This window comes from Rhamphochromis sp. 'chilingali' (genome assembly GCF_963969265.1).
Source record: "Rhamphochromis sp. 'chilingali' genome assembly, chromosome: 16".
Classification (NCBI taxonomy): domain Eukaryota; kingdom Metazoa; phylum Chordata; class Actinopteri; order Cichliformes; family Cichlidae; genus Rhamphochromis; species Rhamphochromis sp. 'chilingali'.
In genome coordinates, this window is record NC_137943.1 from 7,262,547 (window position 1) to 7,398,323 (window position 135,777).

Here is a 135,777-nt window from a genome sequence, read left to right on the forward strand (position 1 = left end):
ATTGGTTAAAGTACCTAAAGACTTACTGTGACGCTTTGCTTTAATGTATTTATGCATGTATAAACATGAATACTTAAATCATTTTTATCGGTAGTGTGTCCAAAAAACGAGGAAGTCCTAATATTTTGACCACACATTTTTTTGTATGTTTGTCGCTCTGCATTAAGTCAGCATGCGGATTATTTGTTTAAAGAATTTACAAGAAAGGTGCCTAAGACAGCTCAGACTGTGTTGAAGAATTAAGGTGGTTATCATACATAAGATCCTTTCTTTTTAATACTGTCTATTTATCTAAATTTGCTTATCCAAATCAGAGTCTCCAGAGGTCCACTGGAGAGGTTGGTGAATCGTGGGAATTATTACAGCACCCTGCTACCAGAAAGGAGTACTCATCTCAAGTGCATCATCTTCTGGAAAAATCTGGCTATTGCTAACAATGCACTAAACAAGCTAAAGCAGTACCTGGAAATCAAACTTCGAAGGGGGATGAAACTAACCGAAAAGGCTGTTAAACCACTTATTGGCTTGACTGAATGTATTGGGTAAGGAGATGGAGCTAAGGCATATGCTAGTGGAGTTTAGTGTAAGGCTGAAGAAACATCACACAATAACAAAAAAATTCTGCTGCCACACTAGGTTGAGATATGAGAAATGGGCTATAAAACATCCCTCTGTCTTAGGATGTAAACATAAGAGGAATTTATGACATAGAGGCTAATTTGCACAAATAAGAATTAGAAATGGCACAATACCACTTTTTTTTTATGTCCGACACTGATACCGATATCATGAAATTGGATATCTGCCAATACCAATATGAATCCGATATAGTCTATTTTATAATCAATAAAAATGTTTTTTTTTTTTTTTTTTTAATATCTCGCTGCATTTTGTTTACTCAAGCTTAAAGAGACAAAACACAAGTGTAATAGCATGTATGCAAAAATACACTGCACCCAAAATATTTTGCAGCAATACTGATCTTTTTATTTAAACCTTTAGGAGAACTTTAAATCTTAGTATTTAAAAAGTAATTTAAAATGCAATTTTATACTGATTTCGAAAACTCTTTGGTTCTGAAAAAAGAAGTGCAATATCAGCACAAAATGTTTATATTCAACAAGTTCAAAAAAACAAGTTGTAGACTGGACCCTTTTATACTTAAAGCTTAACATAAATAGACATCCAGAGTGGAAAGCAGTGCAAATAAATGAGAAAACAGCTTCATGACACTCATCTTTTATCAAGATGGATGTCAGTGTAAGCTGTTTCTATCACATTTAACCTGAGACTGAATTTTGTGTAATTTCTATACAAAACTTAACACAAGTATGAAAAAAAAGTGTTTTTCATAGGTTTTTTTTTCCTGAACCACAAAACTGTTTAGCCTGCAGCACATTTTTTTTCAAAGTATAACTTGAGTCTATCCATTGTATGGTCAGACTTAGCAACAACAACGCACAGACCTCCGAGCTCCATATATCGGTTGTTAAGATTAATATCAGAATGCTTTAAAAACATTCAGAGATGAACTTAAACACTTGCTTTACTTCTCTGGGATAGCTTGCATGGAGATGTAACGCTGGTTTGGCAGCACGTAGCGAGGCTCCAGGTGCTTTCAGTGTGAAAGCAATATCCCCAATATCCGATCCAGTAATTTAGGTCAGGATCGGACAGATACTCTATATCAGATTGGTCCATCCCTAATAAGAATTCAGGTGAATCTCCAAACTTTGCCATGCCCATAAGTGAGACCAAAGTTTGAGCTACACTAAGGTTAGAAGCTACTTTACCGTTGCTTTGGTAGTGACCAAAATAGTGACTTTGCAATGTACCCCATACAGAAACAGTGTGAGAAGCTCAGACACCCAGAAGGAGCTCAAAGTAGCTGTGGGCATCCATTGCAGATCCCAGATAAAAGACTTCTATCATTGTTTTTTGGGGGCATGTCAAACTCGATAGAGATTGACTGGTAAACTCACAGAACACCCACAGAAAGTGCTGAAAATAATCATCGTGAGAGGGATGGGTGGGTAACCTTCGGTCTGCTGTTACCATGATCCAACATTGTATAAGTGGAAGAAAGTTAATGAACTGATGAATGAATTTAATTATAAACAGAATCCCATAACCTACAGCAAAAAAAAGGACCATTTACTTAATGATACACTTCCTGCGAGGGTGCTCTTATAACTGTATAAATCTAATAAAGAAAGATATGCTCAAAAGGAGCAATGTATGGTGTTGCAAGTCCTCATGTTTTGAAATAAACGATCATGTATTTAAAGTCAGTCTCACTAATTATAGGTTCGTTTTTCAAACATGAGTCAACAATATTATGTATTGAGCCACTCTGTAACACAACTCCTTGCTAGTTCACTTTAGTGGAATATTTGCATTCTGTGTGAGTGTTGTCAAGGAGGTTAAACTATGTATACATCTCTGGCTTTGTTTATCTAACCCAAGGGATTCTGGGCCTTGTCAACTGTCACTAGGTCAGAAGTCACTACCCATCTACAAATGCTAGGCAGGAAATGGTTGATAATGGTAATGAATTCAAATTTTTGACTACTTAATCTTATGTCACCTTTAGTTACACTTTGCCTGAAATTATTGAAGCAGTGAAAAAGTTGTAAGTCACTTATTTTTGTATTTTCTGAAAACATCCTTTTTGACAGGGTTTCCTTTCAGACATGCCATTCCTTAAACACTTAGATGCTATCTTTTGGGGTCAAAGGTCATGAGAAGACTCATCCTTCTGCACCATTCAGTCGAAATAACTTTCAGTTTTAACTAGTTGAAAAACAGCTTAGTTTTACTTACTTTTCAAAGTGACTCACAAAAAAAAATGTCTAAATCTATTTTGTGCATTCTATTTGTCAGCTGAAAAAACTGCACTGTAGAAATCAATGAATATTTAGTGGCTGTACTGAGGTCGTAAAACCGCACTAGGCAGTATGTTTACAGTGGCAAATTCACAAAATCACATAACTAGATAATTGATAAATAAAATCAACATTAAATTAACCCATTAGTGCAGTTCATGAAATATCCAGATAAATATTGTCACTCATCGACACTTTCTAAACGCTTCATACATACATATACATACATACATACATACATACATACATACACACACACACACACACACACACACACACACACACACACATATATATATATATATATATATATATATATACAGCGGGGAAAATAAGTATTTGACACATCAGCATTTTTATCAGTAAGGGGATTTCCAAGTGGACCATTGACACAACATTTCCACCAGATGTTGCCATCAAGCCAAATATTGACGTCATACAAACAAATCAGAACATATAAGTATACAAGTTAAACCACAATAAATAAAGTGAAATGACACAGGGAATAAGTATTGAATACATGGAGATAACAAGGGGCAAAATGACATAGAAAGCCAGGAGATCACCTGAAATCTGTCAGTATTGATAGAGAAATCCTGTCCCCTATCAGTACTAATTGATATCAGCTGCTTTAGTCCTAATTGATGGCCGATAAAGGCTCCTCATTACCCAGAAGGCACACAGGAAAGACTTCATGATGGGTAAAAGCAAAGAACTCTCTCAAGATCTTCGTAATCTTATCGTTGAAAAGCATTTTGATGGGAATGGTTATAGGTGCATTTCCAGAATGCTGAATGTTCCTGTGAGCACTGTGGGGGCCATTATCCGGAAATGGAAAGTGCATCAGTTCACCATAAACCTGCCACGATCAGGTGCTCCACGCAAGATCCCTGTCCGAGGAGTCCAAAGAATAATCAGGAGGGTTCTCCAAGAGCCAAGAACCACTCGGACAGAACTTCAGGAAGACCTTGCATCAGCAGGTACTGTTGTTTCAAAGAAAACTATAAGCAATGCACTGAACCGCCATGGCATCCATGCACGCTCACCACGCAAGACTCCATTGCTGAACAAAAAGCATGTCAAGGCTCGGTTAAAATTTGCGCAACAGCATTTGGAGAAGCCTGTGGATTATTGGACGACTATAGTATGGTCAGATGAAAGCAAAATTGAACTTTTTGGCAGTCATTCTACACACCATGTTTGGAGAAGAAATGGCACTGCTCACCACCCCAAGAACACCATACCAACAGTCAAGTTTGGGGGTGGAAGCATCATGGTTTGGGGCTGCTTTTCAGCAAGGGGTACTGGCAGACTTCATATTATTGAAGGCAGGATGAATGGAGAGATGTACCGGGACATTCTGGATAAAAATCTGCTGCCATCTACCAGGAAGCTAAAAATGAAAAGAGGGTGGACATTTCAGCAAGACAATGATCCCAAACACAAGGCCAAGGAAACAATGAAGTGGTTTCAAAGAAAGAAAATCAAGTTGCTTGAATGGCCCAGTCAATCACCTGACCTAAATCCCATAGAAAATCTATGGAGAGAACTGAAGATTAAAGTTCATAAAAGAGGCCCAAGGAACCTTCAAGATTTAAAGACCGTTTGTGTGGAAGAATGGGCCAGAATCACTCCTGAGCAATGCAGACGACTGGTCTATCCATACAAGAGGCGTCTAGAAGCTGTAATCACCAACAAAGGCTTTTCTACAAAGTATTGAATAAAGTGTGTTCAATACTTATTCCCTGTGTCATTTCACTTTATTTATTATGGTTTAACTTGTATACTTATATGTTCTGATTTGATTGTATGACTTCAATATTTGGCTTGATGGCAACATCTGGTGGAAATGTTGTGTCAATGGTCCACTTGGAAATCCCCTTACTGATAAAAATGCTGATGTGTCAAATACTTATTTTCCCCGCTGTATATATATATATAAAATGGCACTCTGCACGATTCCAGTTTATTTTTTAAAAGTAACAGACAATAGAAATGCTTTAAATGTCCTGACATAACTTTTTTCCCATTCTTAACATATGTAACCGGTTTTATTTTAAGCTATGTAACAACCATTTCTACGGAAGGCGTGTTTCTTTACAGCAAAAAAAATAACTTCAAAAGCACATTAGACCAAAGAAATTTGAGGAACTGTGATAGACAAGAAATGGAACAGAAAAGTTTCCTCTTGTAACATCTTGTAGAGTTTTAAGTAAGTTCCTGTTGCAGAATTATAGCCTCTTATTGTAAAGTATGCTGCCCCTAAAAAAAGAAGCACAAAGCAAGAAGTCTCTCTTTCCTCCTCTTTCGGTTTGAGTGATTTCACACGTGTTTGCATCGACAGGTTACTAGATTTATTTCTAAGAACCTTTTTAGTCGATAGACAAAACATATTTTCTAATGCATGTTTAAAGTACGTCTTGAGTAATGAGTCCAAAATTGTTTGTACTTAAATACAAAGTGTCCAGTACTATTCAAATGGGCTTTAGAGATTGGTGATATTAAGTGAGTGACAAAAATTGTGCTATCCTTGTCCACATTACATACAGATCTACATAGTATAGATTTAAAAATATTTACATCTCTAGGCTAAAGACATGAAGGCTAATTGAATTCAGGAGTTAGCAAGCCTCAAGTCTAATTCACACATCACACCTGCTGATTGAACCATATCTTCCAAAAATCTATTTTACAAGGCTCATGATCATAGAGCTGAAAAGTCTCAAAGATAGAAATGCATAGAATATGTAATATAGACTCAAAACACACAACTGAATGTTTAGCAGAACAGGCCACCAGAGCAGAGCAGACCAAATCTGCAAATGTATCAGATCACAATTTACAAATGGAGAAAATCAATAACTTCATGTACAGTAATGTGCAAAAGTCTTGCACTCACTGCCATTTAAAAAAATATTTTGCAAGGACAATGGGAAATAAGTACAGCAATTTTTCAAAACTTCTTACAAGATACATGGAAATACAGTGTATACGGTAGAAACTGTTTGTATAATTCTAGCACGGCTGAAAGACTAGATTTTGTATGACCACCTTTATTCTTTAACAAAGCCTGAAGTCTCTTTGGCTGGTTTTCTTATAATTTCTTTAAGTGGTCTTCAGGAATAGTTTTTCAGGCTCTTGTGAATAATTCAGTGTTAGGTGGCTTCCTCTGAAACGGGTTAGGCACAAAGCAGTCAGCATTGAAAGAAAAATTATTGAAACCTTCGAAAACCTGAAGAACTACTGCTCAAAAGTACTTGGAAAAAAATGCATAATAAAATGTTTCCTTGGACGCAAATTATAAAGAAATGAGGGGTCGTCCAGTACTTTACTTTTTCTTGATATTGCAAGACTGAAAAGAATATTTTTTGTAATATTATCAGTACATTGTTGATATGCAATAGATGTTCATATATTTATATATTCTTATGGGTATATATGTGTATTGTTTATTTCCATAGGTTTAAGGTTTATGTCCATAGTGCTCATTCAGCAATTTGATTTTCTGGAAGAAATATAAAGATAAATGAAATTGTCAACTTCAAACTTATCTTTAACTTTACCCAAGAGCCAGCTGAGGTAACTGAGTTGCTTAGAGGTTGTCAAAGCCCACAGAGATTATTCCACAATCCTATTTTGTTATACATTAAAAGAAAAACTTCCGAATCCCCATAATTGCCATATTATTAATTTCTAGATTATATAGTGTTGAAAGAAAGAAAAATGTAAGCATCTATTTGTGGATCCATTTGCTTTCATACCTTTATTGGCATTATAGATAGACATTATTATACGGCGTTCAACATGAACACCTTCACCAAAATGTTGTTTACCACCCCGACTGTAGGAAAACCCTCACCTCCCTCCTCTCACTCCAGCCTCTGACCAGCACCATGCCGGCGTGCCTGCTTTCTCCTCGGCGTTAAACCTAACGAGCCTCCAATCTGATCTCTCCAGAAGCAAGGTAGAAGGTAAAGCCCATATCTGCATGCCATTCAAAAAAACCCTCCGGAGTATTATCATTCATTCTTCAGCTGCGTCTTATCATCCGCCACACACCCATCATGTTTTCTGTGGACGCCCAGAAGCTTCATTCTATCAGCAGTGGCTTACTGCACTACACAGCCTATAGGCTACCGCACCTGTCTGGGGCATCGCATGGACTCATTACCTCTGCCTTTATTGGGCTCAATTCGCTTCTTCATCAGAGCACACTAACCCATACCGGACATACAAAATGTCAGAAAACACGCACATGCGGTGAGTCACAATCACACTGATCTGCGAGAGGAACCGCTGCAGTGTAACAAAAGAGAAAGCGTTCAGCACACCGCTGAACACGTGTAGCTTCACTAATTATGCATTATGTAGAGGGGGAGGGAGTGACAGGCACCTACATCGTGTCACAGCAGTTTAAATGCTCCCGTAGTAATCTACAATGTTTCCATGGCACCCAAGTTTGGCTTCTAGTCACCATATAAGGGTTTGTATTCATATATAGAAAAGGCACGTGCTGTTCGGGATCGATACTTAAATGCGTAATTGGTGAGTGTCTGAAGGTGGCCATGCACTACAGTGAGCAGATACAGGGTAGCACCGCCAAACTGACGCAGTAACCCGCATCAATAAGAGCCTCTGACAGGTCTGTTCAGTCAGTGTGCCCCACATGGTCGCCGATTTTGGAGTAAAGCGAAAGAAAGAAAAAAAGGAGGAGCTGCTGTTGGCCAGGCGGTGACAGACGCCGGGGGGTGGACGACAAAACCAAGGTGATGCAACTTCCAATAAGCCAAAACTGGCGGAAAAACTTGTACACAGTGCAGAGTGCGACCAGGTGGCAGGATCACCTCTACACGGCCAGATCTCCTAACGACCGGCAAAAGAAAAAGTAGGTTGTGTTTCAGTTTTTCACCTCAGTGGTCTTTTAACGCGGAGTCATTAAGGAGCAACTTTGTCTTTTACCTCGTTGCGCGTCGAGCGGCTGATGTTAAAGGGAGACAAAGCGTACAGCCGGCGGTCTCGGTTTGAAGTAAGGGTGATGATTGCTCTGGTAACTAAATGATGTTGAGGAGCTGTTATTTTAACGGCAGCAGGGAACACGTGGCACTGCTTGTAAACCCTCCTTGTTACTACTTGAAGGGGGAAAGGGAGCATTTTGGGGGGGATGCTTGGAGATGATGTGGTGGTGGTGGTGGTGTTTGGGGGCGGGATAAAGAAACTGAAGGGGGAGGAGGGGGGGGATTTCCGCGGTAGAATGTTCTTACGTCCTCTCCCCTTTCTTCCTGTCAGATACTTTGTCTCAAGGGTGAAAGGCTTGTATCACTAACAGAGACACTGTTGAATGAAATCAAACAAGCCCACGTTTGAACTACAGAAACTTAGTTGTAGCGATCTAACATGCTAGATAGGTTTAAAGTTGGCCTCAATCAGCAATTGTCCAACTTGATCAAACACATTTTTTTTTGTTCTCATGCAATGACATTGCGGTGACATGGTTGTGGCCTTTGTCAAAGTGGGTGGGAATCAAGTGCAGCGGTCAGACTCTTTTCTTGGCACCGTCTTGATCATTCCTGACAGCTCTGTTGCTGCTATTCTTCCTTTCTTACTTTGATGCTGTCTACCATTACATATCTGAAAATTGCTTGTGCTCATAGTGAACTTCTTTGAAAACTTCACTTTTAGTTACATGATTTGTTATGTACCTTAAAGTGAATAACAAATTATGTACCTAAGGTAAGATGCCAATGTTACATTTATTTAATTCAAGTAATGGTTATTGAACTTCTAGTGTTATTACTGATGATAAATGCTGTAATGGCCTGAAAATCACAAAATTATGCATTTCTTGTAATATTACAGCAAGCCAGGTTGTTGTTGTTGTTGTTGTTATTATTATTATTATTATTATTATTATTATTATTAGTGGTAGCAGTAGTAGTATTTACAGAGAATTTCTATACAGAAAATTAAAAGTATCAAATCCCTGATGATGTTAATTGAGACAACTTTCAGTTTTACATAAACAAAGATAAACATCAAATAAAGAGTTGCTGTTTCATTGATGATAAAATGAATCATTGTGTCATCAATGGTGATTCTCTAGTTTTTCAATGCAGTCTAAGCTTCCCACTGATCAGTAAAGAATTAATGTGTTCTGTATGCTTCAAGTGCATCGTCACAACTTATTCAAATTGTTTGTTGGGCTGAATGATAAATGTGTAGTATGTCAACAGAGACTGTGCATGCATTAACAACAGTCCAGCCCACTATAAAAAGACATGCCACCCTTTTCCATTGAATCTTTACTCCCACAAAAGAGTACTTTTCTTTAACATTTTCTATTTGTTTTCCCGAGGCACTGCTCTCTAGGCCACATGGGTTCCTTTACCGTGATCACAAGTCCAGCCCTCCTTTGAGTGTTTTAAAAGCTAGTGAAAAGTAAATTACCAATAAGAGTGTTATTTCAACAATATAATGTGGTAATTTAATGCTAGAAAATGAAAATTAAGCTTTTCCAACTTTGTTATGTCTCCAACACATCCTCATAGCTAAATAACAATGTTTATAGGTAGTGACTACTGAACTGTCAAATCTAACCATTTACATGAAAAACATCAGTGAGTTGCTCTTGCTCACATGGTTTCATAATGCACTTCCTGACACACAGTCTCATTCTGTTAAAGAGTTCAGGTTTTCTACAAAACATGTGTGCATCTGAACAATCCAGGTTATACAAAGTGGAGAAGGGGTCTAGACAGGGCTGACAAACCTGTTTTGATAGCTTAATTAAGGACATTTAAACTTTAAAATGAATAGCTTTGTGTACTTAAGCTATTATTCAGTGGCTTACCTGCAAGTTTCTTGTTGAACATTGAAGGGGAAGTGGTAGTGTAGGAGGAAGCTCTAACATTTGCCAAGTGGTAAACCAGCTACCAATAGTTAACACGAGCCTTCATTTTTCCTACTTTATTAAATAGTTCATAAAGTTATAAGTGATAAAATTTGTTCCCCATCACCGGTTCTGTAAAGTTAAACCCTACCTGTAAGTTGTCACATTGGTTCCTTATGTTTTCATATATGAAAAGGAAATCCTACCCGTCTGGAATTGGAATGCCAACATCCAAAGAACAGTTTCAAAGTTAAATGCATTAGGCCTTGGTTGCTGGGGGCTTTCCATGAGTGTTTTTTTTTCTTCACTCGCCTCTTACCACTCTCCATGTGTTTATACACCACTCGGCATTTAATCATTAGTTATTATGAATTTCTCTTCCACAGTATGTGTTTTCTTCTGTCTCCTGCCCCTCATCCCCAGCTGGTCATGGCAGAGGGCTGCCTCTCCCTGAGCCTGGTTCTGCCAGATGTTTCTTCCTGTTGAAAGGGAGTTTTTCCTTCCTGCTGTCACCAATTGCTTGCTCATAGTGGGTCGTCTGATTGTTTAGGTTTTCTCTACTTGAGACAACAGTTGTTGTGATTTGGCACAATATGAATGAAATAGACAACATGAATTAAAGAAACTGTCAGCTGGATGTGGAAGTAGTTAAGTCTTAACACGTATGCCATAAAAAAGGTTATGATAATATGTCAATGCTCTGTTTTAAAAACATGTTGTTGCTCACTTAATCTTTAACTAAATGGTAACTCTGGGGTTAAAAGTGTTGCAGAAGAACTGCATTGTAGTAGGTTATAAAAACTGAGCAGGGCTGGCTCCAAAAACTGGTTAGTTGCCGTGGTGATGTTGGTGCCTTTTTGGATGTTATCTGACAAACTGTGTGACAGCTTGAGAAGTCTGTGGTCCATTCATCTATGTTCACTCAATCATCATCCATGTTTCACCTTGTTACTTAATCATCAAGTTATAGAAAAACTGTATCCTTTGGCACTGATTATCAGTCCAGATGTCAGTCATGTGTCACAGAAGGGTTTCATGTGCTTTAAGGTATCTTGCAACACATTTGTCTATAGCTTTGAATACCTGTAACTGTGGAATTTTCCCATGGCTTGCATCAGACAGTTTTCACAGAATGCTCTCAGATATTTCAGTGTTATTTTTGTGAAGCGTTGGGTCGGACATGTCCAGATGTCTGGAATGCCCAGACAACTAGAGCAGAAGATGAGCTTTACGCACTGAAAGACATCAAGACAAAAACAAAAGAAAACTGAGCAAAGGTATGCAGAGAAGTAGCAACACAACATCAGCGGGTTAGCTGTGGTGTCACAGATCTCTGTAATTAATAGCTGTAATTGCAGCTGCTTTGAAGTAGGATCAAAATGAGTAATTGATGGTACCGTTAAGTAATGCATAAAAGCTTTCTGTTAAACTCCGCCCTAAAGTGGAGGAGATGACACTGGACTGGTTTAAAAGGGTGGATGGATTCTAGCCACAATATATGTTACCACCACTAGGGGGCACCGAAGTTCCTCTTTACTCTTGCTTTGTGGTATTTGTCCTCAAAGATCATGTCATGAAAAACATCAGGTGTTTTTTGTACAGAGCCCAAGTGGATCTGGTGCAAAAATAATCTGCAAGGAAATCAAAGGCAGCTCAAAGTGGGGGGGAAATTACTAATTATGGCGACCCTGCTTATGTCCTGCATTTTTTGCTGGACTGACATATTTTCACAAAATCCACAGCAAAAACCTGCATATTTTATTCAACTCCCAAAAGAATTTGACTTACTTTTCATTTTAAAGAAAAAATTCTTTCTGAAATGACAGAAACTGTAAATTTACACTGTTTTGGATTTTTTTTCCACTCTTCTTTGCAGAATTTGTCCATGTTCGACAGGTTTTGAGCACAACTGGCTTGTTTATGCCAAAAAATCTCAATTGAACTTGTGTCCAGATTATAACTGGGCCTGTTATGCCTTGGTTCACTGACATCTGACCTAAACTCTGTTAAGCTCGGTGATATCTGAGTCACGATGGCTTTAGTTTTTTTATCTCTTACTCATGAGCAGAGGGAGGCACAACTAGCATGAGGGATCTTAGTCTGTGGACCCCTGCCCTGGCTGGAATTTAAACGCTGACTTATTGTTCCAAAAAGAGTAATGCCACTACGCTATTCAGCTACTATTGGAAGTCCAAGGTGGTCACAATGGTAATAGGAGTGTTCGGAGCTGTAACCTCTAAAGCTTCATTCGAGACACAACATCAAAGGTCTCTGTGCTAAGAAGAACTCAGATACACAGAACCCCCAAACTCTTACTCAAAAATGCTGATGTAACAATACAAATTTTTGCAGCTGATAAGACATCAAATCAAGCAATAAAGTTTCATCAAAGGATATACAGGGTGGGCCATTTATATGGATACACCGTAATAAAATGGGAATGGTTGGTGATATTAAAGCCCTGTTTGTGGCACATTGGTATATGTGAGGGGGCAAACTCCTCAAGATGGGTGGTGACCATGGTGGCATTTTAGAAGTCAGCCATCTTGGATACAACTTTTGTTTTTTCAATAGGAAGAGGGCCATGTGACACATCAAACTTATTGGTAATGTCACAAGAAAAACAATGGTGTGCTTGGTTTCAACGTAACTTTATTCTTTCATGAGTTATTTACAAGTTTCTGACCACTTATAAAATGTGTTCATTGTGCTGCCCATTGTGTTGGATTGTCAATGCAACCCTCTTCTCCCACTCTTCACACACTGATAGCAACACCGCAGGAGAAATGCCAGCACAGGCATCCAGTATCCGTAGTGTCAGGTGCTGCACATCTCGTATCTTCACACCATAGACAATTGCCTTCAGATGAACCCAAAGATAAAAGTCTAAGGGGGTCAGATCGGGAGACCTTGGGGGCCATTCAACTGGCCCACGACGACCAATCCACTTTCCAAGAAACTGTTAATCTAGGAATGCTCGTACCTGGCACCCATAATGTGGTGGTGCACCATCTTGCTGGAAAAACTCAGGGAACATGCCAGCTTCAGTGCATAAAGAGGGAAACACATCATCATGTAGCAATTTCAAATATCCAGTGGCCTTGAGGTTTCCATTGATGAAGAATGGACCCACTATCGTTGTACCCCATATACCACACCAAACCATCACTTTTGTTGTTCCAACAGTCTTGGAGGGATCCACCCAATGTGGGTTAGTGTCAGACCAATAGCGGTGGTTTTGTTTGTTAACTTCACCATTCACATAAAAGTTTGCCTCATCACTGAACAAAATCTTCTGCGTGAACTGAGGGTCCTGTTCCAATTTTTGTTTTGCCCATTCTGCAAATTCTGTGCGCCGATCTGGGTCATCCTCGTTGAGATGCTACAGTAGCTGGAGTTTGTAAGGGTGCCATTTGTGAGTAGCTAATATCCGCCGAAGGGATGTTCGACTAATGCCACTCTCCAGTGACATGCAGCGAGTGCGTTGCTGTGGGCTCTTGCTGAATGAAGCTAGGACAGCCACTGATGTTTCTTCATTAGTGACAGTTTTCTTGCGTCCACATTTTGGCAAATCCAACACTGAACCAGTTTCACGAAACTTAGCAAGCAGTTTGCTAACTGTAGCATGGGAGATGGGTGGTCTCGTAGGATGTCTTCCATTGAAATCTGCTGCAATGACCCGGTTACTGCGTTCACCAGATATCAACACAATTTCGATCCGCTCCTCACGTGTTAACCTGTTCAACATGTCGATGGCTGTGAACAAAGAGAAACTTGTAAATAACTCATGAAAGAATAAAGTTACGTTGAAACCAAGCACACCATTGTTTTTCTTGTGACATTACCAATAAGTTTGATGTGTCACATGGCCCTCTTCCTATTGACAAAACAAAAGTTGTATCCAAGATGGCCGACTTCTAAATGGCCACCATGGTCACCACCCATCTTGAGGAGTTTGCCCCCTCACATATACTAATGTGCCACAAACAGGGCTTTAATATCACCAACCATTCCCATGTTATTACAGTGTATCCATATAAATGGCCAACCCTGTATATTTCATCCACTCATGAGGGATCAACAAAGACTTACTGTTTTTGCACTAATGTTTGAGGGGTTTTCCAGGAATGGTGATGCTATTTTCAGAGAACTTGATGGTCAGTAGGTAGGGCTTTACGATTATGACCAAAATGATTATTTTTGATCAATATAGAGATCATGATTATTTTACAGTTTTGTTTTTTTTATTACACTTTCATGTAAGGATAACACTGCTTTCACACTCATGTTGCGCAACATTCCTAATAATGTAAAACCTTTTCGCCTAAAAAATAAAAATAAAAAAAAATAAAAAACCCTTCTTATTCATCTAAATTCAGTGCAGCTTGTAGAAGAAATATAACAAATAGAAAGATGTTTCAAGGCTTATCACAAATTAATTCAACAGGGCTTTCACCTTTATACTGTGCTGTGTTCCTGTTCATTAATGCATGTTTGCAAGTGAGTTGTTTATTCACCTGGCCTCAGTGCATCTCCTACAATCAAAATGTAAAATATTTACCTTCATTCATTCAGGAGTCAGACTAAAGCACTTTTTGAAGCACTTTTTACGCTGGGAAGTAGTAGAGACTGAGTTTATTTATTATCATAAACTGCTTGAGATGTACAATCACAAGGAGTCCCAACATATAGTTACTGTATGACAAAACACAGTTGACAGAGTAAGTAAGGATGGCTACAGTTGCTACAAATATCTCTACACCAATAAACACACAGATGACGCAAGAAGAGATACAAACTGAAAATTCAGAAAATGACAACTCAGAGGCAGGAGTTCAAGTTGTATCAGCAGTATAATGCAGTTGTTTCCGTCCTTGACGCAGTTTCCATTTCAGCATTGCGTTCTTATCTTTTAGTATGATGCCAGGTCTCTCTTGGAAATGACATTTTTAATCTCAGTGAGATTTTTTTTTTTTTTTTTTACCTGGATAAATAAAGGACTAATAAAAAAATAGTATAGTAAAAGTAACAGCCATTCCTCCAATCCTTAAACGCTGTGGCCGCTCCACCATTTTCCACCTCCCAGCACACACAGCATTCCATAGAGGTCTGGGAACTGAGGACACCGCTTGCTGGAGCTTTGGGAGGGGAATGTTTTCCTATTCTTGTCTGATAAAAGATCCTAGGTGCTCAATGGTTCTTTGTCTTTGTTATAATTATTGTTTCATGATAATCCAAATATTTTTAGCTGTGAAAGGCCTAGACTTCTGGCAGGCCAGTTCAGCACCCAGACTCTCCGACTCTGAAGCCATGCTGTTTTAATGGGTGCTGTATGGGGTTTAGCATTGTTTTGCTGAAGTATCCAAAGCCTTCGCTTAAAAAAAAAAAAAAAAGTAATTTGGATGAGAACGTGTTGCTCTAACACCTGCATATAACTTTCAGAATTAATTGTCAGTGGCTATCCACCAGATGTGTAGGCTGCCTATTCTACAGACTCTAATGCAGCGGTCTTAACCTTTGTTGCCCCGTGGACCGGTTTATGTCCGACAACATTGTCATGGACTGGCCTTTAAGGTGTCACGGATAAATACAACAAAATAAAACCAGTACCGGTACCAAGAAAAAGAAGATTAACAATAAAAACGATTTTAAAAAAAATAACAATAAAAAACCTGAAAACCATAAATTTCACACCCACCTCAACTCTCGCGGCCCGGTAAAATTCGACCAGTCCGTGGCCCGGGGATTGGGGACCGCTGCTCTAATGTACGTCCATACCATTAGAGATTCAGGCTATTAAACTGAATACTGATAACAAGACAGATTGTCCCCGTCGTCCAGAGGATGTGGCCTCTGTTTCAAATAGAGATGGCACGATACCACTTTTTTATGTCCGATACGATACCGATATCATAAATTTGGATATCTGCCGATACCGATATGAATCCGATATAGTGTTTTTTAATCAACAAAACTGTTTTTTAAATATCTTGCTGCATTTTGTATAAGTTCATACTCAAGTTTAAAACAACAACTACACTAAAGCTATTCTGTTATACCTGTATGCAAAAAAAAAAAATAATTTCATAGTTCAGCAATACTGATCAATCTAATAAACTTAAACCTACACCATCCTCCCTATTCTGGTATTTTAAAGAGTACTTAGCATAAATATTAAGCAACCTAACTAATAGGGTTCCAACTCCCAGCAACAACAAAAATAAATAAATAAAAAATAGGGAACCACCCCTCACGCTCCACCTCATGATGCTTAATCGACGTAATCAACCTTAATTTGATGCAGTGTGAAAAAAATGCACAGAAATCAATTATTTTTCAAGAAATATTAAATAGATTCAACATCTTTCTTCAACAAAATTGCAGACTGCACAGATGGTACCTTCCCAAAGGAAAAAGTACTATAGCTTACTAGGATATATATATATATATATATATATATATATATATATATATATATATATATATATATATATATATATATATATATATATAAAAGACTTAATAGTTACTATATACAGTAATTGACTTCTATTCATTTTACATCAAATTAAAACTTTGGGTGTCAGATAATTATTTATTAAAAGCTAGACATTTTAAATGAGAATAAGAAAGAAAAGTATGTCTTTGTGCCCCCTTTTCCCTGTTAATGCCCTATCAGCCCCCCTGGCTAAACTTTGCTAGATCCGCCCCTGCACAGTTACCAGCCGTCAGCTACGTAGAAAAGATCCTCGAGTAGAAAGTAATATTAAATAAATTCTAACAACAGCTGATCAAGCTTAAACGTGCTGCTGTTGTTCAGCCGCTGGTTTCCTCTTTCTGGTGCAAAATAGGCCAAAAGCAAACTAGAGACACGGACTCGCGACAGAAAAGCCGATCAGCTGATCGTTAAGCAGTTTCATGATTGAAGTAGCAGCAGGAGAGGCAGTCGTTTGTTAAGCTTAACGCAGGAATGCTTTACAAACATTCAGAGATGGACTTACACACTTGCTTTACTTCTCTCGGGATAACTTTGTCGGAGATGAAATGCCGGGTTGCTAGCGAAGCTCCAAATGCTATCCAGACCACCGACAGGTCCCGCATGCCACAGCCGCTCTATCACGTGATGCATACTGCTCCAACGTGCTAACGTTCTGAGGTGAGTTACGGCGTATTGCAAGTTTTGTGAGGTGCTTTCGTGATATTTAATGGATCGGATTACATTTTTTAGTTTTCTCCGATATCCGATCCAGTAATTTAGGTCAGTATCGGACCGATACCGATACGTAATATCGGATCGGTCCATCTCTAGTTTCAAATTTTAATTCATCTGACCACAGAACCGTTTTCCGGTTTTTCTTCAGTCCATTTTAGATGACCTTTGACCCAGCGAAGATAGCAGTGTCTCAGGATCATGTTCACATATGGCTTCTTCTTTGCATGTTAGAGCTTTAACCTGTGTTTGTGGGTGGCACTGTGAACTATGTTCACAAACAATGAAGCGAAAGTGTTCCTGAGCCCATGCAGTGATTTCAGTCATCATGTTTGTTTGTTTGTTTATTAAATGCAGTGCCACCTGAGGGTGCAGAGATCATGAACATTCAATACTGATTTTTGGCATTACCTCTTGCACACCAAGATTTCTCCAGATTACCCAAATCCTTTGATGCAGACATGTATGCTAATGATGAGATATTTTAAAGTCCTCACAATCAAGGGAATTAGAGAAAGGGGCATAAAATTTATACTTTACTGTACTGGAATAAGTGTACCTTAAAGACACTTAATAGATCACAGTAATTAGAGTGATATTTAATTACCCACTGATACAACCTTTCTCATATGACATGAGATCATGTGAGCATTTTCTTTTGTGGCATATGTCTGTAAAGCGATGTGTATTTGTGGTCCTTTAAATCGTTATTATCTCTGGGCCAAAGTCTCCATTCCATTAAGATAAGAGAGGTCAGGCCCTCTTCAGGTATGTATATGCCTGTGTGTGTTTTTATTGTACCAGCTGCTTCTCACTGATTGTTGTCAGAAAAGGTTTTCTCTGCTATCTGCATTTCTATATTTAGCACTAATTTTACCTGTTGTCTTGGCAGGAGATTTGCTCCTATTGATGATATGTTTCTGTGTTTTTGCAGCAGTCTCCTTCCACTCAAACTAGTGTGCAACAGCAGACGATATAATTTAAATGCCACAATACAGAAATAATAAATCACGTTGTGTGCTTCACAAATCCCATATCTTCTCATTCCCAATGCCATTGCCTTATTGTGAGAATCCCTATTTTTTTTTTTTCTGCAGTCCACAAGTAATGCATAGTTTGCTGGCTCGATTTACTGGATGCTGAACAAAGGCCCAAGCATAGTTACCGCTGTTTTGAGTACCCTCACAATGTCTTAGTTGTGAGGAACAGACTGCCTGCTATGACAAAACGGAGCTTGTGGAGCTCCAATCATTCTGCTGCATATTGACTTTATTGAAAGTAAACACGGCCGATTTGCAAAAATATGATGCATTCTAAACAATAATAATGGGTGCTGTTTTGTCTTAAATCCACTGCGTTGTACGTCGTGTCTCACAGTGCTACAGTGTAGATGTGTACAAATCAAGTACAGGTTGTGTGACTGTTTCACGCAGGAGGCTGGTGGTGCATCTGTCTGGTAAATAAAGGAAAGTAATTCATGAGCTCTTCTTGCGTGGATCCACCTTAGCTCTTTTATTTGCTGAAGCGATGGCTCAGCAAAAATGTAATTACAACAAACTATCTGTCATTTGTGAACCTCGTTCCTTCCAATTCTTTGACTCAGCAGGCCGTTTTATCCCCAGATCAATGGGGCCCCAACAAAAAAAGAAAACTGCCTATGCATAGTGTTTAATGTGTAACTATCCAGGGCCATCATGGCTTTTTCCCCCCACCTTGATAAACAGCATAATTCTAATGCAGCATTTAGGATAAGTGGATTATCTTTGAAATATATTAACTACATTTTCTTTTGCTTTGTGAGTTTGATGGAATTAACTTGAAAGCAAAGAGCAAACCCTGAGCCTTGACTTTTGAACCCTCTTTATTATTACTCACTTGTTATTTTGCCATGACCTCTGTCATAAGTCGTCTGTCACTTTTATGAACTTATTTAAATTTAAAGATATGGAAAGTCAAGAGGTCATAAATCAAGGCAAGGAGAGGCCCAGAGTGTCGGGTTTTGTTTGAGAAGGATTTTGTCCCAACCCAACGCTTTAAGGCAAACTATATATTGCACAGTTTCAGGCAGCCTCCTACTCTTTTACATTTGGGGATTCACAATGAAATCCAGATTCTTTTTCTTATATTGTTAATCATGTTAGCTATCTTAGTTTCATGTATTAGCATGCATTTGTTTTCAACATAAAAGTAGTGCATGTACTTGGGCACAAGTGTGAAAATCTTTGATTTTTCTCTAATCTTTGCAAAAAAAGAAACGTTGGACTTCATCCTCTGACAGCAAAAATGCTGAGGTATTTTATTCTGGACTGGAGAGACGGGCTGACACTGCTACTCACCAGGGTCTTGTAGTTGCCGTCGCTGAAAAGTGTCCATCCTCAGCTTCTACCTCTATTAACTACTTATTAATTTACTCATGTTTTCATTGATTAAAGACTCTACTCACGCAATAATATGAACACAAAAAAACTCTATTAGAACTGTAAAGTAGCCTTGTAAAAAATCGAATAAGACTTTTAATTTTGTAAGTACTCGCTCAGGAGTTTGACCCAAATGCAGAGCTGAGCAGGAGGATGCTTCTGAGGGTCTGTTTGGGGCCCAGCGTTGAAGACCAAGCAGTTCAGGAGGCTGGCCCGCAGGTGGGCAGCGGCATCAGAGGGACCTCTCCAGAGGTGGCCAGAAGTGGTGACTGAGGTGTTCTGGGGGCTATATCGCCACTTCTGGCCAGGTGGCCAGTGATGGAGACGAAGACCCTCTAGAGGCTGGCATTTACGAATGAGGGTGACCCCCTCATGGCAGGATACTAACAACAGAGGCAGGGACCATCTGAAGTCCAGTAGTGGTCAAAGAGACCTTCTGGAGGCCAAACAGATGATCAGCAGATGACTCTCAACAAAGGAGACTGTCAGGTGGATGAGCTGGAAGCCGCTCACAAAAGAGTCATCCTGGCTCAATCTTAGTCTGTTCAGACTCGGGGTCAAACAACACAATTCCCTTGGGCTCAGATTCTGGAAGCTGGGGCTGCACAGTGCACACAGTCTCCTCTGGCTGGGATTGTGCAGGGCACACAGTCTGCACTGGCTCGGGATCTGGCAGCTCCTGCTCAGGCTTCGGATACACTAGAGGCTCGGGACAAATGAAAGTCACCAGCTGAGGCACAGTCTCGGAGGCATCCTGCACAGACTCTGGATTATCCACATAATCTGGAGTAGCACAAACTACCCAGTTAGTCTGGATCTGAACATCTTGTTTCTTTTGGGCGGTGAATGCAGAAAACCATTATCCATGGAGCCTGGCTACCTAACAGAAGAACTCCTCTAATGTAAACAGGTTGTGTCTGCTGGGGCTGTGCCTGGTCAGACCATACTGTCACTGTCTGTAGGTCCTGAAGACTATGTGAAGTTGAGGACCCAAAATGCAGGCTGGTTTCTACAAAAGGGAAACAGTTTATTTGATAGAGGCCAAAATGCAAAATATAAAATGATTTTAAGAAATTAAGTATAAACAAAACTATAACTTGGAACAAAGCTCAATTGCAAAAATAGGAAAACCTGAGAATGTAAACCTTGAGAAATCAACCAGGAACCATGTATTGGAAACCGACAAACAAACTAAGAGCTGTTGATCTGTATGGCCATGCATACAGATCAGTTTGAATGGTACTGAAACAGCTTTTACAGATAATTCTGTGCCAGAAATGATCTCTTTTTATGTTTTATAAAGTTGACCCCTTTTTATTCTGCAGGCTTTTGATTCTTTTGCTCTTTATAGTAACTTCCTATGCATTTCTTCATACAACATCTCAGTACTGTAGACTCGGATTGTGATATGTCGAACTCTTAGAGAGTGTTCTTTATTTGGACTTGATGTTGTGATGCATCCTGCAAACAACTCCTGACCTGTTTAATTTATGAAGAAATAACTAAACAATAGCACTCACCTGCTCACGAAATGGCTTTTCAGTCAACTTTCCAATTACTTTTGGAGTGCTGTAATTCCTAAACCCTCCCTCTAATTTGGTCGTGAATAACCTCAAATTAAAAATGTCAGTGTGCACAATAAGCTCATATTCATCATTATAACTGATTTTTTTTTTTTTTTTTTTTTAATATTCCTTAGATGTCCAAGTAATTTTACATACAAGGGTGGAAGAAATGAGAGGTAACCAGAGGCTGAGGAGCTCATTCTTACCGGGTTTATCATTAATGCTGTGTAAGCAGTCGGCTCTGAAAATACTTTGCATCATCCTTGGCCTTTTGTGGTGTAGTCGGGGCACGTATTAGTGTTCAGTCTGCAGCCTGTCTTTTTACTAAGGGAAATGTTTAAATTCTCTAAAGAGCCAACGTCGTCCAAACCAAAAACGTTTTGTTTTTTTATCTTCAAGATTCACCTCCTGAGCCCCTCTTGCCAAGCTCATTGGTTATGGATATTTCTGCTTTTTTTCCCCTCACAAGCAACTTAGTGGTGAATGGGGCAGGAAATAACATAATTCTCATTCTCAGTTAATCCATTAATCCGCTCCTCTGTGGAAAGTAATATAAAGTTCAAAACCAGAAAACACTTCATGTAAAAAAATAAATAAATAAATAAAAAAAAAAGTTCTCACATTTACAATAATCAGACGGTTTTTGGCATTTATTTTTTTTTATTGATAAGATTACTTCATGTTAGGGACAAGGCGGTACTGTGGGACATTATGCAGTCTGTGCTTGGAAGCTACTTACCTCACAAGGGCCAACAGACACGTCAGGTTTCAGAGTAAGTTGGACGTAACCTCTTGCTGACACGCCTCCCCGGATTGCCCAATAGGCTTGGCTCAACTCTTACCTTATGTACATACATTACCCAGCCAGTGAGAAGGAGCCAGAGCACGGTGATTTGATCAAAGACTTCAGCCTTTGTGTCAGTGAGTTTCTCACGGCCGAGCTGCTAGCCCTTTTCCTCACGTACAAGGTTGTGTTTTGGTTGTGTGGTTTTTCTCTATTCAGACATCATATTGTGGATGGTAAGGATCCGTTTTTAACCTCGTTTTGTTTCTTCCCATCTTTTTATCAGTGAGCATCATGATGCGTATGATGGTTGACCCCAGGGGGAGGCATTTTTTTCCAGTCCCTGTAGGCTCCCGTGTATGTGACATGTGTACATGTGTGGGGGATTTTTTTTTTTTTTTTTTTTTTTAATGCCTGTAACAGTAAAGAGTGGCTATATTTGGCCACCTTTTCTCTCCTTTTTTCACGAGCGCTTTTAGTATACTGAAGTTTTTTTTTATTCCCTGAGCCAAATAAAGGGAGACATACTTCAGATTTGAGGGATGTCTAGTTTATATCTGTTTGTGTTTTGGACTGTTGGAGAAATATAAGCTGCTGGGAAGACTGGCTTTTTCAGGTTTGGTAGACCAAATCAGTAATTAATTCATGAGCAGAAACAGCTGCAGATGAATCTGTAGCTGTAGTATTTATAGGTGTATATCTATTATAAACTACTGTTGATGTTGTTTGCTCTCAACATGCGTGCAGGGATGCAGTGAAAGGTAAGTGCCCAGATGCACATTTCAGAAACTTTTCAATCCAAAGTATTTTCGGCCACTTTTCTTCCAGATCCAGGCTGAGTGTTCTTTTCCCAGTCTGGCTTCCATACAGCAGTAGTCAGTGGGCAGTCTAAACGTTTCCCTAACAGTTAATCTCTTTACACAAAAGGGCACTTTGTTATGGCAGCTGCTTTGCTAAAAAAAAAAAAAAAAAAAAGCAAATCTGTCACTACATGTTTTCTGAATTGTTTGCCTGCATCCTCACTAACTGACGCTTTACCAGTTACATTCCCACCTTTTCTTTAACTCTCACCATAAACAGTTGATGTGTGGTTTTAAAAATTTTGACCTCAGAGCAGGTCATGTACTAAGACTGACAAACTGTTTTGAACATGGCCAAAGGGGACAAGAAACTAAAAAAAAAGTGTTGCTTTGCCTCCCCCCCTATTCCCCACTTACCCTACCCCTTTCTCCCCCCCAACTCCTGTTCTCCCTCCACCCCTCTCTGCCTGTCACGTGTTCTTTTCACAGCATAGAAAAGTTTCTGGATTAGGGCAGAATTAGCACAAAGCAGCGACGCCACTTCAGCTACACTTGCAAGCAGCACAGAAGAAGGGGGGACAGAGACGGAGAGAGCGACGCGACGGGGGTGAAGACGCTCCAGCGAACCTCGACCACCTCAGAAAACTCCAAACTTTGCTGGGCGAGAGGCAGACGAGTCCATCCCAGACACAGGGAGAGAGAGAGAGAGCGCGAGAGAGAGAGAGAGGCAGGGGATCTTTGCCGACGAGGTCCTGAAGGATGGAAGAGAAGCAGTTTACTGGGATCCTGGTAAGTTTCATTTTTGTTCAGTAAACACGTGTGCGCACACTCGTGTTTTTTTTTAAAAGCAGTAACATGCGGATGCAAACACATCTCAGCTGTAGGCCGCTGGTGGGATGCAGCTGCTGGACCACCAGTTGAGTCACCCTCTGGCTCCCCTTTGGAGGCCAGGTGGTTTGGCTTCATTTCACTAGGGGATCATTCACAGGACTCTAACCTGTTATGTGTTCAAAAGTAGGCTGTTGTGCTCATACTTTCCTACTTTTTCTCCCGTTTTTATGTTGAAATTTGTAACCTGGGATTAGGATTCACAGGTTTTTCGCTGAGTAAAAAAAAAAAAAAACGGCCGCAGTTTCCCCACCAGGGTGATTATCCTGTCGGTGTTTATGTGCAGGAGACGGAGCTGTCACCCCCTGCTGTTCACAATGGCACTGCTTAACTACACATTAGCAACTAAACACGGTCCCAAAAGCCCCCAAAGTTCATTTGCAGGCATAGAAGCTCTCCTCTCAGCACACTCTCACCAGCTATCTGATCTCTGCAAGAGCTGAAAACAGTAAAAGTGGATTCACTTTTTTTTGTTTTGTTTTGTTTTTGGAGAGGAGGTGGCTGCTGATAAAACATGAGGCCAAGAGGTAAATGTGTCAGTGTCAGGCCTACACTGTTGGGGAAGCTTTAAATAGAGGTTTGGCGTCATTGGCAGTCCGGTCACCTCTCCTTCCGTCTCTCTCTCTCTCTCTGGCTTTCTCCCTTTAGTCCGTCTTGAGACGGCGATAACTGAGCTCCAACTCTCATCTGACATTCTTGCCTGTTTGAAGCCTTGCTTTCCTCCCCGCTGACATTTTTTTCTCTCTCTGTCTCTCTCACTGCCGCATCCTTTTAAGATGTATATCCCCGCTAAAATGCAAACACACCGTCTGAAGTTAAGAGGGCGCCGTTATCAGCGTCTCTCCCGCACAAACATTTGAAGGTGCTTGGAGGATGGAGATATAATTTTGTATTTTTTTTGGCTTTCAAAAATTGTTTGTTTGTGTTGGAGAGTTTACAGCTCAGTGACAGATAGCCAGTCAGTTGTTTGATTGCTTTGGCACTGCCGGGTATTTGTGGGGGGGGGGGAAGAAAACCAAAAAGTTCTGTGTGTTTGGCTGTAGCTCAACAGGAGATTTTTAAATGATTGTGTCAAGAGGTAGATGTGAATACTCTTGGCTACATGTGCCTGCATTTAACTGAGATGTAAGTGGCACTCTGTGGCCACTAGGAAGTTACAGACCTCACGCACACAGCAGGCAAGTATAGAGGAAACAACTGAAGTATCAATCAAGTGTTTCTGTAGTTACTCCTCGCAGCCAGCAGCGGTTTGAAGGCTAATAATAATAAAGTAAAGTGAATGGATCAATTCAGGATATTGTACTGTTTCAGTGCAGGCTTTAGCTATTCATCTCACCTGAGAGAAGTTAAAATTCTATCATTTGTAATCTTTAAACTGAATTTTGTCGACCCAAAGCGTTTGAAGCCATTCTGCTGTACTGCTCAGTGAGTGCTTTACTTAAACTGCTTCTTTATGATGATTTAACACATTGAAAAGCGTAATGGAGGCACAGAGCTGCAGGTAGATCGTACGCCACCTGCAGCAGTGATGGCAGACAGCAGCTAACACACACACAGTTTCTCATGGCTGGGATTGTTGTCTTCAGCATTTGTGGACAGTGATGCCAATTGTGTCTTAGAGATGGCAACAACAGATAAGTGTGTGTGTATCTTGCTCTCCCATCGCCAACTGTCACTTGTGTTTTTTCCCTCCCTCCCTCCCTCTCCTTGAGCTCTTTTTTTTCCGTCTCTCCGTGTTAGACCATGTTCTCATCCAGAAGATGATTTTGAATTTATGCAGTTATTTATCATGTGACTCAGTCTATTCATCTTTGCCTCTATTCAGAGGGCGGAAATGGTCTTTCCTCCTTCATCGTTTGATTCCACTCAGCAATACCCGTTTTTGAATTGTCTGGTTAAATTTATTTATGCAGGTCCAGGTGGTTGGTGGATGGACCAGTCACCGTAAATCTCAGGACACACAAGGCGCTCGCTTCCTGCTACTGCTTGGCTCGGCTGGTAGCCTTCTGCCGGGACTCTTTCTGTTTCAAACTTTACTCCCTTGCTCTTTCACAGCGGTCAAAAGGGAGCCCCGTCTCCTCAATCTTCCTGCGTTGTCTTTGACTGCCCTGGAAGTTACCACTTCCACTGAGCGGATGAGCAGATGGTGCCCTGGCACAAGGTTTTGTCGCATGGATAGCTGTCTCTTTGTCTTTACTCCTTAAAGCGTCTGCTGTTAAGATGTATGTATGTGGATGTGAGAGTAGGGAGGGGAAGGAGGAGGAGTTGGACTGAGGTTTTGCTTATATTTTCTGCTGGGCGCTGTATTGATATGTCTGGCCGTGCTGGGCCAGAGCTGGCCCTCCATCACCATCAAGGCCAAAGGAGGAGGAAAAGGTCAGCGAGGACTGGCTCCTGATCAGAGTTTAATGTTGGCAAGCCTTTAAGAGTTTGCTTGTTACTTTTCGTCCATAATTGCTGAGACATTTGGACTTGGGAGGGATTATCAGTGATTCTAAGTTCAGTTTCTCAAATCCTGACATTCTTACATGATAAGAATTTGTGTTTCCCTCAAAACTGAAACTTTCTGGCACTCTATGATAAGATGATGTTAAGTCCTTAATGTCAAATTGTTTGTTGCAGCAGATTCTTGAAGCTACAATGTGCTCTCAATGCAATTGTCAAGAGATTTCTTTTTTTTAAATGCTATTTTTCATCCATGTTTAGTTTAAGTTACGAAGTAACCAAAAACTACAGAACATAAAGGAGTGATTTCCAGGTTACAACAATGCCTCCCACGTTTGTGCATTTAAGGATGCACATGCACAGGTTCAAACAAAGGGTTTTACCTTCTGACAAAACTTAAAAAACAGAAAAATAAGGCAATGAAAAACTGCATGAAATTAGATGCAATGCTACCCCGAATCATACAAGACATATTAGTTACATATACAAAGAAATGTGTTTGAATGCTGCTAATTTGCAACATTTTATAGACTGTAATTCCTATTAGTGTGGGATGTGGACAGTAGCACAGAAGGTCCTTGGAACAAGTTATTTCCTGATCCACTGCATTCTTTACACAGATTTATACTGCCAGTAATGTAAAAAGTTGGCCTATACAGTTATATACGCATACATACATTTGGCATGTACAGTTACTCATTTAATCAGTCATGCAACAAAAGTTATGTCACTTTATTATACAGGAATGTGTTTTTCTCTGTGCCCCCTGAGTGGTGTGTGTGTGTGTGTGTGTGTGTGTGTGTGTGTGTGTGTGTGTGTGTGTGTGTGTGTGTGTGTGTGTGAGAGAGAGTCTGTTTCTCACTATGTTTGTGCGCGCGCCATTTCCCAGGGGTTGTGAGACTAATGTGTGCTATAGGCTGTGAAGTGGAAACTAAATGGAAAGAAATAGTGGGACCCACAGCCATAACCTCCCTGAGGTCAGGATGCACACAAACACACACGCATGCCTCCACGCACACACGAGGCACTGACACAGTTTAGAATACCACATAAACATATTTTAGATATGTGAGCAAGCGCTCAGATATGAAACTCGTTACCACCACCTGGATAAATACAGATGCACACCCACAAACAATCTGGGTATTTGTACATACTGACACACGCAGAACAAAACTCACACATCCAGTCTTTATGGCTCTCCTCTGTGTGTGGAGTAAAGGCCGACCAGGCTGTGACTTTTGGTCTGAAAGTAATAAATGCAAGCCCAGAGGATATATTTGGGAGTTAGCAGGGATGTGCTGAGCCTTTTAAAGAAGTGTTTCTTTTTTTTCCTGGCACATCACTTTGTTAATAGCCCTGCTTCATGTGCCTGAGCCTGTGAATGTTGCTAAATGTTGTTTTTTCTTGTAGTTTCCGCCCCATGGAGCTGCCTTTTGTGAGTACAATGTTGACCATGTGCGCCGCATACTCCTCATACACTTATTACAGGTGAAACAGCCTCTCTCCTTCTTTTTCTCCACTTATGTAAGAAACATATTGAGTTGCCAGTCAGCCGGTTTAGTTAACAGCAGTGCTCAGCAACCATGTTGACTGCCTTTGGGGCGAAGGGCCAACAAACAGATGTGAACTAAGAGAGACTGATCTCTGAAGGCAGGTCGGGGTGGAGGAGAAGTCAGACATAATTTCTGTTTTTGATTTCACTCCACCCTCCAACTGATCGGCTGAATGAGGACTGGGAGGGAAAAAAATAAATACAAGCATCCGCACGGGTCACAGGCGGCGCCCAGATTCAGCTGCTGTGGCGAACATACAATTGAGCAACAAGGGCCGCAAATGCCAAACACGTCCACTGCTGGGCACTCTTGAAAAGGTAACCCACCACCAACCAACCTCCTATGTATGTTCACACACACATAGCAGAGAGGGGGGAAAAGGGGACTCCATTGTGTTTCAGAGCTTTTTAGATTTTGTTTGGAAAAAACCACTCAGGCTGAAAATTTTGTATTCTGATTTTCTTCCTCTCCACTTCTTCCACTTTTTCTTTCTGCTCCTTCAATAGATCCCACTCCCTCCCACTGCACAAAAGGGACGAGCAAGTTAAAAAGCAGGGACTTAACACTTTTTTCCATTTTTATCCTCTGTAGTCAGTGAAATTATGGACAGGTTTGTGACATTGTGTCTGCACAGCAGAGCCCCTAAATTTCCCCCCTTTTTCTTTGAGCGTTATTATCACTTTCTGCAGTTTCCATCAAAACCTTTTTTTCTAAGGCCTTTTCACAACCATATTTAGGTAATTTGTTGCGCTTGAACCCAACCTGACCCCCCAAGGGGGGTCTTTTCTGCATGGCCCTCTAATGCGTGGTTCCACCCCTCTGCACTTTTCTTCATTTCTTTGTTTCCCCCTCTCTTTACCCCTTTTCATGGGATGGAATCTATAGTATCATTGGGTGCATTCCATCACTGCCATCTGTGTTAGCCATGATGTCACCAGTGGGATGGATGGTGGATGGCTGGTTTGTATTGTCAACATATAGAAAGTACCGTATAAAGATTTAAAATATCACATATTTTAACATATCAGAGCAAAGATATAAAATGTCCCTTTTGACCTCTGACCGCTACCTGAAGGTCAACAGAATGATTTGAAGGTCAAAGTGATAATAATGCCATGTAGAGCTTTTTAAAACTATGTTTCTTTCTTCTTTTGTTTCTATTGACAACATATATTGATACAGCGAATGATATATGGGGACGCTAAATATCCCGTCACTTCAGCCCTCTGACCTCTTCAAGGTCAAATAAGGTCAAACCTTCATAAAATGTCTTTTACCTTAAAAACTATGTTTAAAATTCTAATGCCTTTTGTTTGGATTGGCAACATTAACGAAATGATAATGTATAGGAGGTATTCTGAATATCCCGTTATAGTTTGAATCCAAATATCATGTCACATCTGACCCTAAAATCTGTTACATCAATAAAGAAAGTATTGTTAAGAGAAAGAGTCTAGTCAGTCTGATATCCTGTAGTATAATAATAAATAAATAATAAATAAATGCTCAATTTACTCATATGCAGTTATTTACAAATCAATACCTATTATTCATTATCTGTTCATACATAATGTTGTGTAATTATCATCTGTCATGCTGCTGTTATCCGTTTTTTTGTTTGTTTGTTTTTTACTGCACAAAATACAATACTGTTCCCTTAAAAGTAAATGCTGAAGCACTCCGAGAAGATTGCGCTCTCGGAGTGCTTCTTGCTTAGTATCTGTATCAGGTTGTCCTAATGGCTCCCTGAAAAGTCTTAAATGGATACAAAATGCTGCACAGAGAGTACTAATGAGGACTAGAGAGAGGGAGAGAGACAGGTCCTTTTTCTCCCATACTTGCCTCTCTTATTGGCTCCCCGTTAAATCAAGAATTGACTTTAAAATCCTTCTCCTTGCATACAAAGTCCTGAATGAACAGCTCCCAGTTTAGCTTTAGGAGTCAGACACCATCTTTGCCTTAAGATTAGGCTTAATCAGTCCTTTTTGGTAAGGCTTTTTAGTTGAAGCTTGATCACTTGACCCTAAATCATCTCGAAGTTATACTGCAATAGGCTCTGAAGGAACATTCTCTTCTCCTGCACTTCCCTCTCATTCCTCCAAATATGTTCATCTTCCACTACTACATGTTATCAAACAGCAGATGAATCCTGTCTGAACCTGCTTGCTTGTGCTGGAGGTTTCTTCCTGTTAAAAGGGGGTTCTTCGTTCCCGTTGTCGTTAAGCGCTTGCTCATAGGGGACTGTCAAATCAATAGGGTTCTCTCTCTAATATTTTGCAGTATTAAATAGAGCAGTGAAACAGAACAAAAAGCAAATGAACAATACATTACAACAAGGCCAAAGCTTATTTTAAAGCATAATGAATAACAGGAGGGCTATTGTTGTCCCTCAAACCACAGGTGCTCATAGAAGGGTAGTCAAGGTGGCTTTAATCTCTAATGCTCTAATCTTCAAGTCATTTCTGAAAGATTTGTGTTGCTTATAGACTCAGAGTAGAATATGTAGTTGGTGTACAGTGTGCATACGCTTTTGCCATAAAGAAACATGTTTGCCTTTTTTGTTCGAGTGGCTGTCTTCGAAGACGTTTTTTTAGCGAGTGAAGATGTCACGTCTCTTCCTGGCCGTTTGCCGCTCTTCCTCTCTCGCCACATTTTAAGCGCGACAGTGACTTTTGCCACGTGAGGCCAACTTCACTCACATGTTTCGCACTTTCATCCCCAGCAATGGTCCCATATGTTTGTCAAAATGTGTATGTTGTGTGCTTTTTCCGGCCCGATTTGTTCCCGTGCCTTCTCTCCAATGAGCCCCGCGCTCCCCCGGGGTCCGAGCTAAAGCCTCACGCTATTTATACAGACCGAACAGCTGGGGCCCTCCCAGCCAAAGCAGAGAGATGAGGGGTCAGGGGGATGGGTGGAGAATTTATCATGGAAACTTCAGGTTAAACCAACCGTTGGAAATGTCTCTCTGTTCCCTCTTTCTTTTTCTTTTTTTTAACTCTCTCTTCCTTTCCTTCATTTGTGTTTCTCTCCTGGGTTCTCAGGTGCTGGCTAGGCCAGTTTGTGTTCAGGTCAGCTGGACGGCTGGACAAACATCACTCAGTAATACCCTATTCCATTTCCCATCTCCCTTCTATGTTTTCTTTATCTCCCCGCTTGACTTTTGTTTTTTTTCTTTTTCTCCACAGCTGATGTTTTTGCCCCCCCCCCCCCCCAATTAAAGAGCTAGCTGTTTTGGACTGAATAAAAAAAGGTTGATTTTCCCTCCGACTGCGCTTCAACACATTTTGTCTTTTGTGGCGCCAGACAAAGCCAAAGTGCTGTTGCAAAACTGATCTTTTTGTGTTTTCCTCCTTTTATCCCTGCTCTGCGGCTCCTGCAGCGCTTGTCCTATTGTGAACCTCAACCCTGTGAAGTTCTCTCCCCACTGCTCTTCCGTGCACTTATGTCATCCCGTCTTCTCTCACAACCGCTCGGGCCTAAACGCTGTGTCAGATACTTGTCACATGATCCGCTCAGGAGGCAAGAGAAAGTCTGGGCTTATCGATGCTTCAGCTGGAGGTCTCTATCACAGTCAGACGTCCCATCACAGGCGTGCTGAGCTAATGAGAGGTGAAGAGATATTAACCTAATTGCTGTAAGGGACAGATATATAGATTGTGGAGGATGTAATAAGTCTTGACATGATGTTGGCTCCCTGTGAGATTAGCGGTTCAGTGCGAATGCATGTTGATCTGTGAATGCTAAAGGGCAAGGAGACATGCTGTCAGGCAGTGAAAAAGGTATTTATTCAGTTAGCTAAAGCCCAAATTGCCAGAAGCACATAGTTACACTGAGGGTTTTTTTGTTTATTAACCTCCTAAGACCCGAGCTCTTCCACGGCATGCATTTTTAATTTCTCTTTGATATTTGGGCATATTGGGGTCCGGTGAATGTAAAAACAAAGAATTACCAGATTTTTTTTTTTTTTTTTTAACCTTATTTTTGCTTTTTAAGAAAAATAAGAACCACATATGAGGATATTCTTTTAAAATTTTGATAGAACAGTAGCAGTATAATGCCTTCGAAACTGGATATCAGGCCCATGTAGAGCAAAATTGAGTATTTTGGTCTAAATAACCCAAAATGTGATGTCCACATATGTGGACGCCAAGTCCTAGGAGGTTAATGGATATAATGGAAAGATTACCTATATATTAGGATTGCAAACAGGGTACACTGGATGTGGGTTTGCGACCAAAAGTCTCCAGTGTGGTTTTGTTTCCTCGTTCAAGTGGCTTCAAAGGACACAGCGAAGGCTTCGGAAGTGGATCTTTGAGTCAGCACAGAGCCCTTTTTTTTTTTTTTTTTTTTTTTTTTTCTTAAAAATTCACTTGATGGTCTGTGCTGTTTCTTTGTGTAACTTCCTGCTCTTCTCATCTCCTCTGTGCTGCTCGAAGCAGTGCAAGTCAAAAATAGACCTATACTTAGACTACATGGACTGGAGAGATCCTTCCAAAGCGTGCTCTGATCTGTCTGGTAGACTCCCAAGCACTGGCTTTAGTAGGCACAGTAGCTGACCAATACAGTGCAAATAGTGAAGCTACACTTTGTGGCTGCAGATTAAAACTTACTCGAATGCACGTTTTAATATAAAAATGGCACAGTGTCAGGCTGGGCTAGTATGCTCCAGCTGACAGATGATGACTGTTCAAAGTCAAAGTGATGTTTATTGTCATCGCAAGTAGGGCTGCCACAAACGATTATTTTGATAGTCGACTAGTCACCGATTATTTTTGCGATTAGTCGACTAATCAGATCATCATCCATTGGACGCAAAACTACAGCTTATTGCACCAGCAGCATCTGCTCTTATATAACTATCATTAGCTTACAGCTTTAAGTGTTTAAGGTCTGTGCTAACTAAAAATAAAGACAAGATGATAGTTTATTAAATTTTAATGAAATTTGCGGATTGTTTCGGTGAAGTTTAATAAACTCCTTGCTATCTAAAATATAACAGGACACTGGAGTATATTCTGGAGCATCTCACACTTCTGATAATCAGTTGTCTGCTTGACGTTTATTCAGCTGTGTAAAAACTATAACTTTAATCTCAGACAAACTGATTTACTCAGGAACAAATAAAATACTAAAAAAAAAGCCAAACAATAACATTTTAAGTTATCTAAGTGACTCATATATATTTAACCTGAGTAGCGAAAGACGGCGGTGGGTTTGAAAACGATTTGCGGGGAGTCCGGTGTTCTCACGGCGCTAGTGAGCCTAACGAGCTAGTGGGTAACAGATGTCTCCGAAAACGTCGGAGCGCTTTTGAAAATATGTGGTGTCCTGATAAACTGAGCAGATATTTGAGGTTTACACAGCTACATTCTCGCCTGAAAATATGTTAAACGTTTATTTTGTGACCCAGAAAGAATAATAAGAGTAACATTAAAACTAACCAGCTGCCGCCATTGTTGGAAACTGCGCTGGGCCGCGCTATGAATTCTGGGACACAGCTGCTTCTTCTTCTTCTTCGGGGTTTAACGGTAGCTGACATCCTTGTACATGCAATGCTGCCATCTTCTGTTTCAGTCCGTTATTACACTCTTAAATCCTGCTACTTATTCCAGCGTCTTTTGTGATCTTACAAAGCTTCAAACGACGCGTCGACTATTAAATCAGTCGTCGACGATTTTGATAGTCGACGTAATCGTGACTAGTCGACAAATCGTGGCAGCCCTAATCGCAAGTAAGTGCAAGTGGCATTATGCTCTCTATATATTATATATTCATTACAGAGAGGATGGAGGGATGTTGGGATTAACAAACAGGGTCCTGAGTGTACCTACAGTACTGCGCTAGGTATGAGTTCCATGTGCAGATATAAATTACACGAGCTATATAGCTACAATGTCCAATATGGTTAGAATAGTGCTTTATTTATTGAATGTTTGCCTTCATCAGGGTGCACTGTTGTGTGTGTTTGTTCTCAAACTCACTAGTTTAGTATTAAGATTGCACCACTGTATGAGTTCAGCCACTGATCACCAACTGTGTTTGCTTGACCTTGCATTTGGAGTTTGCTCTTTTTCTCTTGTTCTTTTCATCCCTTTTGTTGTGTACCACAGTTTTGGTTGAGTCAACTCAGTTCAAAGTAGATACGTTGCACAAGTTGTGCGTTTGTTTGAGTTGACGATGTAGTTGAACCAGGAAATTTTTAGAAAAAAAACAACTTGATATCAGAAATTGTGGAGATATTTTTAAAATAACAGAAGACATTTCTTGATTGCATTATAAATATAAATATTGTATGCAAGACAGACACTTATCCATCCTGTTAGCACTGGATGGAGGTCAAGGAAAAAGCAGCCGCCTGCATAGATATAGTGACAGTGCCATTACACCTATCGGCATCGCCTTTAGAGGAAACTCGTGTCAACTCACCTGAGTGAAAGAACATTTTGTGTGACTGTGCAGTTTAGTAACTTTTAGCTGAATATGAATTGTGTTGACTGGCCTTTAGGATTACAAAGCTTTTTTTTTTTTCAACCAACAAAAGAAAGGCATGAGTTATCTGTCATGATTATGCAGTGATATTTGAGTTTATTTGTCAGTGCAGATAAGAGGGCTTTCAAAAAGGAGAGACGAGCATGACGGCCGAGATGAAATGGAAAGCAAAATCAAATGGAAAGCGATTATTTCTGTCTTCACACTAGTGTTTTCATGTCCAAGTGGTGCATTTTTCTCACTTTCCTCCATCACGTGCCCTCCACTGTCAAAGCAACTTTCTCCTTTATACTTGGGAGATTATCAGAACTCTGTCATTACAAAAGTCAAAGTTTAACATACACAACATTACCACAGTAACCATAACTGTTAGACTACACTAAATGGTCTTTGTCAAATTTGATCTTCTGAAATAAAAAAAAATAAAAAAGATTTTCCATAAGAAATAATGTTACATAAAAATTAGGTGAACTTTTCAAGCTATGAATTGGTGTTATTGATTAATATTAGGATTAAACATATGGCCAGACTTACTGAACATGTCACAGTCTGGTGAGGGCAGACTGTATGAATTGAAAAAAGGACCCAAAATGCAGACTCCAAGGAACAGGGAACAAAACTTGAATGTTAACAAAAGGTGAGCCGTTTAATATGGCTGGTAGAAAAGGTACAAACAAAGGGCAAGGCAAACTGAAGCAAAATTAACACAAACCTAAACTGGGGAATCTAAACAAACAATAAGAAAAACCTAGACAAGAAACTTGGAAGCATGGCATGGACAACAGACGACCTGACAATCACACACTGAAAACAAAGGACTTAAATACACAGGAGGTGATTAGGGGAAGTGGAGACACATGAGGAAACAGCTGACTAGGATAAACATATTGATGCACAGGCAAGAGTAAAACTAACCGCATGAGCACAGAACACAAGACCCCTTTTCAAAATAAAACGGGAAACATGCAGACTTAGACACGACAACCAGAACTTGACAACGTAAGACACAGACATGAAACGCATGAAGAGCAGGGGAGATTTAACATGGTTGGAAACGGAGGGGGAAATAATAAGAACTAGAAACACTTAGGCATGATAATACAAACTTGATAACATAAGACACGCAGCATGAAACACGAAGGGTGAGGGGAAGCTTAAATACAGGGGAAGAAAACACAAGGAGTCTAATAACCAAATGAACTTAGATAACCTAATGAACAAAATAAACTCAAACTTAAAACGCTGGGTCAAAAGACCCAGGACCATGACAGAACAGGGCAAAATAGCATGTGGGTGCAATCCCCAAATAACGCCCATCAGTGCTTAGAGTTTCACAGCTACAAGAGAAGGAAAGGTTTGACAGGAGCATCAAGCCTGATTGTGATTAAGTGGAACTGCCTATTTGAACATAATCCTGAGTATACAGTGGGGCAAAAAAGTATTTAGTCAGCCACCGATTGTGCAAGTTCCCCCACCTAAAATGATGACAGAGGTCAGTAATTTGCACCAGAGGTACACTTCAACTGTGAGAGACAGAATGTGAAAAAAAAATCCATGAATCCACATGGTAGGATTTGTAAAGAATTTATTCGTAAATCAGGGTGGAAAATAAGTATTTGGTCAATAACAAAAATACAACTCAATACTTTGTAACATAACCTTTGTTGGCAATAACAGAGGTCAAACGTTTACTATAGGTCTTTACCAGGTTTGCACACACAGTAGCTGGTATTTTGGCCCATTCCTCCATGCAGATCTTCTCGAGAGCAGTGATGTTTTGGGGCTGTCGCCGAGCAACACGGACTTTCAACTCCCGCCACAGATTTTCTATGGGGTTGAGGTCTGGAGACTGGCTAGGCCACTCCAGGACTTTCAAATGCTTCTTACGGAGCCACTCCTTTGTTGCCCGGGCGATGTGTTTTGGATCATTGTCATGTTGGAAGACCCAGCCTCGTTTCATCTTCAAAGTTCTCACTGATGGAAGGAGGTTTTGGCTCAAAATCTCACGATACATGGCCCCATTCATTCTGTCCTTAACACGGATCAGTCGTCCTGTCCCCTTGGCAGAAAAACAGCCCCATAGCATGATGTTTCCACCCCCATGCTTCACAGTAGGTATGGTGTTCTTGGGATGCAACTCAGTATTCTTCTTCCTCCAAACACGACGAGTTGAGTTTATACCAAAAAGTTCTACTTTGGTTTCATCTGACCACATGACATTCTCCCAATCCTCTGCTGTATCATCCATGTGCTCTCTGGCAAACTTCAGACGGGCCTGGACATGCACTGGCTTCAGCAGCGGAACACGTCTGGCACTGCCGGATTTGATTCCCTGCCGTTGTAGTGTGTTACTGATGGTGACCTTTGTTACTTTGGTCCCAGCTCTCTGCAGGTCATTCACCAGGTCCCCCCGTGTGGTTCTGGGATCTTTGCTCACCGTTCTCATGATCATTTTGACCCCACGGGATGAGATCTTGCGTGGAGCCCCAGATCGAGGGAGATTATCAGTGGTCTTGTATGTCTTCCATTTTCTGATGATTGCTCCCACAGTTGATTTTTTTCACACCAAGCTGCTTGCCTATTGTAGATTCACTCTTCCCAGTCTGGTGCAGGTCTACAATACTTTTCCTGGTGTCCTTCGAAAGCTCTTTGGTCTTGGCCATGGCAGAGTTTGGAGTCTGACTGTTTGAGGCTGTGGACAGGTGTCTTTTATACAGATGAGTTCAAACAGGTGCCATTCATACAGGTAACGAGTGGGGGACAGAAAAGCTTCTCACAGAAGACGTTACAGGTCTGTGAGAGCCAGAGATTTTCCTTGTTTGAGGTGACCAAATACTTATTTTCCACCCTAATTTACGAATAAATTCTTTACAAATCCTACCATGTGAATTCATGGATTTTTTTTTCACATTCTGTCTCTCACAGTTGAAGTGTACCTCTGGTACAAATTACTGACCTCTGTCATCATTTTAAGTGGGGGAACTTGCACAATCGGTGGCTGACTAAATACTTTTTTGCCCCACTGTAGGGTGTGTAATACCAGAGGCATTGTACTAGCTAAGTAGTTTTTTCCTGATATGTGATTAGTTTAACAAGTGGCCAATGTAAACCAAAGTTCTCCTGCTGTTCCAACTTATAAGCTTTCATCTCCCAACCCGGTTGGATGCTACAGCTGCAGGACATAAAATATCTTCTATTACTAATCTTCTATTAAGTCTAACTGGAAATGGGATCCATTTAATAGCTAACTGATATTTCTTTCAAAACATTAACATATGTCTTGCTATATGGATATTTTGAGCAAACCTTAATAGTGGGAAATAGTATGAGCAAATCGGTGAGCTGGTAGATGAAGGGTAGCAGATTCTGCCAATGGGCAGACCTTAAGATAATAACATTAATACTTTTTACCATATGATTATAACATGTGGACAGATAAAAACAGCTGAATGCTTGAGGGCATGGTCATAAACCCAAATCCATGTGCAACAGTTTGTACATGTACAATACTTTACATCTTCTATAGCATCCTCTTATAGTATATTCTACAGTACTGTCTTATGTCATTGCCAGCTGCCAACTATTAAGAACAATGTGTAAACAACCAATGCTGATAAGTCACACACCACACACGCATGCCATCTCAAGCCCACATTCTTCTTTCTTTTAACCTAAAATGAATCAAATAATGCATTAAATTAATGATTCATTTGTAAAATGTTCCCCCACTTCTCTTTGTGTGGCCCAAAGTCAACCTGCTTTCTTATTAGAGTTGGATGTGCTTAAAATAACACAGCAAGCACATTTTAGTACCTGCTTTACAAAGTCTGCTTAGTAAGCCTCCTAAAGAAACGTAAGACCCAGGGTACATTAATCTTCAAATTACTGCATATTGTTTAATTGAGATTCGGTGTGAAGCCATGTTTGGCCGAGCTGGAGCTTTAAAGTAATTCCTCTATTTCCATTGTTTGCTTTAAACATTTAATGGCAGAGTCCAGGATCAGTGTCTGTGTTAAAGCATTAGACTTACCTATAATAGAAGCTGGCATGTGTTTGGAAGCTAAATAGACAGCCTTGAGGGAAAAAAGGAGATCCATTCTGACCTTATCAGTGTTCTGCTGCCTGCCCTCTTCATTATTTGACTTTCGGCTTTTGGCCGTTGATGTTTCCTTGCTTATATTTGAAAGCTACTAGAATCCATGCCAGTGGTTTCCAGCCAGACTTCTCTTAAGTTTGAATGAATTAATCTACTAGGTCTCAGGCAGGGGAGCTATTTTCATTTAGTTTTTTTGGCAGCTGCTTCCATCTGGAGTTAAAGTATGATGTTTTTGCTTCTTCTCCCTCTGCTGGCATTACAGGGTTTATTCTCTATGATCTGCACTGAGATATCTGTTTGCGCAAAGAAAGATATCCTCTCTTTGGACTTGTTGCAATCGAAGCAAGCAAACAGAGAAATTAAATGTGCAGTTTAACAAGTTGGCATTATTTTCAGATGCAGCATCTGTGCTTCTCCAATTAGAGTTAAATGACCTAACATAATGGGGCAATTAGTTAATGAAACAAGGACCCCCTCCCCTCCACAAACTGCAGCTACAGCCACAACAAACAATTGTTTTGAGATCTGTTTGACCCACCAGATTCATACTGGGTTTTCTTTCACTGATTACCCCGACACTTACTGCCTGCATGATTTATGTGTAGTTAAGTGTCAGTATGCGTGTGGGTGGGTGCACTTGTGAAGCTTTTCATTTTCTTTGACTTAATCTGAGGCCAACAGACTCTCTGGAGGCAAAGCTAGTAAGAAGTGGCTGGATCCCTGTGGAGGAACTAATGATTGGCCGTAGTTTTGGCCTCAAATGCGTGCTTGAATACCCAGTACGCTCATATGCACATGCACACATCCATATTGTTACAATAGGTTGTTATATCCCTTAAATAGCCCCATAAAAGATACTAAGATTCACTCCAGTAATCTCATATTTCACAATTTCAAAAAATTTGCTTTCACAAAAATGGTCTCTGACATACATTGACACAAAGCACTGGCTCAAACACCAAAATACGCAGACACATGCACATGCACACACTGAAACTTTTGCCTTGGAAAAACCAGCCGCCATTGCCTGCTCCACTAGTATTTGCCGTCATAAAAAAACCTCTTTGCATAAAAGCAGTGAGGCATTATCTATGCAAATGTGACTCTTACAACTAGAAGTGCATTCTACATGTTGCACAAAGCCAAACTGATACCACACTGTAGAGCAGTCCCACTGTAGGTGCCTCAGATGCAGAACTGTGATTATATATCAGATTTTTCCCCAGTGGTCGGACCACCCCAGCAGCAAAGGAGTGGGTCGCACTGACAGGCTGTATTGTGCTTTAATTATATGTTTCCCAGCTCGTCTGGATAGCTGCTGCAAAGAAAGCCGGAGCCTTTGTATTCATTAACATGAGAAATAATTGCATTTCGAGAATGTAGAAATTGCACTGAGCAGGCTTCCTGAGCTGGTGCTGTCTTCGCCCTGTGAATAATCACAGATAGTGATGTTATCTAATATGTCTCTTACAACTTTAAGTCTGACCTGTACAAAGACTTAATGCGTTTTATAAATTTCTATCTAGTGTTGGGGTAGCTACTGTGAATCTATGCACACTCATTAGCCATGGAAGTGGTTACAAAAGTAGCAAGTTGCTCTACAAGGTGCTAAAAAGTGCCGTAAATAGCAAACTAGGCGCAACCTCTGGGCTGAAACATGAAAATAACAACCACGGCTAGATGCTAGCAAGCTAGCTAATTTCAAACATTTCAGAGCATTTTAATAGAATTTATGAGAGTGTAGCAAAGATTTATTGTGTAGTAGAATTGATTCAAGAAGTCTGAGTGAAGTCCTAGAATTTTCTTTGCCTTTTACTGTCACATATTACCAGGTATCGGTCTCTGTGCGCTACATCGTTACAATTTACCGATTTAAGTTGCTAAACAAGTATGCTAGCACAAGCTGAGAACATAGCATTCCACCATATTCTCTAAATAAAGTCAGTTATAAAATAACAATGAAAAATGTGAAAACTACAGAGTCAATTTCTACTGCTACTATTGCTAATACTTCCTCTCAGCACACTGAGTAGGGCGGGTTTATGCTAATGACTCTTTTATCGCCTTCGTTCTTTTTATTCCAGGGGAGATTCAAATGCTGTGAACTGATAGATGAATGAACAGCATCCTGTCTGCAGTGCTTGTCATGTGTTAAATATAACTTGAGGGCTTCCACTCAAGTGGTGTTGGTCTACTATTGTCCACGGCTATCAAACACCCATTAGGCTGGGGGCCAGTTGCCTGTCAGCTGTTGACATAACTTCACATTTTGATGTTAAACCACATCCGGAGGTTGAACTGATGCTGAGTGACTTATTTAAAGACACCGTCTTATTCTCCCGCATGAGTGATGTTTTCTTCGACCTCTCAATCACGCCCCCATTTTGGATGCACTTTTATCCCCCCCCATTTCTGCTTCCTCTTTTTGTTGTGGGTAGCCATTAGCCATATGGTGCAACAATGCGCGCATCAAAACAGAGGCTTAGGAGGGAAGCGCTTAAAATTGAAAGGGTGTTACTCTGTGAACATGTTGCGGAAGAAGAGGAGGAGGAGGGCTTTGGCTTGGCCAGCCTCTCGGTGTGACCTGGTGGGTTTGGGGGGGCTGGAGGCTGGGTGGGCATTGGCAGTGTCAGGGTGTAGAGACGGACGAGGATTTGGAAGAGTCAAGTACTGCTGAAAGGGAAGTTGTTGGTGGTCTGCAGAGTTGCAGCAGCTGCCTCTGAAAACAAACGGAAGAAATAAGGGAGACAGAGAGAAAGGGTTGGCAGGGTGGGGGCGGTGGGGGGGTGGGGGTCCGGTGGAAGCCGTGTGGGCTCTTCACTTGTGGGCTCCTCAATTTTTTTTTTTTTTTTTCTTTTTTTTTCCTTTTTTTGTTTCCTGGCTTTAATCTGTTCGGAGAAAGAGAGAGGGAGTGCTTGGCCAAAGCCAATGGGACCTCCACGGGTCCCCCCCCCTTTCCAACTTTACTCCGGCCAGCTAAACTAGAAGTTCGACACCCCCCTGTCCTTTCCACCATCACCACCACCATGGGTCCTCCTCTCTCCCACTTACTTGCTCTGTATTCAGCCTAGGTGCTGGAGTGACAACGAGCCATTCATTGTGGAGGTAGAGGGAAAAGACTGTGGATCTCTCCTGTGCGTGTTTTTTTTTTTTTTTTTTTTTTTCTGGGGAGGTGATGGTGGGAGATGAGGGGGGGGGGGGGGGGCAGTGGATGGCGGAGGAGAAGGTGGGAGGGGGCATATTCCTGAAATGGTGAAGTACGACAGAAAAAGGAGGAGGCGGGGAGTGAGAGAAAGTAAAAGAGTTAGAGGAGAAAGAAAGGGAGGGGTGAATTAAAGTAAGAGCGCAAAACGAGGGAGGAAGGGAGAGCGGGGTGGATGGAGGGGAGGCAGAGCTGGACTCACAGTGGGAAGGTGGGGGGGGAGGGAGAAGGGAGAGAGAGTGGGCTACCATGCCGAATGAGCAAGAGAGGCGGAGAGGAAGCGGAGCTCCATCAGATGAAATGAGGTGAAAGTAATTCAGGCATTAATCAAGCCAGGGCAAAAGGGAGGGTATACTGTGTTTCCCCCCCCCCCCCCCTTTTCGCTGCGGAACTGAAAGCCAAGGTGTGAATGAAGGAGCCCACAGTGGCCAGCAGAGAAGCACCACTGGGTCACAGCATCAAATCATGTCCGAGTCGAACACCATTGCTGCTTCCACTGCGGACCAGGTCAGTTCAAGTTATCGTTGTTTTTTTTCTGGGGTTTTTTTTTTTTTTTAATTTCTTCTTTTTTTTCTTCTGTTTTAAAAATTTTGTAACAGAAGCGGGCACGCGGATGTTTCTTCTCTATCAGGTGCACCTGACGCTTAAGCGGAAGGAGACCGCTAGGAATACAAAAGCTGAATCCCCCCCCCAAAAAAAAGAAATCACAGGTTCAGGTCAGATGTATATTATCTTTAGATCCTAATTCGGAAGTAGTTAGAGGGAGTTTCTAAGAGCAACCGAGTGAGTGTGTGTTTCTTGGACTATCAAAGCAACGATTGTTTTGCCCGGAGCTGCCTGGACAACGGTACAGGGTCCTGAAAGAATTGAATTCATCAAGACGAGCTATTGTCTGCGCCGCCTTATTTTTCGGTGATCATTCAGGGGGTCTGTGACGACTCAATACCCCCCGCACCATGTGAGGAGGGGGACGCAGCTCTTTAAAAACCCGACCACGTGTGGCAGCCCTGAAAAGTTTTATAAGTAATTGCAGTGGGAAGTCCGGGCTAGCGCTGTGAGAGATGGGGTTGGTAAGGAAGTGGGCTGGTCCGCCGTGTGTGTGAAAGAGAGTGACAGAGTGGAAAAGCAGTAGCGTCCAGAAAGGGACGATATTTATACCCCCCAGCCCCCAGCAGCCCCCCTTTCCTCCTTCGAAAGCGCCTTTAATTGCACACTTTGGCACATACATCCTTTGCTCCGCTTCCTTTTATTAACTCTCGGCTGACTTTGAAACACTTTGAAACAATTAAATCCTCGGATCTGCTTAAGATAAGATATACAGTTATTTCTTACAGCAGGTAGAGACAAAAAGACGGGGAAAAAAAAGATGTGTGTGTTTTGTTTTGGTTTTTTTTTTTTTTTTTTTTTTTGTGTGCATGTGTGTGAGCGTTTGACCTTGCTGCTGGCTTGTGTTGTTCGCCAAGTCCTTGTCTCCTGTTTCCGATTGCTGCTGTCAAGGCTGACTCAGCCTGCTGTAGCTGTGCAGGCAAATACACACGCTGAAAAAAACACATACAGACTCACACCTGCGGGCATATGCACACAAATGTTTCAAGTTATATGTGTTCTCATTCAAACAGGTACTTAAATTACTCACGTACACATCCACGAAAAAGGAAAAATCCTGGAGTGTAAGGTTTTGGATCAGAATTCTGAAGAAATCTGGACCGTCACAGTGTGTATGTGTATGCAGGTGGAGGCTACTTGGGTGGATGTGTGTGTTTGCTTGTTCTTACTGTGAACAATTCCCTGAAGTGGCATTCACAACTGACAGCAGTCCACATGCTAATCCGCTGATTCTGGACAGTTTAGGTTTGGTAGCACAAGCGCCACATTTCTCCCAAAGCTTTGACTGACAGGACTTACTGGATCTTTCAGGACTTCCAAAGTAGGGTTGCCTGTGCATATAAATGCAGATTTCACTCCATTGCCCGTCGAAGTTAAATGCTGGCATCATTACCCGTGGAGTGCGAACTGAACTCTTAGAGTTCTAATTTGTGCATGTTTGCAGATCTGCCTGCTCACATTTGAAGAGAATTATAATTATTCATTCAGTTTTGATGGCAGACTCACTGTCATATTTTTTTTTCTTTTTGAATAGAGTTTGCAGATGCTGCTTTTTGTCTGCAATAAAAGCTGAGGAGACGTGGTTTGAGTGTTGACTGAAAAAAAAATGAAACAAAAAAACAACAACCGTGACCTCATAGAAGCCCCCCAAAAATGAATAAAATACAAGTATGGTATCTGTTCATTGGAGCAAATGTGTTTGGGGTTTTTTCATTCTTTTTTTTAATCAGCAATTAACAAGCCTACGAATGAAAAAAACCTGTTTGAATGTGATGTTCAGTATTTTATCTTGTATAAGGTAACGTCTGAAATGGACGATTAAATTTTAAAAGACGAACAAAAGCCTGTTAATGGTAGTTTATTAACAGTGTTCAGGAGATCGTTTTTTTTTTTTTTTTTTGCAAAGGCAGCCTCCACCACCAAAGTTGTGGTGCTTTCTTGAGCTGTCTGCATGTGCAAAACGGCAGCGATAGCTCAGTGCTCACACAATGACCATGTCATTGTGGATATATCCACCAAAATGTTCATTAAAACCCATTCAGAGATGGTGCTACACATGTTACAAGCTATTTCGCACACTGACTTGGTGACCATTCCCTCACCTGAACCCTGTATTTGGGAAGGCAGGTGTTGGAGCGCTAACATTCCCGCATTTCACCATAAATTGTGGGGTATTTGTAGTTCCTGTGAAGATTATGCATGTATGTAACTTTTTAAATCATTATTATAGCCTGAGGCTTATTAAAATATATGCAATATGTACAACCTGAGGTTGTGTTACCAGCTTGTAAATGCTTGTCATGCTATAAGTGTTAATTATATAGTGCTCAAAAAATTGAAGGAAGGTTTGAACCATGAGCAGGTTTTGCTTTCATTTTGGGTGTGATTTTGAATTCGGCCCTCAAAGGGTTGATGATTTGTTTTCAACACTGTCTCCTTTTGTATGTCAGTAAAGATTTTCAATTTGAAATTTTTATTCACGAAGTTCTGATGCGTGATTAAGTCATTTTTTAATTTCTTGAGCTGTGTGTGTGTGTGTGTGTGTGTGTGTGTGTGTGTGTGTGTGTGAGAGAGAGAGAGAGAGTGTAGTTGGCTTTTTAATATAAATTATGTGTCAGTTTTCTACTAGTCATTGCTTTTTTTTCCCCTAGAGGTGAAGGATATAATCAGGAGGTTTGAGGGAAATCTCTGTGCCGGTACTGTCTGAGCTGCTTACTGTGGAAAGATTCAAGTGCTGGCTGAGCTGATAAAGTTCATGAGACAGACAGACAGACAGACAGACACACACACACACACACACACACACACACACACACACACACACACACACACACACACACAGTGTGACACGATCAGAATATGAAACAAATAACATCTGCTAAATTTGGCAAAGGCATCTGTGGATTGTGTTACAGACATATTTACTGAAGTTTGCATGTTAACTAGGTAATCTCAACAGGTACTCGTAGGTAACTATGTAATCCAACCGTCCTCTCACCTCTGTCCAATCTGAGAGGAGAAGAGTAAGTAGTGCATCCCAGAGATTATATTCATCTTTGCTATAGTTTGTTATTCTGACCTGTTGTCAGTCATGTTGAAGGGCAGTGACTCGATGAATGAATCATGTGATGTGACATCCACCCACTCTAACACTAATTATGTGGTAAAGACAGAACAGGGCATTTCTGACACAGGAGAGAAAAGAGTGATGCACCGTGGGCATGACACCAGTGAGATCATACATAACAGTAAATGGTTTAACCAACTGCAATCCCCTACTCAGTGGCCTTTAAAAGCATCGGTATGAGAAGAACTGAGCTGCTCTTACATGTGTACAAACAGTAAAGTGGAACAATAGGCTGGCAAAGTATTTTAGTTAACTTAAAGGTTATAGCTTTTGTTTTAAAAAGGAAAAAAATATAATACTCCTTTTAATTTAAAGTTACATTTTTAAAAAATGGGTTACATGAGCTTTATTTGAATATTTGATTTCAAACCTAACATTCATCCAACGGCACCATTGATTTTATTTGGCTTTCCTTTTTTCTTTTTTTCTTTTTTTTTGTCCAGGTGCCTTTTAGTCAAACTCGTGACTGAAACCAGTGTCGTTGGATTTCCTCACTTCCAGACAGTCTGCATGTAGGAAAAAAAAAAGAGTTCTGTTCTGGCACAGCCCTTGCCATTTTCCTTATCGTTATCACAGTCTTCAAATACTTCTCCATTTTCTAAAATCATCCAATATCCTGTCTCAAAAGTAGCGTGGCTGCCCAGCTTCGATCAAAACTGTGCTCCTTCATTTCCGCTGTCATTACACGGGTCACGTCCTTCCTCATAGACTATTGTCCCAACACGGCAAGTACGATCTACCGCTGAGGTCTTGTGTGATTTCAAGGCACGCTTGACTAATAATTGCAATAATAAGAAGTTCAGATGGATCTGGTAATTGCTAAGTGAGTGCTTGTGATTGGTCTTGACACACATCCTAGTGAAAGAAGAGATGAGATAGATCAGAAACTATTTCCATATCCCGAAAATGGCTCTGAGTGCTCTGTCATAGCTTTGACTTCATATTGTTTTGAGAAAGTGATTCAGCCTGTCGTTACTTTAGCAATCAATTATATATATGCGTGCTAATCAAGTAAATTTCATCTGATAAATTCTGTCAAATTTACCATTTTACATTAGACTTGTATAGCAAAGTTGCATGTAATCACATTACTCAAAGGCAACTTTTTTTTGAGGCTTTTGAGTCTCTTAACTTTTTTTGTTTCAGATTTTCATAACTCAGAGTGCATTTATAGCTTCAACAGCTGACCCAGATTGTTGCTTTGCAGATTTTCACACAGTGCTTTGACAAGAAGCGCTGTTGTGCAGAAAAGTTCTTCCACTGTGGAGGCATTCATCCAGCGCTGCTGCACTCCAACACCGACCTTTTCTGTTTATGTCTGCCTTCACGGGCGTACGTCGACATATTTAGCCTGTCTGCCCTGCAGGCGGTCACGGTTTTAGTGCCAGTTGATGTTCTAAAACAACCCTTTTAGCTTAAACATCACAAACGGATTTTTTTTTTTTTTTTTTTTTTGGCCACAGTATTGGAAAAATAAACATTATCAGGAATTAAGAACCATATTGGAATGGAATCAACTGTGAAACATCTTTGGATGTCACATATAATGTTATGGTTGCTGCTAATACAGTTCAGTACATTACATCTAGCGTAGGAAGCCAGCAGGGGCCCACACATGAACACACACACACACAGAAAGAGAAACTCTGCCCATCTGGGGGCAGGTGTTGCAGTTTATGGAGCGTAAGTGCAAAGTAGCCGTGTTCAATCACCGCACCAAGGCTTAGCGAGTAAGGGAACAGACACATGTGGAAGCGAGAAACGAGAGAGGCTGAAACAAATTTAAAAAAAATGTATGTGTGTGAGTGAGTGTGCGTGTGCCCCTTGTCCATCTCCCTGTGGTGGCTCTAACCTTCGGTCTCATTCTGACTTCACTAAGTTGGGCTTCCGGGCTCACAGCTGCTTTGCAGAAGCACAGCCTCATACTGCATCACACACAGCAAACTGATGATACATGCATGGTTCAACAGAAGAATAGAAGAATTAATGATGGATAGTAAGTGATTGGCTTGCTAAAAGGAGAGCTGTGTAACTGATGGGAGGGATAGAGAACTGTGGGGAATTGTTATTGCTCAGCTGTTTTAACGTGCAAGTCCAGTTTTCATGCTGAGATATATAAATTCACACAATAGATTCATTTTTTGTTTGTTTCTTTGCTTAAAAATGAAATGCTTTTTTTTTTAAATTTGATTTGATTTGATATGATATACCTTTATTAGTCCCACAAGGGGAAATTTTATAAGGCTGCCGACCTATTGCACACAATGGCGGCGCCATCTTACCCTCCGGCCATACATACATTACACAAAACATCACATGGGGAAGACAGGTCCGAGAGGTATAACAATGGAAAATGCACCACATTAATTTACTACAAGTTTGTGCTTTGACTTCAATTTGACTCATGAATGTAAAATTTAGTGTAATAGCTTCTCCTTAGTGTTTAGTGCCACAGAGTTTCAAAGTTTGTATAATGGCAACCTTCGGTCCTCCTTTGCCGCTTCTGCAGAACGTAAAGTTTCTGACTCGTGCTCTTGTTAAGTCGCTTGGATGCCTTCCGGTAGCAAAAAACGAGGCGAAGGAAAAAAGGGGCAAAACATTTATTTTCCATACAAATCGAAAGGTACAAAACAAATGCCTCTGGTGGGAGCTCCGTTTATATTCCCTTTATGTTACAACAACAAATAACATTAAAACGGCGACGGTCAGAAAACTGTTGCTCCACGTCCTGCTTCCTTACCTAACCTTTTACCCCCCCCCCCCCCCCCCCCCCGCATGCGGGCCAAAGCACACCCCCTTTACGACATCTATCAACACTTTACAACAACAACAACTGACTAACAAAGCAGGATTAATTTATGGAGCACAGCCTATTATATTATAACATAAAATGATCAAGATTATAATAGAAACTTAAAGATCATGACAAATACTTAAATATGGCATGATGTAACTGAGCAAAATATTGGCCTGGACTTGGCTCCAACAGTTTGTGACCAGACTTTGGGGGGATCATAACTTTCCTTAGCAGGAAAGCAGTATTTGATATTTGATAGCTAAAGTCAAATCCTTCTTTTTCTTTGGTAATCTTGGGATGGGATGATCCATGCTTTTATCACAGCCATACTGGATTATTGCAGTTCTTTATTCAGTGGAGTGGGTAAAGCACTACTATATCAATTACAGTTAGTCCACAATGTTGCTGCTACTATGGCTCCTGAGTGGTACAAAGAAAAATATGTTCATATTACACCAACTCTGGCATAGTTCCAGTGGATACCTCTGCAGTTAAGGACCCAGTTTTCATATCCTTTAGTTCACTTATAAATGCTAAGAATCTGTCAGAGATGTTACATATTGTTGCACCCTGTTGAATGCTTAGGTCAGCTGGTCAGCAGTTGTTAATAGTTCCAAGCATCAGACTGGCCTCTACTGCCGGTCAGTCCTTTGCAGTCACAGCTCTGTAATTCTTCCCCTCCACATCAGGTTGTCTGATGTTACTTCCAATGTGAACCTAGGTTAACACTCACTGATTACTCACAGCATTTTTTCCATTTCCCATAGGGCTGCCACAGGAAAAGCCTCCATATATTTGATTTAGCACAGATTTTTACACCGGATTCCTTTCCTGACGCCACTAGGGTCATCTGTCTCTGGGGCAACACTAGCTTGTTCGCCCCTGATTCTACAGCTAAATACTTTGTCCCTCCATGCAAACTCCTGTGGTACAAATTATATGGCAATTTTGGAATTTCTTTTGAAAATTTGTTGAAAAAGGGGGAAAATAATATTTCTTTCTTATGTACCTTACTTAATATGCACAAGGCTCAAACATTACAAGATGTATTTGCAATGATTTGTGTGTCATAAAACCCAAAGTTTTGCTCACAGAAGCCAAACCGCTGAAATAAGAAACTCTGGGAAGACTTTTTCTAGAATGTGTTTCACATGCCAGAGATACCTAAAATGACAGGGTTTGGGCTTGAGGCAAAAGGAAAGGTGGAAGCAGGCTTTGACCTAGGGGGCCGGACCATAAGGTAGCTTAAACACAGATCATTTTGTTGTAGTTATTATCTTATTATCTAATTCTATCTCTAAAAGTGGTCAGGTTTTTTTCCCTCCTGCTTTGTGAAAACTTGTCGACGTCATGCCATGTCGTAGACATACTGTCAGTTCAAGTGATCTTTTATTATCATCCTTAAAGTTGTTATAAATAGTATTGATGGATAGATGAAAGGGGCTCAAATGTGAAAATGCACTCTTGACCATTTTTAATAAAGGGTAGGGAGCAAAATGTGTGTATAGGTGGGTCAGTTAGCCCTGCTCAAGTTAGCCCTGATAGAGTTACCATCTTCTTCCAAAAACACCCTATTCAGGAATGTTGGGGTCATGGCAAGGGTGAAAAAGCCTGAAGCTTTTAATGTCACTGGTCAGCACCTTTCAACCTGGGGGTTTTAGCCATTGGGATTGACATAAATCTTTTTTTGTCCTATGGTAGCATTGATATTTATCGTTGGCCTTTGATTTTAGGCCAAAAAAATAGAGACTGAATCTAAAAGATGTTTGTGGGGTTTTTGTACCTTTTGTGTTTGAATTCATTGATTTTGACTAATTATCATTATATTGGTCCACATGGTCACATTTTCAGGAAGCCATAGAAGCCCTTGACCTTGGACTGTACAACACTGTGGTGACCACTGATTTATTCAGGTTCATGCAAGTTTTTAATACAAACTGGAATTAACTGGATCATTGTGGGGAAAATCTGCCTTTTTTGGTTAAAGTCAGTCTCAGGCTAATCAGGTACTACCGTTAATTTTGTCATTCTGGGGAATTAGGATGGAAGCTCCTTTTCATCTCGACTGCTGTGATAATTAGTTAACAGTGACGGATGCTTTTACAGTCTGTCAGGCTGAGAATCAGACTTATGCAGCGCTTTTACTGCTTCACATGCAGCTGATTAACAAATGCTCTCTAAAATACCACACAGGCAACATGGTAGAGTTAGAAGTTTGTATTTATTTAGCATTTGCTGCCAGCATCTCTGTCCAGGACAATCTTTGTTATGTTAAGAAATTGGACGTCCAGTTTAATGTGTCCATATATCAAGTATATTTGCCACATATGTGATGCAACATCCTAGGACTTTTTACAGTTTAGCTTGGTCTTATTTTTTTAATTTTGAAAGGCATTTGTTTTGATGTCTCACTGTGGGATGTGCCTCCCTACGTATTCCTCATAAGCATTTATTTCTTTCCCACAGTCCTGATTGGCTGGTTATTACAACAACTACCGTATGTTGGGCAGAATCACCCATCCTTAAGTTGCACTATTCAATAGCCGTTAGTCAAACGGCTCTATAATTCATTTGAGATAAGATTACAGTTATCTGTAAATTCATCCAGATGCCTCCTTATTTATTAGTCATTTCTAAAGTAATTAAGAATCATAGCCTTTCCACCAAAGTGACCAACAAAAAACACTCCAACATTAGTTACCCTCTTCTGTGTTGCATCAATTTGGGTTGTCCAGACAGTCATTCTTCTTTCTTCAAAATAACTTACAAAACAGCAAGTCGGTGGCTGCAGGAGTTGCAGCGCATATTTAATTCCTATTCAGACCACATGTGCTTCCATTCTCAGCTGGTGCAACTCTTCCCTCCATAGACTAAAACAATAAAACAATATCTTTTGGATAACAGCTGAAGAACAATGTTTCAATTTTCTCTGTAGGTATAATTACGCCCTTACTAAAGTTAAATGTCAGTGTGACAACTTTATATTCCAAATCACACTGTAGTGGTGCCTTTTTCTTTGTTAATGGTTAGGCTGTAATGTTGCTATAGGGATTTTTACAAATGTATCTATCTAAATGCATCTAAATATATAAATTCTCAGTATATTGACATACATTTTTTTGGCAACTTTTTACAAAACTGAGTGAAAAAGTTCATTATTATATCGATAGTAGTAAAAGTATAAAGCATCAGATTAAGCAATGCTTCAGACTACTGAACCCCTACTACCCCCCCCCCCCCCCCCCCCCCCGAATGTTCAGCACAAAGTTACGCCGATGAGGGAACACATAAATGGGGAGGTGGAGGTTATGATATTTCATAACGTCGTACTCATACTTAAAGAGAAGTGAAAAAGAATAATGAAGGACTTGTTACTGTTTTTTTGGGAGGGGGATTTGTCTGGGTATTTGACTCAGAGCTGATCAGGAACAACTAATAAAGGAAGTACATAGACTTAAAGAAAGTCCCAATCAGGAGTAATAATCAGGAGACAATACTGTCAGACCTGCTGAATCAACAAATCACATAAACAGACGAAGTGGAAGTAGTCTAAAGATTCACAAAAGGCAACACATCACGCCAGGATCTAAAGAGACTTGAGAACAAATAAGAAATAAAGTCATCAGCATCTATCAGTCTAGAAAGGGTTAAAAAGCCATTTCTAAACCAAACCATTACCCATAAATGGAGAAAACCTGGAACAGTGGTGAATCTTATGAGTGGCCTACACAATTACTGTGAAAGTGACTCCTGACTCATCCAGGAGGTCATAAAGAACCCAGAACAACATCTAAAGAACTCAAGTTATTGGCAGTGTTTATAATTCAATAATAAGACAGAGATTGGGGGAAAAAATGGCATCAATGGCTGAGATGATTTAAAAAAACAAAAAAACAAAAAACAAAACACGAACCCTAATGCTGACCAAAAAGAACACAAAGGCTCATCTCACGTTTGTCAAACCTGTATTTTATATTTACACAAGTTATATTTGTCTAACATTAAAATTTGTTCAACGATCTGAAACATGCAAGTGTGAGAAAATGTGCAAAAAAAAAAGAAGAAGAAAAGAAATCAGAACTAAATTATGTATTTACTGCAAAAGCCCACATTGTTCAGCAGTGGAAGGTGCATTGCTGTAACCTACATGCTTCACATTTACATTACGTTGCACTGCAACTTGCAGAAAGAAGAGCAAGTTTCAAGCAAAACTCTGAAATGGGCTGAGGAGAAAAGGCTGATGAGGCTTATTCATCAGCTTTGTCATGGATTTGTAGGAAGCAAAAACCAGGGGAGAAAAGAGCTGATGATGGGGCTCGTTGAGGCAGCATGTTCACCGTGTTAGCAAGGAAACACAGGAGGGTTTGGGGCTGATAATGCTTGTTGAGGCTGCATAAGTGTGTGCATGTGTGATTTTGTCCATGCACACTCTTGTTGAAGCAGCACACTTGCTGTGCTGTTCGAGGATTGAGGGCGACTCTATTGAGATAATGCTTGTTAATTCTGCCTCAAGTGAAGAGGGCCAAAGCAATGATGGAAAACAAGAGCAAATAAGAGAGACGGAACAAGATTGGCCCCGGCATTTTGATGAGCGTTTGCTTTTGAAAAGGAGGAAGAAAAGCAGATAAATGTCAGCGATGCATCCATCAGTGATGGCACAAAATGATAAGTCGCCAAAAATCAACTAAATATGTCAGAAATAAATTTTGATTTGCTTAACAGGAAATTCAAGTGGCATAAAATGTTGACTAGGAATAACTGACCCCCTTTTTTCCATTAGCTTTCTACTTTTAAAATCTCTTTGCTTTATTTGAATTTTAGGTTAATCTAGAAGAACAATACATGGATCTTCTATTGTGGCTGTTTAAAAACTGTCTTTAAATGTAGTCTACAGTATATCAAACAGTACAACCCTAAGCAAATGTATGGCAGGTATCACCAATGTCACAAATAACTCTACTTCAGGTGACTCAACAGGGTTACGAAGCCCTAAACCATCATCTGTGAATTTTCAACTGACCAAATGTTGTTTAGTGAACTCTGTAAAGAAATAAGCCCATCATAAACTCTCAAAATCCAAAGGTATTCAAATTTAAATCAAAGAAATATAAGATAAGTGTAGCCATGTGTGAATTTTCACTGTTTGGGAATCATTTCAGCAACGCAAGCCAAAAACAATACTGCCCTGCAGCCCAAGTTGTAGTAAACACTCCGACTTGAACACACTGTTTACTCACACTACTGGCATCACTGGATGCCATGTCTGTGCTCTTGCATAAGGATGTGTGTGTGGGTGCGTGTGGGGGTGTATGGGGGCGAGATGGATGCAGGTGAACAGCTTGCAAGGGCCAACAGTTCCGCAGGCCAGTCTCGCGCATCACTTGACAGCCATGCCCGATGAAGTCCTATGCACAAATGAACTTGTTAAGCAAATGAGTGAACAAGCAAGGGAGGGGTGTGGGTATGGGTGAAGGGTAGCGGCAGGAGTGTGTAGGTGCACATGGCTACAGCAGCCCCTGCTAGACTTGCCTTCCTGTCTGCGCATATCACCCCTCTTTTCCTTTTCCCTTTCTGTCATTCTATCCTCTCAGAGAGCTCTCGCTATGCGACTCTATTTCAGTCTGCCTCTTCCCATCTCTCTCCTTCACTCAGCTCATGTAATACTATTGTTTTATTAGAGAACAGCCTATTTCTGATTTGGATTGGGAGATTATCCTCACAATGTCTTGACAAGGTACTGTCATCCCATATTCACAAATAATGGACCGTAAAACAGACTGTCTCAACAGATCAGGGCTTTGCGTGAGATGGTAATGATCACGCAAAATTTTCATGGTATTTACATGCATCGGCATGTGGCTGAGATACACAAACAGGGCTGAAAATGTGGAGACAGTCGGAGAGTTGGTGTTTATTTCCGTCCTCCTTCCTGAAATAAAACTCTCTGATCACATCACCTGTACTGACTACTGTTTCATTGTCTGTTGCCTTCAACTCTGAAGGTCCTTGGTCTTCTGCTCTTGGTGGTTTTTTCCAAAGCATGCTGTGGTTTACTTTGCAAATAAATTAAGGGTTCACTCCCTGCCTGTGCTTCACTTCACCTGGTCGTAATGCTAAATCTGCAAATGTGTAATATTAATGTGCGGCACATAAATGAAAATATAAAGGTCCACTAGCATTCACTTTTAGAAACTCGTGCAGTCAGTCATAATGACAGTGCACTAACCTTTGTGCTGACCACACCCATCTTCCTTGCCCCTTCTTAGACCCAGCCCCCACCATACTTATAAAGATGTCAACACATCTAGCCCCCCCTCACCTTCCTTGTCCCCCAGGGAAGCCATTTGGGGATTCCAGCATGATAAGTTTAGTTCTATAAGTATCACAGAGGTAGAGAAGTTGGCCATTCACAAGAACGTTGGGAGCGTTTGAGGGGCTCATGCTGCTTTTCCAAGTTCCCCCACCATGAAAACGTATCTCAAGGTAAGGAGGTGAATGACATAGTCCGGATGTTTAAACGTGGAGGTCCTTTTCAGTTTTCAATGAGCTACGCATGTGAGTTGTTTAATACAAGAGTGGCTAATCAATTTGAGCTTTAGGGTAAACAGTTGAAATAATGTAAGGGTAAAATAGGTTCCCAAAAAGATTATTTTTAGTAATATCCAGGTTTTACTTTGATAGACTAAACACTGCTTTTTGTTAGAGTTTGTGCTTTTGAGTACAGATTAGATTAGATTAGATAGAACTTTATTAATCCCTCGGGTGGGTTCCTCTGGGAAATTCGATTTCCAAAAAAGCACAGCACCGACAGAAGTTACAGAGTTACAGAATATTATATATATATATATATATATACACACACACACACACACACACACACACACACACACACACACATATATATATATATATATATATATATATATATATATATATATATATATATATATATATATATATATATATATATATATAAAAAATACAGAGACAATATAAATAAAATATACGAAGGGGATAAATAGGAATAAAAAATACAAGTGAATTGCACATTTCAAGTATTGAGGTCTATTGCACTGTTGACTATTTACAAAAGTATTGCACAAAAGGTATTGCACAGTGAGGTGAAGAGGCACTACAGCTTAGTTGTTCCCCCCTCCTTTGTCCTCCTGTTTCCCCTCCCTCTCCCCTCCAGAGAGGAGTTAAACAGTTTGATGGCGTGTGGGACAAAGGAGTTTTTAAGTCTGTTAGTTCTTGTCTTTGGGAGAAGCAGCCAAGCTTCTCCCAAAGCCACTGAGTACAGATTTGTACTTGCTGGTCTTGTTTTTTTAAACAGCCACATGGTTCTACTTTGTGGTTCTATTCACGCAGTTCACTAGATATCATCTTACCAATCAACTGACCAATCACCAAGTGGCTGACTTGGTTGTTGTTGTTTTAGCAAGCAAACCATTTCACAAACGCCTTCCAGAGTAACCTGAGGATTTACGGTGTCTTTTCTTTGACACACTGAGCAACTGCACACACCGTCTTATACTTTGTAATATGTTTGAAGCAGAATTGATCTCCAAATATCATTACCTCACGTCAGAGAGAAACAGTTTTGGGTTTTTTTGTTTGTTTTTTGGGGGGTGGGGGTGTAAATGACTCGAGAAAGGTAAACTAAAAAAGAGACCTCTCTAAACCGATTCATGTGAGAATGTAAATGTCTGCTGCAGCTAAAAAAGACATTTCTAAAACAGGTCAGTGTCATGTTGGACTGTGTGAGAGTGGAATACTGTGGACAATCTGCCAACCTGATTCTTCAGAAATTGGATATACTGGGTAGAGACAGCAAGTGGAAGATGATGGCACATACTTATGGGCAGCATTACCACATATTTATGGTGTTGTACTTGGTTGTACATATGTCAGAATTGCAAAGAATTACAAAAAAATCCCACAGACATTCTTCCTTTCTCACATTATTTGTTGGAAACTTGGAAACAGTTGTGAAACTGAAAAGAAGCATGCTGATGCTTTAAATTTATCCAGGTATGTTCAGCAGAATTGTCAAGACACTTTCTAATGGGTTTTCAGTGCTGTAGAAATGCCTACCAAATAACACCTCAAATCAATCTATCGCTAACCAGCTTAATCACTGAGATCTCATGTTTAATGCATTTTGGGAAGAGTAACATGCATTTAGAGCTTCCTACTGATCGGCCAAGCACTTGCTTTGTAGATCATGAAAGGAGGTTTCCTTTTTATTTTTCTATATAGCATTTCTGGACAGGCTGTAGTAGGTTAGGCTTTAACTATGCCATTGCTCATACTCTTTGACTAGCTGTTGTGATATTTTGATACACTCCTCTTAATCTATACTGTGCTTAATTTCATTCACTTGTGAACGTGTCACTCCTAAATATGTGCACCTGGAAGCAAAGCTGAATGTTAATACATCAGCACTTTTTAAAAGTGAAATAGAGATGCCTGACCTTATGAAAGACACTCAGCAACGTAACCTGTAGGTGACCCTAGCTTCTGGGCAGCCATCTATCCACCGTTCATCTGACAGTGCTTGGTTTTCTCTCATCCTCCTCTCTCCTTCTCCCAACACCCCATCCATTGGTTTCAATTAATCAGCCATGGAGCGGAATTTATTCAGTCCCTGCCCAGTGGGATTCTTTGGTATGTGGCCCCAATGGTAGCAGGTTGAGAAGCCACGGTCTGCAGTGTCTTTAGGCCTATTACTCTCACCTCACAGCCCACTCATAAAGAGAGCTTTGAGCAGACTGTTTTTGCGGGGGGATCCGGTAGGCTTTTTGTACCATAATAACCAATTGGATTGAGTCACTGCAGACAGACATGTTTACTAAGCTTCTGCATAGGTGGAGTGAGAGAGATTACATGTGCCACAATCAAACAACAGGGCCCTGATTACTGGCTGAAGGACAGTCTGGGAAAATGATAATGTTTCTTCCCTAATCACCTAGAACTGGTGTTGACATTTTATTTCACTAGTAGTATCAGGACTGTATATGTAAAATGGTGAGCAACATGTTGGGTTGCAAAGTGGATTGCAGTGGGGCAGGAACTATATACATACTGAAGTATCTTAAGCAGCATGTTTGTTGTAAGACTAAAATAGGATGCACAGATGGAATCGGCTGAGGCCCCAGGTGGTGTTGGCCAGCATTTACATATAAGCTGTTGATCTGCTGGGATTGAGCATGATCTTCTTGAACTAACATAGGTATGCAAAAAATTTGTACAATTATTTAAATGTAAAAGAAGATTGAATGAAAAGCACAATGAACTGATGGGAAGGAACAGAATATACTGTTAAATCCTTCTTGAAGAGTTATTCTTTTAACATTTAATAGCCTTTGATTTCTCATAGAATTTATATGGTCATGAATATACTGAATACTTTCTCTAGTTTTCCTCTTTGAATGACATTTGACCTTTGCTTTTAATTTCAAGAGACTGAGTGAGTTATTCTGGTGCTAGAGAAGTACCGACATCAAAAAGCCATTCTGGTGCTAGAGGTCCTCTTTAACTGAAAGCTCTACATAGTGCCCAAAATACAAGACTAGTGATTTAGAGATCTGGTGTTACATTTGGAGCTGCTTGTGAGATTGCACACAAAATACACCTGACTACCGATTTGACAAATAGTGTGTGAGACAGTTATGTGGTCTAATTTTCACTTTTATCTCCAGAAACAAGAAAATGTGTTTTCATTGCATTTTGAGGTATAATAAAAGTTTCTCTCCCTGATTGAGTAAAAATCATCGACTAAGCAAACCCTCTTCAGGTAAAGCAAATAGCTAAAGCATTTGTAGATGTTCCAGAAGGATCGTTTCTTCGACCTCTTTTATTTACTCTGTAGACAAACAATATTATCTCTGCCACCCAAAACTGTAATGTACATTTTTATGTAGATTACACTATTTTATATGCCACTGGCTCCTTCCTTGATCAGCACATGTACAGTCTGCTTATGATACAGTTTATTTCAGAAATCTTTTCATCAGACAAAAGCTGTTTTAAACTCTGATGAAACTAAGTGCACGATATTCACCAGGTCACCTGAAAGTATCCAGCCTACAGTCTGTATTCAAACCCTCCACGGTTATAAAATTGAAAATGATTACACTTGATTAAGGCGATTTTGTTTACATGAATGTTCATCCACCTTGAAGCCTCGTTATTCTTTGTATCTGTCTGTTATGATTTATCACAGCCATTCTTTTCTTACTCACCATTTCATCATATAATGATGCAACATGGCTGTACTGCAGACTGGCTGCTTACCTCCTTGATTGAATTTAAACACAGAACTCACAATGACAGGTCAAAGGACACTTTAACATTAGCTGTGCCTCTTATTTACACTAAACCTGCAAAAACTACATACAATTTATGTTTATAATAACAGCTATTTTATTTCTCTTTGCACTGCTGGTCGAATCCAGATTGGTGAGTCAGTGACTGTAACGCTAATGATAAATTTAATCTATACAGTTTTAACTGGATTAGGAGAAAACCTTGACATTTTTTTTTAATCAACCCACATATGCACACTGATTTAGACAGACCTATTCCCAGTCTCCATTTCCTTCATCTGTCACATTTATTTTTCTCCCTTATCCAGTTCCACTTCAAGTTCATAAACCCAAATGAGGTATTAAGAACTAACTGACCCAATTTGAATTAAAATAGTTGAAGTTTCACGAAACAAGGTCTGTTTTAATAATAACACCTGGATATCACAAAGTAGCATCTACGTACATAATACAGCAGCATGAGTGTGCACATGCTAATTATATATTGGATCCTGTGTGGGTTTTCTCTCACATATATGACAGTATGTAATGAAATGGTGACCAAAAATGGTCACAAACAAATAAAGTAAGTAAAATAATCACAGCTACTATCTGGTACGTTTGATTAAGGCAAAGCCCACATGTAAAAAGGCCATCTTTCACTGGCTGCTGTAATAAAGCTCAATCTTTACCACTGCTTCAGATCTGTTTGAGATTTGAACGGACAAAAGCAGTCAGACTGATGTTCTGGCAATTTGTTTCAATGAGTGCTTCATTAAAAAGGCTAATAACGGCACCTAGGATAGGTCTTCATTTGAAATATGCCTTCTAGAGGTGGGAATCACCATATATCCCACGATACGATATTATCACGATACTTAACGCACGATACGATATTATTGCAAAATTTAAAAATATTTTGCGATATTCAGATTCTGTACATAAAGGTAAACTTTATCAATATTCATTTTATCTAATATCAAAGTCTCACACTCAGTCTTTCTCTCATTTCAGTCAGTTTTATTGTTGACAAACTGAACAGTTTGTATTACAGTCTAGTCCAACTTAACTGAATGCAACCATCTGGTACAATTATAGCTATTCTGAACTATGCAATTTATGATAACTATGCAGCCCATTCAGCAACTGAAGAATTTGAAAGTAAATTAAAACAAAATATAATTTTACATTAAATAAAAGTTTTAAACTTAATTAAAATAAAACATGTCTTAAATTAAAAGAAGTAAACTGTCATGTTTATTGCTGCCAAAAAACAAGTTAAACACATTTGGACAGTGAAGGAATGTCAGGATTCTTGCTCACAAAAAGGAGCTGATCAACATGCTCTGAAGTCAGAGTTCCAGTCCACAAAAACTTTTTTTGTAACAAAATATCAATTTCTGCTGTCCCTGTATCGATACATTATTAGCAAACAAAATATCACGATACTACACAGTATCGATTTTTTTCCCCCACCCCTAATGCCTTCATGCGTAACCACAACGAATGTGTGCTTTCTGTAGGGCTCTAACACTGTAACATAAAGTTCCCCTCCCATGTAGTGTTTTCAAGCGCTGGAGGATGATTTGCAGAGCACAACTACAACCACGAATAGTAACATCTGGATTTATAAGAGGAAAACAGAGATTCCGGTCACAACATCTACAATCACACATAAGTAACCCGAGCGTCTAGGAGCGTTTAAAAGACATTTTATGTTACAAATGAATCTCGATTTGTGGCTGTTTTTTATTCAGGTCACACCCAAAACTACAAGTGTTATTAGGCAACAGGACAAACATTGTAAACTCATCCCCACGTGCAAAAAGGCAGATTAATCAGTGCCTGTGTGAAATTAACAGCTGTTGTTACTCACCTACATTACGGCATCTGTAAAGAGCTTTGCATTTACTGTGGAAACCTTTGGTACAGTCGCCCCACAGTGCTGTTACATGTCATACACATATGAATTATTAGCAGGATGATTCCAGTTTATGGCATACAAAAATTATTATCAAATCCTATTTAGTTGAATTGTTTTTCTTACTAAACCACTTCTGTCCTTGAATATACATATCACACAACTGATGGTGTCTCTAAAATGAACATGGATGTAACTATTTGCTTAAAGAAGCCATTTAAACTTTCACTGGATGGAACTTGCAGATGTGCATGGAGAACCAGCTTCCCATGTGAGACCGCTGAACTGTCGGTAAAATGCCATCGCTCTACAGGAGACGTCTCAAAAATACATTTCTTTCAGATAGGAAATGACACGCACAGTAAGCAGTTGCACGATATTAACAAATCACATTCTGTTAGGAGAGATTATCAAGTCTTTGCAGAGCCCAGCACTGTGCTCCCCGTGACTATTGAAGTGTGTGAGAGAGATGGAAGTAGTACAGGGAATTTTCAAAATAAGAGAAGCGCCAGTACACTGTGCTCTAAGAACATAGTGTCCTAACCACATTTGTGGTTGTAGAAGCCAAAGTAAATTTTGTGTGCGTGTGCGCGTGCATGTGCGTTTCCATAAGTTGAAAGGAATTTTGTTGTTCTTGCCACACTCCAGTGGACAGTATCTCTTACAAACATGGCTGCAGCTGTCAGGAGATGTCGGTTTGAAGGTTTGTGCTGCTGTCTGTCAAATTGACCCAGTGTGTGCATTTAAACGCATGTGTGTGTGTGATATTGTGTATAGTCCACAAAGCTGAAGTGCTCTCTGTGGGCTGTGAGAGGAGGGAGGATGAGCAACAGCAACTTCAAGAGGAAACACATGAGGGGAGAGGTGCAGCGGCGGGATAAAACTGAATTACTTTTGCAGCGAGAACACAAACCAATAAGGTCTATTACATTTATTTAATATTTATGACGGGTTTCCAAAACGAGCAGGCGGTGATACTTGACACTGATGTTGAATGTGATACATCCTAACATGCTTTTCATTTATTTACACGTCTATGTTTTTTTTGTTCTGTTTTTTTGATAAAGCATTACCTGCAGCAGACATGTGACATGCTGTGAAAAACATCTTAGTGAGTTTTTGAAGGGCTATACATCCGTCCTACTGGAGAGCAGTTATTCTCTTCACAGAACACCTGCAAGCCTTTAGAGTTACGCATGTTTGTGTAAATCGCACTGATTCCACCTTATGTCACTTTCCATTCTAAGCCTGCACAATGCAGATCAGCAGTTCTCGTTTCATTTACATTTCAGGCACTGAGCTGACAGTCTTTTCAAGTTAAGCTTCTGGGAGAGAAGAGTTAGATGGTCTTATTTTGTCAGCTGCAGTTTGACAAAATGTTGGAGTCCCACTGGTGAGATTACTTTTGCAGAATAGGTAACTAATGGTAATATTGCGAGTATCGATGTATTGTTACTGCTAAGTGCCCATATGCAGCAGGCTCTGAATGTAATTAAACACTGGCTAATCAGAAATGAATCAGACACAAGCTGAATCAATACTGGATTTCAGCTTGTGAAAGCAAAAGTACAAACCTGCCCCAGCTCCATCTATCCTGTTTATTTGGTGCTGGTGCAGAGCATTCAGCTAATCACACTTCCTGTCACCTTGTTTAGTAAACCATTTAGTAAAATGATAGTGATGCAACTTGTGTTGTGCAGCCACAAATGATGTCATTTGATATTTTACTGAATGTGTCTAACAGGTTCAGTGTGTCAATGGTTCAAAGTCATTTTTAAATATATTTTTGTGTTTTAGTTTCTGTTTGGTTGCCATCTTTATTTGGTAGTTTTTATATTTAAGGGTAGATTACTTTTTTTAAAAAATGTAAATAATGTTTTTGTATGTCTATGTTTCATTAAACTATTGCTATAAAACTCCATTAAGATATTTTGAACTCCACGAGTCAGTTTCCTCAATGAGGCTGAATAATAATTTGTTATTCTTGTAGTCTCTGTTTTTTAACAACAAAGGCTGTAAAAATGAAGCTATTATGGAAATGTCTTAGACACCTCTGGTTTAAACATAACATGAGGTTGTACAGAAGTCTATGGGACTCTGCAGTTCCCTCAATAGTTTAATGTCTTAATAAATACAACACAATGCTGATGTTGTAAATTTTGGTTCCACATTAGAGTCAAATAGGAGGATAAATCAGCTATGCTTTTCTTTGTAGCTGACAAGTAACTAGCCTATGAGCGTTCACCGTCCCTTGGTTTCTTAGTCAGATCTACTTCCTGTCTTCTTTGTTTGACATAATGATAGTAATGGGCCTCAGTCACACAGGCTTAAAGCCCAGCTGGTGACCAACTGACCACTAGTTGCAATAGAAAATGTGTATTCCCCAACCAGTTGTGAATGCTTGCTGTTGGTTGCTGTGAAATCGATTGTGAAAGCCATGTTCAGGGAGGCCTACATCAGGTCAGTGAGCGCCTGACAAACAACCAGTCACTAAGAAAAAAGCATATTTCCAGACCGGTTGACAAGTGGTTGCTGGAGATTACTTGAAGTCTCTAGTGTGAAATTAGTTACACAGAAGGTGCTGCACCAAAAACGTCCCTGTGACTGGTTTGACTACAAACTGTGGTTTGTATGGGAAATGATAACTTGTCTGCAGATGCTCGCAAGCTTCCAAGTGAAAATTCAAAATGTACATTGGAAAACAGAAATGGAAATTATATACTTTCAAAGTAAAAGTTGCCAACTATCTTTTCTTTGAAGGCAATTTCTGGTTTGCATCACGCTTTTTGAAGTTTAGCAAGGGCTCGGAGGGTAAATGGCAAATGTTTGCAGACAAGTCGGCGTCTTCAACATACAGCGCGGGCGACGACAGTAATCTGCTTTCAACCAAAGTAAAGTCACAAGGAGGTTTCTGGTACAGCACGCTCTTTGTGACCCTGGTCAGGAAATGCACTCATTATATGAAGCATAATGTGACACGATTTAAGAACTGATTTAAGCTGAACAAAATTTAGTGGTTCTCATTTTAAGTCTTTATGAGCAGTTTGGAGTACCGAAGCAGCAACTGAGATGATACAGTCATGAGTCTCAGTGAAGTCACTGTCACTCGAAAGAGACCCTGGAAAGAGAGAGAATTTTAAAGCGAAACAGAAGGAGAGCCACGGGGAGAGGGCACGCGTGGGTCTTACATAAAGCCCAGATGGTTCTAGGGAAGCGCATGATGGGGACATGGAAGGGTGGAGGGAAATAGAGAGCGGAATCTGTGCATCTGACTGAGTGACCGAAGGCTACAACACCTGGATGGAAAGATACAGATATTGGGGTCAGTCAAGGAAGCAAGGGGGGTCATGAAAAACACAAAGTGTTGCTTTTGCGCAGTGCAAACAGATGTGTGTGTATATAAAGTAGTTAAACCTTTTGTTTTTTACTACAGATGAGCCTAAAGTCAGCTTCAGTAAGCCCAACAATGATCTCCAAACACTATACATTTGCCTTATACGTTTTCTGATAAAGCACTTTTAAAGTGACGTATCTCAGTCTGCTCGTCCACATCTTCAAACAAATGTTATGTTTTCCACATAGTGTTAATCCAACAATTGCTGCTGCTGGGCATCCATTTCTGGACAAATCCAGCAAGCCACAGGACCCAACAAAGCAGATGAAGGAGGCTTTACTGCATCTAAATGAGCAAACGAGTCTGGAAAATGTATGCTATTAAAGCCCAACCTCTAAACATCTACATGTTAAGTGCTCTCAAATGGTTAATTTAGCTTTTGAGAGTTTAAGATGGTGACATCTGACATTTAGTGTTACTTTTGGGAGGGTTTTATATTCAAAATGATAAAGGTACACTATATAAAAGTTCAAGTTGCCCAGTTAAAACTATAAATGCTCCCACAACTTTTATATGAATTGGTGGACTTGGATGGATGGAGACTGCTGCATGAAAAATAGTTTCTCATGATGCAAAAGAAAGATGGTGCCTCATAATTATCCTGCTGTCTGATCGATGAGGACTATTCCCTGTGATTAAATAGTTGCCTGCTTTTTCTTCAGAGTGATTTTAGGTGTGACCTTTAATCTTGTCTTGATGATACTGTTGTGTTACTAAGCAACCAGTCAGGTCTGGTTGCATGTTTCAGATAGCTGCAAATACTCTGAAATTTAATCCCAAGCATGTTGTTTTTATGCGCCCAGTCTCTCCTGTTTACAGCAAGTTAGCCAAGCTAAGCTACTGCTGGCTGTCCGTTTGCATATGGCATACGTTAGAGCAGTATCAGGTTTCTCATCTGACTGTGACCAAATAAGTGTGTTTCCCAGAAAAGGTCTGACCTAATTGGATACCAATTCATTCCAATGTATTTTATTGCTACAAGAATAATCAGGTTTTTCACAGTACATAATGATTTTTGCATTTTAAATGTATGAACTTTGCACTGACACAGTGTCTGTTTTTCAAAAGATTCATGTCCACTGCTTGTTTTCAACTTCAAATTCACTGTGAGAGAGGTGCGTGTGCGCGCACGCGCGTGTGCGTGTGCGTGCGTGCGTGTGCGCGCGCGCGCGTGTGTGTGTGCGTGTGTGTGTGTGCGCGCGTGCGTGCCTGTCTTAAAACATCAGGTTGAACTTTTGAAGAGCTGACACCTAAGATTTAGGGGTCAGTACTATTCCTAGTGTTTTGTCTCTTGCTCATGTTTGTCTGGTCTCGGACACACAGCGTGTGTCAACCTGTGTTCGTGTGCATGTGCCTGTGTGTATCTTCTAAAGGCCCACACCTGGTTTCTAATAGGGAAAGACGTACAAGAGGCACAGCAAGAACACGCAGCTGTCTCGCATGTTTCTTTTCCTTCCAAAGTCAACTCCAGACGGAGATGTCATAATGTGCGACACGCTGCGCTGGCAGGCCCACCGCTGATGGTTTCCACTTGCACGCCGCTGTGGCCGTGGTTTTCACTGCGAACAGCTCCTTGTCCACGACACTTGTGTTTGCTGATCTTCCTGTGTGTCCCACCTGCAGCCTTTAGCCTAGCACGACGAAAGGTCAAGGATGCTAGGGGAAAAAAAAGATCTTTGTTTTGCTCTTCTAACATGCAAGCACAGCTAGACTCAAAGACAAACTACAGGGCTTTGGGGAAAATAGCACAGCTGTTTGTTTGTTTTGTGCGGTTGTTGCTGTTTTGTTTCTGACTTTAAAAAAATTCTATTTGTAATTTTCTGTTTATGAACAAGATGTCTCGCCATATTCTGGAAGCATGAAGTGTGAGGCTCGTGGTTCTTTGTCTGTGCACAGTTTTCTCTCCAGAACATCGTGTCCTGAAATATTTTTGTAATGTTAAAACCAAACATGCAAATCTAAGAAATAAAAATATATATTTTTAAACTTTTATGGCATTGCAGAAGAATTACCAGTTTGCTGCTGCACTGAGGGGGTGTGTTTTTATGACCAGTATTCCTCATTTTCGTCAGATTCAAAGCCAATCGCATTGAAAATACCAGGGTATTCATGCAACGAGTCTCAGAGAGCAGCCTCTGCCGCACATAGATAACACAGGGAGCCCAGATGAATGAATGGTGTCATTCATACAGCAGACTGCAAGAGCTTATAAGACATATATTTATATTGGCCAGAACCAGACTGCTGTATAAAAGCATCTTAAAACAAGGAAAATTCATAAAAAACTGGCAAAGTAAATCCTAATGTAATAGTCCATCCAACCATCTTGCTTTTAACACAAAGGTAAAAAACTTAAATGTATGAAAATGATGCTTTGTCAGGTCAATATCAAAAAGAAAGTTTCCACTTATTTCACATTATGAATCTCATACAAATCTCTCAAAAAATTGTATTCATATATATATACAGTACCAAATCCCTCTACAATAATACAGAGCAAAGATCAGACGACTCACTGTGAGCAAGCCCTTGGCAGCAGCGGGAAGGAAAATCTCCCTTTTAACAGAAGGAAACCTCCAGCAGAACCATACATAAATACAGAAATTTTACCTCTTGAAAACTTAGCAAAATTTTTTAATAGTTTTGTGTTGTTGTACTGACCAAGCCTTTGTCTAACTCAGTGGTTCTTAACCTTGTTGGAGTTACCGAACCTCACCAGTTTCATATGCGTATTCACTGAACCCCTCTTTAGTGAAAAATAAAATAGGATTTTTTTCAAATTCAAGACATAGATATGTTTTTTACTGATGCACAAAATGAGCCATGCATGTCATGGCGGAGGCTCTGCCGAACCCCTGAGACCGACTCACCGAACCCCTAGGGTTCGATCGAACCCAGGTTAAGAACCACTGGTCTAACTGAATTACCAGAATGAAGGCAAATCTATGTAAAACCCCAAGACTTCGTAGATCGTAGCGAGGCAGGTGAAGGAATGCATCTCTGGCAGTGCTCAAATTTCACTAAAATAAAGTACATCCTAAATTAGCAGCATTTATTACACTGAAAGAGCACAAGTACCTTGCTGTGCACCCACAGACAGACACACAGCCAGACACAGCTGAGGTTATAGAGGAGGTCAGGGGAGAACGACCATCTGATGCCAGCAGATGGAGGGATGCAGGGAGGGAGTGGAGGAAGAGGAGAAGCTGCAAATCAGGACGACATGACCGAAAGCTTATCGGCTGTTCTTAAGGCACTGATTTCACTTCTCATCCTGTTTGCACCAGCGCACCCACCTTATGTTTATGTTAAACTTTGCAGTAGACGAGATAGTAGCTTACAGAATATATTCCATGAGCGGGAGTGCAAGCAGTGAATAATTAAACTCATGCACTCCAAGATGATTGCTAACAATCCTTTCAATCCATTTGAATCCGATGGCCAAATAAGTTTTAAAAAAGTAGAAAAAAGAGGCTCTCAGGATTCTTTTCTCTGTCATAGCATCCATTTCCCATTCATGCTTCTAAATGAGATGGGGTTTTTTCCCCTTTTGATTTTTCATTTGCCTGGTGCACTTGCCGGACCTGCTGCAGCAGCACTATCTCAGGAACACACTCGCTTCTGTGTCACCTGAAGTCACCTCTATCTCTCTGTGTGTCTTTGTTGTAGAACGGAGCAGTTCCAGGAGAGCCAGTGAAGAAGGATGAAAACTCCCGGAGAGGGAACTGGGGAAACCAGATTGAGTTTGTCCTCACCAGTGTGGGCTATGCTGTGGGCCTGGGCAATGTCTGGAGGTTTCCATACCTCTGCTACAGAAATGGAGGAGGTAAGCATCACAATGACGACCTGAGCCCATTATCTTTGCATTGACAAACTAAACTACAGTGTACCCATGTTCATAATATGATACAGACACTGATTTTTATGAAACATCAGAAGCCGCATTTATTATAATTGTTCTATTAATGAGGTCCAGATATGTAAACGAGTGGCAATCGTTTACAGGCTGCATTCATTCATTTATTTATTTATTTTTGTACATTTAAATGATGACAAATTACTGCACTGGAATACTAGAATGAAACTGTGAAGCTGAAAAGAAGCTTACTATGTATATATCATATATAATTTAAGAATGAATTCTAACTAAAACAAAAGAAAATAGACTTGTGAACCTTTAGACTTGCTTCCCTCTCATACCTTCCTAGCAGGTGTAATATTTCCATATCAGTTATGTACTATTGTTCTGTTTATCGACTTTTATAAACTTATGATGAGCTGTTAATATCTTTAGAGGGAGTGTATTTCTCCTATATTGGCTCCTCATTGGCTCCCTGTTATTACAGGCTCGAAGTTAAAATCCTCCTCCTCACATACAAGTACTGGAATAATGATATCATATTTAAAGACCTCCATAGTACCATGTTATCCTAACGAAGGAGTTTGCTCTCCGACTGCTGAGTTACTTGTGGTTCAGAGGATATTCAAAAGTAGAATGAGATTTCTTTCTGTTAAAAGGGGGTTCCTGTGCATAATATAGGCATGCAGATGGACACAGTCTATAGGTCGAGAACTGAGAAAGTTCGGGTTTTCTCAGGGTTCTTTTTCTGGTTTTTTTGTTGTATTGAGATTGTACTTTGCCATTATATTCTCTACACTGTATATATGATCAGGTGTGTGTCAACTTAGAAATAATTCAGTCGCTCAGAGGCAATACCACTGTTATTTAATCAGATGATGTTAGACAGTGTTTTATTCTTGGTGGATTCAATAGATATGTTTCCTATCATGGCAACTACTGGGTGTTTTCAAACTTGTATTTTGGGTTGTAACCCTAGTGTAGTAAGATACTAAGAATTTATCAGCTGCTGAAAAATCCTCTGTTTGAAACAAGATGGCTCCTCTCCCTTTAAGACCCCCCCTTCCTTTAACTTCCTAGGACCTGGCGTCCACATACTGTATGTGGACATCACACTTTGGGTTGTCTAGACCAACATACTAAATTTTGCTCTACAAGGGCCTGCTATCCACTTATGAGGCCGTTATACTGCCACTGTCCTATCGAAATTTAAAGCGAATGTCCTTATATGTGGATCTCATTTTTCTCAGAAACAAAAATCAGAAAAATCACGTAATTCTTTTTTTTTTATATTCAACAGGTCCCAATCAGCCCAAATAGCAAACAGAAATTAAAAATACATGCCATGAAAGAGTTCGGGTCTCAGGAGGTTATTTTCTTCTAATTGGTTGCAAAGCCTTCTGTTCTGACTCATGGAAACTACTTTTACATCGTTGTTCGAAGCGTTGTTTAAGTGTTGTTTAAAATGACAATCCAACGCTGTAATCAGATATACAGTTCCAAGAAAAAGTGTTTGAGTTCCAATTTGTTTTGCAAATTAGCCACTCTTACATGTTTCAGATGATCAAACGCTTTTAAATATTAGACAGAGTAAATCCGGGTAAATACAAAATCCTTTTTTGGATTGATGATTTTATTTATTAAGGGGAAAAAAACTTTCCAAACCTGTCTGGTACTGTGTGAAAATGTAATTACCCCCAAACCTAAGAACTAGTGTTTGTGCGTTGGTGATGACTGGGAATGAGTCTTTCACATCGCCATGGAGAAATTTTGTCCCAGGGTTTTTGAGCATGATTGACCTGTTTAAGGTCATGACAAAGCATCTGTATTGGATTTAAGTCCGCACTTTCACTTGGCCACTCCATGTCATTTTGGGTTTTTTAGCCAACTCAAAACCCACTTGTACAAAATAGCTTATCCCACATAACCTTTCCACTCTCCTATTTTATTTGTTTATGTCTTATGCTTTTATGATTCTGTAAACTTCTTGCTTTTATGTTGCTTTTATTCTACTGTGTACAGCGACCTTGAGTGTTTTGAAAGGCGCTTTCAAATAAGATGTATTATTAAATGTATTATTATTCAGAGGTGGTTTGGTTTACTGTCCTGCTGCATAACCCAAGTGTGCAGGAGCTCCAGGGAACAAACTGATGGCCGGATATTCCTCTTCAGGATTTTCAGTAGAGAGCAAAATGCATTGTTCCATCAGTTATGGCAAGTTATCCAAGTCCTGAAGCAGCAAAGTAGCTTCAGACCATCACACTACCACTGAGTGGTACAATAATCAGGTCAGCTCAGACTTTTGAGTAGACTCACTAAACACTCAGTTTCAGTTTTGTGTTTTGTTTTTTCTACTTTTGGCTCAGAGTGATTTCATATAGAGGGGATATAATAATATTGTCTATTATTGTCAGCATACAGCTCTAACTGTAAGCACACAAGGCCCATCCAGCTGCTGTACAAACCTTCTGTTTATGAGGGGCATCCAATCAGAAGACAGTTGGCTTTGACAGAGTTAAAGCAGCTTGTTCCAGACATTGGACGAAATAGGCCCTGCAGTAGATGATTCACATTTAAATCGGGATTCATACTAAGCTACTCTAGCAAAATCCATGAATATAAATATAATAATAATAATAATAATAATAATAATAGATACTTTATTATAATGGGGAAATTACTTGTTTTTCTCTGCATTTGACCCATTCACTCAGTGAAGCAGTGGGCAGCCCACTAAGCAGGCGCCCGGGGAGCAGTGTGTAGGGACGGTACCTTGCTCAGGGGTACCTCAGGGTAGCCGTTAAGTGGATTCGAACCGCCGACCTTCCGATCATGGGGCGACCACTTTACCTACTGAGCTATCCCTGCCCCTAATACAAAGCTGAAAACAAACATGACTGTTGGTATGATGTTCTTTATATGAAATGGTGGGTTAGTTTTCAACTTTTGTCTCGTCAGTCCACAGAATATTTTCTCACAAGTCTTGGGGAACAGTAAAAAAAAAAAAAAAAATTGTTTTGTTTTTTTTAGCTAATCTGTGGGTAGTTTTCTCTTGGGACATCTCCCATGGATGCCATTTTTGCTGAGACTTTTTTATTTTTGAATCATGAACACTGGCCTTACCTGAGGCAAGTGAGGCCTGCAGTTTTATAGATGTTGGTCTGGGTTCTTTTGTGACCTCCTGGAGGAGTCATCTGTGTACTTTCACCGTAATTTTGGTAGGGCTGCCACTACTGGGAAGGTCCACCACAAAGTTTTCTCCATTTGTGGATATTGGCTCTCACTGTGGCTCCCTGAAGTACCACATCTTTAGAAATGTCTTTGTAACCCTTTCCAGACTGAAAGATGTCAATGACTATATTTCTTAGCTTTCGGATGATGTGTTGCTTTTTGATATCTTTTACCTTGCTTCATTTTGTCAGACAGGTTCTGTTTAAGTGATTTTTTTGATTCAGGTCTGGCAGTTATCAGGCTTTGGTTTGGCTCGTGAAATTGAACTTAACTTTCCAAACAAATGTGATTAATCACAGTTAATTCATGATTAACAAGGGGGGGAAGGTAATTACTTTTTCACATAGGGCCAGGTAGTTTGGATAGTTTTTTCCCTCTTAATAAATGAAATCAAAATTTAAAAGCTGCATTTTATTTTATATATCATATATGCACAAAAAAGGAGAAATCTGGAAAGGGGGAAATACTTTTCCACGGCACTGAATACGTGCCAGTAAAAAGGAAAAGAATAATAGGTCTTTAACAGTTAAACTGGGGTTAGAATCTAAAAAAAAAAAAGGGAAATTTAGCAGATATGATTACTTATTTGTGCTAACATTATTAGCAAGATCTTTTATTGTGTGTATTTGTTTGAGATATAAAGTCAGATCATTGTGCAGGCCGGATGTTTCAAACATATTTCATAGACCTATACTCGGTGCAGCTGTCTTTTTTCCACAATAGCTCACACATTACGTGCTCAACATCAATGCAAAACATCTTTTTAGGCATAAAGGTTTGCAGTTATTGTTTGTTGGGCTGTGATTGCTGTCAAAATATGTCTGAGCACATAGAACAGATCCAGGTGCTGCTGCTGTTATGCTGCTTTCATAATAAAGCTACCGTATTCAGTGCGTAAGAACATCGTGACAGCAAAATAAGCTCTTTTGTCAGTATTTTGCTCCCTACTCTGATGCATCCTAAAAGCTGTGGATTAAACATTAAACAGCCTAAATTGTGTTTTAAATACCTTGCATCTTCCTTTGAAAACATGCGCAAGAATTGTACCAACGTGTAGTAAAAAGCAGCAGTGTTGGTCCAGTTCTCCTCACTCAGTGCTTGATTTCCTTGGCATGACCCCAGCTGCAGATAATAAGCCTACAGTGCAAATATTTGGATTTGTGTCATGCATGCAGGAGCCTTGAGTTCCTGCGCAAGGACTTTGTATATGGAGGCCATGCATTAGCTCAACACACAGCTGCAGATACTGCAGCAGTGACCGTTCACTTTATCAGCAGTGAAAAGGTTTGGACAGTATCAGCTGGTTGCACCAACATAGTTCACATGTGGAGTATCTTATGAAAGCATACTAGCACGTGCACACACGCACAGATTGTCCCTCTAGTTGACCGTCTGGTTTTTGGTCCAGTCTGAACCACCAGAGAGTTGCTGCACTGCTGAACAGACATTTAGTGACCTCTCTGCTCACTCTAGGGAGGTTATATAACAGATGAAATTCATTTGCTTTTTAAAAAAATAATAATAATAATTTCAGGTTCAGTTATAAGTCTGTATGGCATGGGTCCAATTCATGTAAGACTTGATTTGGTTAAGTTTTAAATTGCACGTCATTGCTTACACGTAAGTATTTTAAACCGTATAATAGCACAGCCTGTTTTTAATGACAACATATGGTCCATTGTGCCTCTCTGGCTTGTAGCTGGAGAGCCTACCTATGTAGAATACTTATAGACTACGTCTGCCAGCTTATATAATGTGCCTGATTTCTTTTGTCTGCTGGTGTCTGTGGACTTGGCATCTCTGCAGTAATTATGCTCATCTGGCTCCATGGTAGTTATTATCTTTGTCAGGTAACAGAATAGGAGGCAGCTGACTTTTGTTTGCCTCGTAGGTTTGGATATTTTTGTCACGACTAACACAAAAAGTGTTCTCACAACAACACAGTAATTTGTACAGACCATGCATCTAGCTGTTTAAGAGTTTGCTAGCAACAAAACACTGAATAGGGCACCATTTATATCAGAGGGGACGAGTTATGCTTGTCTTCATTTTCTCTGATATATCTTAATAGCTCTAACTGTAAGCACACAAGGCCCATCCAGCTGCTGTAATCAGAAGACAGTTGGCTTTGACAGAGTTAAAACAGCTTGTTCCAGACATTGGACGAAATAAGGCCACCAATGCCCAGCAGTAGATGATTCACATTTAAACTGGGATTCATACTAAGCTACTCTAGCAAAATCCATGAATATAAATATAAAGCTGAAAACAAATATGACATGTCCCTTTAAATCAATGTGTTCGTGTATCCTTCCCAGTCTTTCTGGACCAGAGAAATTGACTTCCTGGTTAATTTTCTCCTCCAGGTGCCTTCATGCTGCCATACTTCATCATGCTTGTGTTCTGTGGCATTCCACTCTTCTTCCTCGAGCTCTCCTTTGGTCAGTTTGCCAGCTTGGGCTGTTTGGGGGTTTGGAAGATCAGCCCCATGTTTAAAGGTAAGTATATGCGTGTGTATGTCTTTGTGTGAATATTGATTTTATTGTTCATATGAAAATTTAATTAGGCAGCAGTAGTTACATCCACTTCACATTTTAGTTTCTAATGTTCTCTACCTGGTTATCTTTTTCTCTCCATCCTGTCCTACCTTAAGGCGTGGGCTACGGCATGATGGTGGTGTCCACCTACATTGGGATATACTACAATGTGGTCATTTGCATTGCCTTCTACTACTTTTTCTTGTCCATGACAAACCTGCTTCCATGGACTTACTGCAACAACCCGTGGAACACGCCAGACTGCAGCGGTGTCGTTAGCAGTTACCAGTTGAACGCTAGCCTGGCAAATGCTACCAGTAGCTTGGTAGCTGGGGTGTCTGAGGTAGTGAACCGGACCAAGAGGACCAGCCCAAGCGAGGAGTACTGGAAGTAAGAACAGGAAGTATATGATGCACTTAGGCTGACACTAAAAATACAGTTAAACCAAAAGTTTTTCTCTGCGAAGTAGTACTATATATAAAATAAATCAGGAATGCTTGCTCATGCAATGATTGAGTTTTGTAATGCACTTTGTTTTGCCGAGTTATACCAGTAACCTCTTAGAACCTGGTTGTGTAGGCCTATCATTCTTAACAGAGGTCGAAATTGACTCAGACCTATCAGATAAGTTTGACTCAAAGAGGCCTCATGTTTGCAGAAAGTATTCAAATATTTGGACTAGATTTGACTGGACTAGCAGAAGTTTCTGTACAGTGTTGGGTCTGCATCATCTCAGCTGACATGCAGGGTGTTTACCATACCCCTGCGCACTCTGTTGTGCAGCACAGTCTGCATAAAGTAGGAGATCTTTAAGCGGATATCCAGGTACATCTACTGTTTAAGTGCAGGCTTTGCTATGTTATGTAAAAGTGAGAGTGGTGTATATGCATCAATTATCAGGGATGTGACAATGCTAGAAATTTGGTGGTTTGCATTGTAGAGTGTGCATAAACCATGAGGTTAGTAGCTGGCTTCTGGAAATTGCATTTTGTCTCAACTTTAGCATTTTGACTCTTACTATGTTAGAGGCCGTACCGTACTATATATAATATATATTATACTGGCAGATGCTGCTTGTGTAAGAACAACTATCAGTCACAGTAGCCATCGGTACCCAAAAAGATGAATTAAAAAAATAAACTCAAACAGCATACATAGAGCTGGGCGATAGAACGATAACGATATGTATCGCGATATAACTTTGACTCGATAGAGAAATTAAGCTATCGCGATAGACCTCGCCGCTCTTGTCCTCAAGAAAAAAGAAAAAAAAAAGGTCAGCCAATCCAAATTAAGTAGCGCAGAGCCGAACCAATCACAGCCGCAGCATCACATCGCGTGACTTGTTACGTACAGCACAAGTGCCAAGCCGCACGTGTGTTTGTTTGGGAAGCAGCCAGCGGGTAATGGAGCCAGCGCGTAATGGAGGAAATGAGTGTGCCGACTAGAAAAATCAACCGAGCGTGACCGAAGAGAAAACAGATGATGGTTCCAATGCCGGAGAGATTGTCGAACGGAAGAGCCATAGAAGTTCCGTAGTGTGAAGGTATTTCGGCTATTTCAAGTCTGACAAAAAACAGAGTAGCGTGCACTGTAAATTGTGCCGAAAGCAAGTCTGGAAATACAATAAACTGGTGCATGCGTCACACTGTGCGCCACGTTATTGTTTCGGTGAAATGAATTTCTACAATACTGTTAATTCTACTCTCTGCAGTGTTTAAATGCTTACATATACACAAAGTTACTGTCCCTCCACACATACGACTCTGTTCTGCTTCTATGCCCCAGCTTTGTTTACTTTTTCCCACCGAGGCTTCTAGACTTCTGATTGGCCAACATTTCGGCACGGTTAGGAATCTAGCGCCACCTGCTGCTTTGGCATGTTCATAGCAGCGTTTTCCTTCATTTCTGCCTTTATGTGTGGACGGGATTCTTTTTTAAAACGAAAACGGAAAATCTCCGTTTTCAAAGATACCCGTGTACGTGTGGACGTAGCCTCAGTCTCTGACTGGAAGCGCTAATAAGTCATTCGGCTTTTGTCAGACTAAAGTAACTGTTAAAACTGTTTGAAAAGCTCAGCTATACAACAAGGAGAGATTGAGAATTTCCTTTTAGTTCTCAGTTTATTTGATATTGACAAAAGTTAGTCAGTTTGGTCTGTTCTTCTGTAAAACAAACTAAGATTTATTTTTAGAATTAATATTTTGTTTCTAAGTGGAATTGACAATTTAGTCTGTTTTGTTTGTTCTATTTTGAAACTTAAACGCTTTAGTGGCTGCCTTTTGTGTAGCTTGCAATATTTGCCTTTATTTATCTGAAAAAGTCTCATGTTCCTTAACTCATTCACTGCCAGCCATTGGCAGTGAATGAGTTAAACCCATTGACTCATTCACTGCAATTGACGGCTATAGACGTCAATGGCAGTGAATGAGTTAAGTACATCTACCCTGTTGAACTTATTATGGGAAATAAGTATTTAAATAAAAACAAGCTGCTGATTATTTCACATTTTACTTGTGAGCAACGGCACATTTAAATCTTACAAATATAGTTATTTGGCTTATATCGTGATAGATATCGTTATCGCCTGAAATGAAAAAAACATATCGTGATATGAAAAAATCTCATATCGCCCAGCTCTAAGCATACAGTTATGATGGGGAAAGGCTGGAAATGTGCTTTTAATCCTATGGTGACTGACTTGACACTCCAGGAACTACAGATTTTGGCACTTCCGCGTTGGCTTCAGTTTTTGCCCTCACAGTTTGTTGCACAGGGAGCAAAAGTGTAAGAGAAATATCACGATTTTAATTACTAAAGTTGAGGTAGACCTGTCCTGCACCTGCCGCTGCCATTCCACATATTGTTATTGTACAGGATCTCTAGTGCTTGCAGAAATCTCCAAAAACATTGGTACTTTCAGTAGCATTTCACTGTCAACTTCTTTAGAATTTTATCATCATTTTTGTGCCAGTGTAGCAGTTCCTGTGGCATTCGCATCACTTAACATCCATAATTAGTAGCATTAATATAGGCCATCAAAGTGGAAGTCAGAGTGTTGTCATTATCTGCTGCCTCTTATTCAAATGTGTTGCAGAAGGAGCAGCCCTGTAACTGCACTCCCTGATGCTTTTCTTGGCATTTTAATGACAGAGGGTACATATGATTATGTAATGTGGGACTGCTCAGCTTGTCGGTACAGACTACCTGTTCATTACTAATTACAATACCACATATAATACCATTTCAGATTGATGGATCTGTTTGATCACAAGATACAAGGTTTTTGTGGCTCTGCTTAAAGTTTTCTATTATCTATGTGCTGAAGACTGTTGATAGAGTGCAAAGCTGGGCTTTTTTTTCCTCTTTCAGAGTTTTCTTCTCTTGCACAACTTTAGTCAGACGTGTAAATGTAAAGTATTTCAAGCACCTGAAACCTTCTCTGTCTGTGTGTCTGTCTATCAGACACTATGTGTTGAACATCTCTGATGATATTGGGAACTTTGGAGAGGTCCGTCTCCCTATCCTGGGATGCCTGGCTGTATCCTGGGCTGTTGTCTTCCTCTGTCTCATCAGGGGCGTTAAATCCTCTGGAAAGGTGAGCCTAGAGCACACACACATGCACACACACACCCTGGCTTGATGGCATTTTAAGGCGCTTGTGTATAGGATGATTTTATCAGCTTGTGTGATCATCTGTGTGTTCAGGTGGTGTACTTCACAGCCACATTCCCTTATGTTGTTCTGACTATCCTCTTCATCCGTGGCATCACCCTGGATGGAGCCATCAACGGCATCAAGTACTACCTGACTCCACAGTGGCAGAAAGTCCTTGATGCAAAGGTATGCACTTCCATTAGCATGTAGATAAATGAGATGTGCTGGATGTAGAAATGTTTCTGAACTGGGTTTTTTTCCCCCATCTTTGTACTGCCTCTGACAGTTTGTGGGTTTGTTTGTGTAGGTGTGGGGAGATGCCGCCTCACAGATCTTCTACTCCTTGGGTTGTGCCTGGGGTGGTCTCATTACCATGGCTTCATATAACAAGTTCCACAACAACTGTTTCAGGTTGGTAAAGATGATGAGTAAACTCATTATAAGCTATGCTTTAAATAAAAAAGAATACACATTCAGGGCCAGGCGATGATGAGTTACTAAGGAAGAAATTCTGAGGAAAAGACTTTGCTTTGTCTAATGGGATTAAAATCCAACTGCCAGCACCTTAAAAGCACACCTATAAAAACATTACCACGATATAGGTTTGGTTTTGTCATTGTGGTGAGTGCTGTGCTGAGTATAACTCGCTCTGGGAAAAAAGCCTGACTTTATTTGAGTTTATGCATCAGATGACCTAATGAGTCAGAGCAAGAGCTAAGGAGCAACTATGAGCAGTGGGGTAAAATAGTCATTCGCAAAAAGAGAAGGTGAGGTAAGTGGGCACAGAGATAAATGCTCTTTTGGACTTGTGTTAGGAGGCTGGTTGCCATGTGCTTGAACACCAGGGGAGCGTGCAAGAAGCCAAAGAGAAGGTGAAGATGGAGGAAAAAGGACAGAGAAGGAGATAAGGAGGGAAAACGATGTCATTTACTCTCCTGAGCTTGTCCACACATGCTGATGGAGTGAGGGTGTCGGTGGAGGGGGCTAAGGAGAGAAGCTAAAGATATAATGTGTTCCTCTGCCAGAAGCTTGAAGTTGTGCTATCAGTGCACACAGCTGCACGGCAACTTAATCAGCTTGTGTTCTGCAGCTCCATCCCTGGTGGAGATGCTTTTTGCACTCCTGTAACACCACCAGTTGGTGCGCATGCAGAAGTGCAGATAGAGTGGGATCGAACAGAATCCGTATGCGTGGGGAAACGGACTGGCATCAAAGTGATCAAAGACATCCTCTGCAGTAACCTTAACAGGAAATGTGAGAAAGGAAAGCAGTGTGGAAACACAGTATTCCCTTGTTTAGATCTGAACACGGTCAAAGTCCGAGTCTGTGTCGGAGGAAGAGAAGATGAAAAGGTGTTTCCCGGGCAACAGTCAGATGTCAAAAAAAGAGCAGAAAACCAGCACTAGTGTATTAGTGTAAACAGAGTAAATGAGCTTAGGAACACTATCGTGACTCATACATCGGGCCTATTAAGACTAATGAAGCCATCTTCTATATTAATTCACGGTTTTATTAAACACTGATATTTCAGCAGACAGATCGAGATCAGCTGATCCCATTTGTTTTTCTTTAACCATTTAAAATGTGTTCGGTATGTATTCATATAATTGGCTTTGTTCTTTGTTCCTTTCAACATACAGAGACAGCATCATCATCAGTATAACCAACTGTGCCACCAGCGTTTATGCTGGCTTTGTCATTTTCTCCATCCTGGGCTTCATGGCCCACCACCTCAACGTCCCCGTGTCAGAGGTGGCTGACCACGGTCCGGGGCTGGCCTTTGTGGCCTACCCAGAAGCCCTCACTCTGCTTCCAATCTCGCCGCTGTGGTCGCTGCTTTTCTTCTTCATGCTCATCCTTCTGGGACTGGGAACTCAGGTGAGAGCAAGAAACTGCAGCGTCACGCACCGCTCAAAGATTTCATTATGAACTGTGTGAAATCATATAATTAACTTCTTAATTAAGCTTAGTAATCAGTATAAGTAATTAATATGCATTGACCTTGTGGATATAATTAATTAAACATTACACTAAATGTGTATGGAGACAGACGTATAGATAGGTGACTGTATATGTGCAGTCATTAGTATAGATTGTTTTTCATGTTTTCAGCTGGAGCGGTCTACCAAATTCCAGTTTACCTTCAAACAACAAAACAACGTGCAAATGCTGTCTTTAGTCCATATTTGTTGCATGCTGAGTGAACCTCCATGCTGATACTCTAAATAGACCAAATAAACTCACTGGAATGAGAACTGACTGGAATTGTTTGCGTGGGGAAATCAGGATTAGATCTGATCTGGATCTGCTGATGTGTAATGCTAAAAAGCTTACAAGTCATTTACAGTCAACAGTTAGTCTGCCTGTGTGCCACGTTTTTCATTGCTGACTCAGGGAGACTATAGGTGCTGTTTGTAGGTATAACTTAGATGCTATCTTTTTGAAGTGATTGTGGCCCCGTAGCTACAAAATTATATTCCTGCTAAAATGAGATGGTGAACATTATGTCCCACTAAATAATAGTGTTTGAATTTAATAGACGTAACCTCTCATAACCCTGATTCCAAGTTTGGACTTGCTAAACTGCTAAATATTTAAAATAAAGGAGTGGCACGCTCTGTGGTCTTCTGCTGCTAACCATTTGCATCTTACTTCATTATATATTTAGGTGAAACTGGGAAATTTGTATCTGGAATGATGTATTTGATGCCAGCAAAACAAAACTATCGAGTGGAAAGAAGCTGAAATGGAGTGTTTCAGAAGTAAAGATGGGCGTTCACCCTCCTTAACATTTCTCAATGTAAAGTTAATCAGTGACCGTGGCATCAGTGCTATTAATGCTAAAGGATATATTCAAGTTTGGAGCAACATATGCTGCTATCCAGGGGACATCTGTGGCAGGGATGGGCTTGTTTATTTCATCAAGATAACATGCACAGCACATATTACAGTGCAGCTCTGAACTGTTAAGCTGCTGAAATCTTATATTAAGCAATACACTCAACAGCCACTTTGTTAGGTGCACCAACTGCTCATTAACGCAATTGTTTAATCAGCTAATCACACGGCAGCATTTAGGCACGAGCACATGGTCGAGACATCTTGCTGACATTCAAACCAAGCATTCGAATAGAAAAGAAAGGCCATTTAAATTACTTTAAATGTGGCATAGCTGTTAGCCAGATAGGCTGGTTTGAGGATTTCAGAAACTGGAGATCTGCTAGGATTTTCCAGCACAAGCATCTCTGCAAAGGATGGTCCATAAAAAAGAAAATATCCAGTAAGCAGCAGCTTTCTGGGCAAAAATCCCTTGTTTGATGTCAGAGGAGATTGGGCAGATTCAAGCTGATGGACAGGCAACAGTAACTAAAATAACTACTCATAACAATCATGGTATGCAGAAGAGCGTCTCTAAATGGCCAACACATTGAAGCAGATGAGCTCCAGCAGATTGGCCAGCACAGAACTGGAAAAATAGTCTGAGTCTCATTCAGTCGGTAGTGTCACAATTTGGTATAAACAAGATGAAGGCACCAGCATCCTGCCAGTGTTTCAGGCTGCTGCTGGTGCAGTAATGGTATGGGGGATATCTTCTACGCACACTGAGCATTGTTTAAATGCAACAGCCTACAGTAGTATCATTGCTAACAATGTCCATCCCTTTATAGCCACAGTGGTCCATCAATGTGGCTATAGTCAACTTACAGTTAGTTTCTTAAACATGAAATTGAGTCCACTTCACCTCCACTGAGTATTTCCTTGTTGAATCTGTGCCATGAAACATTTAGTTGGTTGTGAAGGGAAAAGGGGGTCAAACCTGATACTTACCAGTATCTGCCTAATAATGTGGCCACTGAGTGTAGAACAGGAAAACATTTGGCTGTAGAAATTGCTTGTGTGTACTTGACTTTTTCAGAATCAGGGTTGTAGTACTATTCTAACCTTTTAGCCAGTATGAATAAGAGGTGTTTTATTCTCAGACATTTATTTGACTTTCTGCGTATTTTTGGTAAAATATAGACATTATGCTTCAGAGGTGGATTTTTACTTCCATATATTGAATATTTACAGATCAAATTCACAGTACAGTGGATATATATGTGGCTGGTCTTAAGGAATGCTGTAATAAACCAATTGTATTTCATTAAAAAATACATTTAAATAGACAGGACAATGAAATTGAGGAATTTTTATTCTCACAATTACTCAACAATGGATTATCCCTTTGGTCAAGATTCCTTTTGGTCTGTCGTCATGTAAGCAGAAGTTTGATCAAGAATTCATCTCCTGTCAAATTCTTTTCCCTGTTCATGTAGTTCTGTCTGCTGGAGACCTTAGTGACGGCCATCGTCGATGAAATTGGTACAGACTGGATCATCAAGAACAAGACCGTAGTCACGCTGTCAGTGGCCATAGCTGGTTTTCTACTGGGAGTGCCGCTAACGACACAGGTACAAACATATGGAGAGCACATCCTTAAACACAATCACTCTCTCACTGGACTGATGTTTTTTACTCATTCTTTGTGTGTGTGTGTGTGTGTGTGTGTGTGTGTGTGTGTGTGTGTGTGTGTGTGTGTGTGTGTGTGTGTGTGTGCGCGCGCGCGCAGGCAGGAATCTATTGGCTTTTACTGATGGACAACTATGCTGCCAGTTTCTCTTTGGTGATCATCTCATGCATCATGTGCATCTGCATCATGTATATTTACGGTAAGGAGGGAAAAAGAGTGAACATGGTGCACTTTCTAAGTGTGGTAGTTCAATTTTACAAATATGTAATCACACAGGCACAAACTGAAACACACCTAAATAAGTGTTCAAGCTGATCTCAGATATATGACCAACACTCAGTGGATGATGGAAAAAGGTCTAATTTACTTATGGATCCAAGTTATAGATGAGTAGCAGGAACAGTGGGGTGTCATTCAGAATATGAACAGGAGAGATAGTGATACCACAGTGGACCATACCCACAGTGAAACCTGGTAGTAGGTGTTGTGCATTTTGCCTACTCAGGAATAGGACACCTGCACTGATTAATAATAATAATAATAATAATAATGGATTGTATTTGTATAGTGCTTTTGGAGGCCCTCAAAGCGCTTTATAATTCCACTATTCATTCACTCTCACATTCACACACTGGTGGAAGCAGCTACAGTTGTAGCCGCAGCTGCCCTGGGGCAGACTGACAGAAGCGAGGCTGCCTACTGGTGTCGGCCCCTCTGGGCAACACCAGTAGGCCAACGACCAACGACCAAGACAGACAGAGCAGGGGATCGAACCGGCAACCTTCCGGTTACAAGATGAGCTTCCCAACCCCCTGAACCCCCTGATTCAACTCAACACTGGCCATGGGTCACTCCATCCAAGTATCACTCCATCGTTTATAGATGGCTTTGTTCTCCATCTGTGTGTAGAAGGGGTCATGGTTCAGTATGAGCCCAAATACACCAAAGGGCTTTGAAAGAACTCCTTAAACAACTAATTCAACAGTTACCTGACCTTTATCCCTATGACTCACCATTTATAGACAGTATCAAAGACGGACGTGGTCACTGTGATGTCACCCAGTGGTTTTGGACTCCATAGTTTGAAGTAGAGCTGGGCGATATGAGATTTTTTCATATCACGATATGTTTTTTTCATTTCAGGCGATAACGATATCTATCACGATATAAGCCAAATAACTATATTTGTAAGATTTAAATGTGCCGTTGCTCACAAGTAAAATGTGAAATAATCAGCAGCTTGTTTTTATTTAAATATTTATTTCTCATAATAAGTTCAACAGGGTAGATGTACTTAAGGAACATGAGACTTTTTCAGATAAATAAAGGCAAATATTGCAAAATACACAAAAGGCAGCCACTAAAGCGTTTAAGTTTCAAAATAGAACAAACGAAACAGACTACTAAATTGTCAATTCCACTTAGAAACAAAATATTAATTCTAAAAATAAATCTTAGTTTGTTTTACAGAAGAACAGACAAAACTGACTAACTTTTGTCAATATCAAATAAACTGAGAACTAAAAGGAAATTCTCAATCTCTCCTTGTTGTATAGCTGAGCTTTTCAAACAGTTTTAACAGTTACTTTAGTCTGACAAAAGCCGAATGACGAATTAGCGCTTCCAGTCAGAGACTGAGGCTACGTCCACACGTACACGGGTATTTTTGAAAACGGAGATTTTCCGTTTTCGTTTTAAAAAAAGAATCCCGTCCACACATAAAGGCAGAAATGAAGGAAAACGCTGCTATGAACATGCCAAAGCAGCAGGTGGCGCTAGATTCCTAACCGTGCCGAAATGTTGGCCAATCAGAAGTCTAGAAGCCTCGGTGGGAAAAAGTAAACAAAGCTGGGGCATAGAAGCAGAACAGAGTCGTATGTGTGGAGGGACAGTAACTGTGTGTGTATATGTAAGCATTTAAACACTGCAGAGAGTAGAATTAACAGTATTGTAGAAATTCATTTCACCGAAACAATAACGCGGCGCACAGTGTGACGCATGCACCAGTTTATTGTATTTCCAGACTTGTTTTCGGCACAATTTACAGTGCACGCTACTCTGTTTTTTGTCAGACTTGAAATAGCCGAAATACCTTCACACTACGGAACTTCTATGGCTCTTCCGTTCGACAATCTCTCCGGCATTGGAACCATCATCTGTTTTCTCTTCGGTCACGCTCGGTTGATTTTTCTAGTCGGCACACTCATTTCCTCCATTACGCGCTGGCTCCATTACCCGCTGGCTGCTTCCCAAACAAACACACGTGCGGCTTGGCACTTGTGCTGTACGTAACAAGTCACACGACGTGACGCTGCGGCTGTGATTGGTTCGGCTCTGCGCTACTGAATTTGGCTGACCTTTTTTTTTTTTTTTTTTTTTTTTTTTTTAAGATGACAAGAGCGGCGAGGTCTATCGCGATAGCTTAATTTCTCTATCGAGTAAAAGTTATATCGCGATACATATCGTTATCGTTCTATCGCCCAGCTCTAGTTTGAAGTGCTAAGTTAACAGACCTAATAAAAACTAGAATACCACTTACCACAGCGAGTCATAATATTAGTCACATAATCCAGTACAAGTAATCAAAGCTGATGATGATGACGAATGCTGGGTTTTTGTTCCTTTGCAGGCCACAGGAACTACTTCAAAGATGTAGAGATGATGCTGGGCTTCCCTCCTCCTCTCTTCTTCAAAGTCTGCTGGAGATTCATCTCGCCTGTGATTATCTCTGTAAGTGAACACACACAAGCACACTGATCTAAGACCAGACATAGTGACGAAATAGCTTGTCAATATTTTGCATAGTCTGCAGGATGTTGAGTGGAAGGTTCTCAACTTCCCTGTGCTGCTGACGCATTGTTATGGACCCGACCTACATTTGAGCTGCCATCAGTGCTAATCTTTTTGGCTTTGTTTCCAGTTAAAACCTCCAAAAGCAAAGCTTTCTGACTGGGAAATGGACACATGCAGCTGATATCAATGGTATTTCCCAAGCAGGCGTATTAGTCCACTAAGCTGCTGGGCTAACCAAGAAATTCATTGTTGTGGCTTACTGGTCATTTTCCTCTCTCTTTCATTTCTTTTGCACAGAGTGCTGCCCCAATCATCTGCAACTTTTAAATAAAGCTGTCAACGGTGGTTTCACCTGCACTGGCTTAATTTTCATGCTTTTACCCACCCATGTGACATATGTCTTTATTACTGTGTTATACATGCATTTTGCACACATTCAGGCTCTTTCTATTCTCTCTTTGTCCCTGCAGTTCATCCTGATCTTCACAGTGATCCAGTACAAACCCATTACTTACAATGACTACGTGTATCCCGGCTGGTCCTTGGCTATTGGCTTTGCCATGGCTCTGTCCTCGGTGGTCTGCATACCCATCTACGCCCTCTACAAGATCTCAAAGTCACCAGGAGCTACCTTTAGAGAGGTACAGCTTCCCCCGAAAGTCTCCTCTCCATTCAGCTGACATAAACAGCTCTATAGTTCAATACAAAAGGCTAAATTTCCCTCTGAAGCATTTAAACAAATTTTCAAAAAAGTCAACGTGTTAAAACATTTTTGCATGCAAGAGCTGCACTACAAATTAAAGCACTTAAAGTTTTAACATCATCTGAGCAACTGAAAAGCTCTCAACTGCATATCAGCTGAAGTATGTTTGCCGAATAACGGAAAGAGCTCTTTCCATAATTCAATTGCCCGTTTGCATTACGTAAGCTCTAAAAGCAGACGAACTATTAGTTTACACCATAAACGACGTTTAAATATCAATCCAAGCATCTCTGCTTTTGGCAAATTAGTTTGAGGAGGAAAGAATTTGTTGCTGGTGTCAGATAGTGATGACGTCACTTGAACTGCCGGTTGAAATTTTATGATCCTTATTGCCGATAGCTACACTAGGAGGGAAAAGCTGGTTGTCATAGAGACTGGGAAAACAGAGGAAGGACCACATGTGTTAAGTCTTCGTTTGGGGTAGAGAGCCTAAATGCAAACATTGCAGCAAACAGGCAGGCAACAATGAACAAAACTGAAAAAGCAAGAAGATATGACGAGATATAAACAGAAAAATATGACCTCACAGTGAATACATGGCTAGCTTCCTTCTCGTTCTTTCTCCTTCTCTCTCTGCATGTCTGAGTCTGGCTCACTTCCTGTTAAAGGGAAGTTCTTCCTCCCCACTATCGTCAAGCATTTTCTCACAGGGGAATTTTTGGTCTACTGATGTTCTCTCTCTAATACTGCACCACCCTTACCTTACAATATAAAATGCCTGGAAATTATTATTATTGTGAACTTGTGCTATATAAATAACACTGAATTAAGAAACGCAAGTGAAGTGCCATATTTTTTTTAAAAAGGAACAAGAATAACAAAAAACCCACACACATGAAAATGAGCAGGCTATAACAGTGCACTTTTTTTATACAATCTTTGGAGGACATTGTAACCACACTGATGCCACATGTTTGGTTTTATAAAGACCACAAGTGCTGCAGAACTGTTAATAACAAATGGGAGAAAGTATAGAAAGTATAATGTGTGTCAGCACAAAGCTGCCCTGCTGTTGGAATGCTGCAATTTCTGACAATTAGACAGGCCATAAATCTTGTTTAAGAGATGTGAATGTGCAATGGCAGCTGCTAAATTATCAGATGAACTAAAAAGCATGGAGGGAAAATGAAAGTTAAGTGGAGTTTAGTCACAGTGGTTATGTGTGGGAGCAGCTGAAGAAAGGAAAGCGTCACTTAATGAAAACCTAATTTGACTTCATAAGTCTTGATGTTTCTGCTCTAAAAGGCGCGTCTGTCTTTCTCTCTCAGAGGTTGAAGGCAGCGTGCCGAGCGCATCCAAAGTGGGGTCCTGCCCTCCAGGAGCACCGGACAGGCCGCTACGCCCCTATGGCCTCCGAAGACACTGTGGAGGCCCGTCCCTTAAAGGAGAGGGATGAGCTGAAGGAAGAACAAAAGGAGAAGGAGAAAGAGAAGGAGAAGGAGGAGGGAAAGGAGAAGGAGAGGAAGGATGAGATTAGCCTCACCATCCAGGGAAGCAACGGCTCCACCAACACACACAACAACCCCAACCCCAGCGCATAGACGGCACTCCGCTCTATCGGCATCAGGGGGCAAAAGCCTCACACCTTTCCCTTTTCCTCCCTTCTCCTTCATCCTCAACCCCACTTTCCCACAGTCCTCTGTGGGGGAGATCCCATTCACTGGAGACCTTTACATATTGTAAGGGCTTATTATATCTATCCTAACCTCTTCTATCTATCTGTGTGTTGTCTCCACATAAGTGCAGAAAAACAAAATGAAAGGAAGAAAAAAAGAAAAATTGGCTCATCACCCAAAAGATTTGTGCATATGGCATCATGTGCGTGAGTGAGTTTTTAATTTGTTCTACATAATTTAATAATATTGGGGGGGGGGGGTTTCCTTTCATTTTTTTTTTTTGTGAAACTTGTATACGTCATCTTCATATGCCATTAGAGGTACAGTAGATTGTGATGCTGCATGGTTATGTTTTTGTGCATGCAGCAGCATAGAGACACACACTGTTCTCCTTTATACCGTTAGCTGGTTCTGTTTGGGATGGGCGACTTTGTAGCGGCAGCTGGAGACTTGTTGTGGTGCTGTAACATGGAGGAGAAGGGTAAAATGTGCCTGTACGGGCCATTTACAGTCTGACAAAGATGGTAAAAGGCTCTGTTGTTTAGCCAGACAAAAAAAGAGGCGAATACTCTCATTCACACTCATACAATCTGTATATTTTACAGCACACAGTGACCTCAACCGTAGTTGATCTCAGTTTAAGACTAAGCCTGTTGTTTTTTTTTATGCTGCTTCTTCTTATAAAGGAAAAAAAATCGAAAGAGCACAAATATTTAACAAACACCCAAGATGACAACTGACACTTAGGGCTTATTTTCTCTGGAAATTTTCTCCACTGGTAACTTTTTTCCTTCTACTAAAGCTGCTTAAACCTTAAGCAGAGAAACATCAGTGAACTGTACTGTAACTCTGCATTCGCATACATGTGCACACATAAACAGACATGCAATCATTGTTTTTAACAGAAGAGGTCCCAGTGCCCAATTCTCTGGATCGAAGCGAAGGTGAACTTTGTGGTTCCTCGCTAGTGGAAACCTTGCTTCGACTGAGCTGGCCTGTTCTAGATTTTAGGGACTTTCCTTGTTGTCCAAAAACGCATACACATACACATACACGCAAACCAGGTCAATGCAACTCCGTATATACAAGTATATAAATATATATATATAGAAGTGCCATCTCTTATTAAGTCTTCCAGAAATTCTGTTTGAGTGAAACTCATCATGAGATGTGATCTGTGAAGGATAATCCAGGCTAGGAAGTATTAAAAAGTGTGCCGTAGTCTGTGTGTCCTATGGGTCGTAGCAATCTGCCCCATTCAGGCATGTTACCAAAAACATTTCCTAAGTTACCTGAGTCCTACACATGTTTTTGGTAACACATGTTTCTTAGAGACTGAAACGTCAGTCACTTACAGTCAGTGTAAACCTTTAATGTATTTACAGACATTTGTTTTTAAAAGCTCTGAGCCAAGCTGTGCTGTAACTGGCAGAGACGGAAAGCAGAGAAGATGCTGCTTCTTTCCAGAAGGAAAACCTTTTCATTGATGTAGTTTTACATGTAGCTGCATAGTACTGTCTCGCTAGACGTCTCTTTATTACCTCTCATTCTTGTAAACTTAGTAAATAGTAACGGCCGCATATGTTTATTTTGTACAAAAGAAGTGACACTACGGAATCACCTTTAACCGTGTTTACCATTCCTCATCTGTTACTTGACTTATTGTGGTTATGTCTGAGGGTGACACGCATTAGGGAGTGGACTCTTTAGCATGCAGGGTCGGGCTTCCCCGGAGACCAGAAGGCCTCTGGTAGACTGCTGTATAAGTGTGATGTCAGAGATTTATATGGTGGTGTGAAGGAAGAACAAGGCAAGGGTTTTCTATTCACTCCTTCTTAGATGTTGTGAGATGCTTTTAGCTTGAAAGGCAAAGTTGTCTCTCCAGGTTCTTATAGTTTGTCAGATTATCCAGACTGGTTAAATGAGGGCTGTGATGTGCAGGCAGTGAACATGTTAGTATAATAAACCAAACTGTCTATTATATTCCCCATATTTATTTGTAGAAACCATATTCACTTTTTTGCTCAGAATTAGAGTAGAATATCGATGCCAATCTCATAGCTATAGTTGGCTTACATTAGCATAACAACTGGACTACAGCTAGCCCAGCGCTGTGCCTTGACTGGTGTCTCAGTCATTAACAGGCAACTTATTTCATTTTCGGTTTTAAAAAAAAAAGTAATATTAAGAAGAAATATAGCAAATTCATTTTTAATTAGTGGCCATTTGAAGAGCAGGATGTGAATTTTTCTACACAGTCACAGTTGCCTAAGCTAACGCTGTAAGCTTAGCTAACACAAGCTGTAGTGTATTCAGTCTTTAACTTTCAGTAAGAACTTAGAGTAAGCACACTCCCAAAAATGGTAAATGATTCAGTACATACCTATATCAGATGTATTTAAGCACAATGTCACCATGGACTTGCACATATTCTTGTGACTCTAGGAAAAGCGCAGAAAAGCTACATACTGCTTTATTGGAGGGCCTTCTTTTGACCGTGCCAGAGCACTTTCACAGCTTACTTCTACTCTTAATGGAACTGAGCCGTCATTAATTGCATCTGTGACCAATAAAATGTCAAGAAACAAGTTCAGGTCCCCACAGTTGTTTCTTCAGAAGCAGAAAGTGTTTTTTAGTATATCAGCGCAGTTGCTCCAGTAATCCACAAGATGGAGCACAAGATTGGGGGGTGGAAAAGTTGGCTGAAGAGGCTAAATATCCTGAAAGAAACATTAAGAGAGCCCAATAAGCACAGTGATCATTCTAAGATGAGCACAATTCTACTGATCGTATTTAAGGAGCTTTTGAACAGGAAAGGAAAGCTGATAGGAAGCTGTTCTTGTAGATGAACTTCAGTTAGTTAGCCGACTGTTTGGACCTTCTGGTTCTGATTTACTCCTAAACTATCAGGCTACATGTGGTTTTGTTTTTTTGGCAGGGGGGTGATTAGTGTTTATTTCTAATTAAATTACTCCAAAACCAGGTGCTCTGTGAAACAATACATTATCACCATCTGCTAACCTAGCTTAACCTACCACGTTGGATAGGTTAGAAAGTCTGCTTTATAGGTAAAGTCGTGCTTGCTGAAAAAGATGATGAAGAACTTGATTATTCTCAGTGTATGTCGGGACAGCTTGTAGCTCAGACCACGTCCTGTCTGTGATTGCCTGCCTCGTTGTGTTCATGTTGTAATAAGTGAAGATTAGCCAGCCTGCTGCAATGCTATCTCTATATATTTCAACCCTGGCCACCTCTGCTGGCCCCCGCATCTCCTCCTCACATTGTACAGTAATGTAAAGAAAAACGTATATAATCAGACTGTGCGTGTTTTACTTTGCTTTTATTTCTGGGGTGGGTGTTCATTTCTTTTCTTTCTTTTGGGGGGTTGGGTCTTGAGGGGCAGATATCGACTGAGGTTTTTTGTTGTTGTGTTTGTTGTTGTTGTTGTTTTCAGTTTTTATTTGTTTTGTTTTTTTGTTTTTTCCCCCTGATTTGTAGTGTAATGTAGAAAATGTCGAGTGTACTGTGTATTGCGTGTAGTGGATTAGCTCTAACTGCTGAGCCTGCATGTAGAGCAGGCGTAGTGTCAGTATTGATGTCCATGTACCTCTAATCTAGTCCTACTCTGCTAATCATATACAGTCTATCTTTTGTACTAAAAGAAGGACAAGTACATATTTTATCCTCTGATTTTAACCGTCGTTTATCCACGTTCAGTGACGCAACTTTTTGTTGGTTTTTGACACTGTATCCACAGAGAAATTCCGACGAAGCCAGCTGGTATTAACAAAAGCATTGCCAAACAAAAAGCTTTGTATTGAAACTTGAACTACAAAAGAGTGGTTAGTTTTTACTGTGTGCTCTGGTGTAGACAGTGGCAGCCACTACATGACAATGCTTTTTTTTTTTTTTTTTTTTTTTTTTTTTTGTATGTGTGTGTGTTTAACAGTATTACATTGACTTTCATCTGTGCAGTGCCAACAGTCATACATCACTGTTTACTTTTAATATCCTGTGGCCCTCAGTGTGAACAGTTTGCCTTTTTTTCTGTGTAGTCCTTAAAAACAAAAAAAATTTATGAAATCAAAACACCAAAATTACTCAGCAACCACGATGGAATCGGCATCAGGAATACACAGTTTTTATTCTTGCGTGTAATGTTGTTTTGTGTGGAAATGTAGGCAAATTACATGGCATATGTTTCAGAAATGGGTCCATCTATTGTTTGGTTTTGATTAACTATGATTTCTTGATAACTGCATGAATAGAAAGATAAAACTTGACTACTTACCATCGCTTTCCACTGCTGGCGGCTGTGCAGAAAGTCACTGGTGTTGATGAAGAACATTAGCTAGGCAAAGGTTTGCAGGACAACTGCTCCACTGTAGTGAAAAAAACAAAACATTTTTTGCATTTTGCATTGCTTTCTCTGTGAATTACAAAACATTACCTCTTGTATTTCTTACTACTGGTCATAAAAGCATAATGTCATGTCACAGCACTTTAAAGAGATCATGAGTGTTTATATAAGCAACACAATGTATAAATATATAATTACAATAATAACTCAAACTTCCATTTTTTTTAAAAATTAAACAAAACAAGAAAAGTAAATCATGTCCGTTCAGTGTTCTGGCTGAAGGACATTGCTTTGTTGTTGATATGCCAATGTGAATTGTTTCATGGGTGGAGTGGAGGGGGAAAAAGCACAAGTAAAAAGAAAAAATGAAAAGAAAAGAGCACAGTTCTTCTGGTACCTTCTATCATATCTGTCTGTGTATCTAACCATGTCTGTTCTTCGTGTTCTTCAACCTTTAGGGCCAAAATTCATTGAAATGTCTTAGTCCTGTCAGCTGTGTATCGTAAACTGTTACAAAATGATAAATAAAATCTATTTTAAAGATCACTGCTCGGTGTTGTCTTTTAAACTTTTGTTGATTTTAATGCACGTGCATTAAAATAATGCACGTACTTTATATGTATGGAAATGACTTGAGCTACAACCCCCCCACCTCCCACACACACAAATCACAGTACAGAGGCTACAAGATTGAAATGTTCACATCTTTTTGCGAGTTGGGATGGGAATTGCTAAGAATTTAGCGATTCAGATTCTATTATTGATATCGCTTAAAGATTCAATACCTTATCAATTCCCTTATCGATTCTCATTGGCTCCACTTTGAGAGTCACCAGCATATCAAAGGCATTCATACAAATGAATTACATGCTGCGTGGTCAAATGTTTGAACATGTTGGAGGTATTTCCCCTCTTTGTTGTGATCAGCGTTGGGGTTATTACTCAAAACAGTTACTACACATGTTATACAGAACGCTCTTCTTAAAGGTAATGCAGTACATTATTTAATTACACTAAGGAAAAAGACATTCGTTGTACTACTTTTTTCGTTACTTTCATGTTACTCTGTAAAATGATCTTAAACACACTGTCTCATAATTACCAATTAACCCTGTGATCTTTCCCTTAGTATTTAGGTATGAACATAAAGCCGACAACACAAACTTTAAAGCGATCGTCACAGTGATTCTACTGCAGAAACATGAACAGTTAGAAACAGGCTGCAGCCTTACTGCTCATCCGCTTCTCTGCAAATGAAGGCTCACTTTATAACTGTGCTGGGCTTGGGTTTACCAATCACTCAGCTTTAACGTCACTCTGGCTTCTTGGCCAGATGGATGTTCTTGGCTAGCTTAGCGTTAGCATGCTGTCTGTACAGATGCTTGTGAAGAGCCGAAGTTATGTTAACAATTTAATCTAGATTTTTCTGGCCTGGAGCAGTCTCCACTTAATCCATCGCAGTCTCATCCTTTTGTGCAATATGGACTAAAGTTAAAGTTGATAGCATGCAGTGTAAAATGCACCTTTACTCAGTTTGATACACTGTATTAGGACTAATGTTAGTTTTACATCTTTCTGCTGACAGTTTGGACACACTGTTTCTGCTCATCCTGTTGCATCATATTTTGAAGATGTACAGATGGCCGACCAACTTTTCTTTAAGTCTCTGAACACAACAGCAAAACTTAAATCTTCCTTCCATTATCCTTGAACTTCTCGCAGTATATAGCTAGCCTTCCCTGAGCCTGGTTCTGCTAGAGGTTTCTTCCTGTTAAAAGGGGTTTTCCCCCCCACTGTCACCAAGTGATTGCTCATAGAGGTCATTTGATTGCTGAATTATTGTAGGGTCTTACCTTACAATATAAAGCGCTTTGAGGCAACTGTTGTGATTTAGTGCTATATATGTAAAATTGAATTGAATAGAGCCTTCGTGTTTAAAATTACAGTGTACAGCTACTAAATCAACACTTTGATTCAACTTGAGATATCATGTTTGCTTTATTTTTCATGAAATAGTAAAAGGTCACAGATCTAACCTGGTCATGAAACTACTTGTCCCTAAATTTTAACTTTCAGCCTCTTAACATGTAAAAGAATTGCTGCAATTCACTAAACACTTGATACTTTTTTTTGTTGTTCAAAAACCCATTTAATTTAAGCTGAAAGTCTGCACTAACTGTTTGATTTAAAATCCACTTTGGAGGTGTACTGAGGCAAAACTGTAAAACAATGTTACAATTTTAAGAACAGAGGACTTGTATCAGGATGAAAACTTTCATCACAGGAAATAAGGGGTTGCTCTGTAATTATTTTGAGTGGGATCAAACCAATCTTCTCCTCACTCTATGGGTCAAAGGGTCAAGGTTTACAATACAATGCCTAGAATTAAACATGGTCACTTAAGAAAGTCTTGGGAAATAAAGGGACTTTAAAGGGAAAGGGTATTAAACTGTAATTTCCACTGTTAAGCAAAATTTTCAGTCTTGCTAACCTCTTAACATTTAATTCTTTAACACGGCTAAGCTTAGATCCATTTTCTTCTTCACGCTTTTTAAATAGTGCATGTACAGTGATTCAACATATATGCACCCATGCCAATGAAGCTGCACAGGTGATCACTTACTCCACTGTATGTCCTGGATGCTGGACGTAATGATCACACTACCCATGTGGAGTCAGAAGAGGGCAGTATGGCTGTAAATATAAAAGAAAATCATCAACACGTAGGCAAAGCTTTACCCTTCTTAGTCAGCACTGATGTGAAGAGTACAAGCAAAAGATGAGCAACAAAAAGACACATTTTTATTCATGTGGGGGGAAAGATTGTAGCTTTCACTTCTCTTTTATTTGGATATGGATATTTTAATATCTTAGTTGAGTCCTAAAATGAAGCCATGCGTGGTGGTGTAATGTTCATCGACACCTAAGATACAAAAGAGATGCCTTTAGAGCCTTCTGTCTTATTTATCTTCACTGGTACAACAGCCCCAAAAACCATCCTTGATATATAACCTGTATTACTAAGTTCTCATTCATCCATTTGTTTCACTGGCATAAAAATATCTCATCATTGATCTAAGGAAACTCATAAACACAGTACAGTGCGTAACTGATTAATGGCTCAGGGATTGTAAGGTTTCAGAATTAGCCTGAGGATATAAAGATTTCTTCAGTGTTAAATTAATTACATTATAGTCATCAGTAAAAACCTTTCAAAAAAACCCTCAGTTAATAGCTCAGTTGTAATATTTCTAGATTCTGTTTCAGCATTTTTGCTAAAGTTTGTGCCTTTTCATCCAAATGAAGGCTTGTAGTGTGAATGCTTCCAAAATGTTTTTTATATTTATGCTGATATTCATTGCATTATATCAGATACATCCACCGCTTCTGTCCTCTTCCAAAACCTTTGTAACACATCAAGATATCATAAATATCAAATCTTTTTTGTACACATCAGACAAGATTCTGAGATAAGCAGCCCAGTAGTCACCATAGGTGCAGTATGTAACCTCGACAGCACATTCTCTTCATTTGTGAGGCATCTTGTCGCAGACCAAAAGCATTAACCCCACTGTGCTAAGAGACCAAAATCCAAAGGAATCATCGACTGAGACTGATGACTGCCGGACCCCGCAGCAATTTGGGCTAAAGTGGCTGAAATGTCACGTAGGATAGATGAATGGACACATCAGATTCATCATCCTTAAAATGTTCAGTGAGGTCCTTCATCAAGTGTAATCAGAAAAGGGCAGTGAGAGTGTGACTGTAAGACCCAACAGACTCTTTTACAGGCACAGCAACTGCAGCCAAGCTATTTTATCACTGGGTCATAACATCCATCATGAGTACCACCAGACTACAGGATTAAGCTACATAATGAACACAACTAGATGTCATTGGCTTGTTAGCCGCTAACACACACACACAAGGCTTGTTATTCTCTTTGCTGGTGAACTATCAGGTCTGCTTATAAGTTCCAGAATCCCATCAGTTACAGCAGTTTTGTTAGAAAAACAACATGATGCAATGAAGTGCCTCATAGCTGCTGAATTCTAAGTACCTTTCTGGACAGTAACAGACAGAGGACAACTGTGGAGGCGTAACTGCTGATTGTTATCCACGAATACTTACCATATTCTACTGAGAACAGCAGTGGAGTGTTGCAGCGTTTGTTTTGAGGGGTGGCTGAAGGACATTTCCCAGACTGAGGTTTTCATTTTTGACAGAAAGTAATTTTGCTGCTTGTGGGTCTATTGTTGCTTGTTGTTTGAAAGGTGACTTTAGTTCTGGGAATCCATCTTACGAGAAAAACAGCCTTCATTCAGGGTCACAGGCAAGCAAGCTATTGGTCCTTCACCTTTGTCAGGAGTAATATATGACATACCCACTGCTGTGACACCTTTATAATACTGCGGGCCACATGAGTAAGTTCAACCTTAAGTGTTAACCTACAGTATATTTTGTATAATGGATCCATTCTTTAAATCATTTGTCAAATAAAAGCATGCAACTTTTTTCTCCTTTTTTAAAAGAGAACTCTTTTATGAGCCTTTTTATTTCAAAAACCTTGGCTAACCTTGGCTAATTAGCATAGTTATATATTCTGTTGATTAGCAGCAGTTGCTGACCTCAGAATAAGTTCCACAAATATGACATATGGGAGGAATATAGAAAGCTTAGTTATACTAGTTTAGCTGATGTTTTACAGCTTGATGTAGGAACTGAATACTGAAGTATTGAATGCTAGCATGAAGTTAGCATGAAGCTCACACCACATTTTGGCCCGATTTTGTAACTTTTTGTTGGTTACAAAAGGTCAGGGGTCTAGAATCGAGCATTCCAGAGTGGGACACGACTCTTTATGTACAAAAAAGTGGCCAGGTGGAAATGAATATGGAAATGCCATTTATCCCTGCTGGGCTTAAGCCTAGCTATCGTGAAACATGTACGTCTCTGGACCAGGAGAGAAACCTAGAGGACATGCAAACTCTAGATTGTGGATTTGAACCCAGTGGTCTGTTGTTGTGAGGTAAGAGTGCTAACTGCTGCATCACTGTGTTACCTAGTATGGGAATGCATGATGTTTGCTCATTTATTCACTTAATAATTTATTAAAAAAGACAAATTTGCTGTAGTTCTGTGATGTTGTCTATGACAACATGTTACCAGAGATCAGGGTATGCTGAGAAGATCCTGCTGTGGAGAATGTGGTGGACAAGATGACATTACTGATGTAAGGGATTCTATATATTCTCCAGTAGTAAAAGTGAGTAAGTCTTACAGACAACTGCAACAAAAACATGTTACTGCAATGAAAATGTGATGCGAAAGTATCAAATAACCATTCAAGTTCAGAGATTTAACAGATGGAAAGGTTTTTAATTATTTACACCTATACCTATTACACCTAATACTAATGTTGACAGGCCCATTTATTATATTTTGGACCAAAAAGAAGTCCAGCTGCCTTCATTTCGAGCCCTTAAGAATATTATGACCTAAATTACTGTGGACCGACACAGAAATCAGTGACTATGACATCAGTGATTTGTGGCTCAAGGATAAACACTGTAGTTGGTGATTCTAATACATAATTATATTTATGAATACAAGAATGTTGCTTTCATTGAGCTGTTCATGAAACAAGTCCCTGTTAAATAGCTGATCTGTCATTTGATTTTAAGTCATAATTTGTTACATGGCAATATCTTTCCTAAATTAATTGCATTATATTTAAAGCCTTGAACTTTTTGAACTCTCACAAGCTAAAATGAAAATAAACCTACCCTCAGATAAATCTAGTTTTAGAATAAATAAAATATTAGAAAAAAAATAACATGTACTGGCTACCATGACTACCTTGTGAAATCCATATTTGAATCCCCAATATTGACTTTCTGGCTACCTCCATCTTGGTGTTTTGAAACCACATGTGAGAAGTAAGGGCGTAGATCTGACTGGGAAACCGAGGACACTCCACACTCTTAAGGCAGGGACTTGTTGTTTACAATCAGAAATCTTTTTAACAACCAGAGAAGTCGCCCCCTGATGGTTGTTAAAAGAATACAAGTTTAAGACACTCCAGCTTTGGCTCTGAATATTTCGATCTCAAAAACTTTGTTGTTCTCTTGTTATTTTTTACAAATGACCACACGTCCATTTTCATAAGCTTGGTAGTTGTGGCTAGTAAACATGTCAACCCGATGACTGCACTTGATCATTACGTTTGCCTCTTTTTAATTAGCTGCTTTGTATTTATAATTGGTAAAAACTACTGATTTAATTGACGTAGCACTTACTTTGTCTGATTCATTCAGTAATGTAGTGTAGCCTTGTTCAATCTGTCTGTGTTGCTGACAGATTTGAACACTGTCTGAGCATTATGTTGGCTGAGCTGAATGTTCAGCCGCAAACCTGTCAGTCTCCCAGTAATTGCTTTGCCACTCTGTATTTCTTTTCGGATTACCAAAAGATAGTAGAACATGTCAGCTGTTAAATTGAAGGAAAACAGTCTCTGTAGTAAGCTAACAACACAGACTTTATTGAATTAACATAGTGTTGTCTTTGCCAAGGTTTTCACAATATGTCCATCTCAGGAAAAGTTAATTCCTGTTTCCTGAAGGGTGACTCAGCATATCTCTTATGAATTAAAGAACAGCGAGTGTTGTTGTTGGTGCTGATGCAAATATTTATAGAGCATGTGGGGAAATGTGTTTTCTTGGCACTGCATTAGCGTTTAAACCCCACATGTGCCAAGTCTGTTGTTACCAAACCTCTGATGCCAGAATAGAGTGAAAATAATTCTTCCTAGGGTTTTTCTTGCTCATATGACCTATTATTTTATACAAAAAGAACATTTAAACCACTTAACATCTTGATATCTTCTGAATATTGTTGTTTGTGGGTATAAGTATTCATGTTGTACAAAAACCCTGCAATGCAATGGTCTGGTGGATGTTACCTCCCAACTTTTTGGGGGTAAACACCCACTAGTAAAGTAATTAACTTATTTGCTAGGCCGAAGTTTGAGAAAGCCTTGACAGTGCTTAAGTCAACTGCATTAAGGTTTAGGTTGACGGGGGAGTGGGTTGCATAGGCCACATGTGGAAACTGAGAACTTGCTTAGACTTCCCAGGTCAGTCATTCTCTTTCCCTTTGCCGAGGTGTTGGGCTGTCATGCCCACATTGACTGATTCGGATCAGTGGGTCCTGCGAATTATTCTGGACTGCAGAAGGTTGGAGAAACGGACCGTTCATCACCTTAATGGAAGAGTATTGATTGTGGTGCAGAAGCACGACCCGTCTGCAATAGTAATGGACTTCCTGAAATCACAAATGAAAAGGCATCAGGGGATATCGAGGAAGATGGGAGACACTGCTCCCAGGATTGTTAGCACCTTGTTATCTGTTTGGATGTGTGAGTGCCAGGCAGCACCATTTTGTCTAATAATGTGCTCACATAGATAAACCTATTAAGGGATCAGTTCTCCATAACATGAAAAATCTAAATCTACCAGACTGGAAGCGAACCCTATCTTGTAGTGCTGACAAGATAATTACCTTCTTAAACTCAATAGGTTTCCTTTAGCCTTCAGTTGGAGTCAGTCTTCTGTTAGTGCAATAATCATTTGTTGATTTTTTTCTGTTTTTGGCCATTGGCCCGTGAGCAAATATTTCGGTCATTAGGTGCTCACTTCTAGCTCGCCTTGAATTGACTAAAGCTCCTTAGAGCTCCAGACTCATGGTTTCTAATTCACAAATGGAAAATGGAAAATTTGGAACCTAATCCAGAGTCAGTGGTAGACATGTGCTCTGTAATAAGCTTATTAATATAACCAAATGGTGAGAAAGCTGAGGTTGAGTACCCCAAAACCTCATGCATTGCCTCATGTTGCAATGTGCTCATTGCAACATTGACCTTTACCAAAATCTTAGCCAAGTGTGTTTTAGCTGCTTAAACTTAACCATGCACCGATGCACTTTAGATGGCCTAGCTTTCAAAGCAAGAAGACACTCCTTAGTGGACACCGAAAAGGAGAAGTTCTTCTTATTGCACTACTAGCCATTGGAGTCTAACAAAAACTTGGGGGACAGGGGGTCCATAACTACAAAGTCTTATTTACAGCCTCTGATGATGACATTTGTTTAAAGTCTTACAATCTAAAACTGCCTTCTAGTTTTTTGTTCAGCACAGATTTTTTCTAGGATCAACTTTGAGGATCAGTATCATAGTTTCAGGAATGAAACGGCACCGATTCAATGCCTGTGTCATAGAGTAATGAATGTTTCTGCTAATTTACTGGAAAAAAGCTATAAAAATTGCACACTGGACAAACGCTCAAGGCTCATATCGCCATATGGGTTAGGGGGTTGGTCAAAACAAGTTATAGCATATGAAATGTGTCCTTTGACGATGTTGAAAACTCGATTTTGTTGCCCTATAACTAGTTTTTTATTTTATTTAAATAGGTTTAAGTCTTTAATCTGCAAGCTTGTACAATCCACCGCTGTTTACTTGATGTGTAGCCCATGCTCTCTGATGTATCTGCTTGAAGCTCTCCTTTTCTCCACCGGTCAGTGTAATCCCCTTATTCTGTAATGTCACGTGTCAAAATCATTGACAGCTGTTAAGGTGTGAGGGCCAAGGCAAGGGATGACGGACTGCACACTTGTCAACAATGTACATGTATGTTTGTGTTGTGGCGTTCCGACTGCAGAGCCTAATATCATAAGACTCTCTTGGCCTCCATTCGGTCGCATTTGACAATCCCCTAAGTGATTAGTGGAACAAATATCTGCCTGTCGTATTACAACTGTTGTTTTGCCGGCCATTTGTAAAGCTCTTGTGTCTTGCATGTTTTTCATTGGGAGATCATCTCATTACACAGCAGAGTGTGTGTGTGTGTGTGTGTGTGTGTGTGTGTGAGTGTGTGTGTGTGTGTGTGTGTGTGTGTGTGTGTGTGTGTGTGTGTGTGTGTGTGTGCATGCAGGTCTGCCTTAAATCGCTGTTATCCCGGCATCTGTTCTGTGCATGTTATTGATTCTAACCTTTGTAGACCACACCACAAACAAAAAGGCAATTTCCTCACCTGGATATTTTCTTCCCCGCATTTATATGGAAATTGCGCTCATTTATAATGCTCCGTAAAATATGTAAATGGAAATTATACTGCCCCACTGGTAATTTGGTTTCGTCTGTATCGCTCCATCTCCATCTGCCTGTCGGACTGTGAGTCGATTCGTCAGACTTTATCTTTGCCAGCCATTTTGAAAATTGCTCAAACCTGTCAATTTTAGTAACAAAAAGATGAATGATTCAGTCACAATTATCTTTCTTGCAGTGACAAAGAGCTTGTGTATTTTTCTGTGCCAGTTTGCATGTCTTAATTTAAGCCTCCTCCGCATGCTGTGAGGGAAAAGGAAAAACGTTTCATTTTTCTACTTGAATTTTCTCGACTACAGAGGAAGCAAAAAGCTACAAAGGCCCGTCATTGCAAGATCAGAGGTGGGAAAACCTCTGTAGCAGGGTTGTATCCAACGTGCTCCTTTGATATAGAGGTGTTTTCATTTACAAGGCAAGTTGAGAAAAGAGAACATTCCTAATTACAGTCAATCCCTGTGGGAGTAGCTGCAAAGGGATGAAGGGTTTTTATTCAAGCACACACACACAGACATGCCCACATACCTGGAGACAGTCCAGAGAACCTCAGTCTTCTAAGGCTGGACTGAGAGCAGCACTAATGGAAGTGTGACTAGTTCAAGTGCACTTAGACAGTTGAGCAATATAGTGAGTGGGTGTAGTGGAGTGATTTCCCTGCAGATCCGGGGATTCATGCTGGCAACTATGACATAAGCCAGATTGTCTCACATTAAGCTGTTTAATAAGGCGCTTTTGGTTTTTATGGCTGGAAAACACAACTTGTTGGGGAAGTTTATGGAGCAATTAATGTGCAAATAAAATGTGTATGGGACTTTGCATGCATACAAATAGCCAGCGGGTTGTAATTTAGCATTTGTTGCTTCTCCTGTGAGCCAAAAAAAAGAGAGATGAGTTAAGAGCAGCAAGGAAGATGGTGAAAGGATCTCTGTGCTCGTACAGACATTTGAGTGTGATGTTAATTATCCAGATGTGGGTCGAAATAGGCTCATCCTGGCCCAGAGGGGGAAAGAGGAGATCATTAAAATCCAAGCCCAAACACACAGTATGGCGCGCTCAGCATCACAAAGACACGCAATTAGGCACCAGCTAATATACCTGCTTAGGCATGGGAACCTTTTCACATATGGCTATGCATCAGTGCACATTTAAGTATGAGCGTATGCGTGTGTGCTCGAACATGCACGCACAAGCTGTCAATCAAGCAACGCTAAATATGGGTCAGCACGGACTTAACTACTGTGTGATTAGCGTGCGATCAAGTCAACATCAAAGACACACAGGAGCATGTGTGTCTTTGATTCACAACCAGGTTTGGAAACTACAGCTTACACCAGGTGGACTTGAGCAGTGGCAGTGGGTTTTATGGTAACATTTCAGTGCAGCATAAGTACTTAAAAAAAATAAAAAATACACGCCCTAACACCTAAAGGCATGCCACCTGTTGTAACTAAGAGTGTGAAACTGGCTAGCAAGTAAAGAAAGTGATGTAAACTGTTAGCTAACTGCTATATAACTGCTAGCGTAAAATTATATAAAAAGATTTTGGGAAAAAAATGTACAAAGACTAAGAGAATTACAATAACAACGGAGTGTCAAAGATAGTTTACCTAAAAGTAATCAAAAAAATAGCTAAAATAATTAGCATGACTAAAACTGCTAGCTTAAATTAGTAGGTAATATGTTCAGTTAAAACAGCTAAAAGCAGGTTTATCTAGCTTTTAACCATTAAACAGTTGGAATAACTAGAATTACTAGTGATGTACGATACCACTGATTTCCTTTCCGATCTGATACCAAGTAAAATTCAGGGTGGTATCGACGATACGGATCCGATACTTTGTGCAAAAACTTAATGTTTTATTGTATTTCAAATTATAGCTTCATTATGATTACAGGGCATCAGACTACTTGTTCCTATTGTTTAATAGGTCTGCCCCAGGGCAGCTGTGGCTACAACTGTAGCTTGCCTCCACCAGTGTGTGAATGTGAGAGTGAATGAATAGTGGAATTGTAAAGCGCTTTGAGGGTCTCAAAAAGCGCTATATAAATGCAATCCATTATTATTATTATTAATAATGCAGAATTATCATATAGAAATAAAAAAAACCTGAAGTTGTGAGCTATTTGAACACGCTGCCTGCCTGCAGCACTAAAGGACTCCAAGAGACGTCTGCCTCACCCTAGCAGCACCTGTCCCTCTCCTCTCCTCCTCTTCAGTTCGCCTCGTCATATTCTGTGATATGATTTACTCTGAGGTGTTTGACAAGGTTAGTAGTGTTGCCACAACACCTCACTGTCTTGCCACATGTATCGCAAACCGCATCTTGGCTGTTTGTGGAGGAAATATACGTCTACACACAACTCCGTTTATGCTCAGCTGCTGTTGTGAGTGCACATGCCAAGGGGCTGCCACACATTCATACAGCTGTAAGAGAAAGTAGTTCCTTCCAAATGATATAGTTTCTTTCCACTGTGTTCCTGTTAATGATAAACTACAAATTTACCCCAAATTACTAAAATATCGATATTTTAATATGAGAATCGATTCTAGAACATAAATAACTGGTATCAATATCAATCAATATCGATCCGCACATCACTAAGAATTACCACCTCACAGCTGAATGCCCCCACCAGCCAAGTCTGTCCAGAATCCCAACTTACAGTGAAGACTTGAAAAGGACTGGATCAAATGTGCTCAATGTATTTATCCTTGCCCAATAAAGCTGATTCTGACAGAACACCAAGCTGAGACCGCTGGTGTAGACGGTGCTTGAAACGTGACTGTTGCTTCAAAGATGCTGCAAATTCTAACTAGTGGATGACTCACACATATCAGTCTGGCAGGTTCAAGCTATAGGGAGGGCACCTAGTTTTAGTGACGAAGCTGATTCAATGGCTTCCCCCAGGTGAAATATAGTTACAACCTCCCTGTTTCTGAGTTATGGCTTTGAATAATGACATAATGATATTACAGTGAAGAGACGATCGACCCATTGGAAGAAAAAAATGTGATCACATCGTTAATTTCATCCTGTTTGACATTTTGCATAATTAGCATTTGGAGCTATTTATTAACAAAAACACTGAGTCAACCATTTAACTGTATTTTATATATCCTATCTGTTCAAGTTGAAGTTTAATGGATGAAAGAGAAAATTAGCTAGAAGAGGTGGATATCGTTAAGTTGAAAGTTATGGATAAAAGTGAACCCAATTTACAATTTGACTGACACTAGTGATTTTCATTAACCTCCAGACATGTCTGTTTGTGTGCCCCCTGACACATGCAAACTATGTTTTTTTCATTCTTTGTAATTATTTCAATTAAATTTCTCACAAGAGCCACAGTATACGTACATTAAAGTGTCAGAGGATAAAGAGTCTAAATGACCATATTTTGTCAATCTAAGGAGTATAATGCACATCAACATTAACATTAATTCTGTATTCAGTAATTGTGTAGGCTGTTTAAACCTATTTAAAATGCGATAAATCGAGTGCTGTTGACATCAAGCTGTAACGTCTTTGGATAAAAAATGAAACCAAGTTCTTCTAATGCTCATTTGAGGCTGGCTCCAAAAGCAAGTCAGTCCCCATAGACTCTCTTTGTAAGATGGCCAACTAAATAGCATTATAAGGCATGTTTACAGCCTAGTTAAACTAATTGTTTTGGATAGTTTATGTCTAACGACTGTACAGAGGGTGATTTGTTTTCAATAACTCATGCATCATCGATACTGGTAAGACATAAAATCTAAAAGTGTGGCTGCTTTAATCGACAGGACCCTGTAGCTGATTGCTGTCTGTTAGGCCTCACCCCTGCAAATTTTGGCTCATCAGACTGGACATGTTGACTGTGTTTGTACTGTTGGGTATTTTTTAATGCCGTTATAAGAAAAATAATCAGGCTTGCTGAGAATGGAACAGAGCTGGTGAGTATAGGATTAGACTGTTAGCACTCATTAGCAGATATTCATCAGATCGCTAACAAAGCTTGTCATCTGGCAAATATGCATGTCAACCTTTCATCTAGATATGGTCACATCTGATTCCTAAAAAACAATATTGTCATGGTTCTTTTCCAAATGCTAACTTTACAGTCCAAACTCCACGGTGGCTATGTCTATCATTTATAAACAGTCTATGGTTGATACAGGAGCTGGGAGCTCATTGAGTAGGACACAATATGTCCAATATACGGTACTGTGCAAAGGTTTTGAACCACCCCTCAATTCATTACAGTTTCCTTCCAAGAAGCCAGAGTTTCATGTTATTTTTAAAAAGTGGTTTTAACCCTTTCATGCATGAATTATGACAACCTCAATCAGGATTTTTTTTCTTAAGTATTTTTATTCTTTAGGCATGAAAAGATGAATAAAGAAAAAAATCCTGATTGAGGTTGTCATAATTCATGCATGACAGTGTTAAATAACAATAATTACAGTGAAACACTTTATACACCTATAGTAGCATTAAACGACCAGTGGGTGGCAGGGTATGAAGCGTCACATCAGTCCAATGTAGTGGTTTATGTGCAAGTATGCCATCAACACTGACGCAAATACAAGAAAACACCCTTTGAATAGCTGTCCACTGTAGTGACCACTATGAGTGAAACGGTCAAGGAAATAGTTGTGTAGGCTTTCTGAATGTCTTTCAATTTTTTTTCTTTGGACATTGGTTGCGTTTTCACCAATTTTTTAGTCTGGTCCGTGTTTTCAAAGAATTTTTTTTAGGTCACCTAACACTGACCTATGATTATTTAAGAATAAATATGGAACCTAACTCAAAGGATGGACCAGTGTTGTTTCCATGGCGATCCAGGGTGGCTGTAAATAAGCCTTTCCTAAGGAAAGGCAATGGGAAGAAAACTTTAAGGAATGCCAAATTCCATGAGAACTGTCCACTAATCAGACCATATTTAAATTACCTGTCTAATATTTTGTAGGTCCCCACCATTCCAGGATATGAACAGAGAACCTCTGACACCAGGGCGTTGGCAGCTGACCTTCTGAGTTCTGTGGGTTTTAGAGTGGGACCTCCATGGATCTGGTTTCTTCTTGCACGTCGCATACAAACTTGATCAGACTGGGATCTGGGAATGTTGGAGGCCTTGGGCTGTTACTGGTGTTCTAATACAATAACTGTTTGTGAAAATTGCCATTAATAACAGCATAGCAGGGACGTTTTCCTGCTGGGAACGACTGCTGCTGTTGAGTGGATGGCACCTGTCAGAGGAGCAGAACAAATTGATTTACATTATTTACCTGTCAGTAGCTTTAAAGTTGTTTGTATTGTGCCACAGTACAAGACAGCAGACTGCAAAATGCTGCAAAATAGAATGTAACCTGTGCTCAAAATCATCCTCTGCCACACAGCTGGTAATGAACTGTGTCTGCAGTATGACTGAGTAGTGTGGTTTTTCAGGATATTGAGAGGCTGGCGGTTCAGCTTGGATTCTCTTGCCCTTGGCCAGATCGAAATAGGACTTTTTCAACTCAGAATCTCATTCCTGTCGTCGTCACAGCCGGAAATATATGATGAGCGTCTCTTTCTCAGCAGTAGACCATGGATGATCACATTTTACACGCCCGTAACCTTTCACAATAAAAGACGAGGCCGCTGTCCGTGGTGCTGAAACCACTCTGCTTCCCTCCCTGCTAATGTGTTGTTTCACAGTAACGTGGCGCTTTTTCTTTAGCGTCCTTCCTGCTGCTGTGGAACTGTCACTTAAAAATAACTGTAACAAAAGGTTGACGGCGGCAAGAGGATCACCTAGTGTGTTATGAAAGTGAATAAATGAGAGTAAAAGGAGTGAGGGATCTCCATCTCTATTGCTCTCTCACTCATGCACACAGAGCGAGAAGGAGAGAGAGAGAGAGAGAAGGGGGAGGGAGTCCGTTCAAGCAGAGATAATTAGAAGAGTGGGTCACTATTGGAAGAAAGCAACCGATAAAGTCAGGGGGAAAGGGGGAATACGAATCAAAGCCGCATAATAATATGAGAGGAGGGAGACAAGAGTCTTAAGTCTTAATGGAGCATCATCAGCACTGAAGTCCAGCCCTGGCAGACGCGAGCAGTTTCCTCCGGCTCGCAGCGTCCAATTACAGCGGAGCAGCTCAGCCTGTGTGGACTCCTCAGCGCTGCCCAGCCAGGAGCGAGCAGGGCAGAGGGAGGGAAACAATGTTCCGACGCTTTCCCCTGCTGTGATTTCAAGTGGAATTCCTCTTTTTGTTTTTAAATTATTGTTATTATTGTTAAAAATTCTTATTATAGTTTTTCTTTCAAGTCGCCCGACCGCTGCTGCCGAGACCAAGTCCGTGCACGCAAAGAAAAGGGTAGGTTTTAAATGCGCTTTCCTTTCCTTTCTCGCCTGGGATAGTGAGACTGAGGTATCTCATACTGCCGGTTGTTAGCGACCCCGTTTGACGTTTGATTTAAATCCACATTGGTTGATTTTGTTTGTTTGTTTGTTTGTTTGTTTGTTTTTTCCTTTTCTGTGTTGAAGTAACAGAAAACTGTGCAGCCCACTCACACAGATACCAGAAAGGGAGTAAAACAGAAGAGGTGGCTTGTTTTGGGAAATGTTATTATTATCATCTCATAGTTGAAGCTGGGGAGAACACCATTTTTAATATTTTTATTCCTTTTTGGGGATTTTGTTGTTGTTGTTTTTCCCCCTGTCTGTGAGTACGTGTTACTTAAACTTATAGGTGACATATAACCGTTCCTAGAATATGTTAATTGAAGTGAAAAAAAAATAAGACCCTTTCGTTTCTGTATAGTGTTAATACTACAGCAGTATCTAACCTGGTCTTTGTATTATTTTTGTGAGTGTGTGTGTGTGTGTGTGTGTGTGGGGGGGGGGGGGGGGGGGGGGTAGTAACACGCCCTACAGACTTCAAATTCAGCAGCCTAGTGTAAAGTCCTGACTTGGAAAGTCTGTCTAACTGTGTGTGTGCTAAATCACTTGTTATTGCTGTGTATGCTTGTGTAGTTCAAATCAATCTGGTGCATCTGCTCACTTCTCCTTGCAAGATGCCAGATTTTTGTTTGTTTGTCTTTTTTGTTACAATGATTGTACATGAGACGGACAAAAAATGTAAATACCTCCTGGTATACAACACATATAACACACATATCGAGTACAAATACTGCAAGTCCAATTCCGTACTGACACACGCATCACTCAAAACTCACCTTTGTATACATGACTACTATAACAGGGTTATTGCATTGCAAAGCATTATACTTTGCAGGTGTACCTAACAAATGGGCCAGTGAGTGCACATAAATAAATAATGACCTATACAGCTCAACAGCAGCACAAAAGGCAGCCGCCATGAAACAGAATCAACACCTGTCAAAGAGAAAAGAAAAGAAAAAAACTTGAGGAATGATGATATTCTGGGTTCCGCTGCAGAGCGGTTGTATCTCACTGCACTGGGTCTGCCGGATAAACTGGGTCATCACTGTTTGACCAGCTGTCAAAGGTTCTTGCTGTTTGTCTTGACACAGAACTCCAGGCGTGATTAATTAGCAATCCGGTCACAGCAGTGATTTGGAACTTTGTACTTTGTGTCCTCATGTGTCAGCGCTACGATGCTTAAACAGTTCTCTTAGACTGTAGAATACCTTTCAGACAACTTACACTAATGTCACTGCAGACAGAGCTGCAGCATATCCAGATTATCTGACGAGCTGCTGCTGCTATTGGAGATATTTTAAAGTGAGGGACCAAGAGTGATATATGATTAGCATGCAGTAGTGTAACCCTACAGGAAGACCACCCTGCTTTCTTATTTGGAATTTTAGACGTCTCTCTTCCCTAATGTCAAGAGTTGTAATGTGCTTGCCTCTGCTTAATTGCTATTCTGCACATGAAGCGGTGTGGAGCCAAACAGCAACCCCCCCCCCCCCCCCCCCCCCCCCCCCCCACCCTAGATAGGACCTCGTTTGTTTAACTCTGAGGGTGGGGAATCTGTCTTCCGTGGACATATCCGTACAGACAAGTTGACTTCTTACGGCTGCAGAGATGTTTAATTTTTCATTGGCTACTGTCTGCCAGACAATGATGACTGAAATGTCTCATGGCTGTAATTGTATAGTACCCTCAATTCTGGCCTGACTTGATACGGGCAGATGGCAAAGATCAGCTGAAATAAGAAATTCATGAGAAAAAAAAAGAAGCAGATTCTGTTAAAGTTTCATTAATTCCTGCCTGTATGCCAGACTGTACAGATAACCACAGTATAGGCTAGGTGTCAGAGTGCAATTTGACACACACCTGACATCCATTACTTGGAGTCAGCAGATGCTGTCACTTCCATGGCAACAAAGAAACATAATTTATGAGGATTCAGTGGCTCCTACCGCAGACAACCACTGCACACCCAAGTATTACAGAAGTGCAATATAGATGGATGATAAGCAATCATTATCGGAGCATTTCATTTCATTTCTGGACACATACGCTTTCACACACAGTTTCACTGCTGCTTGAGTAATACCTGCACTTTCAACTCGACTGCTATAAACAATATTTACAATTCAGATTCGTCCATCCAGAACAATGGGGGAGGGGGTGGGGGGGCAGCCGCTTAAAAGAAAACAGTCGCATAGAAAAAGAAAATCCATTCAAGTTAATGCTTCTGTCAAATCCAGGGAAATATAAGAATGGAAGGGATTGTTCTGCTTTGCCATACAGGATGATCTGTCTTCCCAGCATTTGCCTTCAAACTTGTCTGATCTCATCCATCCTTAAACCTTCAAACGTGAGTGGTGTTTGTCAGTGTCGTACTGGGCACAGCAGAAAAACAAGAGGTTTGAAGCCCGACTGATGAAAACGGACCAAAATGTATATAAATATTAAAATAAATCAATCAGTCAAACTGCTTATTTTAATCTGGGGCAAATTAGGCAGCCTGTCAGATGCGGCTACTGTGAGAGAAACGGCTAGGACTGATCGCATCCACCAAGCTTGACAATTAGAATGGACAGTGTGCGACAGAGAGAGGCTGGAGGAAAATGTCTGTGAAAATGGAAAAAAGTTGTGAGAGAGCACATGCGTATGTGTGACGTTGTGTTCGAAAAGGTGACACAGCCTGCTGCCAGCAGTGTTTACTAAGTGAGTAATTGAGGCACGCATACACAAACACACAATTGGCTCATTTATGTTTATTGTTCTCTCAAAATTTGCACTTAACTATAATTTCTTCAGGCAGGAAGACTGACACCATGCTGTAAAGATGAAGTTAGAGCCAAAGTTAGTTTGGCTTATCATAAGGACTGGATACAAGAAACAGCTCGCTCTAAGTACCCACTCAGTTTTGGCCGCTCAGCACATTTAGGAATGCAGATATGATCAAGACGATCTGCTGAAGTTCAAGCCGAGCATTAGAGTGGGGAAGAGGGGTGATTTAAGTGACCATTATAGTGGTGTTGTGAAAGCCACGGGGGCTGGTCTGAGTACTTTAGAAACTGCTGAGATTTTCCTGCACAACCATCTCTAGGGTTTACACAGAACGGTCGAACAAAGAGAAAATATCCAGCGAGTGGCAATTCGCTGAACCAAAATGTCTTGTTGAAACCGGAGGTCAGAGGAGAATGGCCAGACTGCTTGGAGCAGACAGGAAGGCAACAGCAACTCAAATAACCACCTGTAACAACTAAGGTGGCAGAAGAGCATCTCTGAAGCCACAACTTGAAGCAGCGGGGCTAGAGCAGTAGAGGATCACTCCAGGTGCCACTCCTGTGAGCTGACAACAGGAAACTGAGGCTACTATTCGCATGGGGCCACTGAAAGTAAACAACAGAAGATTGGAAAAATGTTGCTAGATCTGATGAGTCTGTTTCTCATCCAGATGGTAGGGTCAGAACTGGGCATAAACAAAGTGAAAGCATGGATCGATCCTCCCTTATGTTAATGATTCAGGCTGCTGCTGCTGCTGTAATGCTGTTGAGCATATTTTATTGGCACACTTTGAACATTATTTAAACACCGTAACCTACCCGAGTATTGACCACAGTGTACCCATCTCCTGATGGCTGCTTCCAGCAGGATAACACATCGTGTCATAAAGCTCAGATCATCTTATACCGAATGGTTTCTTGAACATGACAATGAGGTCAGATGGTCTCTACAATCCCCAGATATGGTGGAAGAGGGGATTTGCATAATGGATATGCAGCTGACAAATCTGCAGCAACTGTGTGATGCTATTACATCAATGTGGACCAAAATCTCTGGGGAATGTTGAATCTGTGCCATAAATGATAAAGGCGGCTGTGATACAGTTGCTGCACTTGTCTAATCATTGTAGCTTAAACCAAAGCAGGTGCCGACTCCTAACCTAAAAGCTAGTCAACTCAAAGTGAAAACAAAGCTCAGCTGTTAGTGAAAAAAGAACACGAAACATGGCGTTCAGGTTAACAGTGTGGTGATTTATGTCACTGACAGCCCACCTGTTTTTTTAAAAACAAGTATTAAGGCCGTCCAGACAACGTCCATCTGCTTACACACACATATACTAATGTTGGTTATTACAAAGTGCTGTAACTTTGGAGCTTGTTAGAAAATTTGTAAGAGATTTAAACATGGTGTTCACTGTTTGTGCAGCGTCTACAAGCAAGTGTCTCCACATTTGTATTTTGCTTGTTTACATTTTTGTATTTTGCACAACTCTGTTGCTTGTGAAGCTCGCACACAAGAATTTCACTCACATGTGCTGTACCAATGTACCTGCACATGTGATGTGACAATAAAAGTGATTTGATTTGATTTGATTTGATTTTGAATCGGAAGAAACGGAAGACAATGGGCCAAAGTTTTGCTAACTGAAACTGTCTGCATTGTATTTGTGGTCTGAATCTGACTTAACCAATCATGTTTGAGCAGGTAATCCATCACCAATCCATCAAATAGCAAGCATAGACCTGGATATACTGATATCGTGGCTAAAGCAGAAGATCTGGAAATTTGGCTCCTCCTCCCAGAGGCTAGTTAGTGAGGTTCCCAGACTGATGTATGTGTGTTTGCCTCTTATTATAATCATGTAGTCTGTTAGTAAGTGGGCAGCAGTTTCATGCTCTGTATTCTTTTATAAAAGGTTCTTGGTTAGTGAAAATGAAATGCTTTTGCTTTGCATTAAATCCATCCATGGTCAGTATACAGTATATAGTGGACTGTGTACAGCACCTTCATGGTGGTACAAATACAATGACTGATTTATTACTTTGTCTGGTTTCCTTTGAATTGTTAGCTGTGTATACTTTGTCAGTTAGGGTCGCACTCTACACCTGTTGTCTGAGTACAATTTAATTGTCTAAAATAGCAAAACAGAAGCAAAAGCACACCCTAGAAAAAAGGTTTAAAATGCATTTTAAAAAACTATGAATTTAAACTTGTTACATTTTTGGCCACATTAGTTTGTTCTATTCATATATAATAAGATATACATGTGATATAGCAGCAGCCTTATTTTTATGTCAGACATTTTCTGACACACTGCTTTTGCAGTGTTGCTTGTATTTCATCATACTAACCAGATTTGGGGGAGAAAAAAACGAAAAAGAAGGCATGGAGCAACAGAAAACAAGTCGCAAGGCTAAAACGGGTCGAAAACCTTCTCCTGAGCTGTGAGCAATTATGACGTGATGTTTCAGCCACCCTTCCCGGACCACGAAGGCATAAAAATAAATCTTATGTAGAAAATGGAATGGAATATTGATTATGCAGCGCTGCAGTCGCCGCTGTGCTTTTAGTTCTCAATTATCAGTCGCAAATCAAACTGACTTGCAAGGATTCCAGCACACAGACTTGTTGAGCCTGCGAGAGACACCGTACGCTGATATTTCTAAATTGCTCCGCTCATGGTTGCAGTTTCAGCCAGAGCAGCAGCCTGTATAAAGCGTCGCATGAACCTCAAAACAAAATCAGAGTTTGTGGGTTTATTCGAGGCTCCGTGCAGAATATGTCAATACCTTCAGAGTCTATCTGCTTGCCAGCTTACATTAGCAACAACAGCCTCCACGTCACAGACAGACGTGTCACAGCAGTTTATCATGTGAACTCTTAAATAGCAAAGATTTATCGAGTTTGTCTTAGTACGCGGAGAGGGAGTGAAGGTTTTAGAGTAAATGCTCCTCTGGGAGTGGTGGCGGAGTGCTGCTGCTGCTCAGAGGGTGATTTGGCTCGAGGCAACCTGACAGTGAGCTAGACACACACAGACAGGCACACACACACACAAGTAACCCAGCAATAAGCAACATGCAGTCATTTACTCTGTTTCTCCTCAACACAGACATTCACAAATGCCAGCTCCCCTCCCCACTGCTTTCACGGTGAAAATCAATGGTTGCAGAGCCCAACTGGACGGAGTAATAGTGGAAAAATAAAGAAATCAATGCAGACTTATTAACTGAGCAGAGCTTCCTTTACCGCTGACACAAAAATATGTGAGTGTTTGACTTGTCTGTGTCTGTGAATGATGATAGCTGCTGCTGGTTGTAGACAAGATGTGCGAGCGCATAAGCATATGAGCGTCTTCCTCTATGTGTGTGTGCGTCTGCCAGTCAAGAGTGTGTGTCCCTGAACGTTGGTGGCTGGTGCTTGTATATGAGTGTTGTATTGTAGGCGTGCTTTGCATGTTCATGAGCGCTCCTGTGTGTGTTTGTGCATTTTGGTGCGCACCAACAAGACTATCTCTCAAAGTCAGTGTGTTACTCTTGGGTTAGTGCCACAGTGCACTGCCGGAGCCTTGGCCCTCGGTTTATTTGTGGACAAAAGGATGCTCGGAGACAAATGATTTAGCACCTGTCAGTCAGAGCTGAAGGACAGGCGATGAGAAAAGAGAGAGGTCAGAGACTATGGAAAGGGAAAATGATGGCGGCTTTTCAAGGAAACTGTGAAGGGAACAAGGAGAGAAAGAGGGAGGGAAAAGTTGAAGCTGGAAAAAGAGAAAGAGATTCAGAACCAAAAAAAGAGAGTGAGAGAGAGAATTTACAATTTAGCTCTGGGTCATCACATAGCTCAAGTGCCTGTGAGCAATTTTCCCCTGGAAATGACAGCTTCTATTTCTGCAGAGTTGTTTGCCTAACAGCAGCTCACAGGAACTGTGGCTGGCCTTCAGGCCCTGCAAGCAGAAACTTCCCTGATTGCGAGAGTTACCATAACAACGGATGAGGCCGACCTGCACCGATGGCAACGTGGGAATGTGAACTTTGATTCCCGCCTCCAGCACTCTGGCTAGTCTGCTGCACCTCTGACATATCAACACCTACCCTTCTTGGCAAAAACAAGAGCGAGCTGTCGGCGCTGTGAGTGTTTGGTCAGCCAGAATGTAACTGTTCACCAGTGGGTGATGATTTTGTTTGCAGAAACAGATCACTGTGTCAAGAGCAAAAGAGACATTTGTAATTCAGAAATGCCCAAATAAACAAGTCCAGTGCAAAATAATGTTTGCAGAGATGTGCGTGGGCGGACGTTAGGAGCTGCTGGTGAATGCTGAGCAGGGCTTTGTGTGATGCCAGGTTTATTAGATTTCCTTTGGCATTTGTTGACTGACATCTGCCCTGGCAGGTCTCTGCGGCCGCTCTCTCCCTGACTCTTGGCTCGCTCTACAAACCAACAAGCCTTAATCATCTTATGTACACTTTCCCACGTGGTCAATAAAGATATATTGCTGACCTCGTTTTTTTTTTATGCCGAACAAAGCGCCTCCCTCCACAAAAACGTGGACAGCACAGACAGAGGCTTAGCTAACAAGCATCTGATTGTGCAGATTACCGCGTGTTCCGCGAGGGATTACCGAGACAGAAATGAACAAATTGACCTCTTACCACTAAAATCCCACATCAGCAAAACAAAAGATAAAAGTCAAGTCTCTGCTGAATCTAGAAAAAGTGGAGTATACATTGTACTGCAAAACAAGTGTCAGCAGCATTATTTAAAGAAGCCTGCCCCCGCCCGTTGTGTTATTTTTGTCACTGAGTCTTTTCAGTTTGCAGAACCTGATGACTCCATGGGTACCCTTTGTGTGTGGGCCATCCAGACTCTGTATGCGTGCGGTTTTTAAAAAACTGAGCAGCCCTGGAAGCAAGGAGAGAAATGCACGAGCTGTATTCTGACAGTGCGTCGTTTGCATTGATGTTGGGCTCATGTTCTAACAACAAATATCTGACTGTGCACCCTGTTCTGAGTGTATTCTTAGCCGAGGGCAGGCGTCTTCCTCTCCGGTTCCCCTTCTGACACTTTTCAAGTTAAGTCAAAGCTATTTAGAAGTCATCTCACTGTGAGAAGTAACAAAGGCTCAATGACAGACCAAGGCCTAATTCAGAATTCAATTTTTGTGCTTTCTCTTCCCAACAATAGAAATACCTAATTTCTCTGCATGCTTGTTTGGCGAGCTCCAGAGAGGAAATGGCATGCTTTTGTTAATAAGTGTTTTTTTGGTGAGAGGAGACGATTGAAAAGCTTATGTAGGTCACATTGTATTAATCAAGCTGGCTACCCTTGCAAATGTGCTCTAAATGAAACACACAATGTTAAAAAAAAAATAATCCAGTTTTATTTCGTATTTGCTTAATACTGCAGCGTGACCGCACTGAGAATTACACTGAAACAGCAATCCCAGTACTTTTACGCTTAGGCATTTCGTCTGGATTATAACGCTGCCTATGGCGTGGACAGGCTTGATATCGGTCCGACAGAAGAGTTCAAACACCCGGCAAATGAAATATTTATCAGTCACAGTTTATTTCAGGCACAGGACCCTTTCATCATTTAGCTTTAATGAGAGCTGTGTGCATTCTGATGATTAATAGACTAAACGATCTTCAGATCGTTCCGAGCAAGATGCAAATACTATCAGTTATCTGTCCGGGAGACTCTTTAAGTAAACTAGGATTTTTCACAAGTTAGACAAGCTTAACGGGGGCCGGGGTACGAGCGAATGTTTTCTAACAATGTGAGATTTTAGATTGGATCAATGAGACATCGTCTTCTCTGCTGGAAGAAGCTGCTCCAGGACGAGGCAGGTGGCACAGTAAAGCACGGTAAATCAACCTGCTGTCACGGGGACAGAATGACAGGCTCAGTGTGACATTTCAGTGCATATTACATCTCCAGCCCTCCGGTATCCTCGTGTGACCTGCTGCAGATTAACTATTTTGAACACTGCCGGCCAGCATTGAGTTTTGATGTGAGCAACCAAGCAGAACAATAAATCCCTTCTGGACCGTATAGATGCAAAAAAAAAAAAGAAAAAAAAAAACAAAACGGGCGGAAAAAAAGAAGTGCATGGATGAGTTGCTCTGCGATGGGTTTATATCAAAGCAAGACGTTGCTGTAAGGTGCAGCGAGCAGCCGATGCTGATGGTTTTGATCAGATGATTAGAGCTGGTTACCACTGGAGAGTTGCTTTGAGGAGGTAAATGTGCTTTCTGAGATTACAGAGTTCAAAACAGAGACCGTGACTCTTTGCTACACATTTGTGTGTGTGCGTGATTGTAAGACAAAGAAAGAGACCGAAAATGAGGGAGAGTGTGTTTGTGCATGCATTAAGCAGACAAGAGAGAGGTCCTTGAGGCAACCTGAACATCTTTTATCACATCTTTAATTAATTGAAGCCTATAATAGAAGCTGCTGCAGTCCCGCAGAATAGACACAGTTGAATGGATAATAGCTGGGGATGAAGAGATACGCTTGTTTTTGCTTGCTTTCTTGTCAATCCTCCCTTGCCATTTCACAGTTATATGCTTTAACAGCACATCTGGAGCTGCTGTCAGTCTCCGCTTTGAGAATAAAGTGCATTAACCAAGAAGAGAGAAATGTTTTCCCCTTTTTTCCCATCTTTTCAGGTTCTGCCTCTGAAGACCTACTGTAAAGCCGTCATGGGCCTCTTGTGGTTCTCCAGACTAATCCTGATCATCCTAGTCCTCATCCCGCAGCCGTCCCTGGGCTGTCCCTCCGGCTGTCGCTGCTACAGCCTCACAGTGGAATGCGGATCTCTCGGGGTCAAAGAAATCCCACAGGGCATCCCGTCTGTCACCGAGGTCAGTTGGACTGTATGTTAGAGCACTAGTTGCCCGTGCCCCCGCCCCATCCAAACACACACACATGCACACCAGAGGTTTTCAGTTGACTTCCTCTCTGATCCATTCTTATTACCCTGAAATGATTGTGGTTAATCAATTCACCGTGACCCTCTTTGATGTAAGCCTGAGGGAAGGGCTGCGCTGTTGGCTGTGTAATTATTCATTCTTGCTCAGAGCGCGACTCTTGCACAGCTCTGATCATCTGTTGCGAAGATGTTTAACATTATGCCGTGGTTTTTTTTCCTCTTGGGTTCAACCCCCCCCCCCCCCCCCCCCAACATCACTGCAGCTCATGAATATTAATGTAAAGCATGCCCTGCATAAATTGTTCCATTAACCTCAATCAGCAGGTCTATCTCGTCCATCACACTTTACCTCGTGGCCCCCGTGTTTTCTTCCAAGGAAGCGTCACAGATGAATGCATATTACCAATCAAGCTGCAAAACTGTGCATGCCAGATCCAACGCAGAAAGCACGTCTCATAAAAAAACTCAGTCTAATGTTCTTTTTTGGGGATATGCTGACTTAAAAGACCTGTGATTTCTGACTAAGACACGTGAAACGCAACCAACTACCATTACTACCACAGTGCTCATTCAGGCAGAATATAACCCATGTCCTTCTCAATTTACAGATGGCCCCTAAACACATCACATGCAGGTAATCATATACTGACAACAAGAAGGTTGCACTCGCAGAATGTGCGTGGGTGTCACTGTGCCGGCTCAAAGTGGGGCTCTGCAGAACAGGCAGATTGTTGGCTGCAGCTAAAAGATGTAAATAAAAGATGGACCTAGCCACTGTGACATCACTCATTGTGGAGGCTCAATATGAAGCCTGATTTTGAATGTCTATGTCTTCACCCGGTGTTTTGAAACTGAACGTGTAGGGCAAAGGGGCAGATCTGGTTCAGAAACAGAGGCTCGAAACTTTTCAGTAACATAGTAAAGCATACCCTCAGCCGTCTCTGGGTTGTCCCTCCGGCTGTCGCTGTTCCAGCCTCACAGTGGAGTGCAGATCTCTCAGGGTCAAAGTTCCGGTTTGTTAAGTCAACACATTTTACTCAATTAAAATCATGTTGTATTCATTATGACTTGAAATTAGTGATGGATCCTATTGGGAGAGTAGGATCGCAGACAAGTGAGCTGATATGAGAACCACTCAGCCAAACCTATCTGAAGCTTACATACTTTGGATGTTATTTGGATTCTCAGCAACACATATGCCAGATTTGAGAAAGATCAGATGAACAATGATTACCGATGATAGGTTTAGAGCATACAGACATCATTAGAATTAGTAAGATTATCATAACTGTGAACTAGTTCATTCTGCGGTATATGGAACACCACACATGACTACATTTAACATGCACAGCCCAGTGAGACAGTGTTTCAAGGTGGATCTGTTTCTGGTTTAATCCATTGTGTGGTTAATTTCTACCCGCTGAGTGCAGCACAGCTATAAGCCACACTCATTTTCTTGTACAAAACAAACCTCAGATGAAACCTCACATCCTATCTTCTGTTTCCCTAATGTAATCAATGTGTGATCACTCTGCTAATTTCATTTACCCTGTCGTCCATAAAGACCATTTTCCTCCAGGACAACGCGATAGTGCAGATCCGTCTTCAGGACCTGACTCGCCTTGGCAGCCTCCATTATCTATACCTGCAGAACAACAGCATCTCAGCCCTGGAGCCCGGGGCTTTTCTCGGGCAGGGGCAGCTGCTGGAGCTGGCCCTTAATGGTAACCTCATCCACCTGGTTACCTCTGATATGTTTCGGGGTCTGGAGCACCTAAGGATCCTGTATCTCGCCGGCAACCAGATCACTCGAGTCCAGGACCACACCTTCAGAGGACTACAGGTTAGGTTGTGTCAGCCCGAATGTATTAGTTGGAAATAATTAATGCAAACTTTGAAATAGGTGTTCTAGGAAACAAATATAGAATGTTTTTACAGAATGATGTCTTCAAATTTAACGCTACGTTCACACTGCAGGCGAAAGCGCATCAAATCTGACTTTTTTGACCCTATGTGACCCATATCCAATCATGGTATGACAGTGTGAACGGCACAAATCCGATATTTTCAAATCCGACCTGGGTCACTTTCGTATGTGGTACTGAATCCGATACATATCTGATGTTTTAGAAAGCGACTGCTGTTTGAATGGTCATGTTGCATTAAATCCAGACGCCAATTATCAGCGCCGGAGAAGCGCTCAAGAAGACATCGCGAACGCTTCCTGGCCATCCAGTGAAACTGTTGGGAAGACAACGTTGGAGAAACGTGAACATTTTATTTGTACTGTATAATCTGCAGATTCTGACAGAAATCTGCAACTATCCTTTGAAGCACCGCTCCTCAAAAAACAGCAATAAGGATAATTATTGGGCCATATGTAAATAACAAAATAACTTTATAACTTAAAGCAAAATTGGGAAACGTAAAGTCCGAAACAAGTCTTTATATTAAGGGCCATCAGTCAAACAATACTGTTTGGTCTGGGTCTAAACAGAGCGAGTTGTGTGTGACGTCTTCTTTTGCACATGCGGGCCGCTTTGAGGGTTAACACTAGAGCGCATTTGCTGTCGCATTTTATTTGTAGTGTGAACAAGCAGACAAAAAAATTGGATTTGATCAAAAAATCAGAATTGAACATTAAGAGCTGCAGTGGGAACGTAGCCTAAGTCTTATTCGTGACTGATGTCTCCTTAATCCCTAGCATGTGGTAATACAGTACAGACTGACTCAGGTGGAGCTGAGACACCCTCCTGTCACTATACTGGATAATTCTATCCCTTATGAACTTGCACATTTTATACTTACCTCTGCTTCCCCTGCTTTGTGCCATTTTTGCTGTCTGCAGCGTCTGCAGGAACTCCACTTGCAAGAAAACAGCATTGAGCTGCTAGCTGAGCAAGCCTTGTCTGGATTGTCGTCTCTGGCCTTGCTGGACCTCAGCAGGAATCACCTCCGCACCCTGGGAGCTTCATCACTCAAACCGCTTGTCAGTCTGCAGGTGCTCCGTGTTACAGGTGGGTAGAATTCCTAGATTATATTAAGTGTTACTATAATATGATAGAATCATCCAACACTGATTTTAATTCAAGGTGCCTTGAAAAACTTCTCTCTTTCCACACTTCCGAATAACTCACACCCCTGCAATAATGTATTTCCAACCACTGAAATTCACACTCTACCAATGAAATTATAACAGCGGGTCACAGCAGGCAGACTTCCGAGAATTAAAACCAGAGGAAAAAGCCAACTAAATTAACAAAACAGCTAATTAATGGGACCTCATGTGGAGGAGCCTGTTTACTCAGATAAAATCTGGTAATCCCTCCTCCCACACTTTTCTAAAGTTGGACTGACCCTTACTGTAACTTCCAAGAAAGCAACAATCCCAACTTCACACTCATTACATTTAATGACAGAGGCATTAATGGATTCAAAGAGTGAACTTCTCTCCAAGTTTGACATTTTTGTCACTGTCTATATGTCCCAAAGAGTGTAAAAAATGTACACAGTCTGTTTTTGTTATTATTTAAACAGCTCTATGATGTCTCTGTGACTATAAACATGAACAATGATTTAGTCTTGATTACTAAGGCCCATGGTCTTGCGGTGGGCTCAAAAGAACTCCACAGCACCACAATATGTTTTTTGTCCTGTCTCACTCCCATTATCCTCAACTGGTCACGGCAGAGCCTGGTTCTGCTGGAAGTTTCTTATGTCCTGGGTTTGAAATCTTGGTAAATCTAAATTGCCCACAGGTGTAAATGTGAGTGCAAATGGTTATCTGTCTCTCTGTGGTAGCCCTGCGACAGGCTGGCAACCCGTCCAGGGTGTACCCCGCCTCTCACTCTACAGCAGCTGGGATAGGTTCCAGCCCCCCTTGACCCTGATTGGATAAGTGGAAGAGAATTGATGGATAGATTAACTGAATTGAATTAGAAAGTTGATATTACATGAACAAAAAAATATATTTAACAAATCCACTTCAGTAGATCATGCAGGTGGCCAGGGTTACTTTCCACCATGCTATCAGATTTATGCTAGGTTAATTTTGACCTTGAAAACTGCGTTCCGTTTATGTCTGTTTCCTTAACTGCTTTCTTTCATTCCCCTATAGAGAACCCATGGCGCTGTGATTGCGCTCTTGGCTGGCTGAAAACCTGGATAAGCGAAGACGGACAGCGTCTCTTGAGTTCTGCAGAGCAGCGTCGGCTAATGTGCTCTGAACCTCCTCGCCTCTCCCACCTCAGCCTGGTGGAGGTACCTCCAAACAGTCTGGTCTGCATCCCTCCAGTAGTGCAGCTCGAGCCAAGCCACCTGACCGTTCGCCTAGGAGAGAGTCTTCGAGTCTCCTGCCAGGCCTCGGGATACCCTCAGCCTCAAGTGACTTGGAAAAAAGCCTCCCATGGTAAACCACAGTTGTCACCTCGAGGCCTGGTTCAAGAGCTGGGACCCAATGGGGAGCTGTTTAGGCCTGGGGCCGGTGGAGCGGTGACAGCCTTACCAAGCAGTGGGGGGATCAAGGTGGGAGGTGTTGGAGCAATCCACGGGCCTGTACGTGGAACTGAGGAAGGTGGTGAGAGGGACAGCTTTGATCCAGACATGGGCAGCGGCATGCTGTTTCTCAGCAATGTCACCGTAGCACATGCTGGGCGCTACGAATGCGAGGCCTGGAACCCTGGTGGTGTGGCTAGGGTTACTTTCCACCTAGCAGTCAACATGTCTTCTTCCTCCTATTCATCTCAGTTTTGGCCTCGTTTGAACACTCACTCCTATGTTTCATCTTCGTCCAACTCCTTTTACCAGCCTGAGGTTGTGGATGTTAGCCAGGAGCCTCTGTATGAGCAAGACAGCATGGACTTTAATGCCCTGGGCCCTGCCACACAGACTGCTATTGCTGTTGGCATCTCCTTGCTGGCACTCACTGCTGTTCTCCTCTTGATTATGATCTACACTCGTCACCAGCAGTATCAGAAAGATGACACTGGCTCCTATTGCACGAGCAAGGAAGAGAGCATCCTCTATGTGAACGACTACTCTGATGGACCCACCACCTTTGCGCAGCTGGAGGAGTACCGCGATGACCATGGCCACGAGATGTACGTACTCAACCGAGCCAAGCCGGTCCTGGGTTCCACTTCGTCTGCATGTCCCATGATGAGCGGGTTTGTCCAACAGAAGGGCATGAAGGAGGCTCTCCTCGATCACGAAATGGTTCAGACTCTGACACGATCGGGGGGATTGGGACTACGCAGAAACCCAGCGGATGGGGGAGAGGGGCCCCTAACAACAGACCCAGAAGAGCTCTTCCTCAGTCAGAGTCTCCTGTTCGGATCACAGGTTGCCTATGAGATCCATTGTTAAGGAGTCATTATTATGCTCTGGCATGAAACAATATGTTGATGGACTTTTAATTAAAGACAATAATGGAAATCACCTTGGTGCAGTGATTTGAAGCATCAGATTATTATCTGGCCTTTTAAAGAGGGGAGATTGTCAGTCAGTAATTTCTGGGGGAGCCTGGTTCACAAGTGGCCTCTGAGAGAGCTTCTTGATTGACTGTATGACACTCGTGATGGGTTAAGAAGACTGACGATTGAAGGGGAAATAACACATGAACCACAGCTTTCTGTCTCAAAATCAACCCTTTAAGGATAACTCTAGGTGGGTAACCTCGTCAGAAAAGTTTAGTTACACTAAAAAGAGGCTGAAACGATGCAGCACACAGTGTCTGCTTTATTCTAATTTCGTTCGTTACGCTTTACTTTTCGTGTTTCGTCTATGTTTTGTGTAGTATATTACAAAGTTAATTCTCAGAGTGAAGTACAGTTGTTTTGTGAATCCTGCTACACATCCCATTAGAATTAGGCCTAAAGCTCTTACTGAAACTACATTAACATGCCCATATGTGCGAGTGGGTGTGGGTAGGTGGATTTGTTTATAGAGGTTCATTCTGAATGCAGAAATCTAGTCTTTTTTATGTTTGTATCATAGCATTGTTTTTCTTGATGTTAACATGTTGTGTTGTTTTATACCTGCTGACTGCAACACTAGAACAAGATATTAGCATTTCTAATGTGTGAAGTCGACTCTCTGAAAGAACTCAAGCTTCATTAACGTCAGTCTGTGATTACCATTATGATGTTAATAATGTACATTTTGTCTTTGGTTTCTACATAATAAAATGTATTTTAAAAGAGAAAGTTTTTCCCTTTCCCCTCTTTTTCTGACTCTATAGACCATATTTGAAGTGTGTAGTTTTTCCCTGTGGTCTTCCCTTCATTCTATGAGATGTGAAAAGGGCTTTATAGAGAGACTGTAGATCTGAGTCACAGTGTAGAGGCCAGTCTGTGAGAGGTCAATGGTTCATAAACCATTTATTCTTTCCCTTTTCCGCTAAACACTGCAGATATCAAGTGTCCTTTCACAGCTACTTGTGGACTAAGATAGATGGTTGCAACTGAAAATGTGTTGAAAACCCAAATAATCTCTGCTGCTTTACACCAAGACCCAGAGCTGTATTGATTCTTGTTCAAAAACATGTCAATATTCTTTTTAAACTGGCCTCTCTGTAGGTATTTTAAAGCTGTTTATTACTGAGTATTAAATGTCATGGTTATGCTATGCAGCTTAATAAGGATTACAGCCAAAGGACATGTTTTAAAAATGTAAAGCCTGCTTCTGTCTGCCACTAACACTGAAAGTATCAGCACGATGCCACGGAGCCAAATAAACAAAAGTATTGTATAGTCTGAGAATGCTCTCTTAAATAGTCCAGAACTGGTATATGCACAAGTGAACCATCCTGTGCATGTAGTACATTTTTGTTGCAGTATGTGTTTGCTGAAGGTGGTTTCTATATAGCTATATGATAAAACAAGCAAAACTGCTTCAAAATTGTTTGGTTTCATGAACTTTCTAGACAAGAGCCATTTTTGAAACAAAAAACAAACAAGCAGCTCTGTTTGGGGTTGAAAATAGAGAAGGTGGCACGGGCTTCAGGTATCAACATACTAACTAACTTTTAGTGCATAAAACATGGACATGCAGTGCCATATTTATGATTATTTGCATCATTATGCATTTTGGAACCTAGAGCTTGGCAGACTAAGGAGTAGACATTTTTGTATATATATCTACTGTAGCCGCCACTATTGAGGTTCATAAAATGAAGCAATAAGGCACCAGAGAGGTTTGGTGAAGTGGGTCTTACTGTCTGGCTGAAGAGCTTCAGTTTAAAATCATGATTCTTTTATTTGCTTTCCTCTAAGTCTGATATAGATTCTCTCCTGAAGAAATAACTTTTATATAAGCGATCAGTAAAGCTAACGTTACTGAATGAAGCCCACTTACAGTAAACTGTGCAGCACATTATCACTGCAGTGTGCATGTATACAAGTACACTTAGTCCAAATGCTGATGAGTTACACTGTTGGACTTACAGACACTGGAACACAGATTAGAAAACTGATTAGTTACATTTGTAGCCTATCACCAACAATGCCTGTTTAATCGCCAGAATAAAAAATCCTTTATTAGGCTGACAGCAACCTTTAATGTTTAAATGTATCAGTTTAATGTTGCAGAGCTCTAACATGGAACTGTCATGTTAGAAATAAACAGCAGTACTAAGAGCATTAAAACATAAATGTGGCATGAATGAGGGACCCCACCACATTATCACACTTGTCAACATACACTTTATTTCCTCTTGTGGTTTCCACAATACTCGCACCTGCAGCTTTTCAGTTCCCACGCGCCCATACGCCACCAACAACAACGACTACAACAGCTTCCCCCGCAGCCACGCAACGAACCACACCTCGCCACACCTCGCCACACCTCGCCACATACCCCCACCACCCAACTGAGGCCGGGGCCATGTCCAGCTGAAGACATCAGCTAAGACTTGTACTTTTTCACAAGTCCTCTAGTGACTGCACCTACTCTGGAAAGAGGTAAGCACACATATACAAACACATGCCAGTGGGAGACACAAAACACAGAAGGAGAAGGACCTCAATGAATGTATCCGCCGTTGCAAATGAATATCAAGAATGTTTTGGAAAAAAGGGAGATCAAATAATCAATTGGCCAACCAACCCACATTAGCATAAAGACTGAGACTAGAAAAACAGCTAGCCTGCCTATTCATTACTACAAATAACTCTGGATTCGTTTTATACCCAGATTTCCGTTTGATGGTATGATCACTAATGGAAAACTCAGTTTCAGGTGACACTGTACATACAGATTTGCCAACAGCAGCATTACCGCCAGGGAGCTAAGCTAACACAAAGGATAAAAGTACAGCATTCCCCAGACAGAAAAAAGACACAACCATCTGGCTGAAACTCACAACAACACCTTCTTATCACAGATGATGTATTATGCTGCCTATCTCACACAATGAAATGTGAAATACTCTTATTCCAGTTGCCCCCACCAAGTAAATGGATTTTCTTTGTGTCTACTATAACACAATTCGCGGGCTGTGTCATTGCATGTCCGACAAAGCTCGGTTCACAATGGTTGTCATGGGCACAATGGATTCAGTACATATAAGTCATCAGGCTAATGTTGCTGTGTCTGATTGAGTCTTACTTTCTCTGTGTGGATCACAGCAGGTAGACAAAAACACAGAAGCAAGCATAAGACTGTCCAATAAAACTGCAGTACATCCAAAAATGGCAACGCTTGCTCGTCTCCATTAAGGCATAAAAGCTGAATGCATTGAAACCACATTGTGCACCTTTGCTAATCACTCCAAATGATTCCCTCAACCAGTTTACCTGCAGACCCATGCTGGTTATTAGAGACCTCCCTAATTGATTTAACAGACAGAAAGTTATGCAAAAATAACACTAATGATGGCAGTAATATGGAAATCAAGACTTTTAATGTACTGCCACTGCTAAGTGCACCTCAAATGAGTAGTCAGTACATGATTTTGCTATTCCAAAATACACGGGCACTTTGCAATACAACATTGGTCACTGTGTGAGTGGATTATTCCCCATTTTTCATGCAGGAGGCAGTTTATGGTTTCTGAAAGGCATATTGTAGGGATGAATATGTTTAAGATTGAAGAAGAGATTAGAGTTTTTGGTTTATTAAAACCCTTCAAGGACTGCCAAGGGCAGCTGTCAACATTAAAAATTGAATTCTTTTCATTAAAAAAATAGAACGGGAGAGTTTAGCACACGTTACTAGTGTAATATATATTCACAATAGGTACGCACACGAGCCTTTATTGCTGAGATGTTTTGCCAGTCTGATGTAGCTGTCTCTTTTTTATGCCTAAGTGATCCCATCAATCAACACGTGAGTGAGGATGCAGCAGAGAGGAGTGAAAGCTCATGGTTCGCATACTGATGCTGTTCTTTTCTTTTTTGTTATTTTTTTATTTTGCTATTTTATTTTTCCCCATCTACACCTTTTCTCAAGCATCTGTTTTCATCTCTCTTCAAACTCACTTCCACACAAGGGAATTCATTTTTCTGTAAGGTCAAATATGAGATATGTGAGACTGAATTATTGACGCATTTCTGCCTCGCCTGTCCTTTTCCCAGAAGAAGGGTTTGCACAAATTCCATCTAATGCTTCATGGCACTAACTTTGCGCACAGATTTCCTCCGCACATGCTTTTTTGTTTTGGATTTATGCAACTTTGATGGTGTTTAAACTGTTTTACAACGTAAGATCAGATGTGAGATTTATTCATATTTAACAGCTGTAGTAAATATGAATACCAGAGCTGGGATTGTAAGCTTGTGCGTAACTGTAGAAAAAACAAAGAGTAAGAAACAGTAATTAACCCCCTGTGTGTTGTTTCAAGTCAAGTGGAATGTTTTTCAGCAGCGGTGTTTAGTTTGGATGCTCGGTTGAAAATGTGGAATTTTTTCCGTAATCATTTTTATTCGAGGCATGATTAAACACAGAGTGATATTTCACCCAGGTTTACATGATCCAAAGCTAGAAAATCTATTCAGGTCATTGCTATGTTTTTTAGCACAAACTGTGGAAAACAGAAGAGAGATATAAAAATCAGCCATGGGTCTGCTTTCTGTCCCTCGCACTAACCTCCATACCTTTGGGGACACAACCTTCAGTGTGGCGGCCCCCACTTTCTGGTACTTTCTCCCATATGATCTTCCCAATGCCACGTCACTGGACGGTGCATTGGGCTGGGCTTCTCAGAACTCACCTCTTCAACAAAACCCTCAACCTCAAGCAAATAGTGTTTTTACTCTTGTGTAAAGTGTCCTTGGGTTTCTTGAAAAGCGCTATACAAATCTAAGTTGTTGTTGTTATTATTATTATTATTATTATTATTATTATTATTATTATTATTATTATTATTATTATTATTAAAAATTCTCACCTCACTTTGTTTCTCCCAAGCCAACAGGCACAGCAGAGTCCTGTGGAAAGAAAAATGTCAGGTAATCACACTGATAAAAAAAAGATTATAAATCTCAAATATGACTGATTATGACTGTATTGATAAAAATCATTATTTTTTTTAATGTTATGACACGAGTAAAGTCACCAGCTGCCATAATAAAGCAGTGACTTTATTAGATGCTCATAAAAAATACTGACTTTTAAGCTTCCCACATAGCAAAATTGGTATGGCCCAGACGTGGCCCACACAATGTGCTTACACATGGCCCACATACTGCAAAGAATGACGGCCCTTTGGTGGCCCAGATCTGGTTTGCCAAATGTGGCCCATTCATGGGCCAGCACAAGGCCAGTTGCAGACACACTGGTGGTACTGTGCTGGCCCATGTGTGGATTATCTCTGGCAAACCTGGTCTGGGCAACCAAAGGGCTGTCATTCTTTGTGGTATGTGGGCCATGTGTAAGTTGTGTGCAGCCACGGGCCAGTTGCAGACACACTGCTGGCCCTGTGCTGGCCCAGAACAGTTTCAGCTCTGGCCCCAGATGTCAGCCTAATGTGTACCTTAATTAAGCCATGTAATAACAACATGTGCATAATAGTGCAAAAGTAACATGAAAAAACTCTGTTCAGACTGATTCTTCAACTCTCCCAGATTACTGAAAGTGCTCTATACAACATGCCACATTCACCCAATCACACACTTTCTCTTAACTGAGTGCTTCCTAACTACATTCATACACTTTCACACTCTTGACATGCAGACTGGATGAGCCAGGGGACCGAACCACTAACCTTTGAATCAGTAGATGACCTGCTCTACCGCCTGAGCTACAGCCACCCACTGGCAAAGATGAGTAAACTCTCACTAGGTTTTGGATAAAGTGTACACTCACAAACCTGTCAAACCTGTGAAATGTTGGCTACCATAGCAGTATAGTATTGCAACTTGGCATTTGGGTCTTCTAGCTAAAATAGGAAAATAGGAACATAAATAGTGCATCATTGCCAGACCTGGCCCACATCTGGTTGACATTCACCCTGCCATAACACCAGCCAGTCAGAAGTGCCAGATTGATGCCGGATCCCGGCCTGTTTTCTATGGGCCTGGGCCACATAAACCAAACCATAATCGGGCCAGATATGGCATGCAATTGCATAGAGAGTGCCATCATTGCCAGACCTGGCCCATATCTGGATGACATACGTCTTATCATGCCAGAAGTCAGCCAGCAGAGCCAGCTTGATACCAGATCCGGGCCAGACCTGCTTGCTATGTGGGTTATCGCTTATATACTGTATTTCCAAGTATGTTTGCTTATGTTTCAATAAACCTCTGCACCTAGACTTTTCCACAATACCTTAATACGTCTTTTCATATAAAGCATATTATAAAGCTACAAGGATTTTTTTAACGCTTTATATAAGGACTTAATACAATGTTTAGCCTTTTGAAGATATAGATAGGCAGTTGTGTTGTCTGTGAAGTAAATCAAGACTGTAAACACGGAGACTGTGTGTAGTATACTTTTCCTTCAATATGGCTACTGTTAATGGCAAAAAATGTTAAACACATAAAGACATTAAGCTTATGCAATGATAAATATAAAAGTACAAATTAATCATGCATTACAGTTGTAATGCACTCTAAATCTAAGCAGTAAAAGTGTACAGTACAGTCTAACTTTAGGGAAACATTAAAGAGTCACACTTAGCTTAGAAAGCTACGGCTCCACTGATGATAGGCTATTCGTGCACTACAGGCTATAATACACAAATAGAACAAGCTAAAGAAGAGTCTGAAATCCCCTAATGGCTGCATCTACTGCTCATCTTGCAGGAACATAAACATTTCAATATACTAAAACCCCAACAGCACAGTGATAGACAACAAATCAAGATAAATTGCATTGTTGGGGATTCTCTGCTTTAATTAGCAGAAAGGAAAGCTGCAACAGGGTAACAAGATGATGTGGCTATATTACAGAGTACTATCACAATATGCCATTATGCAGTCACTACTATGGCAAAGTCAGCTACAACAATGCCAGTAACATAAGTAACAGAAATAAAAACAAGATTCCCACATTACTCTGGACGCACAGGAATTTATCAGGTACAACAATGCGGGAAAACTGATTTAACAGAAAAATGAGAAGACACTTCCAGCCGGCGCAGATTTAGTCAAGTCTTTGTCACAGCTCTTTTAAGTGAATTTCATTTGCAAAGCTCCGGACTTTGAACGTTTACTGGGAATACGTGCATTGAAACTGTGCGGATAATTGGATGAACGCTCTGAAGGGCTAGGTTTGCCCACTGAAGATGTTAACTCTGCATGCTAAAAATGGTATACGCAAAGCCACTGCATTCAAATTTGACGTTAAGACATCCTACTCAAGCATGCCTGGGTGAGGAGTTGGTAGTGAGACCGGTGTCAGTGCTGTGACAATCGTGCACTTGTGTCTCTGCACACTGCATGAATCTCTGTGCAGCAGAAACAGTAGGGGCTGGGACTTTCAGTACAGAGCAGCAATAACATTTGGTAATTATTATATATAAACTGTTTTGTACCATTGTCATCAGAATATTATTGCTATGTCTAAGCTAGCCACAAAAGAAATCATCAGGTAAACAGAGCAGGCTAATTAGTTCCATCAACAGCTGACACATCTACATTCAAACTCTCGAATCAATGTTTTAAATGTTTAGCTGAAAGTAACGCCCTCACTGCAAGTAAAGTGCAAACTTGACCAAACCAAATTCAAACGTTATTGATTTTTGATTTGTTGAAATGACCTTATGAATTGCACTTGATATAATTAGCAATAGTGTAATGATTTTTTGAAGTGTGGCAGTAAGCCACAGAGCAACTATTTTAAAGGCCTTGATTCTTTTTTTGTACATATTTTTATTTATTGATTTTTTTTTTAAATTTTTGCATTACTGTGGTTTGTAAGAATGTCACACTGTGTGTGATTATTGAGCATTGAGACACACGATGTGCAGTTCCTACAGAAGCTGATGTTCATCAGCTTTTGTACCAGAGTCAAAGGCTTTTTTTACACTGAGCTAAAGTTATTATGATACAGCTATGCTAGCGTTTGATCAGCTAGTAACACCTTGTAATTTAATTTCATTCTTCCTCTCTGTAAGAAAGAAGATAACAAACCTTTTTAGTCCAGAAAAGAGTCCAACCTCAACTACTGTACTATTATTGGGGATGTGCGTGACTGTTTGGTTAGACATTCAAAAGTTGCTATCATTGTTGGTCGATGTCAGAAATACTAGTCAGTTAAACATGTTATGTTAATGTGTAAAGGTAGTTATCGGATCCAAGATATCGCAACACCATAAGCTACTCACCTGGGCTGCAGCCGTGATGGTCACCCTCTCCCTATTGTGGTTTTGCAGACATGTGACCATTAACCATGTGACATTAACTTATCTGCTATTTTGGATATGTGACAATCATGGTGACAATGTAGGAGCAAGTGAATAAAGCCCCAGTCACACAGGCCTAGAGATTGGTCTGTAATCATATGGCAATCACCAGTACTGAGGAAAAAAATGACTAGTGGTTGGACGCAGTCACTGGGGAAATGATTTGTAGAGACGCTGTGGCCATAGTTTGAATTAAAGTGATGGACTTGTCTACAAACAATAGCCAGGTACTCTCAGAGCTGTAGTTAAACTGTGAAAAGTGCAACCAGATATGAAGATCGTTTGCCTTCAAAGTAAAAGTTCAACCTTATGAAACATGTTAGCAGTTTTTCAAGTTGTAAAACCACTCCGACAGTTGCAATATTTGCCTGCAAATACTCACTATTTGCAGGCAAACATGGAAAATTATAGGCAACTGTGGCAGTTTGCTAACAAGCAGTCTGCTAGCAACTAGCTGTGCCTACTTTGAATCTGATTCCACCTGAGAAGACACAGCAACCTTTGGAAACCACTGCCAACCAGTCAGGGAATACACATTTTTCCAAAGCAGTGATTGTAGCAGATCCAATATCGAGAATAAATCTCATGCAAAGCATGCATGACGTAGCATGTATGATGTCATATCCTCTATATCTGTAAATAGAAGCAGAGGTGGAGAGTAAACAGATGCCTATGCTAATCAGTGCTGTTCTGCTGCACTTTAAAGTTTTAAAAAAAATATCAGAATAAAATGGAATTTAACCAAGTTTTTCACCGAGGGTGTGAACACTATAAGGTAAGAAACCATTGCTGCTAACACTGCAAAGGTTAGAAAGACTCTGCAGACTAATCTGATAATATGTTTGTGATGTCATGATGCAATATGCTGCACATTTCATATAGCTCCTAAAATACACTCATGGTATTTGCATGGCCAAAGTTCATCTTCATGCAATGAAAGCGAGCTCAGTTTTACAGGTTTTCTGAGGTTTTTTGCGCTCTTTTCGTCTAATCAACTACTCAAATTTGTTTCTCATTTAAACAACTTTAAAATTAGTTGCCAGGGACATACTTAGTACTTTTGGTTTGGAAAAAGCCCACTTACACACTTGCTGAAGTTGTTGTGTTTTTAACTGCATAGTTATTTTGTCATGTCATGACATGACCCTTTTGGACTAAAGAGAAGGCTGTGTTCCAATGCTGTGTTTTCATTTATTAGCTTAGTTATGGGTGTCAGTGCTGTTTTCAGTAGGGATTTTTTAGCCTCTTTCTGTAATACAACTGGTCCATTGTGGCTGTTTTTAACAGCTACTTTAAAACCACAGGTGGTACAAAATGCCTTTAATTAAATTGTTTCCAACATTGTTTTCAGCATACTACAAAGAAGGTATACAGTATGTGACCAATCCATGGTTGTCATTGTGTTACTGAAGTAAATTGTGTTTTTTCTCTTACTGTCACGGTGGCTGTATTCTTCTCATCATCCCCCAGCATGCACATGCCATAGTGAAAATGCAATGGCTGTACAGGAATGCAAACCTTGGCAACGCTTCTAATAAATGCGAAATATGGAGCCACTGAACAGTGAACGATGTTGCTGCCTTCTTCTGCACTGCTCGGTCTAATACTGACCACCGGCACAAATGGACCATGAACAAGAATATAATCATATGTTAGGATAAGGTTAACTAGAAAGTCAATTGCTTTGCCATTGGTAGCATGGTAAATTAAGTCATGGACCAAATATTCTATTACAATAAAAGGACTATTTTCCAAATGTGAGCTTTGTGTAAAGATTAGCAGCCTCTTGATGGTCCATTTAGATCGAGGTGATTTAATTCAAATTTTAATTGATTTCAAAAGGTCTCATTACACTAAGAGCAGATCTGCCTTATTCTACAGTGCCTACTTTTGCATTTTTAAAAAACGTTTCACAGGCAAACTTTAATATAAAGCTAAGCAAATGTATGACTTTTGATCACTAAAATCTTTTAACATATTTAGACATTTCTTATTTATCATAGCTGGAGTAGATTGACACAGTATTTTTAAAGGTGCACCGATTTGTTTCAGTAACAGTGGCTTCAACAACAACAACTGGGCTTAGGGAAAAGAGGTCTAAAAATCCCAGTTATGCCATTTATGAGATTAACTGGTGAGCAGCAAGAGGTGTAGATTTCTCCATGAGTTGGAAGAGACCAAAAAAAAGTAAAAACGGGAGTTCATACTAGAGTTACATCATATGAAACAGAAGTCTCTCTTACACAAGCCTTTATTTTCACGACCACCAGCGTCAAGACTTCAGGGGTCCTGGCCTAATTCCTATCACCGCTGGGATTTCATGCTGCTGTGATGAGCCATCAGAGTCTAATCGCCAAATAGTGTAATTGAATTCTGACACAGAATAAATCATGTCCAATTACTTATAATGATCTCTACTCACTTAACTACTAATGTGCACAATCCTTTCACTTTGATCCTACAGGAAACTTTTTGATGCTGTGGATATTTAGCAAACTCATAGGCAGGACGCATGCAAACAGCTGGAAGCATCTAAAGAACTCCTCTTAAAATTGTATGAAACTTTCTGTTTAGCCACATGCATATTCTTACAGCTAGGTCTGCACAGGCACCTGGTATCTCCAGCATCATCCAGGTGGAAGGTGGACTCTGCCCATAAAGAAACGGATATCAGTATCAGTACTAAAATAGATACTAAAATAGATCCATCCACCCATCTTCTTCCGCTTATCCAGGCAGGATCGCAGGGGCAGCAGCCTAAGCAGAGAAGCTCAGACCTTCCTCTCCAGCTTGTCTGGGGGAACAGAAAAGGCATTGCCAGGCCAGCAGAGAGATATAATCTCTCCGACATGTCCTGGGTCTGCCCCGCGGTGGGACATGCCTGGACAACTACATCCTTGTCAGATGCCCAAACCACCTCAACTGGCTCCTTTCGATGTGAAGGAGCAGCGGCTCTACTCTTTGCCCCTCCGGGATGGCTGAACTTCTCACCCTATCTAAGAGGGAGAGGCTGGCCACCCTTCGGAGGAAGCCCATTTCCGTCGGTTGATCTCGTTCTTTTGGTCACTGCCCACAGCTCGTGACCAGAGGTGAGTGTAGGGACGTGGATCGACCGTTAAAATTGAGAGCTTCGCTTTTACACTCAGCTCTCTCTTCACCACAACAGACCGGTACAGTGTCTGCATTACTGCAGCCGCAGCATCAATCCGTCTGTCGATCTCCCGCTCCCTTCTCCCGTCACTTGTGAGCAAGAACCCAAGATACTTAAACTCCTCCACTTGGGGCAGGAACTCATCCCTAAAATAGGTGTGCCATTTCAGCAATGCTTAGTTGAAGCTTAGGGGCCCAAAGTGTGCTAAGAAAATATCTACCAAAGCCTGAACAACTGACATAAGACAGGATACATACATCTTTCCATGTAGCACTCTGAGTATCGCAGTTTCCTAATCCTAGCTGACAAGTTTCAATGTGTTGTGCATTCAGAAATGCACAACACATCTTCTGCATACCTTTGTTGCCATGAGTTCTTACTGTTACTGCCTTCCATTTCCTCAAAGCAGCCTGGCCATTCTCCTCTGCCCTCCATCATCAACAAGCCATTTTCATCCAGAGGTGATATCCAGTGCTGCTCATTGGATAGCTTCTCTTTTTCTGACCCTATTCTGTAAACCCTCGAGGTGTTTATGCAGGAAAATCCCTGTAGATCAGCAGATTCTGAAATACTGAGACAAGCCCATCTGGCACCAACAACCATGGTGACAAAAAAAACATGATTATCCTTGCAGCTGTTTTAGAGCAACCACAGACGTCTGAACTGAAAGCAAAAAAACAAACAAACAAACAAAAAAAAACTACAGAACTACAGAAAATACACTATCCCAGAAAACATTAGGCTCCTGCTGAGCACGAGCTGTACTTAGTATTGAAAATGACTCTGACTGCAACATAAAATCCATGGACATCATCAGCCTCTAAATGACCAAGCTCACCTTAATGCCCCCCTATGCTCTGTGAGCAGACCAAAACTGAGTTGTAACACCCATAAATTGTACAGTGCCAATGGTAACATAGAAGCATGAAATAGATATTGATCCATATGTGTCCCTCTGTTTTCACCACGATATTCTGTCTAGCAGAGAAAGATAATTATCCAGCAAGAGCCCACTTATATTTTATGACAATGTAGAGTATGACACTTTTACATTAACAGAAAAGCAAACTTTTTGATGAACAAATCTAAAGCTGAGTCAGTTTAAAATGCAAATAAAATTAGGGGTCTGTAAACACTTTGCAGATGCAGAATTCCTTAGCTGTGCAGAGTCCCCAACAACTGAGTCGTACTTTTACAGCAGAAGGATTTTTTTATGCAAATAACCAACATATATACATATATATATGATAGTAATCTGAAATACAACATTTCTGTTAGGACTTCGAATCTGTCTTCTTAAAGAGGCTGTCAGAAATATCAGTTATCACTGAATAACTGTTGAGAGATAACTGTTATTCGTTTTAAACTTCATTGAACGTTTTCCAGATAATTTGTGTCATTCAAAGTCATTGCCGTCTCCTGCATATAGATATTAGCTTATCTTGTTCTTTTCACTCAGTTAATTCAGTTTTGTGCACTTTATGTTTGCTAAAAGTAAATTATGTTCTATATTTGGTTCAAGCAATGACAACATGATGTCAAATTGCAGAATTTTCTATATTTATTCTATATTTTCTCTGGGAAATCGAGATAGCCCACATTATATGCGCCATGGGCCTCTGTCAGCCCTCAGTGCCCGTTCTTATCGCTGTGCATTTTCTGCAGATGATGAGGACACAATGCTTCTTGACCCAATTGGACCACATCGCAGGAATGCTGCTCCATGCTGGCAATGACATTTAAAATCACAATGCTTATTGTTGAAGGAACTGAACCCTGACATAGGCCCAATCAGCAGCATGGTCAAAACGGCCTCGTTTCTCCAGGCATTTTCCATGGCTGCTTCGGGAGAAAGCAGCTATTCTGCGACTATTAACGTAAACCACCTGAACCTTAGTTACATGTCAGAAGAACTCAAAATAATTAGCAGCAAGTTGCAAATCCTACTGCAAATTGCTGCTAATTATAGTGCAATTATGTGCTAAGAAATGTTACGGTCTGTAACACAGCAAAATGTTCAGGGTGCATAAATAATAATTGTAATGTCTGACTCTGAAATAGGTGTATGAGTGCACAGGTTTGATTCATAAAATATGATAATTTTCTGTTCTTGGCTTACGTTTGTCTCCTTGTGTTGCTGTGTGTCTGCGTGACATGAAAACTACGAATGTTCTCTTGCGGCACCCTTTGTTCATGTTATGAAACATCCTGAATCACAGCTAACTGGAATACTTCCCATTATTTTACATTTGACCCCAAGAGATGAAATTATTGTAGCTTGACAAAGCAACCAGAGCTCCAAAGTCTTCAGCGGATAGAAATATCAAATGAGTTAATTCCATCCACTGACTTTCTTTCTTTTAGTCATCTTTTTCCCCACCCCAAGGTCAAGGATACACTTGCCATTAAAATGTCTACATTCACATTTTTAAAGGCATCTAGACTTTTGGATGGAATGGGATTTATAAATAGCAAACGCTGCGATAACTGAGATTTCTGTAGCATTTGTAAATGTATTTACTGTTTAAAATGAGGTTGTATTGTGCAGCTGTGGTCTCACTTAAGCAGCTAGAATAATCTCATCTGCTTCCCTGCAAATCTGAATGCCTCTACTGGATGTTCAATATTAGCGATAGTTGGTGAAAAGAAGGAAAACCACTTTAGAATATTGGAGGTAAAGAGGATAAAGACACCTAAGCAAGTCTGCTTTACACGTGTGTATTTTTTATTATTCTTTGACATACTGACAATAGGTATTTTCTTTATTTATAAGAACATATTGCACTCATTTTGAAT

General features: G+C 40.5%; 2 protein-coding genes across 6 annotated transcripts; both read left to right on the plus strand.

The window, feature by feature from the left end:
• The first annotated feature begins 6,760 nt into the window (after nucleotides 1-6,760).
• On the plus strand, nucleotides 6,761-91,247 carry slc6a9 (solute carrier family 6 member 9). 5 transcript variants are annotated; one of them, XM_080861734.1, is made up of 14 exons: nucleotides 6,761-6,856; nucleotides 23,037-23,336; nucleotides 67,045-67,201; nucleotides 72,832-72,963; nucleotides 73,119-73,392; nucleotides 76,468-76,600; nucleotides 76,711-76,845; nucleotides 76,967-77,070; nucleotides 78,300-78,537; nucleotides 80,976-81,110; nucleotides 81,269-81,368; nucleotides 83,799-83,899; nucleotides 84,433-84,603; nucleotides 85,994-91,247. In XM_080861734.1, the coding sequence occupies exons 2-14, from the start codon at nucleotides 23,307-23,309 to the stop codon at nucleotides 86,264-86,266; spliced, it is 1,983 nt and encodes a 660-aa protein (XP_080717860.1). In that variant the 5' UTR covers nucleotides 6,761-6,856; nucleotides 23,037-23,306; the 3' UTR covers nucleotides 86,267-91,247. The 5 variants fall into 5 exon arrangements, with proteins under 5 accessions (XP_080717860.1, XP_080717858.1, XP_080717859.1 ...); XM_080861732.1 differs by lacking the exon at nucleotides 6,761-6,856 and adding an exon at nucleotides 7,500-7,770; XM_080861733.1 differs by lacking the exon at nucleotides 6,761-6,856 and adding an exon at nucleotides 21,902-21,983.
• Nucleotides 91,248-105,821: 14,574 nt separating this feature from the next.
• lrrc24 (leucine rich repeat containing 24) lies at nucleotides 105,822-122,113 on the plus strand. The gene is made up of 5 exons (XM_080861736.1): nucleotides 105,822-106,201; nucleotides 115,722-115,916; nucleotides 117,549-117,827; nucleotides 118,833-119,001; nucleotides 120,102-122,113. The coding sequence occupies exons 2-5, from the start codon at nucleotides 115,755-115,757 to the stop codon at nucleotides 121,346-121,348; spliced, it is 1,857 nt and encodes a 618-aa protein (XP_080717862.1). The 5' UTR covers nucleotides 105,822-106,201; nucleotides 115,722-115,754; the 3' UTR covers nucleotides 121,349-122,113.
• The last annotated feature ends 13,664 nt before the right edge of the window (nucleotides 122,114-135,777 follow it).

Coding starts and splice junctions, on each gene's coding strand:
- slc6a9 (XM_080861731.1), top strand. CDS start 41,689: ATGTCCGAGTCGAACACCATTGCTGCTTCCACTGCGGACCAG. Junction 76,846..76,966: donor AGAAAGTCCTTGATGCAAAG/GTATGCACTTCC, acceptor TTGTTTGTGTAG/GTGTGGGGAGATGCCGCCTC. Junction 81,369..83,798: donor CTGCATCATGTATATTTACG/GTAAGGAGGGAA, acceptor GTTCCTTTGCAG/GCCACAGGAACTACTTCAAA.
- lrrc24 (XM_080861736.1), top strand. CDS start 115,755: ATGGGCCTCTTGTGGTTCTCCAGACTAATCCTGATCATCCTAGTCCTC. Junction 117,828..118,832: donor ACACCTTCAGAGGACTACAG/GTTAGGTTGTGT, acceptor TGCTGTCTGCAG/CGTCTGCAGGAACTCCACTT. Junction 119,002..120,101: donor GCAGGTGCTCCGTGTTACAG/GTGGGTAGAATT, acceptor ATTCCCCTATAG/AGAACCCATGGCGCTGTGAT.